Raw genomic sequence first — 144,179 nt, forward strand, 5'->3', positions numbered from 1 at the left:
ACGTGGGTTCAACTCAAAATAAACTACAGTACCCAAGTTATCTTCTAAGTGGTTTCAGTCAGATATTAGGTTACATTACCATAGCTAGCTTGATATAATGGAATCTAGCACACTGTTTCACCTATAAAGCTCATGTTTTGTATGCTGTCAAGACTACAAAAAGCTGCAATAAACCGGTTGTTCAACATAATGCATGATAGGAATCAAGACTCTGTTAATAATAATCAAAGGAATATGTCACTGTGTGCAACAGCGAGGTCTTTTCATTGCATTTTTTCGACTAATAAGAAACATAGCAAAACACCAGTCGTATCTTTAAAGAGCCTAATCATTTCAAGTCAAGTATAAAAAAAAATGACTCCGCAATCAAATGTCATGCTGTTTTGTTCAGGATATTGTCAATTTGCTGCGTCCATGCATGTATATGAACTGTATGCATGTGCCCTCTGGTGTAAGAGAGGCAGAGAGACGGAGATCTGTCTTGTGCGCGAGACTTCCTGTTACTCTGTGGAGATGACACACTCTTCTGTTAGATATGTGATTGGGTTACAGTGCGGGACTGGCAGCCTCCTCTCAGGAGAGAATGGAGGCTCTTTGTGGCAGGATGAGCTGGACACTCTGAAAGGGAAGGTCGAGCCAAACAGAGGAGGGGAAAAAAAAAGAGGAGAAGAAGACGGGAGGGAGGATGCATAAATTGGTGAGGAGGGGCGCCAGGAGGGGAAGGTTGACAAAACAACATCCACACACGAGCCCTGCGGCCCTCTCGGTCTCCACTGTCTCCCATCAGCTCTGGACTGCTGTTTGTTGGCTGTTTGGGTGGTGTCCTGGTTGCAACGCAGCTGCCAATGGGCGCCCAGAAGAAACAGATATTTGTGTTTGCTCTCGGGGCATGAGGAGCTATCCAAGCCCTGTTTACAAGGACTGGGCGGTGCCCCCTGACCTATTATCTTGTCCTCGCCTTTCTGTCTCTCTCACAAAGAGATTTACACCACCAAGGCTCTTTCTGTGCGGCTTGTTTTACGCACACACGGTCTGCATATTTCTCCCATTGTGTCCGAGTTTATGGATACTGTATGGAAGGTGTGCTCTCAGATATTCTCCTGCAGGCATGTAAACAAAGGTGGAAATCATGTCAGGAAATCATGTGGAAAAGATTTTTTTTTTTTAGGGCTGCAACTAACAATTGTGTTCACCATTGATTTATCTATTATTTTCTCAATGAATGGGTTTGTTGTTTGGTCTATGAAATGGTGAAGAATATCGATCAGTGTTTCCCAGAGCCCAAAATGGAGTCCTCAAATGTCTTCAGTTTGACAAAGGTTTTCAGTTTACTGTCGCAGAGAAGTAAAGAAACCACGAAAGAAGCAGGAATCAGAGAATTTTGACTTTTACTTACTTGAAAAATTACTCAAACCAAGTAATTGATTATCAAATTAGTTGCAGATTAAACATTGTAGCTCTAGACATTAAAAAAAAACTGCTCAAGCTGTGAATTTTCCAGAGGGATAATTCATGTCTGCATAGAAATGTTTTGGTTTTTTTTTTGTATGGAAGAGGATTAGGGCCACTGATAAAAAAAAATTCAGGTCAAATTTGAGCATCTTGATAAATAAATACACTTTCGTTAATGCATGATCCCACTGGGTGTGTCTGTGCAACATTAATGAGGTCAACAAACTTGTTTTGGGACACGGTTTTAGACTAAAAACCTCTTAACCCGACTGAATAGTGTTCACACAGTCTGAGCTGGTTCCATCGCCGTCCCAGTCCCCCTCCGGTGGCATCTCCTCCCCGAGTTCATCTTCTGACATTACAAAGACGGCCACAGCCTGACAATGGAGATAATATTTTCCCTCCACAATGGTCTCCCAGTCTCCGCTCTGGGCGAAGGCTCAGTCGCTGTAAGTAGCCCGGGTTTTCCCATCCCTGTCAGACAGCGGCCCAGCCCAGTGGAGAAATGAGTCCCCAGGTTGCTTAAAGGCCCAACCTGTCAGCGGTCCAGAGGGATTAGCCATTCACAGCCTCCATATTGTTCTCCAGGCCACAATAGGCTGCATGGGGCCCGGCCCTTTGTCATCAACTCTGTTGTGAACTTCTGCTGGGGCAACAAAAGTGTAACACACCTGCAACTATGGATTAGATCCTTTTTTACCCTCTTTTTTTCTTCTCTCTTGTCTTCTCTGACACATTGCCCATGGCAGTGTTGGCCACATCAAAAGTAATCTTTGAGACAAAAAAACAGGTTCTCCTGGTCAACACCCCAAGCAATGGTGGACAAGATATGTAGATTATTTTCCTTGTTTTCCACCACTGATGGTGTTAAGACTTCTACCTGTGATTAAAAAAAAAAAGTTTGATTAGGTTTTTCCATATTAAGAATTTATGTTGTTTTAATCAATCTAACTAAATGTACCGAATGTCACTATAAGTCCAAATAAACGTCAGGGAGGATTTATTTTCATTAGTCTTATTTTGACATCGCCACATCACCTTTAACCTCACGGAGAAAATATTCTGTCAGTGTCTCTGATAGCCACGTCCGAGCAACTAAACCCCAAATCCAACCTTTTTTCTGAGAGGTTTGAACTTTCCATGACCACATCAGAAATCAAAGTGATTTCACGGTCATCGTGTAGAACGTGATGTCCTAAAAAGCCTCGGTGGAGGAGAGAAATTTATTGAGATGTGGTCCCTTTTCTTGTTTATTGCCTCTGAGGAAAGTTTAGTCTGCACAGGTGCAACAAAAAATGTGGGTCCTTCTAAATTTTGAAAAGATAAATAACTGCACTTCCGTGTGATTCTGTGATATTGGTATTTTGTTTGTACTTAGCTGCTTTACAAAGACTGCCTCGTTTTCCGATATCCCATATCAAACCTCTTGGATGACACTAAAAACACACTCACTCCCATTACTCATTTAAATGTTGTTGAACTTAAGGTAGAGCTAAGGTCGAGTTTAGTAACATAGCTGAAGCCTCATGACTAATTTACACTGAAACATGAAGAACTTAAAGGGGCCCTGTGAAGTTTTTGACCACTAGTGGTAGCTACTGAGCAATGTTTACCAGAGTAGGGTCCACGTTTTGATTTGCATGTGGTCGACACAATAAACAATCCTGCCACCGGTTTCACGTTATTTCACTGACTGACAGTTGGCCAAGGCTTGGCGCTAAAAAACAATGCAGTGCCCTCGAAAAAGCAGTGAAGAAGAAGACTGCCAGCTGTAAACGATGTACAAACAGATATTCTGAAAATGTTTCATGTAGGAAATACACTCAACGTGTTTGTCCATGGATACACAAAATATATTTTGGTGAGAATAATTTACTCTAAAGATAACTTCTTTAATAATAAAACTCCACAGGGCACCTTTAGCAATGCTATTTAAATGTTGCATTGACAGGGAAAGCTTTCAGTTTTGGGGGAATTTGGCTGTTTGAATAAAACACACTCATGCATTTTTTATATATTTAAGTGTTTTGTTTGATAGTTGAGATAAACCTAAATATATCTACAGTAGTTGTTCAATTCATTGTTAAACCCTTGATGTTCCCAGTGGAATTTTATCAATTCCTTTAAAGCACTTAAAGTACGAGCAGAAATCCATTGCAATTGAAGTTTTTCTTCACATTCAAATGACTGTTTAACTACATTTTGTGTGTGTGTGTGTGTGTGTGTGTGCGTGTGTGTGTGTGTGTGTGTTAAAGAAAACCGACTTTATCTAGCAAATCAAAAATTCTTGTCATGTGTGGCCACATGTCTTGACAGTTATCCCAGCAAATTTTGTGTTTCCACCTCAAACGGAAAAAGTTCTGTGGGGCTTCTCCCTAACATATAGTTATTAGTCATTAATGGGAAGGAAATAGTGGACTATCTACTGTTGTACATAATATAGTAATACCTTTCCCTACTATACATTGCATACCTGCTCACCCTGCCACAAATTGTGAATATACATATTTCAGAAACAGTAGTTCCAAATATTCCTGTAATTATTTAGACCGTGTCTTCTTAAAAAAAAAAATTGTGAGCAAATTAAAATATAGATACCCTCAGCAATGGACCAGCTGTGTCTCTTCTGTACATGTAGTATTAGTAGGCGAAGCAAAACACCTTCAAACGACACGACAAGTCTTGAAACAAGGTGTCCATGAGTGTGCATGATACTAAGTCAGTGCATAGATAGTGAAAATGTGCCCCCATACCAAACTATCCCTTTAGGGTAATTGTTAGAGTCCTTCAATCAGACATCATATCTTTAGGATTAGTTTTATGGTGCATCCAGTTCCAAATTGCTGAAGAGGGGATTGTCATTATGGCCCATGATGGTCTCTTTGGGCTAACCTCGGGGTCACCATCATACACCAAGACACAGCTGACAGCAACACTCGGCCAGTTAACGCTGTTTGATGGATCGCCTGTGCGTGTAGGCGTGCAAGTGTGCGTGCAGGTTTGCTGTGTGTGTGTATGTGTGTGTGGGAAATATGTGTGTGTGAGTGTCCCCCTGGAGAGCCTCTATGGCCGGATGGTGTATCAGATGGCACGTTAATTACTCAGGCTTCAAAAGGGGGCTGTCCTGGGTAGAAGTGAGTGGAGGGCTGATGGCTGTGTGGTGGTCAGAGAGGTTGCCCGTGGGGAAAAGGTGTGGGGATGAGGGGCACATGTGGGAAGCTACATGTGATCACACAGACATGCGCCCACTCACACAGGTGAGCCATCAGATTAGACCCGTCATAAGGCCCTTTGTAGCTTTTCCTTTATGTTGACTCTTCATATTTCTTTTCATAATGTGACATTTCAGTGGATATGGACACCCATTTCAGCCAGCTGAAAAAAATGAATATGAGAACTTGATTTGAAAAAAATATTCCTGTGGTAAATCATATTATAAGATGAAAAAGTCATAATTTTGAGATAAAAAAGTCATAATTATTGAGATAAAGAGTAAAAATGACAAACAAAAAAATCACAATGATAGGATACAAAGTGGAAATTATGAGATAAAAGTCAAAATCATGAGATTAAAGTCATAATTATGTGATAAAAAGTCATCATTTAGAGATAAAAAGTCAAAATGATCCTTTGGTATCACAAAAGTATAATAATAGTAATAATAATAATAATTATAATCTCAATAGTATGCACGATGTATGTATATGTCTGTCCAAGTGAGCATTAGCTGTTCTTCTGCGGCCAAAAAAACCCCCAAGACAGTCGAGATGGACACCGGCCTTTGACCCCACCTGACCCTGACCATCCCCCTGCCTTTCTGTCTGCTACCACATCACACTCAACACACATCCATACACACACAGAGAGCTTAGAGTTCCCAAAGCCCTCTCAGACCCCCTTCTTCTGTCCGTCAGATCAAAGCTCGCCGGGGGTTGAGAGGGACCTGACCCGTGGGAGAGGCGGAGGACCCTGCTGTTTGGCTAGTCGGCGGTGTGGAAAGAGACAAACAGGCAGCTCCAAGGACGGCCCGAGATCCTCCCCCGGGCTGATGGAGCCCTAAACCCACAGAGGATTCTCAAGGCCATGCATGACAGAGGAGGTCGTTTGTTCTGTCATCATCAGCACACACACTTGAAAAGACACACACGCACTGTTTCTTTCTCTCACTGTCTCTTCCTTCCTCTCTGCATCAGTAAGACACACTCTCTCTCCTCCTCACTTCAGTTATCTGCGTCACATGGTTACCACGCAGACACTTTTCATCCATCATCTTTCTCCCACTGTCTGGGCCTGTGACACTGATTAATTTGAGCCACATAATGGAGACACAACTAATATCAGGGCAACTCTTCTGCACTTGCTTATTCATTGTGACGCACTGGAGGAACATTTCAGGTCGTGAAGAGTGTGAACTTTATGTACAGTTTACCAGTCAAAGGCACCATATGTCATTTCTGCTGCCAGTGGCCTGCCAATCACAACAAAACCAAAGAAGTAAGCAGCGTGGGATCATGGGAGTTGTTGTCTGCAAAAACAAACATGCTGCCAAATTGCACAAAATGCCAATTTCTACATAATATTGCCCTAAATAAAATAATGGATTTATCTGGGTTTGTAAATTGTTGGAAAAATTTAGGATGATTTAAGTGCACAACAAAACAAAATATACGACAAAGGTCTAGTTGTTTATAATTTCAAGCTTAGATGTTACAGATCAAATCTTCTACTTCTACAAATCTCATTCAAATTTGGACTTTTCTGATCTCATCATTGTTGATTCAGGCATTGGAATGCATATCAAATGAAATTAAACACAGCGGGCCTTCATTGCATTCATTTATTTCACTAAATAAACACTTTTTTTAGGGTTGATTCAAGCAGGTTGAATTCAAATTATGAATTCAATACTGAATCATTTTAGTAGATTTCAACCTGAATATATTAAGAATAAAACAAACACATTAATGGTGGAAGGTTCACATGTAAACTGTACATATAAATTAACCCACTAATGTCAGTGAACTGTAGAGCTTCAGATATAATCCAGACTTCAGCAAAGGTGTTCAAGGGGCTGGAAATCCGGGGGACCTTCTCTTCATAAATGTATTTCTCAGCTTGGTGAGGTTCCCTGATGTGAAAAAATTGGGTGGTCTTTTAAAGCACACTGATGCTATTAAGTGATGTGTTACTGCGATGATGTTGACTTTGTATGGATAACAGACTGAAATGAGTACTTGTGCATATTATTGGAATAAATAAATATATGGAAAACGGGACTTAATAGTTGTGTATCTGTGTTTGTATGTGAGAATATGTATATACTGTATGCATCCTTACATGCAGGCAGGTGTATAGGCATATGTCAGTGTGGGTGTCTTTTCTCACTATTTTTTGCCTTTATATATTTTTTAGGATTTGCTTGAGAATTAAAATGTTTTATTGTATGTTTATATGAAAATCGATTCAATATAAACGTTAAGAAATGAAAAGAAACACCCTGATTTTGACATTGTGTAAATGAATGGAGATATGTGTATATTCAATTAGAATAAAATATAAAATAACATAATAAAATCTGCCATTCTCTCCAAACTCAGTTGTTCTTCCATCATATTGTAATAATGTGTATAAGTTGAGGATATAGTGCGTGTGCAGCTCCGGGCCCTGTCCTCCTCCGTCCTGGTTCCCACATAGTGAACCAGAGTGGTGGGTGTTCACAGTCACAGCTGAGGCAGGCCAGGGTAATTAAACTAGTCTGGGCCATGTGGAAAAGACATAGAGCTTTAAATGCCCTCACTGGAGATAACATGAGCACCACGCAGATAGATCACATGGGAGCCCCCCGTTTACTGGGGGTGCCAGCTGCACTGAGACACCGCGGCGAGCTTTGTCACCTTGTAAACGAAAGAGGAGAGACAGAGACGTGTGGGGAAGTCAATGAGCGGTACTACAGTATGTCTTTTTGTTGCACACAGGAGGCAGAGGGAGCACAGAGGGGAACAAGGGGTCTGAAATTGCACGGTGCTTAATAAAAACGCGGAGGAGGCTAGTACGAGACGCATGAAGTAGCTCAAACAAGCATCAGGTGTCTCTGGGATTTCAAAGGAAATTTCATGCTGCAAAACTGTATTTTATGGTTCTCAGCTAAGAGAGATTGTGAAATACAAGCCTATGATTGTTGACATTAGATATTATGTAGTTTTCTTTTTTTTTGCAATATAGATGCAAATGAGCCATCACCTTGCCCCCATGTCACTATAAAGGAAAAGGCAAATTATAAATTCACCGCGGCTATGAGTCATTATTATAAAAACAACTCTGTATTACAGAGGAGTGATTAGATCTAATCAAGTGGAGATAAAGTGAGTAAACAGATCATGAAACATCCACTCCTTATGAGTACAACATAATTATTAAATGATTATGGTGATTACACACCCACCAGGGTTTGTGGCGTGTCTTCATTATCACGCAGATTAATCAACGCCACAGGCTCAGGCAGCAGGCAGCGGGAATATTCAGTGTGCAGGAAAGATGTAGAACTAGGTCAATAACAAGAACATATACAGTGCCATTGTATTGTTAAAAACAGGACATAAAAATAGACATTTTTTTACCAGTTGACCGTTTCACCATAAGGAGAAAATATCAGTTTAACAAATAATGATCTGGTGTTAAGTCTGAACTGAAGGCCATCCCTAAAACACGTGCATAAATGTTCCTTTACATCTGACTGCAACTTCTCTGATGATTTTTCATTTCTTCTGGGTCTTTATTCTACTTCATATTGCCAAACCTGACCTCATTTAACAATGAGCTAATTGCTTAAATGTACTGTACACTCCCTGGTTTTGTTAAAGCTCCGAATAGCTGACCCCAAATCCCCAAATTTCCTCCAAGCCGAAATAAATCTCAACCATGAATTTGTTTTTGAATTTTAGAGAAATGCGAGGAGAAATTGGGATCTTGAGGCACTATTGGCAGTGTATCTTTAATTTACTAGGAATGCATCACACACTCTACTTAATCTGCAGTGATAATCAATACGATAAGCCACTGAGCCTTTAAAACAATATCAATTCAAGGCATGACTCTCAATCAAAGGTTACATATTTCTATGCGGTGTTGGCACTTCAAGCAAAAAAAGTGATTTGAATGAGTCTAAAAGAGGGTTGTTTTAAAACTCATTCAGTTTTATGTAGGAGAAAAATGTTTTGTTCTTCTTTCTTAATGTGTTAATCATCTCATTAACCTTCAGATTTGTCTTGTAACCCAATTGGGGACTCACTACAACACTAATTAAACTAAAACTAAAGATTCCTATATGATCCTAAAACCCACAAACATCCATGTGTACACTAAAAGCTACAGAAGAAAAAGAAATCGCTGTTTGCCCTAACAAGAACCACCCAGTGCTGTGTTCATATGATACTGCAGGCTTGGCTCTGCCTGTGTCAGGTCTTCTCTGGCTCTGAGCAGTTTGAGAAGGTGAGACACTCTAATAGGATCAGCCACCATGACCTTTTCACTCCTCGCCTCTCTCTCTACCACTGCCCTCCCCTCACCCCTGTCATCCCCCCCACCCCCTCCAGTCCCTCCTGGCACCATTGGCGCTGGGTGGCACCCAAGAGCCGCTCGGCCCTGCCGGGTAGGGTTACAGCGGCCAGGGCCTCGCTCGGCTCACATGTTTTAACAATTTCCTCCCGTCCTCTGTGAAATTATGCAAATATTTTAGTCCAGTTTCCTTGAGTCTGGAACACCAATTAAGAGTGTCTGTTTGGTTTTCATGACAGCTGTTGAGGAGGCTTGCAGACAGAGGTGAAGGGCTCCCACCACACGGGCCTGGACCCAGATGCAACATGTGTAGATGCACAGGGAGGCTGTAGTGCACGTTGGGAAGCACTGCTGATGAGGTGAGATTGGGTATAAAACAGAGGGAAATATTGGGATAAAGAGGTTGAAAAATGAAGTCTGTAAGATGGAGAGGTGATGCTGACAACAGAAGGAGAAAAGAAAACAAGGACAGAATTAATGTTGGCCAGAAGATCGTACATTTAGCCAAACCACTGATATGTTTCAATTTTACATTGTGAAGACGCTGTGCTTATGGTCTGGTTAGGTTTGGGCCCATAAAAAGCACTTGGTTAGGGTTAGGAAAAAAATCATCTTTTGGCCAACACATCCTCATATCTAAACGACTGAACACGTCGATTGTCAGGTCACCAAAATGATATCACCTTGACCTGAACCTTCATCGTATGCTCGCAGTTTGGTTAGGTTAGCAAAAAGCACAACATATATTACTTTGTGTACGTGATGCTACTTCACTTTGTTAGGAAGTAAAATAACTCACTGTCTACTTCTGGTTTCACACTGGACACAAACAGCGGTCTTCTGAATAACAGTCCTGTGCTTGTTCAACCCAACCTTCCATCCCCGTCCTGCTCCATGTACAGACTTTTCTCTCATTATACTACTCTTCCTTTGCTACTGTAATAATTACTACAGCCATAAGAGGTCGCCACATATAAAGAAAGATGAATATGGGTCGTAATACGCTGCTCTAATGGAAATAGAATACATGTTTTTTGGCTGCAAATTGTCCCCATGCAAATATCCAGTCTTGTTGTCACCAACACAGCTAGAATACGTCCCAACGTCTCATTGAAAATGTCCACTGTTTTCTTGCAGACAAATATTGAAATGACTTCTCAATCGCGTATGTAATCTGAACATGGTATGCAAAGTAGTGTAGAAATGTTCATTTGATATGACATGTGTGAAACATGCAGATATAACGTATCCCTGGTTTGCAGCAACACACAAATGAACATTTTACTCTGGTGACTGGGATGGAAGGAGATGAAGATTCTCAAAAAGACTTGCAAAGGTACTGAGGGAATTAGGGGGATGGAAGAGGAATGAAAGTTTTCCAAAGCTAACATAGATTATAGAAGAATAACAGACTCTTGACTTTGTGTTTATTTCTCTGTAACCTCCTGTGGGTGGCTTTCAACGCAATGACAGAATGGAGGCTTATGTATCTGCCTTGATGAAGTTCCAGTGCTGCTCTTCCAGCAGCAGGTAAGCTCATATCTGCTATTACTGCTATGTAAAAGCACAGACAATAGCAGGAGGTCAAAAAATGAACCAGGCCTACTGCTGGGAGCATGAGCTTCTTCTGTGTTTCTAATCAGTCCCCCCACCAATGCTCTGTCTGACTTATTTTTATTCTCTCTCTGCCTTTCACCTTCTTCCATCCCAGTAAAGACTAGCTCGTGTCCAGCACAGGAAAACCTGATCTGAGGTCTAAAAGGCTATCAAGTCCGCACTACCTCACTGGAAGTCCATTTCTGCTTTAAAGACCTACTGGCTCCAGAAATTCACCATCACGCCGAAGAATTTGATCCATGGGATTGTGCTGTCTGGATAAATGTTCACCGCGCTCTATAAGGGGAATGGATTGAGGTCACGGCACTAAAGCATCTCCCTAAGTTCAAAGGTGGGCGTGAACGTGAGCCCTGAAGAGAGATTCATCTTGGTCAGGAGAAAACCTCTTGAAAGGAGGGCATGTAATCGCAGTATGGAGCGTGACGGACCATATCGTTATTAAATGGTATTGTTAAAGGAAATAGGAGAGAGAGGTCAAATTTGATGTAAGCCGCCTTATTGTGACATTCGAGACGAGTCCTTCACCGATGCTGGTGATAGATGGAGGGTCGGCTTTGGTGAGCTTATCCATCACTATAAATAATAGTATGGAGAAAGATGACATTTAGGGGGCTAAAGGTATTTTCTATTATTTATGATGTCACTACTTTTTGAAAAGTACTTTTTCAGTTTTTTATGTTATAACTAAAACTCGAATTTAAATGTGTTTTATCATGATAAAATGTCTTGTGTTTTTGCTTCTGTTATAATCAAAGATCGGGCGTCTTATCTGTTAAAATTTTGGAGCTGCGTAAAACATTTTGGAAGCAAAATGCAAGGCAGGGTATCAAACCTGTTTAGATTGTGTTTCTGAAAGCGAAAAGCAACATTTCAGGACATGCATATTTGCTCTCTTGCCAAGAGTTAGATGAGAAGATCGATACCACTCTCACGTCCATTGAAAATAAGCCAACAGCTAGTTAGCTTGGCTTAGCTATCTTAGCAAAGATTTGAAAGAGGGGGCAATAGCTAGGCTGGCTAGACAACAATTGCAATAGCTGAGAAGTTCCTCCAGATAAGTTTCTTGAAAGTTCCTCAAAGACAGCTCAACTCTTTCTGTTCCTTTCCCCTCATTCGGTACCTTAATTCCTCTCCTTTGTTTGTTTCTTCATCCTGCTCTTCACTCTGACTACCTCAATCACCCCCTTCCTAATTACCTCCCCCAATCTCCAAACTCTCCTCTCTGTGGTGTCTCCCAGAGATCTTAGTGTGGCCCAGCTTTTCTGCTCCAGGTGGTCTGCAGCCAGCCACCTGTGTTGTCTTTGTGGCGCTGTCATCTGTCTCCGGGCAGGCTTTGTGGGGTTGCCAGTGTGAGGACAGGCCTGGTGAGCACCGATGATGGAGATAGTGCTTTCTGCTGGTGCTTCTCCCAGACTCTCACAGGACTCCAGTGTTGCCAGACACAAGGAGCAATGTTTATTTCTCAGCCAGTCCTGGGGAAAAATCCTGGGAAACTGGTTGCTGGTTTTCTTGTCCTTTCATTTAAATAGCGTGATATCCTGCTGTACGATGCATTCACAAGGGTGCATATTTAAACTGGCCTTGTGACATATTATCCCTCACTTATTTTATAAAACTATTAATTCAAAAGTCACCTCACCCAACTGTGAATTACCAGCATTTAGCATTTTTTTTAAAAAAGATGCATACTATCACAGATTATCCACACAAGAGGCTAAAGTTATGTGCACTTTCGCTGCGTGTGTGTCCACGTGCTCAGAAGAACATTAAGGTTGAATCATTTTTCTGACTGGGACTGCACAGAATAGGAGCAGAGCAAGTTCATCCACCCATGTATCTAACAGTGTCATAGTGTCACACCTTCATAACCTCATGCAAATGTGGCGGTTGCAGGGAAGTATATGTGTAGGCTTTTGTTTTCTCTACATAATAAAAAACGATAAAGCAAAAGCTCGATGAGTTCTTGTTTGTCCGGAAGTGTTTGTTGTATACAGTCTGCTGCATTTTTAGTCAGAGACTCATAAAGTTTCACACCGGGGACAGCACCAAGCCCAAAACTAATGCATTTTCCTTAATCTCCACTTGAGGGAAACATTATGCAGCTATGGCACCTATTTGTTTCTACACCATAAAGTTTGGTGTTAAGACACATCTGATGAGAAGGAGCTATTGAAGGTTTTTAAAAAAGATGATATTTGCATATTCAGGCCAATATTGATTAATCTGCTGGTTGTTTTCTCAGTTAACCAACTAATTATTTGCAATAAAGAAAGTGAAAATATAACAATTTATTAAAGCTCAAGGAGACATATTCAATTTAGAAGCTTGAGCAACTATATGGTTGGTATTCTTGCCTAAAAAAATACTTAAATGTTCAATTAATTGTCATAATAGTTGATACATTTTCCACCAATTGACTAAACAATTAATCAAACTATCATTTCAGCTATCTGGGTATTTGAGCAAAGTTTTAATGGAGTTCATATTGGTCAAAATATGACATACAGAGAATCCTATAATACTATATAAGTTATGAATAAATACATTTTAATAGAAAGGTCCAGAGAGGTCATTAAAATGGCACAATGAAATGTTTGCCGGTCTGTTTGTTAATTTATTCCTTTAATTATAATGATCACAAAAGTCCAATATAATTAAACTCTCTTTATAGATCTATTCATAGACTTTATACTGTTTTAAAGGGGCACTATGTAGTTTTTGGAGGATAAATTCAAACTCAGAATTTTAATATTTACAATATGAATGAGGTAATAATACAAACTCAGACATATTTAATTTCTTTATAACTGAATAAACAAGATGTTCTCAGAGGAAAATAAGGTCCCCAGAACACTGTTTGAAGCTAGAAAGTTGTCAGGGTCCGCCACATATAAACAAAGTAAAACAGCATGAAACCGTGTTGTCCTTTAAGGTCAGTTTGTTTATTTAGTTTATTCAGTCATGAAAACAAAGACACTTTGTTGTTTAGTTTGTTTAGGCATTGAAGATCTTTCTCTTCTGATACAAAACTACATAGTGCACCTTTAATGCACCTAAATTATGTAAATGTAAAATATGTAGTGGATATGTTAATGCCAAACTGATGTGAAAATAAACAAATGAAATTGATGACTGCTTAGAGGTCATTGTTGAGCCACTTCTTTATTTACCATTACACCAGTGGATATGCTCAACATCCCAGCTCACAGCCTCCTCCCTCCCTCTCCCCCTCCGTTACATATTCAGAGTTTTATTTACTCCTCATCCGGAGGGGAGAGTGTTGATAAATGACGGCGCTGCGCCCTGGGACTCTCCTGTTTAAGGAGCGGCGAGGCGATTTATGAGCGCGTTCTCGCAGGCTTCACTGTGATTAATCGACGCCGTCCTCCACGGCCACAGGCGGGGCAGGGGCAGCCGGCCCTCCACTGTTTGGATAGGGAGATAACATCAAAGCGGCCTGCTGCTTGTGTTAAGAAAATACTGCATTCTGGGTCAGCGCAAATGAATCCAGGAGGAGCTTGAAACTGTTTTTTAATGGCGTTCCCATCGATATATATTATCACTCCGCAGACTTGGAGCATGGAGGTCACAAATGACATTTGCAAATGTCTTTGTTCTATGACCCTGGAGCTTCCTCGAGGCTGCGGCTGACTTTGATGATTTAGCTGTTTACGTTGGGCTACATTTATGAATGGAGGGTGAGTGTGCTGTCAGTGAGAGTTAACATTAATACCTGTTGCAGCACTAAAAGTTTGAATAATTACACAGAAAGAAATGTGTTTTCCAGACAATGTCATCATTGAAAGTTTGGATTTAAAGGGGCAATACGTAGTAAAGTGGTGTAGTAAATACAAATTCAGAATTTTAATATTTAGAATATTAATGAGGTAACAATTCAAACTCAGAAATATTTATTTTTTCCATAACTGAATAAACAAGCTGTTCTCAGAGGATAATAAGGTCCCCAGAACACTGTTTGAAGCTAGAAAGGTGGCAGGATCCGCCAAATATAAACAAAGTAAAACAGTAAGAAACTGTGTTGTCCTTTGAGGTCAGTTTGTTTATTCAGTTTATTCAGTCATGTTTATTTATTTCATTTCTTCCCCAAAACTACATAGTGCACCTTTAAAGCCATCAAAGTTGCTACAAATTTGTACCTGATGAGCAGTCAAAGGTGTTCACTTTGAGATATTTACCTGCCCCGGTGTTCTCCTCCACACCTGCTCCATTGATCACAGGTCACCCTGATGAGTTGCTTGCTTCAGGGCTGACACTGCTGCTCTTTTGATCTCTCTCCTAAATGACCTGCTTACCACCAGGCCCAAAATCCTTCTTGTCTCGTGTCTCATGTCAGACTAAAAGAATAAAGTTTGTCCTCAGGAAATGTTGACTAATATGTGTCCATGCAAATTCACAAAAACTATTCTTGAATCTTGAATTGATTTATTTAAAGCAATATTACATGGAAATTGGCATTTTGTGTGATTTTGTGGCCCCAACAGTTTCTTTTACTTTTCATACTTCGATTACTTCTTGCTGATAATACTCACATACTCTTACTTTTAATGGATTATTTTTCAAATAACAGGATTTCTACTTCTTCTTAAAGCTGCAAAGGAACTTTCATTGTTGTTGATTCTGGCGACCCCTGTGGACAAGGTGAAAAATAAACAGAAAAATGTGCAACACCACTGTGGTAAATACAAACCCCAGGACTGTAATGATTTGTCAGACGTAATGTAGGTGCTAACTACAAACAAAACTCATTACGTCATAACAATGTTGTGTCTTGAAAACTTGTATCTTGAAGTAAACATGTATGTAACGCTGTGATCCTACTCTCTCACTGTAGTTACATAGTGCAGAGATAAATGATAGTGGGGCAGAGTGGATGAGACACCATTCACCCTATTACAAGACACTGTACCATCAGAATGATTTTGAAGCTGTTATTTGAAGGTACAGCAGTTAAATAATGTTCCTTTAAACTCACTGCATACATGTGAGTCAGGTCTGTTCTATTAAAGCAACAAAGTAAAGCAGTCCTGGCCAAAGCCCCCTTTTTTTCTTATCTCATTTACACATCAAAATAGTTTCTCTGCTTTCCCATTGTGAGAGCACCGTACTCCTCAAGCCAACTGGGAATCGCCGGGGCGAATTTCCGCTCTTTATTTTCTAGCTCCAACTGCTTCCCGTGGTTCCTAAAAGGATACCAATTTAGCTGAATTCAGGCTGAGTTGAAAGGCTCACTGTTACCTGTCCGCTGGGGTAGAACCTCTGCGGTGGCTGCCCTTTCCCATGCTTCCACCACGGGACCTCGACCACAGGCAGACAGAGGGGACACCTGTTCCCTCAGAGAGGTTGGCCAGCATCTGAAATCTTAGCGTCGGCCCTGCCTATTGAGAGCGGGCAGCGCTGTAAGGCCCCCGCGCTGTGATGGGGTGGAGGAAACCCGAGAACAGAGCAGGAAAGGGGATGCCTATAGCCTGATGAATCTGATGCAATTTGCCAAAACACAGTGCCTCCCTCCACAAGACGACTACACACACTTGCAATAGAAAAGCCATTGTCTGGTACGAGTCTCCACTTATCTGTGTATTCTTTATCGTAATGCAGAGACACAATGGTGAGCCTGTGCTGCAGTAAAGGACAGAGTTTAGTGCTGAAGGGAGGAGGTGAAATTAAGTGTTTCTCTAGCCGCTGGTGTAAATCAGCACAATTATAGTCTGCAAGAAAAACATTGGCCTCTCCTGGAAATACCTTTGACTCGAAATCATAAATCGTTGGCGCAAAAACCCCATCAAACTTTACAGTCTTTGAACTATTTGTGTGTTTTTAGCTCCACTCTGCCACTATTCATCTCCTAAAGAAACAAAAGAGCAGAGAGGTTGATTTGAGACCTGAAAAGGAGCGCACGCCCCATTGAACATGATAACTTTTTAAATATGTGGTTGAAAAAGTGGAAGACTGAAAGATGAACTTGTCTAATGTTTCTGTCCCTCAAGATTACAATATAAACCACCAGCCCAGTCATAAGAATAAAATGTTGGCATTTTACATGTCTGTAAAGGATACCTTCAGATTTGTATCCTATCATCCCTGCATACGTGTCATATCGCATTCACATTATTACGACATCACATGCCAACAAGGCTGGAAAAATGGGAGACCTCAGTTCCAGTCACACCGGTGCATATTTATTAGGACAGCTGTGGATTATTCCAGCTGTTTATGTAGCATCAAAAAACATTTCATGGGACATCAGACTATCTCCATCTGCGATCATGGCGGCCCAAACTGGTATTTTAAGCCAAATCATGATGTTCTTTGAACCCTAACCAAGTGTTTTTTGTGCCTAAACCAAGACAGGGCATTGTGAAAACAGAGAAATAGAAAATTCAACCCAAACCAAGGTACAGTTCTGTTGTTTAGCAGAAACATACTCTCTTATTCCCAAATGTCCACAATTCAGTGACACATTTAGTCCAAAACACCATAACACATGCATACATGGTGACAAAATGGCAGGGAAAAAAAACTGATCACGGCTGCTTTTCCATGCTTTTATCTGGAAAAAGACTCCTCATTTCACAGCAGATGCCATTATCCCTCTACACCAAAGATCCTGAGCTGGCAGCCGTTTGATTGACAACTCATTTTAGCAGATATGAGCTTCTATGCCCGCCCTAGAGCCTACAACAGTTAACGTGACCGTTTAGACAAGTGACCCACTCTCTCTTAGTCATCACGTCATCATGTAGCCAAAAGGATTTCCATTCCAGTAATGTAAACCCTAAACTTGAAAATTATACAACCTTATGTAGTTTTATGCATTTGTTTTGTTTTTGACTATTTTATATGCACATAATTAGTGTGTTAGTGTGTGTTTTTTGCGAGGCACCTGCATATGTACTTGGACCGTGTAAGACGATGTTGACCTATTGTGTTTTCCAGTTAATAGGGGCAGCCACAGATCATCTGCAGGCTTATTTTTGCATGGAAAAATTTAGGTGAGGAAAATAAATAAATAATTCTGTGAGTTCAAATTCCTGTAGATTAATGCCAGAAGCACTTACAGAGCTTCTGACAGCTTGGGGGGAAAATTTGGCTTATAACCTTTCAAAATAACTTAATAACCATGCCTGTACTTTTGGGCTAGACTGGAATGGGTGTCAAAGGATAATTTTACATTCATTTCAAGGGATAAGAACAGGTTAATATGGTGGGTAAAAGTGTATATTTGTTTTGCTCATTTGTTTTTAGAAATGATGCTGAAATGAGCAAAATAAACCAAGTATTAATGAATGAATGAAAAGTTGCAACATCAAGAAATGTTTCAACATATCTGTGGTTTGCAGTTATTCTGGCGTGTAAACAGTGCCTGACTGTGGCGTCTGACCATGTACTGTCAGGACAAATGTTTCCCCTCTCCCGGCTAAATGCTGTCAGGAACACGGGTCACAAGGGCAAACACGGTGCAGTGAGAGTTTGTCCAAGAGGTTTCCTCATGAGCCCCCTCAATGAGCCTCATACCATCTCCCTCCTCGCACCATATATCAGCCTCCCCTGCTGAGGGTGAGTCGCCTTCCCCATACCACCTTTGATGTCCCGAAAAACCTGAAGCACAATTTGTGATCGCCGCTGGAACAGGCTGGGCCCCAGTTGACTGTGATCTATAAGATTGTTTTAATCCTTCCAACTTTTTTATGGCTCTCTCTCTCACCTGCACCCTCGCCGATGTGGTTGAGTTGCACAAGTTACGGCATAAAGATGTCAAGCGCCTCAGTTCTCAACTATGCTGAAGATGGACGTCGCGAGACAGGATGGCCACCGAGGGGCCATTACCGAGGCCTGGGTCAATGTCTTTGTGCTGCCTTCAGAAGCCGTGGGGAAAGAACAGCCCAGATGCACACGCCTGAAATCTTCAAAGATGACTTTTCACTATCAAACATATGTGCAATAATAATGTTTTATATGACAGTCAGATCTGTAAAGCAGGAAAATCTGGAGGCAGGGTGAAGTTTCGAACAACAGAATGCCATTCAGAAGATACTGTAGTAGTGGTGACTTTTAAAAGAGGTTGGTCTGTTGTTTCCTGTGTTGCAGGCTCTCCAGTGGCTGTGGTTGATGTGAGCACAGATTGGTAGAGCAATGAAAATTGGGAAATGACAAAAATCACAATAAAGTAAAAACATTTTCAAAGGCTTCTGGTGTAGTTTTGTCTAAAACAGTCCTCCCATTATTTTTGACCGCCTTTTTTTTTATGAATATAGCTTCAAGCTGGTCCAGTCGCTCTGTGTGGTTTCTGAAAAACACCATCACATGCGAAAAGCCGGGTCTTGTGTTGTTCAAAGTCCTGGGTGACAGCTTAATGTTGCTTCCTAATTTATTCCACCACTCATCCATTGAGTCAGACCAAAGAGAAAAACAATCTCTGTTAGAAGCAATAGAAGAGGGCATGTTATTGGGGACAGTCCGTTAAGCTGTCCTCACCTTTCCACCTGACCTGCGCTCGCCCGAGATGTTTTCTAGCTGAGGCATCCTTCCTGCCGAGAGAAGGGAGAAGCAGAGGGGTGATTTATGGGCCAACATGTTAAGAGGGAAATGTAAGGGCACCCACAGAGAATTATCGATCCCGGCAGAGGCAGGAGACTGATACAGGGAGGAGGAGAGGGCTGTACTCTTGTTTAAATATTTTGACTTTTTAATGTTTATGCCAGTAACATATCTTTTAAGTTTTTTTCCTACATAAAAACTGCTTCGAAAACATCCCAAAAAGTTACAAATTTCAGCTCAGGAAAAAATATTCATGCATATATCATTTTTGTGCACCTCTGGAGTGTTTTCCTCAGATTTCCTCAGAGCTCTGGTAGCTCTGAGTAACTGGAGGTACTTCCACCTAACAGAAAACAGAACGCAGGTCTTTATTTTCAATATTATTTCCATGCAATCAAAGACAATTAAGAAGAGGAAGTAGAAGAAGAAAAAGCAAAAGTAGAACTACTGTAATTTAAAAATGCTTAAACATTCTACAAGGAACTTGATGCCTCTATTTGACCTACATAAGCAAATTGGCTAATTATGAATAAGGTAATAGTTCTTAATTATCATCCAGTCCAGCCCTGGATGGACTCTTCCATTAGCTTCTTCCCCTTACAGTAGAGACCCGGCAATGATGAGTGCTCTCCAGCAGACAGAGGAGGAGTGGAGCAGAGGAGGGGCTCTAATAGGATAACTCCCCCATTAACCCAGGGGAGCTGCCTTTCAGAGATGCTATCAATCTGAGCACACGTCTCCATCATGCCTGCCACACTGTCGCTGTGCAACTGCAGTACACAAGCTCACAAGAAAGGTTGCATCTGTCCAACAACCAATCAGACAATATGTAAGTCGCAGACACACTATGATGGAATAAAATAAGCTTCATTGTTCATCTTAAGCATTAAAAAAAAACAAAAAAAAGGCAATGTAGTAAAGATGGTAATAGGCTAAGACCTCCTGGGTTTACATCATATAATATTCACTCCATGGACTCAAAAACATCTGCACAGAGCCGCTGAGCACTTAAGAAATTGTGCCTCTAACAGGCAAAACGAACACTTGTTTTCTTAAAGTAAACATCATCTCCATGGTGAGCGTATTTAAAAGGTAACTGACAGTGCCCATAAAACTTCATGTGATGCCGTTCGAGCCCCCGATTCAAAATATGATGTAATCAGCTTCCAATTTAGTGTGTTTACTCTTCGCTCGCGTACAGTGCAGCTCTTTTTATGCCAGACGTTTAACTGCTAAAAGGGGGGATATTTTGATTACAGAGAAAGACTGACATTGTTAAAGGGGCACTGTGTAGTTTTGGAGAAGAAATTCAGACTCAGAATTTTTTATATTTACAATATTATTGAGGTGATAATACAAAGTCAGAAATATTTATTTTTTCATAACTGAATAAACAAGCTGTTCTCAGAGGAAAATAAGGTCCTCAGAACACTGTTTGAAGCTAGAAAGGTGGCAGGGTCCGCCAAATATAAACAAAGTAAAACAGTATGAAATAGTGTTTGTTTGTTCAATCAGTCATGGAAACAAAGAGAGTTTGTTTATTTAGTTTGTTTAGGCATAAAAAAAATCAGTCAATGAAGATCTTTCTCTTCTGATTAAACATTTTCCCCCCAAAACTACATAATGCACCTTTAAATCTGACTTACTTTATTAGTATAACATTACAGTTTTAAATGTCAGGTTATGAGGAAAATAATACTTTTATAACATTTAAATTTTTATTTTCCTGAGGCAGACAGCTTCTTTGCTCCTTCAGCGTAGTACCCACTTTGATTAAATAAGCTCCGCACTCTATTGTTTATTGGAAACGTATTAAGAACGAGTGTCTCCGGACACCTTGAGTGGATAACCATATGCTGTCACAGTAGACCAGACGCGCCTCATATTGAGAGCTCTGTTGACCTGGGAATTGTGTGGGAGGTGGAGAGCGGGGGTGGACGGGGCACCGGGGACTTGTGAGAGTTTCGAGAGGTACAAATCAAGGATTTAACTACTCCAGCTCTCTCTCTCCTGCTCACAATGCATAGACTAGTGTTTACATTTACTGCACTGCAAGAGAAGAAAGTAATCAGAAAAAGTGCTAAGTTGTAGCGGTGATGAGAAAGAGTGAGACAGAGTGTGAGAGACAGACACATCCAACAGAGACAGAGAGCAAGACAGATATTGCACCAGTGCCATGGGTCTTTATTGGGCCACACATTAAATCAAAGGCAGATGTTCCCATTCCCTTTGACCAAACCACATCAGCTGTTGCTACCCTTGTTTCCTTCAGCCCTCCCCAATTATTTCTCAAAAAGGGACAAACCAAAAACCAACTATCAGTAAACATGCAGACTCCTCGGATTCCATAAACGTCAAAGCTACGGAGACAACAAGCCAGCCAGCCTCTGTTTGTATAACTGGGAAACCCCTCTTCTGGTCCTGACACACAGCAACAGTACAGCTAGCACGCTAGTTTTTGGGGGAAGTGTTATTATGGTTTAACATGCCAGCAGTTCTCCCTCATCATGAAACAAACCCGGCCTTGTCAAACAACTGCTGCCTCCTTCGGGAAGCACATTGTCATTTGCGCCATGGAAGTCTTGCTTGTGGTCGAGCGTTGTGTACCACAGTTTGTGAATTAGCAATGCAATCGAACGCAGTACAAATGTTCCTTTGTGATTCGAAGTGAGCTGCAGCAGCGAGGCTCTGGGAGATTTTTACACATGTGCCCAAGCAGTGATCAAACAAATCTAACTCGGAGATGTGTCACCCTGAACTAAAGCAAGTGTGTGCCGTGTGCAGGCTGAAGCTCTTAGACTAAAGGTGAAGCTTCACAAATCCATTTCTACTTAACCTTTCATTGGAGATACAACTTGTTCCCTTCCATTACTTTGCCTGTATGAAAATGTAACTTTTTTGAGTGTGCTGCATATTTAGCTCTCGCTCGCCCTAATGGTGCCCAATCAGTTCCACCAGGTCCGTTCCAATGGGGTAGGCGGCCTCTACCCTGATTACACTGAATTGTGGGTATTTCCTGCCTCTAAGCCTCGCATATGGATTGAGTAAGGCAGTGGCTGAGGGACTACCGTTTCTCTCCACTACATCTTCATTTTCTTTTTCTCCCTCACCCCTTTTTTTTTTTTTTTTTTAACGGAAAAGCAAAACACTTTTGTTTTTTCTGGCTCCGCTGTCAAAATACTGAGCAGGGCTTTGGCTCGGCGTCCGCTCGAACGTAGCCAAGGAAAATCCCATGAGACAAGTGTGGCTAAATGCAGTTTAATCCACATGATCACTATCCGTCTGCGGACTCAACCACACCTATCGCTGACCTATTGCTACGAGGCAAACACATTTTCTTTCGCTGTGTGTTCCCCACTTTAAGGATAGAGATGTTTTCAATACATTCAGGTCCTGCTGAAGGTATGTGTTATGATGAAGTCAGTTCCACCATATGGGCTGTGGCCTGTTTTTTATGGCAGAGGTTACTTTGTCTTCATTAAAAAACAGCAGGGTGGATGCTTTACAAATCCAATAAGTCTTTTCCCCCTAAAAAGAAAATTATTACATCATCATGAAACACAAGCCCCTGGTAGAAAATGCCATGATAGAACCTGTAAGTGACAATGTGCACATAAATGCTTTAAAAGCAAATATCTGGCTGGCCAACACTATTTTCTTCATATATATAATTTTTTTATAAGGAAGCACTCTTTGCCTGAACATCTACCAGTTATTGTTTTATTATATGAAACCACAGACATGTAAGGAAAACCTGGCAGAAATTATATAAAAGGAAGGAGTGAGATTTAAGAAGTTGGTAGCGAATGGCACATCAGTGAAATCATATTATATCCAAGAAGAGCCAATAAGGTAACTGCTCTCTGGTATTCCTTATGACTTTTTTAACCTTAACATTATTTCCACCAAAAGTGAATTTCCTATTACGAGTCAAAAGGATTCTGCTTTTAAAGGTAACTTATCTCTCTGCAATGGTGAAAAAACTCTATATGATAACTTTGGCAAAGATGCCTGTTTCATTCTTAAAAGTACGTCTCATAAAGGGGCACTGTGTAGTTTTGGAGAAGAAATCCAAACTCAGAATTTTAATATTTGCAATAATGATGAGGTAATTATACAAACTCAGAAATATTTATTTTGTCCATGCTTGAATAAACAAGCTCTTCTCAGAGGAAAATAAGGTCCCCTGAACACTGTTTCAAACTAGAAAGGTGGCAGGGTCCGCCACATATAAACAAAGTAAGACAGTATGAAACTTTGTTGTCCTTTAAGGTCAGTTTGTTTATTTAGTTTATTCAGTCATGCGAACAAAGTTTGTTTATTTAGTTTGTTAAGGCATAAAAAATCAGTCAGTGAAGATCTTTCTCTTCTGATTCAAATCTCTTCCCCAAAACTACGTAGTGCCCCTTTAAACCATCATGACTGAGTTAAAGGGGAAGAAGAGGTCTTGCACTTGGTGCCAGTTTTCTTCATGACATATTAAAAAGAATCCACACATACCGAGTAATTGTACAGAGCAGTTTTTGGAGGACTTCACCCCACTACAAATTTCCCATACTTTATGTTATCCCACTGGACCGGGGCTTCATAAGCCCTTTTTGTGGGAGATTTTGGCATTTGATGCCGGTGCTTGTATGTTTGTATTAAACATTTTTTGGAATGGGCGGCTCATTATTTTGCGCTCCGCTCTCAAACATTGGCCATACTTCCTCTCCAATATAACCGCTGATAGAGGACAGATTGAACCGCATTTTTTCAGGGTTTTACATACCTGCAGGGGTATTTGATTTGGCAACTGGACAGCCGTCACCTCGAGGCCGTACACCACCAGAGCAATGAATCAAAGTATCTTGGTTGTTATTGTATTTGTATATTTAGGCAGATGTCTTCCAAGTCAAACATATAAATGATGACAGATGGAAATGTGTTACTGGGTTGTATGTGTAGTATTATAGGTAAATATTTTATTATTATTATGCACTTAAGTAAAATTTCAAGGTACTTGTACTTTACTTGAGTATTTTCATTTTCTGCTACGTTATACTTCCACTGCACTACATTTTGAGGCAAATATTTTACTTTTTAGTCCACTACATTTATGTGATAACTTTAGTTACAAGTTACTTTGCAGATTACATGCTGTATCAGAGCCAAAGTAGCACACTTTAAAAACAATTTATTCTGTTCACAACCAGATAAAAAAAAAAAGATACTGATACTGAGTGTTGCTAAATACTTACCTGCTTTAACGTTGCAATAAAATCGATGCAGGACCAGAACCTGACCCGAATGATTTGCGTTCGGGTCAGGTTAAGTCACGTCAATTGACATGGTGCTTTCAAGTTCTCTCCATAAATTTAAAAATATATGTATCTGCTGTATATACAATGCCTTTTGACTTCATCTACACTGTACATGTCTGTAGTCAGGATAAACAGGCAAGCTGTAACAATGGTAACTACTGCGCAACAAGATAACACAAACTCAGTGCTTCAGCTTGCATTAACTGTGTCGGGCTCGAGTCGGGTTTGGGCGTAAAAAACAGATTGCCTATCGAGTTTGGGTTGGGCTTCATTGCTATTCTCTCTGGCTTGGTCAATTTCGGACAGAAAATGCAGCCCGAGCTGAAACTCTAGTCTGGGGTACAAACTTTACAGATTTGTAGGATAAAAGAAATTTCTGTTTTTAGTTTTAATGCATTAAAAAAATATGTTATTGTCTTAAACTGTGCGTGTTTGTTGCTCAGTAATTCATCTAAACCACATAAAAGCATAGCATAATCTGACTGTGGGAGGGAATCCATATTTCTCTTTATGTGCCCTCAGCTGTTTAAAAAGCATGTTGTTGTCTTGCTCCCTCCTCCGACTCCCACTGCTGTCCTGTGGCTAACAAAAGAGATAGTGTGACACCTACTAAATTACTGGTGTACAGAACGTGATTGATTGACTTGTTGTTAGCCTGCCATGACCACTGGAATGCACCTCGTGAAAGGTGCCTCCAACAAACACACGGGCGCATACCTCCTCAGGTTACCTGGGCAGCACACCAGGTATTGTAAAATCTCATTGTGTGATTTAAAAAAAAGAGGGATATAAAAAATGTAGATTTGAATTGAAAATGTGCCTCCTCCCTTTTATTTATCAAAGAAAATATGCACTTTTCTCCAGGTGTGGGTTATTTCACTTTGCTTGTAATGTGAGAGGAAGCTAATACAAAACACCTGAGCTCAAAATGAAATGCAGCATATAATGCAATAAAGTGCATTGTCTGATTGGTTCTGGTAATTCTTCATTTAGCCACAATAACCCTCGGTTCAGCCGCCTCAAATCCAGTAAAATCACCCAAAACAGATGTGGCTCTGAGGTTCCAGATAGATCCAAGAAGAATGCGAGGTGCCTGGTCCTCCAATGTGCAGGAGTGTCCTCATGCAGAGAAAGCATCGGTGCATTGTTATATTTTACTGTATGGCATAAATCAAAAATTATAGAGGTGCTGAGAATAAAAAGCATGTGACGTTTTTAGCGTGACAGTTCCGCCGTTCCCGTGTTTAAGTGGCGGTGGGAGCTTTGTGGCGCGAGGCCCGAGATCTCCTCCTGTTAAGCACACATCCTGTAGGCTTTGTCCCCTGGCAGTGACCTGATCCAGCAGGAGGAAGCAACCAATCAGGAAGATATTAGATCAGCTCCGGGAAAAATTAATAAAATTCTCTCAAGTCTGCCTCACCTACTGTACTGAACCGTGAGATTCATACACAAGTCATAGCACGAGTCGAGGCGTGCACTTTATATGCTTTCATCAGGGCGACTCCATTAAACTCCCCTTCCCCCCCCCAGCATCACTCCAGGTTCAAATGATCTATGGGCATCATGATACGCTTGTGGAAGGTGTTGTGTTCCTCACTGCCGATGTCCAGACAAGGGTGGTCTGTGCAACCGGATCCTTTGACATCACAGAGAACATGAAAACATGAAACATAGTTATTGATCACCGAGTCCACGCTAATCAAATAGCACCCTGGTTTGTTTGAAGTTAAAAATGGTTACAGTGGGTGTTTACCGTTGCACTTCAGGACCCTCCAGCCGCGCCCCTCTTAAACATACACAGACAGAAGTGTTATTTGTATTGTTAAATTTACATTAAGTCCATTTTAATTGCATCAAGCCACTAAACAGATCTTACAATAATGGGCCTGACAGAGAAAATTGCAATCATCTGTGAGGAGCCTGCGGCGGTGTAATGGACAAACCTGATTAATTTAATCTTGTTGCACTCCATTATGGCTGCACTTTATCATTTCAACAGATGGAGCACCAAGAAATTAAAAAATGCTCTCAAGGATATGTGGCACTTTCCATCCACTCGAATCCCTTTATCTGAAGGTGTGTGGGCTGCCGTTCTGAAATGAAGGCCTCGACTGGAACCTTCGGATGAGTGCATTTTCCAACCCAAATGAGATTACGTGAAGAGTCAATTGATGCAACAAATCATCAGAATTGTCTCGTGATGTATTGCTGAAGGCTGTTAAGGGCTGTCCATCCAATAATCTTGTCCAATGAGTTGATATTATCAAAGGAGCAGAATGACTATCGCATGACTATATGGAGGCGATTCACGCACACATTCGTGCTCCAAAGTGTGCAGTGAGTGTACTGGTTCATTCAAAGAGGGCAACACTCAAACAACTCTTATAAGAATAAGCAAAAACTTTATTGTTATTTTTATACTACAAGTGTTGCTGGAGCTTTGACCTCTTTAAACATTTTTCCTTCTCCATACTCTTTGGAAGTAGATGAAGTTGTAAGATATCCATATTTGAATGGTGCATTTACATTTACATTTACAATAATCAACGCAGTAGTTCCCAACCTTTTTTTGCACGTGACTCCTTGATAATATTGGTCCTTGTGACCTCTCATGATGTGTTGTCTCACCAAAGGTTACTGTACATCTTGTGAGCATGGTCAACTGAAGAGTCATTTTCTTCTTTGCAGATTGTTTAATATGAATAATTTTGCAATATTTCTCAAGAAAGAAGTAAAACTTAGACGATGGTCGGAGCAATAATTATACTTTTGTGTCACTGATTATACATGATATTTTTATATATCCCTGCTGGTCTAAATACTCCAAAAGCAGCTCTCCTTCACACTGTCAATCTTTCAACAATCAGGGGACCTAGGGGTGGCGCTCTGGTTCATATCCAGAGAGAGGGGGAGAGATAAGAGTTTACTGTATAGAAGAAGCATAATAGGGTTGACCACAGCATACTGGCACCCTCAAACACTTGTAAGTGGAATTGTAGTGGTGATAATTCATGTGAATAATAAAGCTGTATTTTATTTTGAAAATGTTCTAGAACAAATGAAACTAAACTAAACTTTTCTGTAACAATATCATCAAATTATATGACATTGACAGGCAAAAACTAAACTGTGCATCAGCGTGTGTGTGTGTGTGTGCGTGTGAAGTTTTCCTCGCGCCTGCTGCATTTGATACCAGTGTGCAGCGCGCGCACAGAAGCGTGCGGCTCTATCTTGTCAACTGACTGTAACCTTCCGACTCCGCTGCCAGACAAACTTTAATGCAGCTTTAATGTGGCACATTGATGAACCCCACATGTTAATGTTTCTGCCCCTCACGTCTGTGTGTTGTGACGGACACATTTTCCTGTCAGGGGGAGAAGAAGAAGCAGAAGAAGAAGAAATTCAAAGTTATGGACAGGAGGACTTGTTGCATCTGCTGACAGCGGGGGTACAGTAAGGTAGGCACGACGCTGCTCGCCTTTTGTCTACTTTTTTGTGACTTCAATGTGAAGCCGTGTCTTCGTATTAATTGTTACCTGTTTGTTTGCCCTGTGTGGTGAATTGACAGCGTGCTGTTGAGACATTTCCAGTGTGGGCGGAGACAGCAGCAGTTACTCAGACAGCTAGCTTGAGCTGAGGTGTTAGCTGTAGCAGATGGATCAGTCCGCACTGAGGCGTTAAAACTGATAATTAAAGGGGCACTGTGTAGTTTTGGAGAAGACATCCACACTCAGAATTTTGATATTTACAATATCAACAACCCAGAAGTATTTCTTTGTGCCATAACTGAATAAACAAGCTGTTCACAGGGGAAAATAAGGTCCCCAGAACACTGTTTGAAGTTTTAAAGGTGGCAAGGTGTTTATTCAGTTTATTGAGTCATGAAAATAAAGAGAGTTTGTTTATTTGGTTTGTTTAGGCATACAAAAGAATCAGTCAACGAACACCTTTCTCTTCTGATTAAAATTTCATCCCCCATGACGACTTAACTGCAACTCATTTTACTTCATGTAGTTTTTTAGTTTTATGTATTCATCTAGCCTGTTTCAAGCATTACCAGTGTTGAGTAAAAGTAAAGACATCATGTTTAAATATCATTTTGGTAAAAGGAAAAGTCACTTGTACAAAAAGTACTTGAGTAAAAGTATCTGATATTAAGTATGAAAAGTGATTTTCTGTCAGTAAATGTACTTAAGTATCAAAAGTACAAGTAAATACATATAGTTACATTTATGTACCATATACTACAGGTCAGATCTGATTTTCAGCATTTTTCTAAATGTCTTAAAAAATAATAATAATAAAAAATAGATTTAAATATAATGAATGTATTTTAAAAATTGCTTCTTTGGCTCTTTTGCAGCATGTAATCTGTAAAGTAACTAGTGACTTAAGTTATCTAATAAATGTACTGGAGTAAAAAAAACCATATTGTGTGTGGAAGTTTAAAGTAGCAGAAAATGGAAATACTCTAAACTAAACTAAAGCACAAGTACCTCAAAATTGTACTTAAGTACAGTACTTGGGTAATGTACTTAGTTACATTCCATCGCTGAGTATTACTGTGACAATTTACTGCTGTGTATAGGTGCATCACGTAATTCACATCAGTTTCATGAAGTTATCAACACTGTTTTAGAATAATAAGTAAGTAGCTGTTCTTTATTATACAGTAGCCCTATGAGTGCACTCCCGTTGTGCAGTATTTGATCAAGAGTGGTCTCAGATTTTCCCTCAATAGCCTATGTTGTAATGATAACTTCCTCTCCCAGAAATAGGGCGATGCAGGTAGCACAAGTTGCATGCAGAACATTTATCAAAATATAATTTGCCTTAAGTTAACAGCAGTTGTACCTAGGCTTCACTCTCATTCATTCTGCCCCAGACGGCAGTCATTTTTCTGTCTAATTATTTCCTTTTTTGCTCTGCACCACACTTGACAGTGATGGATAACAGGTTAAAAATGGACATTTTCTCCTCATCTAGTGTATGTTGGATTGACCCAAACTCGCATGGTGTTCTTCCCTCAGACCAAAGGACCTTGGAAGATTGTGTTCCCCTCTGCTTTTCCCATTCCAGTATGATACAGTTTGTCTTCATTTTCTTCTGACTCTGGCTCATTTTCATGATATATGGCTGAAGCACATCACGAAGACAGAAGTGTAGGCTATGTCAAAGTTATGCCATCATGATTACAGTGTAGGATGCAGAAGCAGTACTCAGTAAGCATCAGCAGATCGACTGTGTAAAGATGGTGGTTCCCTGATTGGATGTTTTTCTTCGTCTCACAGAGCAAAGTTGTCAAATTTCAGTAGCCCTTCAGTGTCTAAGTGTCAGTTCAAGAAGCTGCTGTATTTATGCACCTGGTTAAATGTTATGATGAGTTTTGGCTCACTTCTGACTAGAGGCCATCCATGGGTCCATGGTTGCACAAACGATGTGGTGATTTAATTACAATGGTAGAAAAGTGGAACAGTGTACATGGACGATGTTTGTTTTGTGTCTGTCTCACCTGGTCTCCATCTTTTGAATGTCATCTCAAACATGACTCATGTGTCAGGTTTACATACTCTGAAAGTTGGTAATTAGACTGTTTTTCATAATTCAAAGGCAGAATTTTGTGTTCTTCATTATATTTTAGCCTTCAGTAGGGCTTTAGGCGTGATACTCAATATACAGTATATCCTGCTATTTTTGAATTTCCTCAAAAGCACTTCATAAATTAAAATTTAAGCAGATAAGATGACATCACTTTGCAAGGCAACCATTATAACCAGGGAAAGACAACACGTATGCCATGTCACGATATGACATTATCTACAGATTATTTTTTGATTAATCATTTGTTTTATATAATATCAGAAATAGTAACGTAATAGTAATAGTAAAGTGGAGTAGTCCCCTGCTGGCCATTAGAAAGAATGCAAGTTTGAAGCACTTCCTCATAGGCTACACTTTTCAAAACGGGAAGTTTCATCCATATTTTATGCAGTCAGTGGTTTTAACTGACCAGCACTCAAAGATATGTAGTTTAAAATCACAAAGACAAAGAAAAGCAGCGAATCCTCATATTTGAAAGGCTGCAATAAGGGAATGTTAACATTTTTGCTTGACAAATGAAAAACCAATTCATTGCTTATCAATTGCAGCCTTTCAATTTTTGATCAGCTAACTCAATAAGTAACTAATCCTTTTCTGCTATATTACTAATACATCAATACTCCTCTCATATTGTGATTAAATCATCATCTGACATGGCGTGGTTTCACTTTCCTGCCCTTGGGTCGCCGTGCAGAAATATCATCCATTTTATGAAAGATAGGGAACATCGTCAAACTCCGCACAACACAATAAATGACACATCCTTTGTGACTTATGGTCATTACATTTTAAAGCCTTTTCTCTTCTTAGGGTGATCTCACATCCTCTGAATGATATATTTTATGGACGTCTTTATTGACATTGTGGAATATCTTGTTTTGTTTTGACCCAGTTTTCTTTTTGCTGCATTTTGCATTTTCAGCCACTGACCTGAGATGGAACAGCTGTGACCTAAAGACTCAAAGTCTGAATCCACCCCGTTTTTTCAAGTGTGGTAGCACAGCAGGAACACTGCAATGTATCATGTCCGCAGCAATGAACAGAACAATTTTCATTCACACATGTACCAGATTCCCTACTGTACCGTACATGTGCTTCACGTTTTCTTTAAGACTTGACTTCAGAGGAAAGTTCTCCAGTCTGTTCTCCTTACTTTTGAAGTTACATGCTCCTCCAATTACTGGGGCCATGCAGTCTCCCCTATGGTGTCCTTGGACAGCTCTTTGAGTGCCTGAAAATGTTGCGGACCATTAATTCTGGATTGTCTTCATCTGTTTGCATAATTTTCCCTCCGTAACCGTTTTCCTCCCCCATTTTCACAGTCTGTGCACTCTGATTTATTTTTTTCTCTTTAAATATTTGAGTCTTCAAGAGATTTCAATTTTATATCATTTTTTCAATACCACTGACAGTTGTTAAACTTTTACATCGGCCTGTTTTATGGTATATAGCCTGTCAGCTGTGTACTGTACACAGCCGGTGTGTTTTACAGCCTGTGTGCTGGTGTTGCCTATTGAAACTCTTCACCTGCCAACATATAGATTTACAGATTTATCAACAATATTTTTTATCCTCTTATTAAAAATTCCCAAAATACATAAAATCATACACCCAGCAGAGCAGTCAATAAACAGAAAATCAGTTTTATGTTTTAAAAAACGAGTGTTTTCTTTAACGTTATGCATTTTCCAGGTTTTTCAGTTAGACTAATTTGCTGTCAGGCAGGAGGTTGTTTTTGCAACTCAGGCAGACTCCAGAAATTAATTTATCCAAATAACCAAGTCCTCCTGGGCCATGGAGGTTGGGACACTGAAATGGCCCTGGTAGGCAAAGCCTGCCTTTTGAAGTCTGGAATGTTTTGGCTGACTTAGAGCAGGCGACTGGAGTGGAGGGATCATTTTCACTGACCCATGGGATTTTTAACCATTTTCATATACTGAGAACAAAACAAAGTGAGGAAAAATGCCTGAGCTGATTTGCATCGACTTTGCTATCAAAAAGTGAGGGGAAAAATGAAGTGAAAGTGATTTAGGGGATCTTTTTTCAGGAAATATTAGGACAAAGGGTGTTAGGATATCACGCATGCGAAAGCCTATTCTTAAGAGTTTCCATTTATTCACCATTAGGCTTGGCTCTTTGGCCTATCTTAAAAAAAAATCAGCCATTTAATAGAAATGTATTAATGCTCTCTGAGTGCTAATTAGATGGTCATTTGGACTGCAGGCAAAGTAAATACAAGCCCCATCCTAATAATACAAACACTTTGATTGTACAGTTCATTGTTTAAAAGCCCTCATTAGGTGCATGCACTGTTAGTGTATAATTTGTTATATCCAGTATAATAAAAACCACCACGGTAGTTACATTAATAAAATCAATTCCCTATTTATATATCGGATCCTCTTAAAGACTTTAATTACAACAAGTAAATGCTGCGCCTTTATTAAACAAGCCCAAGGAAAGGGAAGTGCAGGAAACCAGGCGGTCTTGAGTAACGGGCCACTTGAGTTTCCAGCGTAATAAATAATTCACAGGTCCTGTGTGATGAGCTGCTGAGGACAGAAATCCCTAATGACAGCTTTTTATAACCTATGACTCAGCTGGCCATTATGCTTCTGACATCCCTACACAGACCACATTCCCTCTGCATGCTCAGTGCTCACACTTCTCTCGCCCCGCGCTGCTTCGCCACCACACTGACAAAAAGGAGTTGTGTTACAGAGTACCATATACACTTAATGAAAGAAATTGAATGGAAAACATATTAAAATTAAATTATTGCATGCTAAATATGCTCTTTTCATACAGCACTTCCATGCTAAAAGGTAGTTTCTTAAAATCTGTATATGCTAACGTGTAAAATGTGCTTCATGTTTTAATTTCATTCTATTGTACAATTTTGTTTTTTAAACGGGTGAATCTTGTTTTGTAACCTATAAATAAATTGTTAGCAATGACCCTTTTTACTCAATCTGCATATTAAACTACTCTCTTTATTAGGGCTGCAAATAAGAATTATTTTCATCATAGTTTAATTTTCCTTTTATTTTCTTGATTAATCATTTAGTCTATAAAATGTAAAAAAAAAAAAAAAAAATTAAAAAAACTGAAAAATGCTCATCACAATTTCACAGAGCCCAAAGTGATGTCTTCAAATGTTCTTCTTATGTCCAACGAACAGTCCACAACCCAAAGACTCTTCATTTACTATCAAAGAAAAGCAGCAAATCCTCACATTTAAGAGGCTGGCACAAAACAAAAAGTTTGACATTTTTGCTTGAGAAATGACTGAAACAATTAATCGATTATCAAAATAGATGGCGATTCATTTTCATTTGTTTGACTTAATGATTAATTGACTAATTGTTGTGGCTTTTCTCTTTATACTTCTTCGATCTCTCCTTCTTCTTCTTCCCTCTGAAGTAATTTGTCAAGTGTGAATAATACTGAAAATGTGAAAATTGCAGTTAAAACATTGATTTTGGTTGGAAGCATGTGAAAGGTTCCCTCTCAAAATGTGTGTTATAAAAGTTAAGCTGCTGCTATTAATTTCTCTCCATTGTCATTTCCTGCCTTAGGTCCATGCAGGAGGGATTGGGCTCACCTTAGCGCCGGTTACTGCTGCTGTGCATGTGTGAGGTAAGAGGACTGAATAATTGAGTTTCTCCAGTCTGCTTCAGGCCTGTGACTGATCAAGTGTTACAGTGTTTGATTGGCATAATGGCACCATACCCCCCCAGGTAAGGTCAGTCCGAGCAACATCTGGGCCTATTATGCATTATGCAACTCCCTAGTATGAAAGCAAGGCCTCATATGGTATTGGTTGATATCATTATTGTTATCATTTCCAAACCCCCAGCTCTCACTAAGAATAGGTGGTTAATTTTAGATGCAAAATAAGATCCAATTACTCAGGCCTCTGCTTGTGGTTGTCCCCAGAGTTAGTGCAGGGAAATAAATCTGGTGGCCTTGATTAAGTACCTGACAATAGAGTTAGCACAGCACTAGTGGTTTATAGTAATACGGCGGACATGGACAATTAGGCCCACCAAGTAATTTACAGTACTGCTTGCAGGTGGTGACCTGGTATGAGCTTGGGACCACCTCAGAAACAAATTAGATCGTATGGGCAAGCAGAGCAGCAGCTCTGTAGGACTTCCAAATAAAGCAAAGCAATCAAAGATTATAAAAAGCTCGACGCGTATTTCAAATTTGTTATGATTTTGTTCCTGTGAAAGGAATAACATATGGCACTGGGTTTTTCATCCGTAATTTTCTGCAGGGTGAATGATCACTTTTGTACGTTGTTGATCTTTTTACGTCAGCATGGACCGCTCTCCTCTCACTGCTACCTATTAATTATGAAATACTGTAGGTCTTGCCCATTTGGTTTTTACTACTTCTTCCTGCTGAACTCGGTGTGAAAGGCTGCTGTTCTTAAATAGGTGTATAAAAGTAAGTGTGGGGAAAGTTCCCCCCAGCACCCACTCGCTCTAGCATTATGTCATCAGAGTCAAAAAGGCACGGCTGAAGAAAAATAGCTTGTTTCACACATGATAGACACCTTAACACATGGAGCAAATGGAGCGGGGTATGTGGCTACTTCACTCTACTATAGCAGCACCGGCCATCATACACAGAAATTCACACAGTAGGTGTATTATAACCTTTGAATGGAGAGTTCAGTCTCTTATCCTTTTGAAAAATGTGTTGCTAAGTTACCCTCCTTTTTATATAGTATTTTATCCTCTTTTCTTCATTTGGTGTGTCAGATAATACATTCATCACTGTACTGTACTGTGTCTAACAACAAAGAAAAACAGTGCCCTCTTCTGCCTGCCTGCCTGTCTCTTTCTTGTCGCCCCCAGATTGAAACATTACTTCAGGTTTTGTTGTAGTTTACAGTGTGGGGACTGGCACTGTGCGTCTATGGCTTATCGGCCTCTTGTACAGGTCAGCCACCGGGCTGAGTGGCAGGACCCCTGGAATAACTCTGACCGCCTTGATCCCCACTGTCAGCACACAGGCCTTAGTGTGAGCTGATTTCATCAAGGCCACCACAGTATGGTGGTTGACCTGCTCCCCATGACAGACCACTGCAAGACTGTTTCATTTAACAGGAACGCGTCCTGTGCAGTAGATGCAGTTTCTTCCTGTGGAGCTATGATAGCTCTAGGTCGGACAAATTAATGCAACAATTAAAGTAGTTTTAAATTGAAAAATGTAAAACGTTTTTCATCACAAATAAGCTGTTAGTTTAATATTATTTGTCCTATCTTTTAAACACCAGTCAAAGCAAGCGCACTGCTGCACGGCCGTGGAGGCAGCTCCGTCTATTTTTATGCATGTCATTCATTCATGACAAACGCCCTGCAAATAGGGAGAAAAGCTAATTGGCATGAACTCCAGTGATGTAAGCAGCACCACACCACTAACAGCTGTGTGTGGTCCACCAATGCTTGCACAGCTATTTTAGAGCTCCAGTCCAAAAGAAATACACTGTATACTCGTGTGTGTGCTACACCTGCAATGCAACTTGAAGACAGACAGTGTACACAGCAGAACACTTTGTGTTTTCCCTTGATAGAGAAAGGATTAGCTATTATTTATGTAGCCTTCTGTCAAACTAATACATGAGCAATTATTAATTTATAGCCTGTCTTTCCTGAGATGATTGCATTTTCTATTTTTGATAGATCGTGTAATTTAGAACAATTATCACATGTCATTCCTGTGTGCAGATTCTTTGTGTAAGACAAGAGAGAAAATGCCTGAATAAGCTTCTAATTTCGAGCGCTATTTCCACTCACCCAATAAGGAAATGTTCCCAGGGTTATTTCCACACATGCAATGTGTGAACGCCCTGCAGGACTACTGCTACAATATTTAGCATTTCTGCTACTGATGTTTAATCTCTCATTAGCCTTTAGGTGACATGAAACAGCATCAGCCTCAATCTTGCGTTTGCCAATCAGCGGCAGGTTGAGTGACAGGCACAGAACAGCACATCCCTTATGTAAACCCTTCCTCTACCACACCACGAAATTAGAGTGGCTGTTGCTACACGCTGCCGCCGCCGCCACCGCCTGCTTCTACACAAATGAGAAAGTAAGCACTCCAGTTCAGAAGTTCACATTTTGGATGCGTGCCGGAACTACTTAAGGCCAGTGACGCTTTTTCAGAGGAACAGGTGGTCAGAGTGACATAATTCTGGCTCACTGTTAAGATCCTTAGAAATTAGGCTCCGCTGCTCTGCCAGAAGGGTTATTACTCTGTCAATATGTATAAGGGCCAGTTCATCTGACTTGTTCCTAATGTAAACTGATAAAAAAAAACAAAGACAAAATTAAGATGCTGACATGAATACTTCTTTACACCTGCTTATATATTTCTACAAACAAATCAAATGCATATGCACCTATCTTTGACATGTCTCAAGGCTTGGCTGAGAAAGCTATTTATTCTCATACACTGTTAACTACTGGCACGTATGCGTTCGAGTGGAATGCCATTCAGAATGCAGAAAATATATTTAGTTCTCGCCAACAGACAGCAAAAGGCACCAGTGGGTCTAGCCCCTGTGTGAGAACAGTTATTTCTGTCACAGTATGGACTTTCAATTACTGTAATCTGCTGCTCAACTCCTTCAAGAACATCATTAACTATTTAGACACATCAAATCTGACACCTACTGTACGTATCATAAATGGACACAGCTTTGTTTTTGACGTAACCGATTTTTTTCCTACATTTTTTTTATCCAGAAAGTGTTAAACAAGGAAGTTTGGTAATATATTACTATAACTTTTAACTGCAGCTTATACTGTACACGGAAGCAAGGTAACAGGAAATATAATGTAAAATATCTGCTTGCCTTTGGTTTGGTAAAAAGTTGTTGCATCTAAGAGTTAATAAATGTGCCATAACGGTTTGACACACTCAAGTTATTATGAGTTTCTATAAGCCCATTAATAGGTAGGTGCTTATGGACAGTGGAAATACCCCACAGCTGCAGTCTGGCTGTTGCTCCATATGTGATCCTCTTGTCAGACCCTCAGAAAACACTCAAACTTCACGACCACGCAGACTTAGTCTCAGTTTCAGCCAGACGTACATGTGTCCAACAAATATTGTAAATCTACAGATGTTCTGCTTTTACTCACAATTGAATTTATACAGTATAAAACATTGCTGACAGTCCATTAGTGCTCACCATACTGCATGGAGCAGACAATACATTTCTGCAAGCTATCTTTATTGCTATTGACATTTAGACATTTAGGGTCACTAAACATTCTGCATGGTTTTATTTTGGGAAACCCTGTGAGGTCTGTGCTTATATTTAGTGGAGGTTTTACCTAAAGCTGGGCAAATCTCATGCCAAAGCCACCCGATTCAGCTGGGATGAACAGAGAACAATGCCCAGATAAGTGAATTACCTACCTGGTAGGAACACACAAGGACTGTGTCCTGAAGCTATGGGCAACTGGCAGGCCCTGTGTTTGTATTAGGAAACAGTTGAGCAGCTCCTGCAAACACGACTTATCCTGTTTAATTGGTGCGTAATTCCTGCAAAGTTGTCATACATGTCTGTTTTTCTTGACCTATACAAACAATAGAGAGTAATGTGAGTGGTCATTGAGTGGTTAAGTGGAGGCTTCTCTAGAGGGGCAAATAATTGGTGGCAGGAATTGTGTAAACACTTTTGAACATTTCTGAACAAGTTGTATTGTTTATCTTGGGTCAATCTGAATGAGTTACACTGACACAAAGTAAATTATGTGTTTTCGTCTACTGAATTGTACTGTATAATGCCAAATTTCTGACCACTGAAATTGTAATATTGTACCTAAACAACTTATTGCAAGTCAGACAACTAATTTGGTTGTCAACTTGGGCAGTGCTTAACTTAAGGCTTTAGGAACAAAATAGAATAAACTCTAACCAAACAAGTGGCTATTAACTTGGAGGTTGAACAAGGCCATTATAATCTTTTAGGGATGCACCAATTTATCTGGAATAAATAACATCAAAAAACAAAATAGACAACAACAAAAACCATCAGAATCTGTATCGGCTATCAGCCAAATTGTAATTTTAATCATAGTTAGCGGCCCAGAATTTAACACTCAGTGCATCCTATCATTTTTTTTAATCCAAAGACTGACGTTAAGACAACCTGATTAGTTATTATGTATTTTATGATTAGATTTGGCATGAAGTTTATTGTGATTAAGAAAATATTTGTGCAAATGAAATGCAAATGATTCAGACACAGAAAACAAAACGTTTACTCAATGTGTCGTGTTAAACTCTTAAATTGACTTAAATAATCTTCAAATAAGTAATATCTATAAAAAAAATATAAACACTTATTGGTCAAAATGACCGCCATAATGCATCAGACTTCCATTCATTTAATTAACTGTATTGAATAACATTCAGTGAGACACTATAGTGGTGTCTGTGGAGCTGCATTCATGAACTGATCCACTGAAGATATTCTAAGTGAGACTGCTATTTTTAGAGAAATGGCTTGAGTATGTTGAGCACAGTTGGATTCAAATTCAGTACAAATATGGATTAAAACAATGACATTTTACACACACGGTATTTGTTTCTCATAGTTATCTTTGCCCTCAGCTTTGGAACAAAATCCAGATCTGGTTTGACTAAAATAATGAGAAATAGATTTCTTAGTCGTATGTCTGATCTGCTGCCATGAGTGAACAATACCTTTACCTCCTCTCAGTATTCAAACTTTTTAAATGTCCTGGAGGAGTTCTTGGTCGAGTCCCAAACCTACTGAGATCTCTAATGAAGGCTTTACCTTCCAGGCAAGCATATTTCTCCAAATGACAGTAATTTACATATGATGTATTTAGAGAAGAAGAGGGCAGGCTAATTCTATTTAGAGATTTTCCTTTGTTTTAGGAGTCATTAGCAGCTAGCTCAAATCTAATTTTTACAATTTCATCAGGCCATCTTGGAAAGCCTCTGTGAGCTCATCAGAGAGGAGCATTTATTGCTAAGTGTTCTCTATTGCATTAGCACACAATAAAGCGGCCAGGGACTGCTACAGACGTTTATGTGGAATCCAGTTAACACTCCGCCAATTCGTTTTTTATTGGGACACAATCAATTTTTATTCATTTTAAAGCCAGAATGCTTTCTTTCATTGTGTGCCTACCCCAGCTTATTATGCCCTAAACTAATTACTCAGTTGTTTTCACAAAATGCTAATGTTTATGTTAAAGATTTCCTCTTTGAAATGCAGGCCTGACGTGCATATACATAATGTGAGATTTTCTGTCACATATGTTCTTCATTATGACACACTTCCCACAATGTTTTTTAAGCCTGACAATTGCATTCATTTAATTTTTAGAAGTCTGGCAATAAAAATAAGGTCTGAGTAATGCACATAGTGCGGCACAGTGATATTATTTATTTTTATCTATTTAAATAACTCTCTTCAGCTGTTTAAATGTGAATATTTTAGGCTCATTCACTCCTCTGACATTGAATTGAATATCTTTGGATTGTGGACAAAATAAGACATTTGAGGACATTCTCTTGGGCTTTGGCAAACACTGATTGACATATTTTTACCATTTTCGGACATTTTACAGGCCGAACAACTAAACGATTTATCAACAAAAGAATCAACAGATTAATCAACAGTAAAAACCGTAAAAAAGAAAAGTCAGTTTAGGTCCTAAAGTAATTGTGTGGAACGCAAAATGAGCCTGATTTTGTGTTATGAACCAAGCTATTTGATAGCTAATACTGGATTGACCACAGACTGATGGTATCTCTTTAATTCAAAGATAAATAAAATTCATCAGTGTTATTTGACCAAAAGAGAGCTTCAGTTTCTCTATAAAGAAGACTCACTGGTCTGGGTAAGGGTAGATAAACCCTTTAACCGTAGAAAGGTAAAGGAGAGATAATCATGATGCGGCTTTTGAGAGTTTTTACAACATAACGATAATGTACATTTTATTGTAATGCTTGTATGAGTAGGTGAAAACTTGATCCATGTGTAAGCAGCTCAAGGCATCTCAATGTGAGCTAGATGTGTGCACCCTCACTGCTGTGTGATAATTAGAGTGCTTAAGTGCTCCTGAGGACGAGACAAACACGGATACCCTCTTCCTCTTCGGCCCCTCCTATCATTCACCAAGAAGGTCTTTAATGGCTCCCATTTGACTCTGATATCATTTATTGTTTCGTATCACATGTACACCTTGTACCCTTCACGATTTGCACTGAAGCAAGTTTGACCTGAACTGTGATCTAGGCAACAGATGTCGAGTCTTACTCTTTTCCCTTCATCCTCCCACCTCCAGTCCTCCGCTGATTTCCCATCAGTCAAATGCACAGGCATCCTCTATTTGGTATTACATTTCAATATGCACAAACTAAGAATATTCATAGCTGCATCCTCAAATGACAGTCAGTGACATTGCTCTGTGTACAGTAAGTGTGTGTGTGTGTGTGTGTGTGTGTGTGTGTGTGTGTGTGTGTGTGTGTGCAGATAATTTTCAATTCCAGTTTTGGGATTTGTCCTGCAGTGGGCTCTGGAATGCTTTCAACACATTGATGAGATGACAAGTTATCATTGATCTGTCCTTACTTAGTGGGATCCATTAAATAATGTATGGGCTCCTGTGCATTACCAATGCACTATCCTGTCCTCGACCCATTAGAGGAGTAGGGCACGGGGCCCTAGTGGCTCCAGGCCCTCAGAGGTCCTTGGGCTTTCATTTAATTAAATTATCCTATAATGAAAACTCCCATAATGAGATTAATTTTAATTATTTATCAGTGGCCGATTTGAGGGAGAGGCTGCATTAATAATGCATGAAAGGGCTAAACATTTTTCAATTCATCACCTTTTCCTTTTGTTAAAGGTGCAATTTATTAAGTGCTCCGCAGCTGCTAGAGGTGATGGTGGTGGAGATATGGACGACCAGGCCCAGAGGTCAGGAGGAAGGGCTGCTGCATTATGCATACCTTGATGTGTTTACATAAATTCATTCATGCTTTAGTTTTCTTAGACCTTTTTTTTAGATTCTGAGATTTTTCTTAACGATTAATCTGCTGATTATTTTCAGTCTTAATTAATTAATAATTGAGTCAAATGTCCCACAGTGACATCTTCAAGTTGCTTTTTTTGTCTGACTCTTCATTTATTATCATAAATGACAAAGACAGGCTGCAAATCCTTACCTTTTAAGGAGCTGGATTCAGCAAATGTTTAACAATTTTGCTTGAAAAGACAGAAACACTTAATCATTAATCAAAATAGTTGGCAAATAATTTTCTTTTGATCAACTTATTGACTTATCATTGCAGCTCTAGACTTGTCCAAGTTGTGAAGAAGACAGCAGTTTTCCTCAAATTTGCAATAATGTGCTCCTCAGTTTCTTAAAGTTTGATGGATTTTATATTAATACCTAAAGGCAGAGAAGTAATCAAAATTAGGGCTGTAATTCTCTGCTGATGTTTGTGTACCTCCATCAGGTTGGCATGTTGATTCCCCTTGTGTGAGCACATTAGAAGACTTTGGTGGCTGGCCAACAGAATAAGGGAGATTGTCGACTGTCACACAGTGTGAAACTGTAATTAGCTGGCATGGAAGTGTGCTTATTTGAGTTCCCGGGCAAGAGAGATAGCAGTACAGTTGAGATCTGTAAGCTGATACGTTGCTGAAAACAATTACCTTTTGTGATTTAAATGAGCACATTTCACATCTTCGTAACTTTTGTATCAACTGACAGAAACATATAGGCAGGCAGAGTGGCAGAAGTGGCCCAGGGCAGGAGACAAGAATGTCATTGGGACGGTGAGCCGAGTGCATTTATCAGGCCTTCATCAATAGTCGATTAATAATTCAGGCAGAGTCTGGGGCTTCTTTAGGGCAGGGTTTCAGCTAGCTTGTAATTTTGTAAATTGCATAGTCATCATGCAATGGATGAGCCCGGCTGCTCTTAGAGTCACAGCTGTGAATGTAGGTTGGCCTATGGGATTTAGTAACATGTACAGGAAGAGTTTAAACCAGATGTGGTAGAGTTGTAGTCAGGTATCCACAACAAATGCAGTGTGGAAACAAAGGCTTCCAGAGAGGCCTGGAGAGAAACAATAAAAGACAGTTGGAAGCACCTTGCAACCTTACAAACAACACACAGAGCAAGAGATAAACATGTTATATTGCCATGTTTTTTGTTGTTTGTGCAACATCATAATTAATCATTTCAGCTGACCGAAAAGTGGCACACATGGAATGAGTTGTTGAGGTTGAGTGGTTCAAACAAAGGACTTTCACTGAGGAGACCAAGTTTGTGTCCTGTGCAGAACTTTTAAATTGTTGATGTATTATCTTTAGAGATTGTTGACTTAGTTTTAGTTGACTTATTATTCTTAATTTGCTTTTGGCTAGATTTAGGCACCAAAAATACTTGTTTAGGTTAGGAAAAGATGGTTTAGGTTGAAAAAGACCCTTTCACAATGTTAACCACAAGTTATAAAAGATAACCTCTCCCATGTGCATATTTTTCTGGTCTCTTTTGCGAGTCACATAGCTATACGATTTCAAAAATGTCATGGGTTAGCTGCAGTGATGGTCCTACAATAATAATGTCATAGGAACAACACCAAAATGGCAATATCAAATCTTGCAGAGATGAACATAAATGGCTGTTATATAACATGCAGAAAGGCACCACATTTCGAGCTCAGGGCACATTCATAGTCAGAGCAAATTCACTGTTTTCCATTTTACCGTGGCTACAGAACAAACAGTATTATCCTAGTCAAAATGGAAATCAATATTCAGATGTTGACTTTTTGTTAAACCACCAGTCCCGTCCTTCCAGCAGATACTTCCAGTGGCTTACGTAAAAACAAACAGGCACTTCTTTCCATTGTGACTTGTTCAAGGTGCTTTGGCCCAGGTGCAGCGTTAGCAGAACAGTGAACGAGCAAACCCCTCAATTACCCCGAGCCAGCTCTCTGATAACTCCCATTCAACAAAATGAGCCCTCTAATTGCCCTGACCAGTATTACCTGTTCTGCGTCCAAAAGGGCACTATTCTTCCACATTGTTTCCTAGGCAACTGGAAGTTTTTGTGACCTAAAAAAAGTTGCTGCTCCTGTAACTGATCCGAGGCTAGGCGGTTGTTTGTTTCCATGGCAGGCTGCTGTGCTATTTATAGTTCTATCTAGCTGGTACTAGTCAGCACAGAAGGCATTACCAAAAAATTGTATTCATCCATTTGGAAGAGGGAAATTCTGTTTTAATATACTGAAAGTCAGCTGGAGAGTCGACTGGATGTTTTGAGAACAAAAAACACCTGGAGCCTCAGCGATTGAGTCACAAAGTCAAGGCTTCACACTCTTCTCCCCTTTTTTCCCACTGTCTGCTTTTCCCCCCTCAATGCAGAAGCGGATCCTTGTAACCAAACGTAATGTTTATTTTGGAGTCAGAGGCATTGCCCCGGATGACCGGAATTTCTTTGTTGTGGTTTCGTTTGTGTTTTTAGCAAAGACGCGCAGAGCTGCTGGTATTGATGATTCATACGTTCATCATCAGAGGTCCTTAGCAGTTCATCACGTCTCCCCTCACAGTGTGCGTCTTAGCAAAAGGTTAATCAGGGAACCCTCCCTATTAAAGTGATAATTTATCTCTGATTCACGGGGTCGAAAAGGTATATTAATTACCAAAGGTGTCACACACAGAGTTCAAGAAGAGATCTCCCTTCAGGCATTTGGCAGCTGCAGCAAACTTAACTCTGATTTCAAAATCTGTCTCAAACTTCACTTCACATATATAATATATTGTGGTATCACTACCTCCATTTTCTCTGTTTCACAGTTGCCTTTACATACTGTACAAGTTGCTTCAGTTGTTTCATATCCTTTACAAGGTTCAGTTCAAGGCCTGTACAGTTAATACATTAAAATACATCTAAAAATGTAAAACAGTATTGCCAGTAAGAAGACAGTAAGAAACTTTGTAGTCCGCAGAGAAGATTTAAAGAGGCTACACAATGATGGAATGAGATGGACTTTTAAAAGAGGTGAGATATCAATAGGAATCCATTTAGTTTATGGACAAGATACATTAACTTAACTAACAATCAATCATTCCACTCTTTAAAGCTTTTTAATGCACGTAAATCTGACCTGTCAATACATTTTACAGCGTCATGCTCACTCTTAAGCCCATTGTTGTGGTTATTCACCTACCATCGTCCGTTTGTTACTTCCCCCTTGAAATGCACCTTACTGAACAGTCTTTCTCATGATCATTGGTAAATTCCAGTAATGCTGCTTTGTAACTGATGCAAATCTACAGTCCGACAGGATGAAAACTTTACGGGAAAAACTTCCAGCATGTGACTAATTCGTTCAAAGAACACAGTCAGACAACATAATTGTTCTTGCACTTAGCCTCTGTTCTCTAATGGAGATAAACTGACTTTTCTGTTTTCTTCCTGGAGGAGGTCATGTGATGTTATTGTCTCTCACATTGTGCTTTTGTTGTTTTTTTACTGCATAAAGGCACACTCAAGTAAAATGGTTCATGCATTAGCCTGTTACTACAAAACTACTGTGTTATCTGTGGTTTAAAGTCTTGCACTGAAACATAGTAATTTTGCACACCAATATGTGTAGAAAAACTGTAAAATTTGAGACTGTTTCCTCAAATCAGGTGTGAGCACTTCTAGCGAGATGAGATACAACACATTTTCACACAAGTACAAAGGGAGAGTGTGTTGTATGGAGTGCATTGCAAATTCCGTTTCCTCATAGAGGAAGTCACCTTTTAGTGGGGCCACTGCTGTTCCTTTGAAAGGGAAACAAAAATATAAAAGTTGGCATATCATTTAGTCCAGTTGGTTTTTATTGATGTCTTCCACAATTATATGTTTGTCAAAATAGCTGCATTAGGAAGCTGCAAAGTCGGAGATCTCAAGAAAGTGGATTAGCATTAAAATTAGACTGGATTGGACAGAGAGGATTAATGTTTACTTTTAATTAGGGCAGATTTTTTATTTTATTTTTTTTTGTTCAAGCCTTTAGTTGTACATTTATGATATAAATTTCATTATTTAAATATATATTTTTGGGGGCAGGATGAAGCGAGACGCCTGTTAACAACAATGCTAATGGCAAAAGTGGTTATGATTCTAAATGTGTCAAACTGCTAGTAAGGAGACCAAATATTTTGTGTCATATCACACAAGCCTTGTTCAAAATGCTGTAATGAGTTATTTCAAAATTCACAAAAACAAATACTCGTGTACTTATCAAGATGATCGATGATGTATACTTACAAATTAAATTAAATCTGTCTTCTTCATCCCTGGAGTGAAAGTCCTAGCCACTGTTAATCACAGCTGTAACAGCTAATGTAATCAAATTGGCCTTTGTTGGTCCCGCAGGCTTTATTTGGTCCTTCTCCGGTCCGTCCGTGATCACTGGAGGGCTGCTGAGTCCTGTTCCATTGCCCACTAACCCTGGCTCTGGTTCTGGTGCTCATTCCTTAAAACCTCCTCTTCCCGATGCTCCAAAGCTCCTGTGCTAACTGTGTAAACACCAACACTGCTCCAGTTAGCTGCACGACTAACTGAGCTAACTAGCAGCTACAGTTAGCAGCAGTCATTGACGTCTGTGTTACAAGAGAAAAGGTTTGTGTTGCAGCATCCCACTGGTACTTTTGTCAGTAACAACAAGGCAATGGTTTAACGGTTTAATCGGCTATTTAGGGGCAGCCCTACTTTCAAATAATTACTATATCTGTTATTTCCTCCTGGTTTCTAACAGACCTAGTGCTCTCCTCTCATGAATAATGCAGTATTTGTTTTTTCATCTGTAAAGTAACTTGGACAGCGCTTCCTGTTCACTGGATATTGATAGTGTAGCAGTAGTACTCTAGTTAAAACAATAAATGAAAGGCTGTCTCCCTTACTCATGATGACGACAGCGACAAGTACCAGACACATGCACAGAAGTCACCAGGAGGTACTTTGAGGGAAGGTATTAGCATATACGTCAGCACTCTTCTCCCATAGTCTTAAACTGCAATCACCCCATTGGTTATTTTGGAACTTCTTGTCACGCTTTAAGTCCCAGTAGTGCCGCAAGCTACTGATAGTTCACACTGTTCTCAAGGCTGTGAAAAATTGTGCAGCTCAGCATGTTTCCCGCTGTTCTATAAAACGAGTGGCATTTGGTGCCTGGATAATCTGAGCTTCTGCTTTTTTGAGTGCACACATGCAGAAGGAGGCTGGGCAGACAGATAAACCCAGCTGTTGAGTCTGTCCAGGAGTTAAAAATGACTGAAAACTGGTGTCCAATGGGAATGTCCATTCATCACTGCAAATACCCCTGCTGTGTTTGCTTGCATTTGCTTCCTAGAGAACAAATGTGGATGTAGGTTAAATATAAGTTATTTTCCGGTCTGTAGTATTTTATTTCTGTACGATAGATAGCTAGATTGGTAATACCCCAGGCTTAAATAGCTTTGTCCAAGCTCTTGTATCGTCTCTTGGCACACACGGTACCAGAACTTGAATGTGGTAGCATATTTTGTCAGTGAGACAAACCACCGGCTCGCACAGCACTGCCTCTTTTGTAACTGTATTTAGTTGCTAAGCAGAATGGCACAGACCCAATCTAAGTGGCTTTCATCTGGCCAATTCAAACAGACGTTTGACCCCAGACATTTGCCTAATGTGTTTTTGTTATGTGGACTCCTGGCTTCACAAATGTCACAGTGGCTGGACTAGTGGGAGTTTGGTGAATGACTCAGGGGGTTGAGAGTTGGGGGGGGGAGTCAGCCTGAGGGGGTGGGGTTTCAAGACAGAAGTTGAGTGTCTAACCCCTGCATTTTGTACTCTAACCCATTGGGAGTTGGTAGTGTGGTGAACATAAGTTCCCAGTAATGACCAGCCCCTCCTTCCTCAGGGGCCAGACCCACTGCAAGCCTGCTGATGAGCAGCCCGGCCCCCCGAGCGCTCTGCTGACCTGGGCCCAACTGGACAGGCAGCTGTGGAGGAGACGGGGAGTGCCACATTTCTGGCCGCCCGGGTTGCTCAAGTCAGAAGCAGCCCCAAACAGTTGGGGCAGCCCTGACAAATGCTGCCATTAGAGGGGTGCTGAAAATTTATTACCAAACATATTGGTATTTTAGGGTGCAGCTGACTTAGATTTAGTGGCTTTGCTGATGAGGTGCTGTCTTTAAACCAGAATACCAGATTAGAACCAGAAAGTCACAACATTCACTTACTGCCCTTATACCACGTACTTTATTAACTAGCAATGATATCTGCTCAACGGTATATATCAGGTTCCTCAGCAGTTGTATTTGCAATCATACGCTGCAGATTTGCAGCTATTAAATTAGGCCATGGAGGCAGAAAATTGCATATTTTAATGTATAAGAATCAGCAGCTGAGTTTTAAAACCAAATGTTTTCTCTGTTTGTAAATAGGCAGATTGTATGGCAGCTTAGAATAGAAAGGACAGGATCAAATGTTCCGTACAGGTTAAGTTATATTCATACCACTTCTTGTCTTGCAAACATTTTTAATGTCATTTCAAGCTTGAACCAGTGAAACTACATCCAACATCGAATTCAGTGTTAGGTGAAAGGCAATTTTTCCATTGTTTGTGATGTGGAATACATGAGCCATCCAGTATGAAAGCTTTGTTGTTTTGTTCAGATTTGGTGGAGATAGAGGGCCATCCAACATTCAACTAGATTACACACTACTGAGTCCTGACAAAAGCATCTTAACAGAGGAAGAATCACTGGAAAGAAACAAAAAACTTCCCTTTCTTTTGAATTAAGCAAATCTAAAAATTTGTTGTTGATAGTATTTGATCACAGATATTTAGTCTCAGACCATTGCCTTGTGGATATTTTTATATCACAAAGGAACGCCAAATGTTTTTGAACAAAGTACAGATGGTGAGTCACAATGTTGTTATATTGATAATCATCTTTGGTTGAAGAATAGTGCAGTGATGCTGATCATAACAAGTACAGGTTGAATCTGGACTGTTTAGTGAAGTAAAAATAACCATTGCCTCACAGAGCCATGCGGGCTCGGTTTCTGCCACACGTTTTCTACTGACAATCACACAAGCCAGGCTGGTAGCCAGAGCAGCACCATTACTGTTACTGTAGTATTTAGATGGTTACATCAATTGTAGCTGTTAAAGTCTAAAGGATAGATTTAAATCCTGTTGTGGCTTTTTTAAATCACATATTGATAACCTTATTTATGTGACTTCTTACGCTGAATTTACTCTTATTATTCTCTTTATCTTTTAACAGGCTATATATTTTAAGCGTAATGCCCGCGGTGATACTTCCAGCCATAGTGATGTCTCATTCTGAGTAATAGGTCTCTAAAGTGTGCTTGTTTGGCTTTTTTGGGGCCATTGGAGAGCAATAAAGTGTCTGTCTGAGGATTTTCGGGGTCCTCGTAGACTTTCCCCAGGTGTGCCTCTCTGGTCATAAAGTACAACTTGTCTCTCATGGTATATGCATGGATAAATGTGTCCGCAGAGTTTTCTTAACCAAATACTAGTTATTATGCACTGGGATTTTTAACACAACAAAATTTAGAAGTTCTCGTTTTGAGACTTCCTGACTTGAAGTGTGCAGGCTATATTTTATTTAACATACAAATGGGTATTTTGCTTAATTCAAAGCATGTTCTGCTTGTTTTGTTTGGAACCAAGATGGCTACAACAGTAAGGTCACTCAGTTAATTTAAGTTTGTGACGTCCACACTGGTTAACCATTTCCTTTGTTCCTCGCGTTCTGTGGAGGAAAGCTGCAATGTATTTTCATGTTGAGGTATGCTGTGTTTACTTTCATCACTGCTGCTCGGTGAGGCAGGCCAACCTGATGTTTGTTTATAAGGAATCCGGGCTTCACTCGTAACTTTCATTCACCACTTGAAAGCACTCGACTTGCTACTAATTTACCTTGAGGGACTTCAAAATTATCTGTCTGCACTGTCAAAACCTTTTTTTGTGGTGGCAACTTGTCATCATCAAAGTTTGTCTTTAGAGTTTAATGAAAGCCCTGTAGATGGATGGCTTAATGTTATATACTTGAATACTGCATGCAGAAAGACATCTTAAACTCAAGGTAACATGTTGTTTTTGGGCCTCAAAATAATGTTGGTTGCTTTTTGTTTTGTTTTTTTTGTTTTGTTGCCTTAGCTGTCATTGTTGCTATGCAAGTTGCTTTTAAGTGAGTATGACAGAGTTCACATAAAAAAAAGACAAGCAGTGGGAACAGAGGAGGAATGGAATAGTATTGAAAGTGATCTTGAATTTCCCTTGGTCATCAGTGCTGCTTTGCTTGCTTTACCAAGGATATGTCACTCTGTGCAGCTTGGTTATTTTCAACAGGAAACTATGCACATTGAATAACTCAGGAATATCCAGTACCTAGCACTTACAGAGCTCTTTGACAAATTGCCATCGAGCAAACTTAATGTCCCACTTGTGTCAGGGGCAAGGCTGGAGGGTGGGAGATTTGTGTAGTTAAGAGTTTTTTTTGTATTTTTTCCTTAGTCAATAGGTGAACACTTCACCTAGTAATGCCTGTATAAATATATAAAAACTGTTATTTTATCCAACGTTATCCCAAGTTCAGATTTCCCTTCTTGGGGGAAGTGTAAAGCTCTGCTGAGACTTGTGTCAAAAAAGGAATTTGATCCCCTCCAATGTGTGACATTGTATAAACACTGTAGTAGTCCTAGCCAAACAAATTTGCAGCATATGCATATGAAAATATTGCAACTGTGTCACCAGGGTGTTAGCATTTTGTTTCATCTGCACCATTTGATCCTGTGTCACACCGTTCCCGCACCTTTCACACTGTTTATGTATTCTTTGTCAAGATAAGTAAACTCCACCAAGATGTTCTCTTTTGTGGAGGAAAAACTTGCCACAGGTCAGGATCTCAAACTTTCCAAGCACTTGGATTCCAGTTAGATGTACATTAGCCCCTCCATTCCTTATCTCGAAAACGGAATCAGCCATTTGGAAATGAGTCTATTTTCATGTGTGTGAGAAGCTGAGTGGATAACCTGTTGGCAGCGGAGGACAGTGCAGATCTCTCTTCACTCTAAATTGCAGGCAGGCATCCCTGCAACCCCACATGAAGACCATTGAGTCCCATCAAGATAATCCTTAATAAAGAACGGCTTCGCATTTAATCTTAGCCCACTTCTCCAATTTCTTACTTGATATAGTTTTTGGCAAGTGGCGTTTTAGCGCTGATGTCAGTCGAACAGTATCAGTGCATCTTTTGTTAAGCTTTCATTTGGCAGACGTAGAAGCTTCTATTAGATTTTTATAGCTGGAGAAAAGATTTTTATATTGTTTTAACTAATGCATCTATTGAGGTTTTCTTCTGGTGAACATGTATTAGTGCCTCTTAAACTATAATATTTTATATATGTGAATATTTTTGAAATAGAAGCATGGTTTTCCCTCCCATTACAAGCCATAGGCGCAGCACCCAAACTTATGAAACAACTTTTCCCAGATCTAGTAGTTGTAGTTGGTCCCGAGTGGATATCTATAGCGAGTTTCATCATTTAGCTTTCTGTGTGTTCTTCATTTATTTTTGCAATTTTGTACACATATATAATAATGGTCAAAAATTATCTGAAATTGCATACTTTTTTGTATCGAAAAATGATAAGTTTACTTGGAGTAGGACCCCAAACCTCCTCTGGAATATATGCACGTAAGTCTTTCACAAACACTGAGAAGCTAAACAAAAACAGCTTAATGACAATGCAAATGCATCATTCTCCAACTCCACATCTTGACAATTTAACTTCAGGGTTTAACCTACCTTTTATATTAGATTGTTTACATTTAGCAGCCTTTCATTCAATGCTGCGGAAAATGAAAATAGTAATCACTGAACATCACCGGTGAAGCTGCTAGGTTGATTGGAGCCTTGATTCAAAACATACCGTACATGCATGCAGCGAGAGTACAAGGAAAATCTGAGTTTAGTCGTTGAGACATAAACAACTCTGGATAATTACACTGTGCAATTTGAAAATAACTCACTTGCAAAATTACATCTCGAGCTAATTTTATACAGCTGCTTATTGAAATAGAGAGCGACAGAGTAAATGCAGTAACTCAATTGGCATTTGTAACCCTCCGCTATTAGAAATAGTTACTCGAGAGTCCCCGAGCATCTTTTAGTCAATTGAGTTATCAAGAACCTGTTCGGTGTGCAATATATTTCATGCTCCCTTACTGAAACGTGAGCCTATGGATTTACCTGTGGGTAGCACTTGCATTTCCAGCACGTCCACATCATCACTGCAGTGTATTTAAATCAGGAGCAGTGCAGCTCGGATGTATTTCTGTCAGCTACTCGATGACTACTGCTACAGAGGTTGGTTGGCCTTCATTCAGTACGGGTTGTGAACTCAAGTAGAAATTATCTAATTTATCACTTCTTTTTCTGATTGAAACAACGTACCATAAAAGAAAGATTTGAGTGTGCTCTTTTAGTGACATACATTACCATTTTTTATTTCTTATCATCACCCACTGACAAATAGGTAACAGACACGTACAGGCAACGCCTACACAGGCCGACCGCTAACACAGTATACTATTCTTCTAGCCAAGGGTGTTCTTCTTCTCTCACCACCTCTTTACCATAGTAAATGTATGATTTCCTCTTTTTCGGTAATCATTTTTCAGTATTACAGTTGGTATTTCACCCACAGTTTTATTATGTGGAAATTAAACAAATTTAAATGCTCCATTGACCTCCCAGCCATTCATTACACAGAATTGATATTCTTAGAGAAAAAAAAAAACATATTGAAGTAAGAGCTGCATAAGCCTCATCACCAGCTTGAATAAATCACCAGTTTGAGCTCATCAGTAGCAGCGTGGCCTTGTGTAGTAGCTTCGCACAGTTGAAATAATAACCTGGAGCAGACAGAAGGCAGTCATTACCTTGCACACAGACGCGGCTCGTATGTGTTGACGGAGGACTTCCACTAGACTGCTGTGGAGACGGACAGAGCCGAGCAGCTCGGCCCGCTGTTAAACCACCGGATCCCCATCACCTAGGCTAATGACCTAAACCCTTGTTTACCCTCTGAAGGTCCCTATGTGACAAAGAGAAATCCAGCAGCAACTCACAAGAGAGAGCAGAAAAATGTGGTTTGCGGTGAAAAAAAAGAGCATAACAAAAACAAGAGAGAAAACGGGGGGAGAAGAAAAGTGTGGGCCCTAGGGGTGTGTGAGCAGAGCCTGGTGTTCCAGTGGACAGGCAGGCCGGTGGAGAGGTCTGCCATTTCATTGTCTTAGTCTCCACTGATACAATCTGGAGAGGGCTCTATTGCTTAAAGCTGTGAGTGAATGACATATGGGGAGCTGGTGTGAGGCACAACTCCCCTGTGCCTCCTCCAGACCCAAAGTCTTCCTGTGAGAGAGCGCCGAGCAACTTTTCTGCTCTTTCAAAACGGCAGCAGCCTCTCTCGCCCTCCCTCATTCACTGCCTTTCTCCCTCCCCTCCCGCTCCCTCTCCCTCGCTGCTCTCTCACTCTCTCTCTTTTTTTTCCCTCTTCCTCAGACACTCACTAGTCACTGCCTGAAACAGTAATCGGACAACTCTCTTTCTCACTAGGACTGGGTCTCCTGAGATACGGCGCGGGGCTCCATGGGTTCCAGCACCTAAAATGAAAAAGAAAAAAGTCGTCTTGTAGTTTACATTTCTTGTGCTACAGATTCTCCCAACCGCTGAAGGACAGTTTTAGAAAGTTTGCTGTCCGTTCTGCTGGACTCTTTCTGTAGAAGATTTTTTTTTTTTTAAAAGAAGGGATAAACACACAGGGATTCAACCATAATTGTAGTGAGTATGACTTTAATTTCTACTTGATGTTCGATGTTAACTGTCTTGTCTTACCTTGTCTATTTTTTGAGTATTTCAATGTGTGTGTGGAATTATCTCCTTTTTTTGATAAATTTGCCTCAGCATTTTATTTAGCACATAATTCTCAATTAAAGCATTTATATCAAAAGAGTGGTAGGAGTAACAATTTATTATTTGCACTCATCTTGTCCTTATTTGTTAAGGTTTTAAACAGCACCTACTGCATCTTTATTATTGTACAAATTGTAATACTGTAGAGCTGTTAAAAAAATGTTTAATAATGGTAATAATATCATCCAAAAAAGAGGGCTTTAATCTTTACAGGTCAGCTGTAATTCATTGATTTTGATAGATAATAGCTAAGAGTATAAGTGCCTTGGATGTTTAGTTTTAATTTGAGTGAAAGTAAATGCAACTTACATCCTGCTGAAGTCCATTTAAAAATATAACAACATATATAAATAACAATTTATTGTATAATACAGTGTGATGGATAATTGCCAGAAAATCTTACTAAATGTTATGTTTTAATAATACTATGTTCCAAAAATGTATCTTTAATTATAAATGAAATTTATAGAAAAATGTCTCCTAAAATCTTGCAAATTAGTATCCAAAATTTCTTTCCACTCATAATTAAAATAACTTAAATTATTTTTAAAAGGCTGCATTATCAGCATGAGGGTAACATACTATTTTCAAATTTCCCCTTTCAAAATATGGGATCCTCTTCTGCTTTGCCCAGTTTACATTTTTGATCAGGCAAAGAAAACACGCTGCTCCCTGCAGGAGTCCCTTTTTGACTGGCAGAACAAACAAAACCAACACAGTTAAAGGCAGTTGACATCTAATGCCATCTGCTGAGGCCAGGAATGCTGCGAGGAGACCTGAGAGCCTCTCAGCGTCTGACCGAGACAACAGGCCTCGACTGCCGGCCGTGCTGCGTCTCCGCTCGCCAGCGTTTCGCGTGTAGCAGAGATGACTCACTCGCTGTAATCACTAGCCTCTCTAATTGAAGGATGTTCTGGTTTAATGTTCTGTGTATGATCACAGGCTTACATCACAAGTCAGGGAATTATTCTGTGTGTGTGTGTGTGTGTGTGTTTGTGTGTGTGTGTGTGTGTGTGAGGAGCATTTCATCTCTCTTAAATTTTTTCCTCTTTCCTTATTCACCCTCTAATTCCTGTCGTTTTCAAACGCCTGCCCTTTTTTTTCGCTGTTTAGAAAGGTGTGTGTTAGTAGATGAAAGAGAGGAAACGGAGAGGCTCGTGAGCCAGACTGCTTGCAGAGTGGCCTCCGCTCCGTGTAGACAAACATGACAGTGTGTGTGACTGCCTGCTGCAACCATTCACTCACACAATAACCTTATTTATCCAATTAACAGATAATGAGTAGGCTGATTTGGGGACTGTTTACACTGTGTATTTGCTTTTTACGCAGGGAGAGAACTAGGTCTCTCTGCCTGCCTGGCTGTGGAGCTTCATACATGTGTAGCAGCAGCAGTGTGTACAAGCAGGAGTGGTCGGCGGTGGCATTGTTTGCCCAAAGGCCTGATGCGTTTCCCTATAGACGTGTCTAGCCTGGCCGAGCCCTTTTCCTCTTTTCTCAGAGAGGAGATTGAAAATGGTGAAAGACACAGAGGGCTAATTGATCCAGCCTCAGTGATCCGGCTATTTGTGAGGAAGAGGGGGGAGAGGAAGAGAGCGCGAGAGAAAGAACAAGGAAATGGGGGACCTCCTATTAAGTAGCTGGGTGATTAGTGGACAGGGGTTGTTTACTAAATACTGTGGGGTGCTATTTTGTTAACACGCCACTGTTTTGATCTGGATATGTGGCTGAAAGAACAGGAAATGAGCTTTAAAGATTGCTGTTGATCGCCATCACAATCGCTAATACCCACTTGTGTGTTTGTTTGTAAATGGCAATATGTTTACATTGCGCAGGATGATAAGGAAGCCGCTTAGTTGGGAGTCTAAACAGAAATTGTATTCAAAGAAATTGCATTGTGCTGTAAATGAGCCCATAGAAAATTTTTTGCTTTCTAGAAATTTTGAAAACTGCAATTTTAGATTTTCCTCTGCTTCCTATCCTGTGTGGATCATACCTTCATTAACATAATAGATCACCGTGTGAGATTTGAGAGAATTAGAACAACAAGCCACGAGCATTAAAGTGGTATAATCGTTAAGATTCGTCTTTCATCTTTGTGTGTAAAGCCTCTCTCGTTCTGCGGTGGTCACGGTGGTAGGCAGCTTGTGATAAAATGTGCACCTTAAATCTTGTTTGATGGCCCCTCAAAGGCGAACGGGCCTTCTGGAAATAATTTTGAAGGTTGAAGAGCACAGTATTAACAGATTTAATGTAGCTATTGAGTGAATTGCTGGAGCACCATGTCAGATTGGACCGAATGAGAGAGACAAATTGCACGTCAACAAACAGCACATGTGTTAATAATTGTGCTTTTAATTACACACAAGTAGAAAATTTTAAATTGTGTGTGAGCCATGTGCTTTTATAATTGTCGCAGTAAGTCTAATTTATTTGCCAAATACAGATCAGTACAGTGGTTTTGTATAAATAAATATTAATAGAATATACTAAATTAAAAGTAATATTTCATGTTATTGTAACTGAAAAGTACTGGTTTAAACCTTTTATTTTAGTACATTTTATTTTGCTTGAATAATAAATATAAAAACTCTTTTGTCTCTCACAAAACTGGTTTAGAAAAGTGCTATCACCATATATAAATTTCAAATGTCCATCCATTTTAATACAATTCTGCAACGCTAGTCTTATTCAAAATACCACTTGAAAAAAAAAAACTCAAGCTATTTTATGTTGCATTTGTTGGCAGCCGTTATTTTTTCGGCCACGTACAGAGACGCAAGTGAAGTGTAGCATTTTGTAAACTGTGCCTAATTCCACTCACATCTGTGTCCAATTGTTGTCTGCATCTACATTCTTTGAGAGTGGATTTATTTTTCCTGGGCCACCATGTGGATTCAGCTGACCAGCTTAAGTGGGGATTAGTTGTTTTAAAGTTCGATTTTGATTAAAGCATTGTTTCTCAAAAGTTGTAACTCACAACACATGGCTTACATAGACAGTAAAAAAAAGGACTATGGACTGTGTCTTATATAATTAATATCTGTTAAGGATGAGACAGGGAGTGCAGAAGGGAAATAAACAAAACATATCTACTCATATGTCATGGTCTTTTGTTTAATTGTTTTATTTGTAACAGAAAAACTCAAGATGTGTATTACTTTAATAATCCGTGAAAAGTTTGCAGGAGATAAAACACCTTCCATGTGAAATTACTAACTCTTGGCTGAATAGTAACGAAATATGTAGCAAAGGTGAAGGAGCGATTTGTGCCGGGTCAGACAGCTTGCATGCTGAGATGATCTATGCTAAAAGCTTGGCTGTGGCTGTGTTTACCTTTGGAGACACAGGTCTTGAAATAAGTAAAGCGAAACAAAAGGAGCCAGCAAACAACTGTGAGTGAAGCGTGTTGTGGCACTTCTTCTTCTTCTTCTTTTTTTCCTCTTGATGACACTTCCAGCGCTTCATCTAGCCTAGGCTTTGTTCTTGTTTGCTTCAAAGACCTGGCAGTTCAGGTTGAACTAAGAAGCACATCAAAGATGCTGAATGCAGCCCTTTTTTTAAAAAAAACAATAAATATTTAGCGGCGTAGAAGAAAGACTTGTATTTTCTTTTAAATCCTTTCCCCCCTCCCTTCTCCTCTGTCTCTTCACCTGGCCGGTTTCACCTGCTGGCGGTGGCTGAGACACCAGCATGGTAATGGCTTCATTGGCCTGTGCTGCTGAACAGAGAATCCAGCCACCACACACACACACACACACACACACACACACACACACTACACCGCATCTTACCACCACTTCCCCCAACTCTGTGATCGCTGTTAATGTGCTGTGGCAAAATGTGTTTCTCTTTCGTCTTTATGGCTTTTACCTCTGTGGACTTTCTTTTTCATTGATATTTTTATATTTTTTACGCCCTCTCTGCATGTTTTAGTATTAGGAAATGCCAGAAGGAGGCACTGCTGTTGTTGTAGCGAGAATTAAATATAATGGGTTTTTTTGGTAAGATGGCTGCACCATAAGCAGTGGGAGATTAGGCAAATTGTAAACCAGGAATGGCATTCATGAAGGCTTTGCATTGGTGTGAAGAGCAAAGCCTGTTGAAAAAAAAAAAAGACGAAGAAAAAAAACCTTAACACCCTGCAGCTCAGGTTACCCTGGCTCATGTAAACAGTCAGCCATTAAAAAATCATGCCCGGATTTTTGAAAAAAGACTTTATATGTCTTTTCCCTTTTTCCTGACCAGTTGAATGACCTTTTTTGGACCCTGTATTCCCGTGGTGGGCTGGAGTCAGCTCTAATATAGTGTTATGGCCATGCAAGTATATGGCTCCGCTTGATGTTTGGAGAGAGACGAGCAGAGCGGGAGTGGACAGCAAAATGTAACTGTCAGCTAAAGGAGAGTAATAGAGGCATTCGTAGCGTCATAGGAAACATATGTGGCTCCATATGCTCTCCGTGTTCTTGTTTCCAGTCTCGTTCATTGTCTGAGATGCACCACTGATCTGGGGGCCTCTAAAGTGCCCTGCATGTGTGAGTGTGTGTGCATGTGTGTGTGTGCATTTGCACCACTGATCTGGGGGCCTCTGAAGTGCCCTGTGCATAAGTGTGTGTACACATGCAGAGATACAGGCATGAGTAATGTGTCTCTGTGAGCTAAAGAAAAGGACATTTAACAAAAAAGGAGAAAAAAGACATAAGCATGAGTTTTTGTGTTGCCAGAGAGAAAGAAAAGATTTATATAATGTCTGTGTGAGTGTAGATATTGTTCTGTTTCTGCCTCTCTGTAGGCTGTGAAGTTAGGAAGTTGTGTATTTCTGTGCTGTGCCCCAGGCTGGGGCAGGCCCGCGGGAAGCAGCGCTGACGGTCATTAGGACCTGTCAGTATGCCGGGAGGCGGAGTGCTGATAAATTTCAGATAGTGTCAATTGCAGATGAAAGATCTGCTGAAGATGCTGGGGGTGTCACGCTTGACTTGCCTCTGCTCAACAAGTCCCATCTTCCATCTAGCAGCAGGCTACCTCAAGCAGCAAAGCGGGCAGGCTCTCCCACCCTCTGCAGCCCCCCCAACCCCTCACCCCTCTGCCTACCTTCACCCCCACACAACCCCCCCCACCCCCCCACCCCTTCCTGCTTACCTTGGCTAAGCCGCTTTTGCATGTTGATTGGGGGAGGGCTAATCCAGTTTGCAGCTGTCGTAGACCAATGATGAATCACCTTTCCGTCATTTGGCTGTGCTCCCCTTGCTCAGGGAGGAGGGAGGACCTGGAGGAGGAAACAACAGCGGAGTAGGGCTGCGGCTCGGAGAGAGAGACAATGTGCGCCTCTGTTCCCCCCGCTAGCCCTCTCTTCCCATTCTGCTCCAGAAAAACAATAATGTTTTCTCAGACAAGCCTTTTTGTGTCATGGATGGCTTTGGACTGTGACATCGAGCTGCAGTAACAAGGAGTGACATTGTTTCTGCCGGGGCAGGTGGAGGCAGAACACAAAAAAAGGGAGTGTGTGGTTTGCGAGGACTCAAAGCCATCTAGGTCCAGGTAAGAGCACAGTTGAGCCGGTGCCAGCAGCATCAGAGTCATGTAGCTCTCTGCGTGGCATCAGAGATTGCCTGAGACACTCTGCTAAACACCTGTCAACTTCTCTCAGCCTTGCTGTGTTGTCTGATTGGAGAGTGCCAAGGCTTTTTAGCCATCAGCTAATGAGAAAAAAAGTTTGGGCAAAGGAGGAGAAAACAGGATTAAGCAGTGAGTGTGAGATGTGGAAATAGGATTAGTTTATTCTGGATGATCCTTAATGTGCTTATATTTGTAGCTCTGTGTTGTTGCATGCTTGGAGGGTGTGATATTTTTAGGGGGAAGTAAATTAATATACTTCTGGGAAAAGAACAATGCAGCTTCCATTACTGGAGTATGTGTGAGGAAGACTGACTGAGCCTTTTGTGCGATTGGTTTGTATTATTACTGTTTTATGTTAGTCCTTTTGGTTTGCAATATAATGCTTTAAAATATTTTTTTTCTGCTAATAATTAAATTGGATTTAAACCACAAGAAATTTGCCAAGCTGTACAGCAAAGTATCATAATATCATAACATTCTAATATCATCTTAAATAGAGTAAATGCATATCATAATTTAATCTTTTTATCTCATAATTCTGGTTTCTTCGTGCCATCTGATAGCACTCAGACTACTCAGAGTTACTTGAGCATTTATCTCTGTGGCCTTGTGTTAAAGGCCGATGTGCATCGATAGCAGAGATAACCAGAGCCAGGGAATATAATTGGAAATGGCAGAATAATGTACAAAACATTTTGTCCTAATTTCATTAGCTCATTGTTGCAATGGGAACAGTGGCAGAGACAAATGGGCTCTGGAGTTTGTGGCCGTACTTTTCAAATCACTCGTGCCTTCTTCTCTTCTCTATTGTCTGTACTCCACAAAATCCTCTGAGCGTACAAACGAGAAGATAGAATAATGTTTTCAATGGCGTGGTCTTTTGTATAAACACAGAAACAATTAAGGAGCTTGCCAGAGCAAACACATGCCTCATGAGCTTCTCATCTGCCTATCACTGAGGCATGGGGCTCTTATAATCAAGCAGAGTGCTGCACGTTTAACAGGCACATTAACTATTGCCTCAAACCAGCAGCAAACATCTGTTAACAGTCTCCGATACCGCACAAAACGATATACACTTAAGGCCATTTTTGCTTTAAGACACAGCAGAGTAAATTGACAGTAAACACAATGTGCTCACGTCGTGTAAAGCCTTGACTTGCAGTGAGGTTGCTGTAATGAGAGAAATCAGGAACGTCATGTCAAAATGTTTAGTATACATTTCATAGCTTGCAGTTCCACTTTTCTTTGTGCATATGTGAGTGTGCGTGTGGCAAATTTTGTCTTGTAAATGTTTTTTTATTTTCACGTGCTAATTCCGTCCTCATCATTTGGCATCGCATAAAAATAACATTATTTTAAATTCAGTAAGAATATCACATACAAGTAGTCAATCATAAAATTGCAGCGAATTTTAGATTTTAAATGTAATTTTAATTGAATATTTTTTCTCAGCAACTCATTTATAATATTTTTTACTTTGTATTATTATCACTATTTCATTTATCTAAATCTCTACTTTTGGTTATGTTATATTGTGTACAGTGCATTGCTGTAGGAGCTGTGTGTCTTCCCTGAAACCAGAGTGAAATGTGTAATTTGATTTGGTGCGTGTGTGTGTGTCTCGTCAGGTCTATGGAAATGCAGGATCTAGCCAGTCCTCACAGCCGAGTAAGTGGAAGCAGTGAATCTCCTAATGGTCCCAACCTCGACAACTCCCACATCAATAACAATTCCATGACACCCAATGGCACTGAAGGTATGTGTGTACGGTACTGTTGCTCTTTGGTTGCTCCGTCTGTCTTCTGTGTTACTGTGTATTTTAAAAAAGACTTAGAAAAGTTATGGAAGTATATTGTAACATTCAATGTGAAATTGGCTGAAAGTAATTCATTGTAGCTAGCAACAAAGCTAATGCATGTGTTGTTGCAAGTTATTATTTTTTAGGTTGAATTATCGCCACTTTTTCTAAAAGAAAGAGCAAAAAAAAAATTTAAGAACGCACTTACATTGTCATTAAGTTATACAAACTACACAGACTTGCCGTCCTAACAATCCCAGCTCAAACAATTCAGTGCTACCAGTAGTTGTTTTCCAGCGACTATTAGCTGTTTATTTAAGTAACCATGTAATTATTCAAAGCCCACAGCATGGAAATGATGGCGTTTTGCATGAGGTCTCTACTGTACATAGTTATTTACTCAGGTGATTCCCCTGTGCTTAAATCTGAGCCTTTGTTTAGTGAAGTAGTCATGCACGCAAGTTATTAAAATCATCTCCCCAGTCACGTAATCTTCAGGTTAGTCTGTGCTTCAAGCTCGGGGTTGATTTTTTGTGTGTGTATTAATGACACAGGACCCTTAGACTTGGTGCAGACTGTCATGTGTCCCTTTGCCATTCTTTCTTTCCCATAGGTGATAACATCACAATGCTTACCACTGCAGACTGGTTGTTAGGTTCTAACTCACAGTCCGCTGCAGGTTTGTCTACTTTTAGTGACACAGTGAAAGGACAATACTTGGTGTTTTCCCCACTTTCAGAATGAAAGCACTCTTGAAGCAACTACCTCTCTCAGGAAGGAAATTCATTTTTCTGAATAATACACAATTTATCAGCAGCAGAAATTCTAAAGTTGCCTCAACTATTGTGCCTTTCATTCAGAAACGTTTTGATATTTGCTGTTATTGTTGTGGAAATATGTTTTAAGCATGGTTTGACCCCTACTGGAGTCTATTGTTAATGAATGGTCAGATTGTGAACTTGCATTTTGTTTTCATTTGGACATTCCCTGCTGATTCCTGAATACAGTGGTTATTGTGTGCTCTGTGACCTGAGTGTGTGCGAGTTTATGCATGCACCTTACCACTATTTTTTCCTCGGCGTGTTGTTCAACGAATCGCCCCCTGTGTACATATGTTTCTGCACTGAACGAGCATAGCGGAAACATGTAAAACATGACAGCAAATGGCTTCTTCAACCATGAGGGATTCCACTGAGCATGTCTTTCTTGCCCACATTGTCAATTTGTTTTGCCAAAAAAAGAAAAAAAAAAAGAACTCCTCCAGCTTGCCTGAAGTGAAATGGATTGATTTCAAAGACTCCTGAGCTGTCAGAAAGCTGTGAAATTGTCTTTGCAGATCTATCGCTGAGCTGTATACTGGAGCCAAGGTCAAACAGCGTTCGCTACACTCTTAAAAAGATTTTATACACCATACATTACCTTGACATTTCTATTGTGCTTGTATGTCCGCCGAGCTCTTTTTTTATTACGATTCATGCTACATTTAAGTACAGATAAGCCAGTAAATTATCATTAAATGTAATAAATAATGTAAGACTTAAGTATTTACTGTACTGTCAAATTATAATCTGATTTATGTTACTCTTTCAAAATAATTAAAATGCTTTTTTTTAAAAAAAAGGGCATAAGCTTTAAAAAAAAAAAAAAGGCACCAGCGCAGATGTAAAATACTTTTCTCCGTGTTGAACGATAAAGGTTTAGTGATTAAAGATAAACTCTCTTGTACCATCGGATAATAAAAAAAATATATATATATCTTTAAACCATTTGAACTGATGCAGATGTAATTTTATTGTGTTAGTAATGCATTTAAATTATTATGAATTCTTTCTATTGGAATGTTGTTTGACTCCCTCCTGCCTGTGACGTTCTGTTTTTTATTTTACACTGAGTAACTTTATTTGTAAAACATAATTTTGTGAATGTGAACAGCTGAAAAGCCTGAGATTGTTAGATTTGAATCTGATTGGTTTTATTTTTCTTCTTTTTTTTTCCAGACTTGATTTGGTGCATTTGGTGACAATGTGCCTTCTTTGTTTGCAGTTAAAACCGAGCCAATGAGCAGCAGCGAAATCGCCACCTCGGTAGCAGACACCTCTCTAGACGGCTTCTCAGGATCAGGTGAGGTTGGACTGTTGTCTGTGAGTGTGTGTGTGTGTTTTGTGTGTGTGTGTGTCTGCCTCTCTCTCTCTCTCTCTCTCTCACACACACACACACACACACACACACACACAGCTGCAGAACTGATTAGTGAGAGATGAGCCTCGAGATGGGTGACTGATAAGCCGGGCCCCAGGAAGTGTCCCTGCAGCTCAAACACCAATACAGTGTGTGTGTGTGTGTGTTGTGTGTGTGTGTGAGTGTTAAAGAACAAGCGATTCTTACCATACCTTTGTCAGCATATTTATATGCTGTGCTTGCTTGCACATGTGTGTGTGTGTGTTTTAGCGCTGCTGGTTCCCATGCCAGTGAGGACTGAATTATGACCTGTAATGCACTGAGCCTGTCTGTCCAGTGGAGTGACATGGCGTCCCAGTGGCCCTCACTCTCCACGGGCTGTTACCCTATCGCCCTGTCAGAGCCACGGTTTTCACACCCTCCTCTCACCACGGGAACATCACACACACACACACACACACACACACACACACACACACACACACACACACACACACAGGGGCATCACTAAAGACCTCAGAGTATAATGAGCATTGTTGGAATTGTAAAAGAAACAATCACTAATGTGATAATTTTTTTGCTTATTTCTTCTTTCTAACCTCACCAGTATCCGTGTCAACCTGCAGCACTCTCTTATATTTTCTGTAAACATGTATTAATAGTACTGCATCCATCTGCGTGGTATTATCTTGCTGCTAATTATCCTGTATTTTCGTAACTGTTTAACTAAGTACTTGATACTTAAAGCTAGAACCGCATAAATCACTGCTATGACTTTTGTCTCTGACAATATTAATGAAATTTAGTAATCTTACACCACATATCCTCCGCGGGGAAACCCAAAGCTCTGTTCAGAAGAGCAGGTTTTGTCCAGTGGCAGGTGCTGCTGATGTGGGAAAAGTGTTCAATATTAATAACGTGTGTGAGGGGTTACAGCATACAGTTACATACAGTTAGCGCTCCCCCGCAACCAAATCCCTTATTTTACATGTCATGACCAATTAGACAGATGTTTCATGCTCTGCAGTTTAATGCAGGCAATGCGGCAGAACTGTGATTGTTCTGATTTTTAAGTGAAGTTAGATCAAATTTTAACTTATTAATTTTTAAGTACATCTGTTGGGTTTTACTCCAAATTTAAACATTAATTTGCTTTAAATTATACCTTTTTTTCCCCCAGTTACTGTTTTCATTTAAAACCAAAGATTTTTACTTTTTTGGCACAACTGTCAAGTTGATAACTGAAGTCTTTCTCTTTTTTTTTTTTTTTTTTCTTTTTTTTCAAGATAGACATTTTGGAACCAAAGTGTGCAGATACTACAACTTATATAAATTTAAAAGTACTACTTTATTTGTGGTGTTACTTTAAAAAACAGTGATGTAACTGAAAAAAGCCCAATGTGTCTGAGTCTTCTATAATTCTTATTGCAGATTAAAAACAAGTGTACTTCTGTGAGTCACTTGTGGCTGAACTCCCACCGTGGAACCACATAGTCGTACGCTTAATGAAGGACTGATTATGCAGTAGCACTCATTACCTGCAATCAGCGGTGTCACTTCCAATGTGGTTGTGGCTTGAAAGGCAAAACTGAAGCAACAGGCCGAGACTGATTCAGACCATCCTGTGTGTGTTTACATCAGAGGTTGTTATGGCAGCCCTGAAGTATCTCAGAGATACGCGGGTCAGCAAAAAAACCTGACATTTATACCTGATTATTTTACTTCATTATTGCTCTCCGGTTTTTAACCCTAAATAAGGTTACCGAAATAAATAAAGTAATGCAATGTAATTGCTGTTTCCTTGGATTCCAGAAGTTCTATTGGCAAAAGATAATATTTACCTTATTTCTTAATGTTTAAATATGTGCTTGCCTCTTTTCTTTTCAACTCTCCTCAGCTATTGGAACCAGTGGCTTCAGCCCAAGACAAACTCACCAGTTCTCTCCACAGATTTACCCTTCCAAGTAAGGCTTCTTTTATTTTTCTTTAAAAAATAAGCAGCATCCAACTTCATTTGGATCTTTAATTAGATCCTTCTGCTCGATCTGGGGCTTTCAGCCGGCTTTGTTTGCCTGGATGTCTGCAGCTTGCGCACACTGAAATCTGTTGTAATTATTATCTTGCAAAAATTTCCTTTGCCATTTATTGTTCTTTCACTATGTATATGAGCTGTGCGATGCTATCCGCCTTACAGCTTGGCTCAGTGTTTAAAATGAAGTAGCACAATCACAAGGAATTTGTCAGTTAGCAAAGTTTGTGTTATGGTTTTAGGGGTAAAACGTGGTCCCCTTTCTTCCTGCCTTCCTTTCTCACTTTTGTCTTTTGTTTCTTTTCTCAAATAGCAGAACATATCCGCATATTCTTCCTACCCCTTCATCCCAAAATATGGCTGCGTATGGGCAGACGCAGTACACCACAGGAATGCAGCAGGCCGCAGCTTATGCTAGCTACCCCCAGCCTGGCCAGCCCTATGGCATCCCAGCCTATGGTAAGATTTCTCTGACAAACACCATAACCTCTTGTCTTGCTTAAAGATGCATGACAGTAATACTCTTTACATTGTATACATGCATAGGGAGAGAAAACTAAATATTATTTTCCTTTCCAAAGGTCAGGACAAAGCTCATAACAAACTGTGTTCCCACAACTCCTCCTTTACAGCAAGAACAGCACAGATGCTGAGTTGTTGTTTAGTGCCTGCATAGCATATTCTCCTCCATTGCAATAAAACAGAATTTGCTTGTCAAGCTGTTCAGATAGATCTGAAAGATTAGTGATAAAAATCTGAAAACAAAAACTGGTTTCCTCTGGCATTGCAAGAGAAAGCACAGAGTACAAGGCGCACCGAAGGCTTTATTTGTCCAAAGTCTTTAGAATGTTTTGACCCCAAAAGACTCTCCAATATGTGGAGGAATTTACACTGTTTATTTGAATGGAGTCCTGCAACCTACCACTGCATAGAAACTGCATTGTGACTGATTCAATGTAAGCAGTGGCCAGTTTGATTCGCAAGCAGAATGTTTTATTACTAGTGCATCTTTTCACAGACGACCTAACTTACAGTAGATGATAATATCAATAATACTAATGATAACATAAAATCAAATAATCCTAGTCCTAACATGCTTTTTGGTTTACAGCCAACTCCAGAAGCCGGTGCTAGATAATATTTCTAAACAACTGATGATAGTAAAAAGTCTTTAATCAGATAATCAGCACTCCTTCATTGTGATTAGCGTGTTATGCTAACAGACAGAGACTGTGTCTCTATGCTGTGTCCAGTGTAATTTAAACCTGTGTGTTGACTGTTGTGTGTGCATCAAACCGATCTGGTGTCACTAACTGATTTAGGTCCATTGTGGGCAGGCATAAAGACAGAGGGGGGTCTGAGCCAGTCCCAATCCCCAGGACAGACGGGCTTCCTCAGCTACAGCTCTGGCTTCACCACGCCGCAGACGGGACAGGCCCCCTACAGTTACCAGATGCAGGGTGAGGACATCTTTGTGAATTATTTATCCTTTTCTCTGGGCTTCTTCAGCCAGTGTGCGTGTTTGTATTGTGTCAAAATGTAGCGTGAGATGTCATCACCCTCTCTTAAAGCTGGCAGCATGTCCAGTTTTATAGTTACGAAATGTTCGCAGCAAGATAGCGGAAATAGCTAATATCGTGAAAGGTTTCCAAAACTACAAAGCAGATATTTATCCAGCAGCAGTCTAAAAATGTGGTGGGAATCTGGTTTCTGGTATGTTTTTTCCTGTTTTTGTTCTCTCTTTGTATCTATTTCTGTCCTTTGAACCTCATTTACAAAGTTCTTGCCAATATCACTTATTTTTTTTCCCTCTGTCTTCTTTGTTACTTCAGTTTTTCTGCCATGTGTTCCTTCTGCTTAGCCTTTCCAAATAAGGTTTATTGTACTCCTTTTAAAAAAAGATTAGAGAAAAAGGCCCCTGTCCCTGATTTAATAGCACACAGAGCCAGACTGATTCACAACACGGCCCTCTCCCTCACCCCAAATGATGGTTGCATCCCGGCAGTCGTTATGTGCAGCCACGACGGCTGCCTCCCTCTCCTCTCCTCTTAAAAGAATCAACACAGATGGAAAAATGGCAGGCACTTAGGAGGCACCAGCCTTGTCGCTTCCCACTCCCCAGCCTTTGTTTTTTCTCTCCCTGTGATCATATTTGTATTTGTTTAAGAGCTGAGACCATAGAGATTTATGGCCTTGAAAAACGATAAAGATGAGTTGTTGCGCCCTGGACTCCCCCTCCTTTTCTCTCTCTGTCCACTCATACAGTCTGTTTAACTGAGATCAGGCCCTCTGCCATGTAGCGCTTGTATTACTCTCTGTTTGTATTAGTTCAAAAATCCCTCTGTTCCACCTGCACTAGGCAGGGACAGTTAGCTAACCGCTAGCATTGTCTTTGTGTTCTCTCCTGCAATATCTAATGTGCGACAGTAGAAACATCTCCACATGTTGTTGAAAAGCCTCCAGAGCATCTCACAATAAATAACGCCAGCTCAGCAGCAGATGTGGCGCGGGGAAGCCTCTTTTCCACGCCTCTTAACCAAATACAGTCGGCCACAGCCGGAGTTTTGGAGAGCACAGCCGGGCGCCTGAAAAAGGAGAGGCAGAGAGAGACAGAACGAGACAGGGAACAAGAGACGGAGCATGTGCAGCAGAATGCAGAAGCTGCTATCCTGCCCTTAGTGGTTTAACTCACGATGACAGTATTATGTGCCCATTCGTCTTCGAAGTATTATGCTCGTACTCTGACTTTCTGTTTGCCTCTGTCTGTTTCTGTCTCTTCCTGCTATCTCTGGCCATCGGATGCCCCACGTAGCGTTAAGTGCGTTCGTAATTGACAGCCCTGTTAGATGACAGATTGACCACTATTCAGGCCGTCGGTTCTCTAACTGCGGCTCTGGCCCTTCGCCACACCATCATCATTATTCTCTCTGGCCTATTGATCTGCCTGGGCGAGGTGCCTCAGGCCTGGGTGTCCCAACCAAAGACTCTTTTTTTTTTCACATCTGATACTACCCCTCTCTGTCAGAGTCCCTGCCACCAGCCTGTGGCCAGCTGTCAAGGCGGAGGACGATTAGATTAATGTTTTTGCTCCTTGCTTTCATGTCCGATGCCATGGAGCTTTGTGTGGGCGCTAAAGTCATGGCACCGAAATCGCACAGCCGTTTTATGTGCACCTCAGTTTTGCAGTCCAAGTTTAGTGCATCTCCTGGATTTTCAAATAAAAACCTAAAACATCAGAGGTGTGTGAGGAGACGGAGATTGTGCTGATGGTCAGACAGAGCAGATGCTAATTAGGTGAATAATTGGATTCCAGCATTCTGTCCCAGTGGCAGTGTGAGCTGAAGGAGCTAAAGCCTCGCTTGCCTTTTTTAAAAGCAGAGCCCCATCTGGACTTGATAGCTTATTCCCAAGTGGGGCATACAAACTTCTGCTACAAATATTGTGCACTGATGATAGACATAGCCCATGGCAAGGGGACTGATCAAGCAAAGCAAATGGACTTCCAATTGTGGAGCCAGAAGGCAGGAGGGAAGGAGGAGAGGGAGGGAGGGAGGGAGGGATGATGTCTGGTCTTGAGTGAGTGGACTAACTGGAGCAGGACAGGGGGAGGGAGAGAAAACATGCCCCCTGGGGAACCACAAGACCCCCTCTCACTCCCCCTGTTATAACCAGCACCACCACTCCCAACAGCATGGGCTCATTCTCACCGGGCTAGCAGGGGTCCCCTCGGCTTTTATGTGGCTCCGTGTTCTCCACAGAGCAACCCTCAAACCCTGCCAGTGAGAGCTTTTATGACTGTTTGAACTGCGCATTACGCTAATTTGTTGTCCTTCGCAGCCTTACTCCTCTTCCTCTCCATCTTATTGTTCTCCCAGACTTTCACTTGATGTTGAACTTTCTACAGAGAGCGCAGAAGTTTTAAAAATTCCCCCCCACAGGGCTTGAAATATCAAACAAAACAATAAAGAGAGAACACTTCTGACGAAAACAACCAAAGAACAAGGTAAAAATCTGCTGCGTGTGTGTAATTGCTGGAAGCCGAGAGTGAGAAACTGCACAAATAATTGGCGGATCGTGGTAATCTTGGGAGCTTGGGAGGTATTTGTTTCTCTTTTTTAGCCTCAGTGCTGGGTACTTAGCTAACTGACAAGGCTAAACACACTGCACTACGTCTTCCGTTTTCCATGCTTTCCTCCATACGTTACCCTTCACGGCCCCCCTTCCACCTCCCTGATCCTTCCCCCTGTTCTGAAAGCTGCTTCACGTTTGTCACGGTGTGGGAGGGCGCTCCTGATGGGGCCAATGACCAGAGGATGAAAGGGACTCCCTCTGTTTGTCTCTGGGAACAAAGGTGTAATTACGCTCCCATTTACGAACAGTAAATTTATCTCCCCCCCTTCGTTTTCACTGAAGCTACGGGATATTTTTTGGCTACGGGAGGATCACTGTGGTGATGAGTGAGGGAGCTTTAAAGAGAATGTAATGGTAGTGCAGATTAATGTGGATGTATGGAGGAGCAATTTGTCTTTGTGAAGAGAGACAAGCAATAAAGCTCAGGGGTCGTACCTGTGAAGGCTGGAAGAACTGCTATGACACTGGTGCCATTTTAGGCTTTTCTAATTAATTTGTCAATATTTAAAGCTGCAACTTTAAGTTGAATAATCGATTTCTCGACTTGAAGAAATTTAATTCACAACTGTTTTGATAAGCAATTAATCAAACATTGCACACTATCCTACAAAATATGACGAATGTTGAGTCAATTAAAACATAAATGTCCATAAAACAAATTAATCAGTAATGATATTCAACAGGTTTCTATATTACATCTGTGAAAACAGCAACATCACTTAAAACGTAGATATTCAGATATACGTTTTTTAAGCAAAAAGGGTCAACATTTGCAGGTTCCAGCTTCCTAAATGTAAGTATTTTCTGCTTTTCTTTTGTTATTTATGATAGTATGGGTTTTGGTTTTAGACTGTTGCCTGGACAAAAGAAGCAATTTGAAGACGTCACTTTGGGCTCTTTTGAGCATTTTTTTTTTCATTTGTTTTGAAAACGCTCAAGACCTAAGGTTGTTTTACTATGTATAGAAAGTCTACAACTGCCCAGAGCTTTACTGTTTTTATGGTGTTATAGATAAGGTTGTATATTTAGCATTCAGCATTTAGTATTAGCATGCAGAATAATGCACAAATAATCATATAATAGTTGCAAGCACGATTTTGGCATTCACAGTGACTTAAACTTGAGTGGATGCAATATTGATGCTTTACATTAAGAACCAAACTCTCCCTACTCACAGCTAAACTCTCTGGCCAATCCGAGGCTTTTGCTTTGAGCACTTCTTCATTGACCGCTCTTTTTAAACACGGTCATGGCTGCAGTGTTGTTCTGTTGAATGTTGTGGTGGCATTATAAACAACTTAAGTCCAGTTTAATAATGTGGCACAATAAGATTTGACAAATTGTAGAAGACTGTTTTCAACTAAAGATAAACAAATTTGAAGCAGCTTTTTTTCATGAACCACAATATATAAATTAAGGCAAATTTAGATATTATAGTGTAATAAAGCTATTTTCTCCTCAAAGATCATGATAATGATCTCAGTAATGAGTTCAAGACTTGGGATCATTTTAGCTTCAGTATACTCAGTTCCCTCATGTTCCTCTTCAAGCTGCTCCTCCTGCTGCTCTCCTGCCTGACATGACAGCACAGGTGGATGGCCAATGAAGAATAAAGTCATGCCCTCAGGTGCAGCCGCTGCTCCCCATCTCTATAAGTCATGTCATGTATATTATTAAGCCATCAGATGCTATCAACCCGTTTGAATGATTTAATTACCCAGGAGGGCCATCCTTTGAGCAAGTGAAAAGAGAAACATACATATTCATTGGGGCTCGTTGTCAGCACCAAACTTCCCTCCAGTGCTCTTCACTCCGACCTTAACCCTCCTTCTGTATACATCTCTGTCTCACTACACTGCCAATGCACAGCCCCCCTGGCACCCTCACGCTCCGTCCCAGTGCATCCACCTTTTCCGCCCCCCCTCGCCACCCTCCACCCTTCGGTAGTTCGCACACAGCAGTCTCTTGTCTTCCTCACATTGTGCGGGCTTGGACGGCTTTGGAGGCAGGTTCTGTCCACTCCCTCACCCTTCTCTGCCCCCCTCTGTCATTCATCAGGCCTGATCCAATCACTGATAAGAAAGGAAGAGGGGAAAGATAAGGCCACTGTTGGGAGCACTCCCTCAGGCCTCCCTCTGTTCACCACCTCAAATAGTTGTTTCACAAAAGACTAATCTTATTGTTCCCTCTTACAATGTGCCATTTCATTTCTGTCACTGCACTGCTGGCAGTGCTACAGATTTAATCATGTTTTTTGATATAATGTGGTGTATACATAACTCAAAAGGTCTATTCTTTTTTCCTGAAGGTGGTACTTTCACAACAACGTCAGGATTGTATGCAGGAAACAACTCCCTGACAAACTCGACCGGCTTCAACAGCACACAACAGGTAGCCGCGCGCTTCCTTCTTCTCATTCTCTTCCTGTGAACTGTGATCAGTATGCAGATATCAGTTTATACAAGTCTGAATCGCAGACTTCTTCCAAACCTGGAAATCTTTATGAACATGCATACTCAATATGTTACATTTCATCCGTGACATATTCAAACATAAATCACTCAGGATGTCAAAAGCTTTGTACGCAGGATTATCTACTGTACCTCCCCTAACATGAATGTATTATGCCACAGAGGAAAGGGAGAGGAGAAAAAAAAACAAGACAGATCGTTGTCCAGATGTAGGACAGAACAGACATGTGTTTGCATTTATGTTTTGGAATCTGCACTGTAAAGTAGCAACACTGGTGCAGGGCATATCTCACATTACTCTGCCAAACCTCCTCAACTCTGCTACCTTTTGTCTCTCTGTGCCTCCACCTTTTTGAGCTTAATCTCCCTTCTTGCACCACACTCTACATATCTTTCTTTATTTTTCACTTTTTCTTTCACTTATCTTTATCCAACTGTAACCTATCTTTTTACCCATTTTTCTTAATAGGACTACCCCAGTTATCCAGGCTTTGGCCAGGGGCAGTATGCTCAGTATTACAACAGCTCACCCTACACTTCACCCTACATGACAAGTAACAACACCAGCCCCAGCACGCCGTCCACCACCACCACCTACACCCTCCAGGAGCCACCCACTGGCATCACCAGCCAGGCCCTCACAGAGAACCCTGCAGGTAGGAGTAAAACCGCAGGCAGCTGGGTTGACTTGTGTAACCTGAATATCAGGAGTTTGATCCTGCTAAGAGACATGTTTCTCTTTCAAATAAACAAGCGGGGCGCTGAAGCCCCTCCTTCTCACCTACTTGAAGTTGTTCCCGATAAGAGATCATGAGAGAAATGCCAAAAATCTCTGCACAATAAGAGCTGGAAATGGTTTCAGTGCACTGTGGCAAGCAGGAAAAAAGAAGTTAAAACTGAAATCAGATGTAGAATTTCCCATAATTTTATGTGACGCTAATGCATCATTTGGCAATCAAGCCCTGATTATATCTTTACAAGTCAGTCAAAATTTTATGACTGCATTTGCCGCTGTCATCAGTCAACACCAAAGACATCAGGCTTTAACTAATTTCATACACAGTCATCTAATTTAGATAAATGACATCTTTGCTATTTCTACTTGGCATGTACTCCGTTACCCCTTGTTTATTGAATCAGTATGGAGCAGAGTAGCTTTTAGTACGTGTTCTGCAGCTGATTTATGATCTGTTTGTTACCTGTAGGCCTGCATAATCACTAAAAATGTCCCCAGGAAGCCGTCCGTCCTGCATCAAGACAAATGGTCGCTCGCACTTCTTTGCTAAAAGCAAATAATAGCTCATCTTCAATACACTCTTTTTATACTCTCCTTCTTCCTTCTTTCCTTCCCTTCAGTAGAGTACAGTACCATCCACAGTCCATCAACCCCCATTAAAGATTCAGATTCGGATCGATTGCGCCGGGCTTCGGATGGAAAGTCACGTGGCCGGGGAAGAAGGAACAACAACCCATCACCGCCGCCTGACTCCGACCTTGAGGTAGGGTGAGCGCGCTACCTTGGCGACAGACAGCCTCGCCCTGTCTGAGGCACATGGACACTAATCCACTTACTATATGGCTGCCACACCAGCTTTAACACTTGATGGGCATTAATTGTTAAAGATTTGATTCCTTAACTATAAATGCATTATTGATGCGTTGTGGAATATATGACATCACCAAACACATATCTTATATAAAGTTCTCGTGAATAAACAATAAGGCGTGTGATTGAGTGAGCCATCTGTGAAGTGAATAATATATATATTCTTGTCATCAGCTGGACACTAGCTAGTATTGCACCATGAGCCATAAAACACTCTGATAGTGACCATATGTCAAAATAAACTCTTGGTAATTCAGAGGGCTCTTCATTAATATGATATGAATTTGAACAAGGTTAATAGCGCCCATTATAGCACTGACATCATTGCATGTTAACATATCTAGTTAATTAGTTTGTCACTATTGATTACTCTAATGTAAAGGGCAGGGGATGGAAAGCATGCGGTGGGGGTGAGGGGAGGAGTGTTGCGGTGACCAACCCAAGCAAATGGATCCTGGTCCCTGTGGCGCACAAATACACGCTCCTGGCCTATTGACCAGGAGGATCACCTTGCAGCCCTACAGAGTGCACCATTGATTTTGCCTCTTTTCTCTCTGTTTTTCTTTGTTTCTTTCATCCCCCCACCTCCTTCCGCACCCCATCTCTCCAGCGAGTTTTCATCTGGGACCTGGATGAAACAATCATCGTTTTCCATTCCTTGCTTACGGGTTCTTATGCCAACAGATATGGACGGGTGAGTGACATCAGACTGTGGCAGTAGCGGTGCACTTTATCAGTAAAACACATAAATATTAAAAGGAGAAAAAAAGGGATACGAGTCGGGGGGGGGGGGGGGGGGGGGGGGATGGCGATTGAGCAGAGGATAGATTTCACTAGTGAGAAGAACTCAATGTACAGATAATTGTTTCTTTTTTAATAGGTCCAATGAGGCTTGGCAAGTATTTGACTGCTCTTTGCAGCTGTTGGGGCTATGCATGGCTGCTCGGGGCTCGGCTGTAGGGGGTCACAACAGTTGCACTCTGGATGTCTATTGACACATCTTAAGTGTTCCTTTCTCCTTCAGAAATGCCACATTGTTAGTTTAATTAAGTGCTTCTCAATCCATGCTTTTCAGGCGGGGATCTCCCTGGAGACCCTGGCAGGAGACCACCAAATGTAATTCAGTAAAAAAAAAAAAAAACTCAAACTGGAACACAGAGGTTCCCGTAAACCTGCTTTAATTAGGATTCCAATTAAAATATATTACATATGTATATATATAAATATCAACAAACATATATTATTATAATGCTGGAAGGTCATTTTCCATCCCATGTTGCAGTGTTTCTTATGAGATGAAGAGTTTACTTTTCCAGGCTTTGCTATTTGTTGTTCCATGTAAATTGCTTCTCTAAATTTAAACCTTAAAAACAAACAATTTGGGAAATAAGGCAGGATCCTATTCTCATGGTTTTGTTGAGGTCATAGGTTCTATATAGCTTTCAAAGTGCATCATCCGCTCTTACTTTCCCACTTAGATATTGCACACGTAAATGAAAATAACAGTAGAATCTTAAAGAATCTGTATTTTATTTTGTCTGAGAGCAGCATTTCTAATCACCGGTTGTTTTGGCTATGTAGGTGTCTGGTTTTGAAGTCAAAAAATGACATATTGCTCCTCATATGTCAGAGAGCTTAGCGTCTGCTGCCCGTGCTCCGTGCCTTTGTTCTGGTATGAGGGGGTGTTTGATGGGGGCACTGTTTTGTTTTTGGGGTGAAAGAGGGCTGCCCCACGACCCTGCACTGTTTATTTACTTTATTCTCGGCCCTGCATGCTGGGTAAAGAGAGAGCCAAGGCTTAGGGAGCCGTGGCTCAGCGATGAGGGACTATCCAACCCCACACACACACACACGTGAACACACACACACATGCACACACAGGGTCTCCAGTGTGCTCCTCTGAAACAGGAAACACTCCTGACTCCATAAGGGCCCGTTCCATCAGAGCTCATATAGGATATGACAGCCGCTAGAGTCCCGCTCACTCTCTGTTTTCTCTTTTGTTCCCTCCTCCTCTGCCCATTTCAGCCCCCTTTTTTTTTATCAAACTTTATCTTCTTTTCATGCTCCAACCTGTTGACACTATCACATTAAAGTAATATTATAAGAAGGGACACATGCTTACTCACAGCAACCACAGAGCACGCTACCTCAAAGCATATCAGAAACGCAGATCTGTAAACTACCTCAGGAAAGAAAGTGAAGGAGAACAACATCCCCCACCACCACTTATCCACCACAACAACCGCCCTCTCTCTCCCCTTTTCTCTCCCCTCCTGCCTGCCATTCATGTCATCCCTATCTCAGCGGCATAAACAAAAAAGTTACAAAACAGTTCTCCCTCCGAGCTGCTCCGAGCTTACTATAAATAGATGTGTATCTGAGTGAGTGCACATCCACACTTTCTCTCACTCTCACTGTGACCTCCCACCCACTCTCCCTGACGTTTTTTCTCCCTCTCATACACACATAAACACACTGCTGCTCTTATCAGCTCTTTTAATTGGCATCAAGGCAGCTCACCCCCATAAAGCTGATGGCTGAGGCCAGCTGTGCTGCTATTGGGCTGGCCAGAGCTGGAGCTTAAAGTGAGTGGGGATGGGGGGTTGTTATTGGTAAGGGGGCTCAGAGGGAGGAGGAGGAGGAGGGGGCGGGCGGTGACTTGGCGCCCCTGTGGATGGCACTGACATCTCGGGACAGGTGGTGCTGGAGCAATGACAGCAGCAGCACTTTGGCCTTCTGGCCTGCTTGTATTCTTAACTCCCTCACTGACTGATTGTTTAGATTTAATTGGAAAGGATTCACTTGCTGCCTTTTCCCACCAAACTGGCCCATGACGCTAAATCACCCAACAGCGCCAGAGGTTGGGGAGAGGGAGCTGCTAGCCTGCTGATGTGGGAGGTTAATTATTTTTGATGAATTCTGACTGAAAGATTGATTCGAACTGGGAGGTTAAGAGGAAGGAGAAAGCCTCTAGAAGTGGGGATTGAGCTCTCCTTGTGTGGTTTGTCCTCTGTCATTTTAGTGAAAACATTAGCATTGTGGGGTGTGACAGCTAATCAGCCAAAAGCTCAGGTGTGTCTTCAGGTGGTTTAACTGTGTAATCCCCGCTTCTGGTCCTGCTTGGCCTGTCTTAAATGTAGTCTTAGCCAGCTGCAGAAAATCCTCCCCAGCAGCCTGCTATTGTGTCTCTTCATCCTTTTGCTTGCTAAAGACAATCTGTTCATGAGAGGTTTAAGATAAAATGTAGTTCAATTCTTTCCAGTTAGTTGGAAAATGCACTGAAGTAGAGCTGCGGTGATTAATTATACTATTTTCGATAAATCAGTTTGAGTAATTTCTTCTCAAAAACAAGTTAGAAAGTGCTTTACAAAGACATAAAAACAGGAAAGAAATGACAGATAAATGATAACAGTACAATTCATACAATAATAAAACAAACAAGGTGAGAATTATTTAATCATATTAAAAACAAAATAAAAAAGGAAGAGAGCAATTCAGGACAAAGGCATTCTAAATACAATGTGTTTTTAATAGAGATTAAAAAGACAGCCAGCAGCAAGTCGAAGGGCCCTGATTACAAAAGCTCAGCGTATTTTAAAAGTGATCATTAAAATTTAAAATCAATTCTTAAACATACAGATAACCAATGTAGAGATGCTTAAATATGTGTTATGTTGACTTGTCCTTTGTATTTTGTGAGTAGTCCTGCTGCAGCATTTTGATCCAGTTCAAGTTTGGAAATGTTGTGGCGAGTAAGCAAACTGCAATAATCTAAATGGGATGTAATGAAGGCGTGTGTGACAATTTTCAGATTTTAAGTGGATAAAAAGGATCTCATTTTTGAGATATCACGTAGTTGAAGGAAGCACTTTGGTTGTACTTTGAATATCTTTGGGTTGTGGACAAAACAAGACATTTGAGGGTGTCACCTTCCACCATTTTCTTCCACAACTACACAATTTATAGACCAAACAGGAAATCGATAAATCCAGAAAATAATCAACTGATTAATCGACAATGAAAATAATCTCTAGTTGCAGTCTTATGCTGAAGTTTTTTCGCCTATTCATTATCTTTTTAAAGGGAAAATCGCACACATTGTCACAGGCTCATTAACTATTTACAGTGTAGTTCGCTCCTCTCTATGTATTATCTTACAGACAGTGCAACCCTATCACCATTACAGCACGTGTCAAATTACTGACAGAGATCATGATTTAAGGAAAAGTTGAAGTTGCACCCGATGCAGGGAACTGTCAGTGTTTATTCTGTATTTGAATGATTTTTTTATTTATTATTAATAAAGACGTCAAAGTAGTTGCTTTAGGAAATATTGTGCTCATCTATCACCTAGAGAACAATCAGATGATGCATCAGCACAAGTATGTGGAGAATGGGCTATTTACGATGAGACTGTGACCCCGACTCTTCTAAATCGACCACCCCTCCTGAGAAGAGACATGCTTTTACTGCATTCATTCAAGTCTGTGGCATTTCTGATGACTATTCTGGTCCCTTTCGGAGGGGTCGTAAACACAGGCTGAAACTTTCAAGTCCACCTAATGTCTTCTTTTATGGGAATAGCCTGCTGAGGAATTTAAAGGGATTCTGTGTTAATTGAGTGACTCAGAGGGAACAGCATTATTTATTGTTCCACATTAACTCCTTTGAAAACGGAACAGAATATTCTGATCTAATTGTCTTTTGTCTTTTTTTTCAGGATCCACCAACATCTGTATCATTAGGCCTGAGGATGGAAGAAATGATCTTCAACTTGGCCGACACACACTTATTCTTTAACGACTTAGAGGTGCGTCATTTGTGTGTGTTTTTCTCTCTTTCTTTACCTCTGCTAAGTTCGTTTCCTGCCTCCTGTCCACCTTGTGATGATTTTGGTATTCAACAGATTGTATAAATTCTAACAGGAATGCACAAGATGTTTCTAGCAAAAGAAGCAACAACTGTTTCGTAGCGTGGAGCCTATCAGTCTCATAGTGGTGAAGTATTACCTCGGAGCCCAGGGGATACCATGAATTGTACATGTGCTGTCAGTCTCCGTCATTCCTGGGTCAACAGCCCTCCCCCCCAACCCCCAACCCCACCACCTCCTTCCCGCTCCCATAGCGGCCAGCTCAATTTGTCAGGCTCTAGTGTTTCTGTGGCCGCTCTGTCTGTCTGTGAGTGTCATGCTGTGTGCTTGGTGTCGCTGTCCACCAACACCACAGACCCCTCCGTCACAGCATGAAATACCCCCGCCGTCTCCCCTCCCACGCCTCCTTGCCCGCCTGATTCATGTACAGCTAGTGTAAAATCTGCCCCTGGGGCACAGGAATAGAGGGATCAAGGGTAGGGAGGTGCGTGTGTGGTGGGGTGTCTGAGTGTCTGCTTCACTCTAGGGAGCGGTGAAAGACCATAAGCTCAGACTGGATGTAGAGGAAAGTGTGTGCCACATTTGTTCATACACATACACACACTCACAGACATGAAGCAGCTTGAAGGTTCATGTTTACAATTTATTTCTAAATGTCTTTTCATTCTGTTTAAACCCCATATTTCTGCACGGATGCAGATAATGATTAGGCTTCAATAATATTATTAGTATTGTACTAGAATTAGATTCCAGTGGTCCCTGCATAGGATTGTTTCCCACTCATGTGATCAAAACATTTCCAATAATTCCAATGTGTTGTTAAATCTAGAAGTCAACATTTATTCCATATTTGTTGGTATTTAGCCTTCAAAAACAATATTGTTTGCTGCAACAACTGTTTGCTGCAACAGTCTAACAGCATTATAACAGCACCATAAATTACATTTATACTGTATAACCACAATAGGAAAAACTGTTTTTCAGCTTTCATGCTATAATAGTAAATTACTTGAGTCATTACAAAACAAAAGATAATATTATGTCTCTGCATTCGCTCGGTGCTCAGTGCTCCATCAAGAGCTCCATCAGGACGTCATCACTTTCAAACCAATGACAACTGTAGAAAAATGTCAAAGAAAAATCACAAAACCTTTTTGTTTGTTTGTAAATGTTTTGTTTAATCCAGTGAATCCCTGTATTCAACTTGAGGGTTTTTTTTCAGGGTGTTGATGTTATAAAATATGACTATGGAAATCCAAATCTTCATTTCAAACCACAGTAGAAGCTTCAAATGTAAAAAAAAAAAAAAAATTGAGAAGATGACATTCAGTAAAGCCCTAAAGCGCTACCCTTCTTCCAGATCCAGATGTTAAACCCGACTATCAGTGCTCATCACATTTAGCAATAAACAAAGCAATTTACCTCAATGTTATTACCCCAACTCTAGCTCCATCTAATTCTCTGTTCATGATTTGTTGAGTTTTTATCTTTGTGATTTTTGTCCCTGCCTCCTCCTCTCACTGAATCTGATCCGACTGACCCAGTGCTTTTCCTCAGTGTCCTGCTTTATGCTGACCTCACAGTAGAGGAAATGTTTTGTTTGATACTTAAGTGTGAAGAGATCTGTGGCCAGTCTGCCAAGTCTCATTACTCACCACCATGTTCGGCTATGTTACATGAAGCAAACCCAAGAATAAGGAAAAAACTGCAGAGGGAGAGACAGAGGAGGAAAATGTTCATACTCTCCCAGACAGACGAGTGACTGAGAATCCAAACGCAGTCATCGTGATCAAAGTTAATTGGCTGCAATTGGCTGGTTAAATATTTCCTTATGGCCCGGCCGTGTAGAATCCATTGTAGCTGCACTTTATTTAATAGATGTGCCCCAATCATTTGAAAAAATGGCAGTTTGTGACAACGCTTAAATGTGGTTTTGCTCAACATCTGTCCTGTGTTTTGATTTCCTTTCATGTGCGATGAAACTGAGAATTGGCAGCTCGGACTGCTTATAAAATTATTTAAAAATGCAACGCATATATTTCTTCTGCTCTATCTCAGTAACGAAATTATTAGATTTTGTTTTGACACTTTAAAGCTTTAGGTTTTTTTCCCAGTAGTATTCTGACTGAAATAGCAAACTGTGGTCTGCTGCAAGAATGCTTTTTAGGATCTCTAATGTAAAGACCTCTCTGCAGACGCTGCGATGATTGTCATTAACAATCATACCAGAGGAGGAGTGACATTCTCTCGGAGGCATATTGATCCCTCCTCTTAAAGCGAGCTGGGCCAGTCTGAGTGTTAAGTGCCAGCCCTCAGCAATGCCTAACCAGTTGTGTTTCCTCTCTGCTGATTTACAGTCCTCCATCTCCGATAGAGCTAAATAGAGTCCATCTATAAATACCACAGCCAGCAGCAGTTATGTATTTAAGCATGTGCAGAAATGCATATGGTCCATCTAATTTAGTCTAAGCCATAAAGGGAGACCCCAGAGGCTGTGCAGAGACACAGGTGCAGAGTTAGAGGCCTAACGGTGTGTGTGTGAGGGGTCCATCTAAGTCTTAACACTGTTGTCTTGCCAGCCTCTGCACAAGAACATTAAATATGGACTCAGCAGCTTCACTATATGCAGTCTCAGATTATTTAGCTTGTATTAAAATGTTAGTTTTTAAGGCAAATTAATCAGCTTTTAATATTCAAAATGCACAAGTGTTGTTTGCAGGCTTTTAAACATCGCAATTAAGCATAATACTCCGCTCAGCCTGCCAAATTCAGAGCGAACACTCTAGTCTTGTGTTCAAGTGTGTGTGTGTGAGTGTGTGTGAATGGAGGCTGGGCTGTGTTGATAGAGCTGGTGAGTGACGATTCAGAGGAAAGTCATAAAAAGAAAGAGGGCATGCCGAAGGGGTCAACAGGGATCAGTTTCACCCTTACGTCTCTCTCTCTCTCTCTCCCTCTTTTCTCCTGCAACCTTTTTCTGGATCAGCGCACTCTTTTTTCATTCACCGTTAGTTAGTATTGAAGGTGCGTCCCAGAAATACTGCACCTCCCCGAAAGACTCCCAACCCGCACGCAAGCACACAAATCTCTGTATCGATCGTCCCGCATAAACCATTTGCTGCTCAGTAGTATTGTATGAACAGCACAATCTGTTTTTATCATCAAAAATGCTCTCAGTGAGGGAAGTATTTGGAAAGTAATTCATGGCAACATGACACCGATAGATGTGATCTCCACTGTATTAATTTTCCTTATCGAAGAAGTTGTATTATCTACAGATAGACAGACAAACATATAATCAATGTTATATCTAAAACAAAATTTGATTCAAAATCAGTCATTTCAGCGACATCCAAATGGAAATAAAATAACAAGAATTATATTAAAGGTGCATTGTGTTGTTATGGGGAAGACATTTTAATCTGAAGAGAAAAATCTACATTGACTGATTTTGTTTATGCCTAAACAAACTAAATAAACAGACTCTTTGCTTTCACAACTGAATAAACAAACTGACCTTAAAGGACAACACAATTAGATACTGTTTTACTTTGTTTATATGTGGCGGACCCTGCCACATTTCTAGCTTCAAACAGTGTTCTGGGGACCTTATTTTCCTCTGAGAACAGCTTGTTTATTCACTTATGAAAAATATTATTATATTAGTTATTTTTTCTGAGTTTGTATTATTAACTAATTAATATTGTAAATATTAAAATTCTGATTTTTAATTTCTTCTCCAAAAACTATATAGTGCCCCTTTAATTTTTTAATCATATTTTCTGCATTACTCTTTGTCAAAGTGAATGAAAACATTTTAATATTTTTCAAAATAATAAACTTTAGCAAGATAATTTGTTGCTCATATATCTTATTTTTGAAATAAAGTAAGTTCACTTCACTCGATGTCGTTTTCACACTTGTGCTGCGGTGTGGGGTTGAATGTGGAGTTAATTGATGGTCTAAAGTGATGTGTATAATGAAGCCCACTGAGGCTGAGCTCACTGGGAAGACTGACAGCTCTGCTGTGACTCAGGGTGTGAGTTTACTGTAGGTGCGCTGCGGCAGCCCAAACGCTAACGCCGAGCGGTATGTGGGAACCGGGGGCCTCTCTCTCGCTTGCCGAGCCCCCGTGTTCCCCTCTCAGTGGGGTACGGGGGCTGCCGTCTCCCCCTTCCCTGGGTGAGAAAACAACCCTCCCCGTCTGGAGGATAAAGGGCATGAGGGCAAACCACTCACAGGGAGAGAGAGGGGGAGAGGTCTCTAAAGGTGGGAACATTTTAAATTAGTCCACTGATGCCTCCACGCTGTGTGCAACGCTCTCTCACTTATGCACTCGAAACATGTTGTGCTGAAAACACACACACACATGCAAACACACATACTGTACGAACACTCCCCACACACACAAACCTGTGGAGCAACCCGGTGACACTGTGAGCCGAGTGCCTTTTATAGCTCCCAGCCTGCAGTCGCAGGGTTGAAACCTCCTCTGTCACTCTCACCCAGGGGCTGCCTGTTAATGAGAGATGCTGTGAAATGCATGGTTACCTTTTCCTAGTGGCTGAAACGGCCCTCCAGAGCCTCTTAGTGTGGAGCCGTTCTCTTGGTTTTATTTCCCACTGTAGGGAGTCAGATCCTGTACTCACCATTCCACATGATTGGTAGCTTTATTGCTTTTTCCTTGATAGTGTATTTTTGTGGTTTTATTCCCAGTAAGGGGGAACATGATGCTGACTGTGCTTTTTGTTGAATCATGAAATTAAGTCATTCAGTTGATCAGTTACCCATTAACACTGTAGCTTTGTGGAACAGATTTTATTTATATTTCAGTCGCACCAACATAACATATAAAACTGGAAAACCCATCGAGATCTGCACCAGTGAAACATGGAGAAACCATTCATTAGGAGCATGTTTCAGTGAACCGCACGTTTTTGATACCAAATTGCAACAGCAAGCTAAAAAAAAAGTCAATTTTCATACATAGTATATTTTGTCAGATGGGCTTCTTTAGCTCTGTACACACTGATGTGGGTATTTCATCATCTGCCAGGCCACTGATGCAGCAGTTCTGTCATGTTCCTCGTCATAACTCCATCACGTCTCAAGGCGGGGCCACTGATGTGTTTTGGAACGACTACAGAGAGAAAGTGGAGGTTTCAAAGCCACCCTGTCAATCTTCACTCCGCAGAGCTCCACCTCACCCCCACCCTTTACCCGCTATCCTAACACAGCCGATTCGAGCACCAATAGGGGTTGTGGGTGCGCGGAAAATATAACATTACTGTCTGGTGACAAATGATGATTTAAGAATAGATTTCTTGTCCTGAATTAAAGAGGGAGACACAGCACCTGCACGACATGGTCTGTAGAGGAAGAGAGGAGAAACTCCCGCAGATTCATCCAAACAAGAGTCAACTTGGAGAGAATAAACTGTTTTTCTATGGACGTTTGTTGCGGAGGGGAAAATGCTGAAATGATGGAGATTTGATATTGCATTTAATGTCGCTCTCCTTGAGGTGTGGTTTGGACTTGTTACGCCAAAAATAGGAAATAATGAGAAGCAGCTCATCCATCACGCATAACTAATTTATGCTTGTCACTGCTTACCGGTGGGGTGTTTCTTTCTTTCCAACTTTTCCAGTTACTTCAAGAGCAATTTACAGACCACTTTGTCTAAATTCAGTCTGTCTCTGAGCCGAGCGTACTTGTTCTCCCTCTGGATCTCCTCTTCAAGTTGTGTGAATTTTTGTAAAACCAGCATGGACTTCTCTCTACCTGTGCTTTGTTTGGCGCCGCTGTTTGAATTCCGTGGCTGTTCAAGCACAGATTGTGGATTGGAATGAAGTGGGTTCGAAGAACTATCCCTTTGTTACCCACATCCTGTGTTTGACCCCCAGGTAATCACAGCTCCCCCACCCTCCCCTTCTGCACCCTCCTCCTCTCCCCCCAGACAGGGGTGCCTGCGGTGGGAACGGAGAAGGAAGTTGCTGGGGGTCACAGACCGTGGGGGGGATGACAGCCACTGCCGGTGGAGTGGCGGTATTGAGAACCTGCGAACCATGGATGAGCCTTTTTCACATGGCATTAGCCTGTAGGGTCACAAGGAATGCTGTGATGACGGCTGTTATCGCTCACACTGTGGTTTTGACCACCCACCCCACCCAAACAGCTCACCTGAGAGAGAGGGGGCAGCTTGCATCAAAACGTGAACACTGTCTGTATTGCAGAGGCCTTAGAGGGAAAAACAGACCTAAGAGTTAGTTTAGATAGCGTGGTCCTTTCCGTGTTTTGGTAACATGCATTGCTGACTCGCCCCGTCTTTCTTCTCCCTGCCTCTGACTGTTGCAGTCACCACCCTGAGCTCTTTCCAGGGCTACAGGAAGACTCAGGCCGTCATCGCTGATTGCTTAATGACAGATGCCAAGGGAACAAAGAGGGCCCTGATAACTTCCTCCACAGTGAAGAGTTTCAGCAGACTAGTGGAAAGACAGACAGACAGGCAGAGGAAGAGAGAGTGAATGATGCAAAGATGAGGCAGAAGCATCCTGTCCTCAATTGTTGTGCATTTTTTGGTGTTTTTATCTTTCCTGTGCAGATAAAGGCTGTTCTGCAGCTGAATGAACTCAGATAACTGAAAAGAATGCTGCTGATGAATTTAACAGAACGACGTAGTGTTTGTATAAGGAGTAATTGCGATGGCTTCTGGTGGAGGGTCTTCACTCCTGAGTACAGTAGGAACATCTGGTGTGAGTTAGCGGTGATTGTAGGTTTTAGAGAAACCACTGTTTGCTTGGTGAGGGGAGAACGGGGGGATTCGATGGAAAAGAGATGTTCAAAAGGTTCTAAGAAATTCTCAATGTGCCACCATCTTGAAGCCCTGTCATACTATTGTTAGTGTTATACTAACAAAATAATAGCAGCATATGATGTATTCTTTTAAGCTTTACATTGAGTCAGTAGCTTTGTTTCCATCTACATATTTTTATGCACATTTTCAAGTATCGCATTAAAAAAGAATGATGAAAACAACATCATTCGAAAAACTTCTTCAATTTCACAAAAAATTAATTACTCTCGCTTGAGGTGGGGTTTTTTTCTTTTTTTGAAAGAGTTAATGTGCATAACGGTGAGGAAGAAGCTGTGTCCGCTGTTGGCGTCTTCCCGGATGTTCCTAAGATAAGCTTCCAATTCCCACATTCCCTCATAGATAGCCAAGGTTTTGTTTCTTCTTCTTTGATGTTTATTGGCAATTGGCAAACAACTGGTTTTGTTTCCAGTTTGCACGCTTTACTTCTTCTACTCTGTTTATTATTATTGGCTATACCCCCATCTTCTGATCAAAAACTACCCTTTTCATAGCCTGGTTTATTTGCTTCATCTATGCTTGACAATTAAAGGAGACACATTATGCTCATTTTCAATTTTCTCATACTGTCCAGTGCTGCAGCACTGTATTTCCCCTCTGTCTGAAATGCTCAGTTTTAGCTTCATCACAAGGTGACAACAATTAAATAGAAAATTATATGAGACACATGTTTGTTTTTTCTTTGCTTCCTATACACTCTGTTCTGTTCACTTGGCATTTCATAACCCATCCAATCAACAATGCAGGAATGCCACTGAGCCCGTCCGTCAGTCAGTAAAATTCACCGCCACATAGTGTTTCTTTCCTTCCTATCCACAATACGACTACACGACTGTACTTAACTGACTTGAACCTGCACCATCCATGACTGTGTGGTGTTTACGAGGCCTTCAGAAGTGGCTCCTAATGAGTATGTGTAAGGGTTACTGTACGACATTACCCACAGCCACCTCCTCTATTAGCTTTCCCAGTCCTCCCAGGAAGCCAGTGCAGAGGTTTATGCCAGCCCCAGCTGGGAACAGTAATTGTTGGAGTCGCGCATTCTGCCAACAACCCCCTCCTTTTTATTCACCGCACACACAGACTTCTCTGTGGAGGTCTCCAGCCAAGTTCAGCTGTTAATTAAAATATCTACAGAATTAAAACACTTTGTAAACATACAAAAACAATGACGTGGACAGGGTACAGGCCTTCAAACTGTAAAATCCAAACCTCTCTATTTTTCTTGGCCTTTTTCATTTCTAACGCGTTACATTTGTTGAGCTTTGATGTGTTTATTAGCTTTGAGGATTTGGAAAAGTCCATGACAAATCGTTCATAATCAAGCAGCAGTTATAATGACTCCAGTTAGGCCTAATTACTGGGACAAATTTATGTGTTTCGGGGTCATGTTGGATTTTGGCTCTGGCACCTAAAATAGGCCCATAATTATCACGCTGAGTAATATTGTTCTCAAATGGCTGTTTTGATCCATGCTGGCTGTCAGACCGTGAAAGAAACACATTACAGGGGAAGAACAAACAGGAGGAACTATTGTCATCCAGCAGACAGCGTACAATTAGGCAATGATATACTGAACAAGTGGAACTGAATGGTTCTGTACCAAAGTGAAAGAGCTGGTAGGAGTTTTGGCAGTCGGCTGATTGAGTCTGATTCATCAGCAGCTGGTAATTACTGTATAATAGAAGCATTCCAGTCACTTGCACCAGAATGGGAGGTCTTTAAAAGAAGGCTTTATGAGGTGCTTAACCCTGCGTGCTGTTTTTGTTTTCCTTAACAAACAGACATGCCTCTGCTACTTAAAGAATTAAGCACACCAGTTCTTCTGGCTTGGGTTCTGTTCTGGGGAAAGTTTGCGGATAATTTGTGAACATAAATTATCCACAAGTTCGTTGGCAGCAGCTCTTCAAGATGGGACAAATTGCTGCTTTCTTCAACTACTAAAGATCTGCGTGGTGAGAAACAGAGCTAAGAGCCCCCGTCTGCACCCCATCTCCAATTGGCAGTCCATCTTCTGGAACGCAGGGCTCAGCGCTCGCTCCATGTGAGGTCACTTTGGACTCTCTCCCCCAGCCTTTACCCGCCGCACTCCTCCATCTCCACCTCTCTACCCCTTCCACCCCCTTATCGGGGTGCCGGAGCCCCGGAGAGGAGGGGAGAGGGGTCACGGGGTCAAAGTCTTTTCCTCTTTGGATCTCGGGGCTTGCTGGGAGAGGCTTGGCGAGAGAATGGCTGCATTAGAGCAGGGGTTGGGGGTCAAGATTTTAATTCTGTTAAAGAACAGCTGGTTTGAGTTTCTCCTCACGTCGCTCTTCCCCTCCCTCTCCCCGCAAATCCAGGGAGATGAAAAATTTGTTCAGAGGGGAACCAGTAAAATAAAAAAGGTTTACAGTCCAAAGCCCTTACCCTTACCCTGCTCTAGCATTAGAGAGGAATGCAATAACGTCAGCATTTGGCCTCAGTTAGATTGACTTAAAACAAGGAAGTCCTTTCTGTGTTTTGGTGTCTTAACAGCCGGATGAAACTTAATTAAAAAGCTTAAAAAATAGTGAGGGATTTTTCGTACTTGAGACCGGAGGAATTCTCTTCCTAGAGTTTCAATTTCCATGAGAAATTATTATTTCTCACATAACTTTAAACAGGTGAGACTAACCTTTTTGGCAGTCACACAACTAATTGAAAAGCTTTCCAGAGAAATTCTTTACACTACTTCATAGAGATATCAAATGCACTCTCTGTTTTTCATTCTAGATTAGGGTTGACTGAAACAAATTGAGAGTTTGACGTCACATTCATTCAAGGCCATTGTTCAACTTTCTGTCCGCTAAATTTTTAGCCACCCAAAGTTGTAGAAAAAGAAGCTTAGCCAGTCTCTCTCTGCTCTGTCCCATTTGAAATGTGTTGATCTGGATGCCAAGGCAGGACTCCCTCACATTTCAAGCTGGCTGAGGAGGCGGAGAGAGGAGGGGTGTGGGGGGGGGGGGGCACTAGCGCTCTCCTATAAATGGAAAACTAATAACAGATTTTCAGTCTGCTCTCTCCTGCGCGCTTTCGCCGGCTGCCTGGCCGACTGGCCCCGGGGCTGTGTTGGTGTGTGGCGCAGCAGCAATCAGAGGTCATAATTTCATTGGCGGTTAGCATCAGGTTCAATTTTTCTAGTAGGTTACATTTACCAGAAAGTCTGGATTGTGTTACTGCGTACCGGTGGAATCAGTGCAGAGCTGCAGAATCCCTCTACCTTTCCAAGAGGAGCCAGGCACCCCCTAAAGGGGAAGAGGAGTGCGCATGTGTTTAGAGATGCACACAGTCGTATATGCACAGACCATTAGTGCCTTGGCCTCTTTGTACACTCAGCTGGCCTACATACATCCCTCTACTGTATGTATATATATCAGTACTTGCAGACATAGCTGCTCAAATGCCATCCTGGGCAATGTTTAGAGTTGCTGGGTTGAGACCTAATTGGTTATGTCTGTGAGGGTGCATATCTTTAGACCCCTCTAGTGGTAGCAGTCCATTCTGACTGATGATGAGGTTAGTTTTTGTTTGGACATTGCTGGTTAGGCCCATGGAAGAAAAATGTGGAGAAACGGATAAAAAGAGAAAGTCAAGGCGAAAGGGGATTAAGACTGAGGTGTCCAGCCAAAGCACAAATTCCTGAATAAATATGTTGTTTCTAGTGAAAAACGACCTGGAACATGTGCAGACTGTCCTTTCCCAAGAAAGAAACCTCTTTAAATTCTGAAAAGTATGATTTCTTCACATATCTCAAAGTGTGTGTTGTGTGTGTTTCAGGAATGTGACCAGGTGCATATTGACGATGTGTCCTCCGATGACAACGGCCAGGATCTGAGGTACATCCCTGGTGCACTTTCATTCCTGATCGAATAGTCAAATAAACCATTGTTTGCTGGTATCAGCATGTTCTGACAGATTCTTCCCTTGTCTTCTCAGTACGTATAACTTTGGCGCTGACGGTTTCCACGCAGCAGCGACCAGTGCCAATCTATGTCTGGCCACGGGCGTGCGGGGTGGCGTGGACTGGATGAGAAAACTGGCCTTCCGCTACAGACGAGTAAAAGAAATCTACACCACCTACAAAAATAACGTCGGAGGTAATCCCCAACAAGCAGATCTGCTCTCTCGTAGAAATACGTTTGCAGATGCCCCTCATTATGTGGGTGGTTTTTTTTTTGTATGTGTGTGTGAGTGTCTGCGCGTGTTCATGTGTGTGTTCTGAAAAGCCCACATGCCACACCACTTGGTCAGGGGGTAAATTTTGAAAATTTCAGTGGTATTCACAGGGCTGGTCCAACCCAAACAATGTTACCCTGCGTTTCAGGTCTGCTGGGCCCAGCCAAAAGGGAAGCCTGGTTGCAATTGCGAGCAGAAATTGAAGCCTTGACGGACTCCTGGTTAACACTGGCACTGAAAGCACTAACATTAATCCACTCAAGGTAGGACTCCAGTGAGGAAAATTGTACCCAGTCCCACACCGCACATATATAAACTCGCCTGCGGTGTAAATAAGTCAACTCCATACTCCCAAGCTATTAAAGAAAACACCAATGCACCAATTTGTCTTTCGGACAGGCTTTTTATTCTGATTTTGAAAGATAAGTGTGCTAAGAGATCTATCTATTTTCTGCACCCTGTGTTTTCTTTTGTCCTCCCTCGCAGTGATTTAGAATGATGTCATCCCTCTGCTGTCCTCCTCTGTTTCTCTACTTCAGGTCAAACTGTGTGAATATCCTGGTGACCACCACGCAGCTCATCCCCGCCCTCGCTAAGGTCCTGCTCTACGGCTTGGGAATAGTCTTTCCTATCGAGAATATTTATAGCGCAACCAAAATAGGTAAATACTGCATCTGAAATGTGTCACTTTGGGACATGAGTGTTTATTATTTTATCCCGTTGAAGACACACATGCTACCTAAACAAGAGGACAGAGGCGTGGATGGTGTGGGAGATTCAGTCATTGGAGAGGGTTGATGTTGTCCTATGAAGGAATAGGCCTAATCAGCCTGGGATTATTTTCCTGGAGCTGGGCCTGTGCTGGGCCTCCCCAGGCCTCTCCTGTTCAGTCTCTGCATATGAAACCACTTCTGCACATTTATGTCATTCCAAAGCAACAGAACCCCCCCTCGTCCTCCTCCCATCTCTCCCCCGTTTTCCTCCAGTCCTCCCCCCTTCTTCACTGTTTCAAATGCAAAATAAACATCAAGCCTCGCTCCCGCACCATTTTCAGGCCCGTCAGCGCAGAGCTGGAGCCGAGCGTTAAGCCAGTGGTCCCTCTAAGCAGACCCTGCAGCATGCAAGAGTGATTTAGTCCATTTGTCTCATGTTTGAGGAGGAGAAGGGCCGAGCTAATGCTTTTCAGATTGTCTTTATCTGGGGGCTGATCTTATCACATCTACTCGCTGAGCTCAAAGTGTTTACACTCTGCCCTATTCTGTACGTGTGGTGTTTGTAAAGGGGCTCTTGTCACCCTGTGCCTTTGAATCAACTTGATGGCGTTCAGTCCCGCAAGTGTCTGTGTGCTCGTGTATCTGCTCACAATGCTCGACACTAACACCCTGCTGTTGACTCCTCCGCAGGGAAGGAGAGCTGCTTTGAGAGAGTAATTCAAAGGTTCGGGAGGAAAGTTGTTTACATTGTTGTTGGAGACGGTGTGGAAGAGGAGCAAGGCTCGAAAAAGGTAAGAAGTCTCACACTTATCAGAAATACACAGAACTAGGAGAAGGGATGATGTTTGTACTTCTGATTGCTTCCCATGAGGTCAGGAGTTCATCATGAACGCCTACAGAACACAAAACATACCTGCCATACCTCTCACGAGAAATCCCTCAACAGTCTTACTTTGCTTTTATTCGTTTATCCTCTTAAAGGGCACCTGAGTACAAGAGAGAAAGTCTGCGGTGTGTAATCAGCGCTCTTCCTCTGCCATCTCAGGTTTACAGAGCAGGGAAGGGTAGAGATGGCATAATTATATATTCCTGCTCGCTGCCCTGAGCAGCGTGAATGCTGTATGTGTAATGCTAGGCAAGCCCTTTCAGGCACATCGTAAATAGAGGACGCACAAAGGAGATTTAAATCATTGTTGGTGGAATTAAAACATCTACTGCAATGACAAGCCTTGTTAGCACGGCACGGATCAAGGAAGGCTCAAAGCCGACGTCTCCAGCTAAAACGTCACGGTATCTGTTCTGATGCCCTTTTTATGTTACCTGTCGGCTCTTGCTACACGATTTGTGTATTCAGCGTTTCTGCCTAGTTTGTAAACCGAATGCAAGCCGCACACAGCAAACATATACATTAGCAAATTAATCAGCGGCCCAAGAGCATATTTCACTGACAGTGTCGGTGAGCCACAGTGTCAGGGCCAAGACGCGGAGTTCCCCCTTTGAAAAGCGTCCAGCTCCTTTTTCACCTGTTTCTCAGTAAACAACGAGACGGAGCGTGAGGACAGATGAAGAGTGATTAGGCGGCGATTAGGAAGAAGTAGCAACCTTTACCCCGGATAAGTGTGTAAAGCAATAGCTCTGTATTATGAAAAGAGAACACACCCGATGATTGTGGAAAAAGATGCAAATATTTTTACTCAGTCTTGAGTGTGACATTGATGGAAGGATAAGGCGTTTTTTTCCCCCCGTCTGAGTGCTGCGAGTCCCAGGACACGCAATGCGGTAAAAGGTTTCTGTGTCAACATCAGAGAGGACGTGAAATAACACAACAATTTCAGCCGTCAGGAGGCACATATCAGACGTGACACTGCGTGGAACTACAAAAGCAAATGTCTGAAAGTTCTTTCAGCCCTCATTCCTTCATCTAAAAGAGGAAAAAAAATCCTCAATCCCTGAAACAATTCTGCCTTCAGTTATTACCATCGCCTGGGAGAGAAGGTGCAGATAACATCTCCAGCTTTTAAACTTAAAAGCAAAGACAATTTACAAAACAAAAAGCAAAGAGCTTTTTAAGGGTCAGTGCAGGCTCTCCTAAGCGGAACATATGCCTGGGAGAGGCCATACCTTTGATAAGGGGAGGGTAAATGGCCTCCACACACTGAGTAGCTGAGGACTCTACCTGACAGGCTCCTTTCATTCTCCGCGACTCAGGTTTCTCCCCCGTCCTCTGCTTGGGAACAACAGCTCATTTGCACTGTCCTAAACACACACTGGCAGGCAGGAGGTTCGTTCAAAAGACACTGTGGGGAGTTCATTTCAAGACCGCCACTGGATTAGTTTGGTGGGATAAAACTACACGTTGATGCAGGAGAGAAATTAGTTAGAGGTACAAATGTACTATTTGGCTGCAGAGAGGTATGCACAGGGGAGAAAGAGGAGCGGTCGGGGTGTGTTATTGATATGATTGCTTTTCCTGATGAATGGACCAGGCGTACTCCATTCATTGAACATATTAGCTGCAGTGTAAAGAGTCAAATCTTCTTAAAGCTTCTTGCGATTGCTAATATTGATTCATTCGTCCGTTATTTTGTCGATAATAATTCAGCCATTAAATGTCTGCCTGGGCAATATATAAGTATTATATTGTTATCATGATATGAGACTGTATATCATCTTTGATTTTGGATATTGTTATGTCGTGATTTGTCATAAGTGTCTTCTTTTCCTGGTTTTAAAGGCTGCATTACAGTAACGTGATGGGATTTACCAGATTGTCTTTACCCACTTAGTCATTATATTCACATTACTAATGATTATTTATCAAAAAATCTCATTCAAAAATATTGGGATATTAGATTTTGTCACCCAGTTCTAACATTTTTAAGTTGCTTCTGAGGAATAAACAAACTGACCTTAAAGGACAACACAATTTCATACTGTGTTACTTTGTTTATATTTGGCGGACCCTACCACCTTTCGAGCTTCAAACAGTGTTCTGGGACCTTATTTTCCTCTGAAAACAGCTTGTTTATTCAGTTATCGAAAAATCAAATATTTCTGAGTTTTTATTATTACCACATGAATATTGTGAATACTAAAATTCATATTTTGTATATATCCTTAAAATTCAAAGATATTGAATGTACAATGATAAAAAAAACACATAAAAGTATCCAGTTTCTTTGATAAATGGCTGAAAGATTCATTAATATTTTGTAGATTACCATCATTTTCTGTGATTTGACTTATCAATCATTGACTATTATTGTCAATATCATATTGACTTGTTTCAGCCCTAAATATGTGTAGAATTACTAAAGAATGACTAAAACTTATGCCCTGATATTTTTATTCCTTCCACAGCACAACATGCCCTTCTGGAGGATCTCCAGCCATTCAGACCTCATGGCCCTCCACCACGCTCTAGACCTGGAGTACTTGTAGCACTACACCACCATCGTACACCCAGCTCTGCCTCGGGCACACCCTGCAACCTTTCACCTTCGCCCTCCATCCCCGTCCCACGCTTTGCCGCAGACCTCGCAGCTCAGAAAAGCCCCACCCCCCACCCCCCATGCTGCTGGCGTCTGTCTTCCACTACAGAGGAAGAAAGGAAGAGGAGAATGGAAAAAAGAGAGGCTGAGCGTACGGTTAATGTGCTGACATACGGTCACACTTTGTCTTAACCCTAAACTTTTTTTTTTTTTTCTTTCTGGAAGCGAAGGAGAGAGGTGAATTTATGGCGCTGCAGCTGCTTGCCCTGGTTACTGTGAATTGGCCGCTTTCTGAAGCTGTCAAAGTGTTTTACGGCCCCCCTGTTTGTGCCGGGACTCTGTCAGGGTTCACACCTGTGAGGAGAGCAGAGCTACTGATGGCCTCGCCCGACTCGCCTCACCTCGCAACAGAACTGAGCTACAGTACACCTACAGGCCCACGACTACTGGTGGTGACTTTTTCTCCGTCCCTCTAGCTCTTCACCTCACGTCTCTGTCTGTTCCTCTTATCTGCCTGCCCACTTTTAAGTCTCTCTCCTGTCACGGGACAGACAGACAAAGCGACTGCTCCTCTGTTAACTGTCAGCCTGGGAGTCCTGTGCTTCTTATTTATGAACGGAGACTTTGTGAGTGGCACCGCGCCACTGAGAAGGTACCTCGACGACAAAAGACTCGTGCCTTTTACAAAGTACTATTGATTTCCAACCGCAGCGAGAGGAAGACGTTTATGGAAGAAACAAGAAAAAAAGGGGTTTTCTAATAATTTAAGAAAATTACAAAAAACTTTATTTACAATGCTGAGACAATCGTGTATAGAGGAAATCTTTTTTTGTGTGTGTAAGTTTGTAATCACTGGACTATTCCTTCCTATATTCATTTAGGTACGTGCTCTTGAAAGGTGGCAATGCTTTTTTCATTGAAGTAAAGAAAAAAATAATAATTAAAGGCATCCCATCGCACATGAGCTTGTGCGACGCCTCAAAGTGTTGATGTGTTCAAGTTTTGTTCAGTAAACAAATGTGTAGATAATGGGATTTTTTGTGATAAATCGTTTTGTCAAGACCAAAAGCATGGATGTCAAGTGTCAATGACCTTTCATTTGATTCTGTCATGTTTCTCGTCCTTACAGGAAACTTCAGTTTATACAGCAGAACAGGTCTCCTGTTTAGATTCATATTTGAAAGGGAAAGAGGTTTTTTTTTTGTTTTTGTTTTTCAGAAAGGTAGCTCACAACTTGTGTCCTTACGGCATTTCACCAGCTTGCAGCCCTGACCCCATATATTTGGAAGCAAACTAAACTCTGATAAGGGTTTTCGGATATGGCACGGAAGGAGAGCCACTTTAACAACAAATTTGAATAAACCTGAGGGAAAAAGCAGGCTTGAATAGGTTTTATTATCTTTTATACAAGCGCTATAACAACTCTTGTACAGCGAGCGTAATTTTGTATGATGTAGTGTTTTTATTTCGACTTTGAAAATACATTCTGTGTCCCCTTTTGGAAATAGCTGCAACACATGAAGCCCTTTTCGTAATGCTTCTACATCAGTGGACGGGGAAACCATAATTAACGTAGAGAGAAAAGCCACTAACGTCGAGGGGTTTGTGAACAGACAGGACATGTGCTATCGACTGTGAATTTCTTAAACAGAAACCGACTCGTCGTGTTTCTAATTTTTCCCTCCTTTGCACATGATCACTGTTGGCCTTTACATTTCAATTTGGATCCCTCTCTCCCCCCAAACATACACCCCCCCGCTCCCACTTCCACCCCCGGTCTTCTCAAAACAACTTCTCCCCCCTGCACTCCGGGGGTATCTACATATTGCTGCTAGATCAAGGTAATGGTAGGTAAATAGAGGAAATGTTTTATAGATTCATACAGCACGCTTTTTTTTATTATGTTGCAATCATAAATGCAAACTGGAAATACTTTACACTACATGGGCCTCATTGTGAAACGCAAAAGATTGTTGTGTCTGCAAAATATGTGTACAGATGTTTTTGACATTATTATTTGATTGTGTTTAAATTAATAAAACTGATTTGTGAACTGTTACATGTTGCCCTCTGAATTTTTGTTATGTTTAAAACAAGGTAAAACATTATTTAAAAGTTAAAGGAGACATATGATGCTTTTTTGTTTTTTTCCTTCCTTTCCTTCAGTTTGTTAAATAGGTTCTTAAAAGGTCTTGAAAGTTAAAAAAGACCAAAGTCCAGTCAACGGGAGCTCATCTCTCCAACAGAAAACACTGCTCCTGAAGTGCCGCAAACGCTTCATACGTAGTCCCGCCTTTAATCTTGTGACTTTCTGACATCACACATGTCACATTTGCATAATTTACGCCTATATTCACGTTGGAAGTAAAGCTAATTTGAATTTTTAAACACAACGAAGCCAACACAATTTCATACTGTTTTACTTTATTTGGCGGACCCTGCCACCTTTCTAGCTTGTTTATTCAGTTATGGAAAAAATAAATATTTCTGGGTTTGTATTATTACCTCATTAATATTGTTAATATTAAAATTCTGAGTCTGAGTTCTTGTCCAAAACTACATAGTGCCCTTTAAGTCCATATTGTTTAGCACTTTTCATTGTGTGTTAATATAACATGACTGTCTGCCCCCAGTACCCAGAGTCTGACAGTGATGTCACAGGCCTTAGCCACTAATCCTAGCAGGAAGCAAATAGAAACTGGAGCTGGTGCTAGTTTAGACCAAACATCACATACCCACATGCTAATCACATCCTTTAAATCTGCACAATCGCTGCCATAAAACACTCTTTACACATGACTTAAAATAATATGTTTTCATAGTTTTCTCTTAATTCCTGTGAGACGATGCTAAATTGTCTTAATAGCCTCAACAATGTCTAACATGCATCACACATTCTTGAGGCTCCTGATATTTGTAATAATAGCTATATCTGTCTGTAGGAGCCTTCATGCATAATTAACGTATATCAGGCCTCTCCAAGCCATAGAGCGCTCAGTTAGTTTAAATAACACATGAAAAATATTTATGAGCCTGACTTTATGAGGTGGTCACAGCTAAGACAGTCCAGCGTGTAACACTAACCCGGACAGGGAAGAAAGTGTCCGGCCTCCAAAACCACGTCGGAGAATTAAACATGCATGGAATTTTATTTAGAGCCGCACGGCCCGTTTAATATCCAGATCAATTATGTTTTCAGATGGAGTGGGAGTGATGGGAGTGAGGCGCGCACAGTCCGTCTGCCAGGCTGGACAAAAGCAAAGTCGGTCTGCTACCACCGGAATGCACCGGCACAATGACCCCTAATGTGCTTTTCCCACTTCTTTCGAACAGCTGAAAGACCGTCTGAGGTCCTGACTGGCTGGCTGTCTTTCCAGGAGAGGAGTGCAGCTCTCTCTCTCCGCAGCACAGAATAGATGTCTGTTCTCTTTGATAAGTTTTCCCGATGCTCAGGGACCTGGCAGAGCAACTCAGACGCAGCCAGACCAGACATTTTGTGAAAGAAAAAGTGGGTGTTGTGGCATGTCGGCCAGCCGTCTCTGGGAATAAAAATAAGAGCTAGATTGTGTCTGTTTGGCTGCCCGATTTCTACCAGAACTTTGATTTTCTCCGAGATTTATCGCCTTTTGTGGCTGCTCGGTGAACATGTTTTGTTAGAGATAGGTGTTCCTGTGCTTTAATCAGCCTTTACAGTAACCGTGTAATTCTCGAGAGGCTTGATCTTCTCTGAACTCCCATCAACCCCCTTGTGGAAATAAAGGGGGCCATTACCTCGCAGGTCCTCTGTTGGGCATTCCTCTCCGGGACGTCCCAGCAAAGCGCCCGCCCTCCATAAAACTGTACTGCAATAATAAACAACGCCATTGGTGATTTACGACCTTGCCCAGACAGTGATTTCATGCAGATTTCCATAGAGGGGGCCTCTGACGGTGCATCACAATTGAACTAATATTGTATTACATGCATATCAAACTCCCCCCAAAAAACCTGATCTGCCACATCTCTTTTATGAGCAGGAAGCCTATTAATAGGCCTGTGTTCTCCTCTTGGTGGCTAGTGTGTCTCAAGTTAGGGGAATTTGTCTCTGTAGCGAGCAGATGTCCACAGATTGAGACAATAAGAGAAACAGAGCGAGAGAGAGAAAAAGGGAGGGGGAGAATCAGACACAAAACCTCCATCCTCAGCAGAGCTAGAAGGAGTTTCTGCTCAATCTAAGATCTAAAAAGACACGCTATTCTTGGTTTGGCTGATGCTGTTTGTCTGGAGGCAGGAAAGACAAACCCGCTGACGCTGATTGCAGCTTCTTCTCCAGTGGTTTTCGAAGACGAAGAAAGGCTTCTCCAATCTCTCCAGAGTGAAAGGCTCAGTTAGCCTTGGCAGGCAGCGAGAGTGACAAACCTGTTGTCATGCTGCGGCGGGCGCTGGTGCTAAACTAGGCCCTTTGTTTACTGTTTGTTTATCTCTCAGTTACTGGGATTTGACAGGCAGAGTGGGGCAGGGACAGCTGGTAATCAGGAAGCCGTGGATGCCAGGGATCCCGGCCAGGGGTGTCAACTCCTAAGGGGCCAGGCGTCCACGGCTATGGCTGTCCCACGCAATCGAGGCATTCCCAAGTGAGTCTGGACTGTGACAACAATCAAGTCATGGATCTTAGTTGTGGACTCGGGCAACATGACTTGGACTTGAGTCAGATTCTAGTTAAAAATGTGATGGTTTTAGACTCGACTAGACTCAACTTTACCACCAATGACTCCTGACTTCAGTTGGAGTTTAACTTTTTGACTTCAAAATACTTCTTATACTACTTTTACTGCATTAAATCACATCCTTTGGACTGTCGCAAAGAAATCCACAGTCCAGTTTAACAACTTGAACAAATCGTTCACCGGCTATAAGCAACCGAGAGAGACGGGGAAGGTCTCATCTTTCACGTCACGTTACAATGCGCTCACATCTGGCCAATAAAAATGATCAATACATGTTTTTGAACATTTTGAACAACCAATTTTGAGGTACTTTACTTGAGTATTTCCATTTCCTGCTGCTTTATTCTTCCTCTCCACTACATTTATCTGATACATTTAGTTACTAGTTACTTTGCAGATTCAGATTATTCAGTGTTTATAGGCTGTATTTGTGACGTTTACCCAAACAGATAGGAGGGACATTGTGTGAGAAGATGTTGCATCAGAGCCAAAGTAGCACATTTTTGAATTTGTTTATTTTAACAGCAATCTGAGAGAAAAATCACCAGTACCCATAATCTGAAAAATGCAGAACCTCAGCCCTGACAATCAGTCTACCTCTGAAACACAAAGTTTAGTACTTGTCAGTAGTGGGACTTGAGTGCAAAGAGAGTTGAGACTTACTTGTGAACATCGCCGGAAAATACGGGGGCGAGGGGACAGAGGGGTCCGGACCCCCACCGCCCTTCTTGGGAAAACAGAGAGTTTCCCCCCATCGAAACACTTTCACATTATAGATGCAAAACAATGTTTTTATTTAATTAAAGATTGGGTACCCCCTCCACATGCCTCACAATGGTTTGATCCAACGCCAGTGGATTAGCAGTCACGTCTTTTAACATGCTGGCACAACCCTGAAGTTATTTACCTTTCACTTACCCAGTGTGGTTTAATCGTGGTCAGTCGAGTTTCTTCTACATACATTGAATACAACAGTACTCTCTGGCGGCGCCTTTTGTTTCCCCTACAGGAATCGCTCTTGAGAAATGTTTCTGTTTATTGTGACTTGCGAAACAATGGCTTGCTCCCACCTCTGCTATATACACACATTCAAGCACCAGCAGGATGAGGAAAGGGGTTTATTGTATTTACAGTATTTTGTATTAGGGGTTTTCAGGAATCCAGCACTGCAGATGATGTGTTATTTTACCAGAAGTAGTTGTTTTGACTGAGCCCATACTGTTCCAATAAAGATACAGCGGTAGTCATCGTGGGAGTCTCTCATCATGCATCTTTCCTAAACTAGCGCAGCGGTAGTTGTGGCAATCCATTCATGACTGAATATCACAAAGCCGAAACATGTTGAAACGTAGTCCTTATGTCTGCCTGTCATCAATATGCTGTATTAGTCTTCTTGTCTTCTGATTGCAGTTTTTTGGAAAAATTTCTAACAATTTTCTTTGGAAGCCGAAGCAGCAACCGTCTGCGCGCGGCTCCTTGAAAGAAAAGAGAAAAAAAAACGACTTGTGCTGTAGTTCAGCACCGAGTGAAATTCATTCGCCGAGCAAATTCAGCAACAAAGGCACACTTTCACATAAGCCGCGGCTCACTCATAACCGCCCTGAGGTTGCAGTGTTTGAGTCGCGTTGCCAGGGGCTGGACCTGGAACGGCGCTCGCCACACCACAGCTCCACCTGCATCTGTGGTCAAAACACACACACACTCCCTCATATTTACTGGGCCCACCGCACCACTCCATTTGAAGGTGAGTGGCAGAGATTTATATGGCGAGCTGAGGCCACCCTACCACTGTGTGCGAGTGTGTGTAAGTGTGCACGTGCATGACTTCTTAGCTACCAGGTCCCTAAGAGTTTATTTGCCTGCTGCTGCCCCGTTCAGACCTCCCTGTATGCTCTGTGTGTTCGCAATGCGCGGCGTGTTTACGTGTATGTGTGTGCTCGGAAAAGTGTATGTGTGTGTTTGCAAGGACCTCCCTCTCGGGTGTTAATTGGACTGGCTCTCCCAAGTTGGGTCTCGGACCCCGGCCAAGCTCCCTCTCGTCTGGCAGCAGAGAGAGCCTCTCAGCCAGTTTAATAAACTCGATGTCATCCGGTTAATAAAACAGCCTCGCGTCCAAACTTGGCTTGTTTTTGCTCGATAAGTCATAGGTTTGTTTTGTTTTTCTATAAGTAGAAACGAAGGAAAGGTGACCCCTGTGTCGTAAGTGGCCTATATGTTCTTACCCAATGGATTTTTTTCCCTCCCAGTCCTGCTGCTGCTTTATGTGCTGAAATACAAGAATGATGATAATTCACTGAATTATTTTATACTTGAAAGAAGAGATGGTAACCGTGACCGATCACTGCAAATGCTAAATGCTGCAACCACATTTGGAGTACACCAATTTATGAAAGCAATAACCATGAGCTACTGAAGAAACAGAAAATTTGAGGCAAGAAAGAAATCTTAATATTGTATAAGATGTGTCAGCATGGCGCAGGGCCTGGATTTGTGGGAAGGAGTACTTTCTGGTAAGTCCAGCGTTCAAATTTTGTCTTCTTAGCTGGCTAGCTAGCTAACATTTAAAGCATGGCTCAGACTGTGACGGTTTTGAAATCATAACTGATGTTGAGATTGTGCTGCATCACGCACATAAGGAGAAACTTCACTGATGCAAGATTTGAAAATGGCGCACCAAACACTGCAGGATATTATCACGATTACCACCACCTCGCGTGAGCTCATGGGGAAGCAGATGTAAACAAAATGGAGAAAGAAAAAACAGCATGAGGTCAAATGAGTCTGGATGACAAAGTGTTTGGGGAGACGTGGTCAACACGTTCTTCAGCGACAACTGGAGATGAGATTATTCGTCAACAGTAGTATGCTAGCTAACGTTAGCCTCAAGGGCTACAATGTTTACCTTTGCTTGGCAACACTAACACTGCCAGCTGCTGTGGGACGTCTCACTCATTGGCCATTGTGGCTCCGCTCAGAAAGTACAAACGTGATGATCTAGATTTTAAATCCTGAATATCAAACATGTTTGAAATTGTCATGACCTGGATGAGTCTGTGAGCTGTTCGGAGGTTTGTAAGATTGAATCTGTAAACACCAAATCTGGGCCGAACATCAGTACTGGCCAGGGTCCCATACTACAAATTGCGCCTGATTGTCAGGAGGGCAAATCGGGATTAAATGGGCCAGAAACCCCTGCTGTCTGACCCTTTTGTTTGGAGTAGATGTGTGTATGAAGCCACATCGTGACACTGTGAGGACTGGACTTCTGGAGTGATGTGCCCAGCCACTGAGACTAATGTTGAGTTAGCTGTTGGTGGTCAGTAAATCCCTGCAAACCTCAGGCTGGCTGCTTGCTAAACCATAATGTCTATCTTCTATTTCTACTCATATAAAAGACCATAGATGTGAAATGTTGCTGTAGACGCTTTGTAGTTGTTTCGTTTCAGAGCTTAGCATTGAACGTAATGTGGAAGTGAGTATTGCAACTTGTTCCTCTTGCCATGTACCGCTTTGCAGGTAATGTCGTCACTTTTTTGGTGAGTAGTCAAGTCATTAAGTACATTTTTCAAGTAACTTGTCCAACACTGTCCTCACTTAACCCTATACCGCCGAGATTTCTGCTGCCTTCCCAGTAATAATTGTGAAAATTCAACGGCCACATCTCTCAGTGCCCTCGTAACTCAGGCTAATCCACAGAACGCAGTGTCAACAGGTTTCATAAGAACTATTTCGTTCTTACAAAGTATAGTTCCAATGAAAACTGTCCACAATGTGAGGTCTGTGAATTATCCAAAGTAACCCTAACATGTGGTCTTTGAAACTTTAAGCATTTTTAAATCTGTAAGCTGCACAGATGAGTGGTGACAGAAATCTCAAGAATAGGTATCTTAAAACCTGGGCACAGAAAACCAAAGTTATTTGCATAGATAACAGTGAGGGTAAGAGAGACATGTCAACTTTTTTTGATTAATTTGGGTAAACAGAGGGACACAGAGGGGCGCTCAAAGGGGAAAAAAGCCCGTATTAGAGTTGTTTTATGCCACATTTCTCTCTCTTGGCATCCTGTCTTTGCTCCGTCTCTCTCTCCTGACTCCATGCTGCCCCAGTAGGAATGTTAATGTCTCGTTCCAGTTGGCTGAAATGGTTTCTTTGCTCTGCCTCTGTCTGGCCAGCGTACACAGCAGAGGGGATGGAGGGGCAGCATTGGGGGTAGGAGCCAGTGGGACAGGAGAAAATATTCTATATCCTGGGTGACTCCGCTCTTCTGGGGGATTACAAAGGGTTTAACTGGCGGATGAAGGAGAGCAAAGTGGTAAGTGACATTTCTGGTCTGGGAATATGGCAATCAGCAGCGTGGAGCCCCGCCAAGTCTCCCGGCCTGGCCAGAAAATGCTAAAAAGGCTTGGGAGAGTGTAAACAAACGGGGCGCTGGCTAGCAGTGCAGGAGGGAGGGGAAGGGAGGGAGGGGGGGAGCGTCCAGGGGGACAGATCTGTTAACCATCAGTGGCTACGTTTCATCCTGCCGCCCCTCTCCAAACCCTTCAAGGGAGGCTTTGTGTACCTGCTCTACAGACAGGAGCTGGGAATTTGGGGAACAGGAAACCAAGGCTCCCCTCCCCTCCACCTTCCCTTCTTCCCCACACCTCACCCATTCCCCTTCCCCTGTGCACCCAGCTGCCCCCCAACACACACACACACACACCCCACCATTCACCCCCTGCTATGCCCTCTCTTCGACACCACCCCTGCACAATCTCTGCCCTCTGATCGCTCATACCTCTACCCTGAACAGACATGTACGCTCACATACCGGCAGGTAAAGTTGATGCTTGCTTCCAGTATCAAAAGATGGCTGAAAGGCCTTCATCCTATTGGTTGAATAAAATGGCAGTATTTAAACCTTAATCCATAATTCATGAGTTCACTGTGTTGATACTACGCCAATTCATGTCAGGACTTAGCCAACTAAAGGGATGTTATTCCTGACAGAAAGCTGCCAGGCCTACTACTGTTACACCATAAAAGTTAGCATGGGAGAGTGATGGAGGTTTTTTGCCTTTTAAAAACAAAAAAACAAGAGAAGAAGTGTAAGAAATGGGCCTGAACTGTTTGTCATCGCTAGTCAACAGCAAATGTTAGCATGCCCAGCTAACCAGCTAACGATAGTAGCAAAGCTAACATACTGTTTCTTCCAATAATGTTCCTCTAATGTACGTATAATTTTAAAATAAATCAGCTGAAAACATTAGAAAGTCATCTTAAAACCAACTCAGTGATCGTCAGCTGATCTGCTAGCAACTGCTTTCAGTCAGCTGCCAAAACCAGGGGGTGATGGCTAGAAATGAGAAGTGTGCGTGTGTTTCCGTCAAATACCCATTGTTTATTGCAAGTTTACTACGTAATCCAAATGGTAGGTAAAAGCATATCATATCAAATATCAAAATACCATATTAGGTTTGCAGGTTATATTAGAAAATGGGGGAAGTTTGCACTCCAGCTAAACATGTTAGCCCAGATAACGTTAGCCTCTTTTGAAGCCATTGAATGAGCCTCATAGGCTTACTCTTGTAAAAGTGAGCACACTATTTTAAATATACCAAATAAAAAACAGTAATCTTACCTTTGTGTTCATCCCCAATTATTTTTTTCGTTAGTAAGCATCCAACATTTGAATTACATGTTTGTTTGTTTTTTATTCATAGGGTTAAGTACCTTACCTTTGTCTTCTACGTGGATCATCAGCTAACCACTGTCTCTTCTTCAGTATTAATGCTTTATTATACATGTAGCCATCCTATTACAGGGTTCTCATTTTCAAACGATTCAGCTGGAAACATTACAAAATCGGCTTGAAACCGACTGTTAGCTGATTATGCTAGCTAACGTCATCTGATAGAATCTGCTAGCTGCCAAAACCAGCGGTCGTTGGCTAGAAATGAGAAGTGCGCTTTTGTTTCCTTCTACGTGAAATCAAATACCCACTGTTTCAAAATCTGCTACGTGTTTCCGAGTGGTAAACATCCCTATAGACTGTGCTGTTCCAGAACGGAAAGTGAAATGTTGAACAAGTCGTCTGTATCTATTGTGCAGAATCACAGACTAGACTAAAACATTATCTTCTCCATTGCTACTGTAATGTACACATTAGCCGAAGGAGTTGGACCGTCTATTGTTAATACGCAGAGTGATGAAGAGAAATACTCGTCCCTGGCACTGACTTGACACGGATCATAAAGGCCTCATTGTGAATGTTGACTCGTCTCCCAGTATGCTAAATTAAAAAATGGATGTAACCTAATACGGGATGGTAGCAGCGATAAGATCTGGAGTCGGCCCGTGTCCCTGCAGGCCCTTCTCCTCCTCGCTACACCACAAGGGAAGGCAGCGCAGTGACAAGAGGTGTTCAGGAAGCAGTGAACACCCCGCAGATCGACAGATAATATTTTTTTGGCAAATAAATTCATTCCTGAACCTTAAATTACATTTTCACCTCCCAAAGAAATGTCTGCTCTCTAAGCCTGAGGCAGTGTCTGTCTGACACGGAGGCAGGGGGAAGAGGACGTGGTGTGTGAGGTGTTAGCTGAAGGCCGTGAGCTGTCTGTATGCACGTGTACGTCTGCATGTGTGTCAGTGTTTTGTATTTGATTAAACAATGCGAAAGGGATTGATCTTCTCGTGTACTGTACGTTCGTGTGTGTGTGCCGAGGCAGAGTCACTCGGCAGCACCATGACAACAGTGGGGGCCGTCTGATCCTCTCTCTCTAATTGTCTGTGACCTCGTAACTGGAGACGCACTCTCGGAGCAGGAGGAGGGCCTTTCACACGGCAATCACTTTTGGATTTGTCCTCTATGCAACTCCCGAATACCACTGCCAAAAAAAGGTGTGTGTGTGTGTGTGTGTGTGGGTCTTTGAGTGTGTGTGTGTGTGTGTGCGTGTGAATGTATGTATATGAAGGTGTGACCGCTTCTTTAAAATCCAAACCCCCCGCTGATCAGCACCGTACATGCGAGGTGGGCAGGTATGCTGTGGATTAGACACCCAGGTGACATGATAGATGTTTTAAAAAGATAACACACTGTTATCGTGCAACTCATTTGATAATTACACTGTCACGTGTGTTTATACCTCCTTTTTTTTCACGCACGTCATGTGCAAAGACGGAAAATGATTACAAAATTAAAGATAAAGACAAGGCCAAAGAAGCCTTCTGTGTTCCTGGTGTTCATTCGTGTTGTTTTTGTGAACACCTGAGGCACAGAGGAGGCTAAAAGAAAGAAAAAAAACATTATTCCAGTGAAGAGCAGCGAGCAGAACAAGAGTCAAAAAGTCGTGCAGCAGGTTGAGCAGGTGAATTCAGGTGAAAGCAACCGTCTTCTCCTGATTTCACCACATGCATCTTTTATTACGAGTTTTTGTTTTTTTATTTCCTTGTGTGTGTGTTATATACTTACTCGTGCATGTGAAGTCTTGAAAATGTCACACATTTGCATGCTTGATGCCTATTTTCATGGTAGAAGTGGAGCAAAAAACACAACAGAGTTGACCGGAGACATGGTTAACAGTGCTGGGTCAGGCGTGTGTGAGCTGACCAATCAGAGCAGACTGGGTATTCTGGAGGCGGGGCCTTAAAGAGACAGGAGTTAAAATGTCAGACCGAAGGGGAATACAGATATACAGATATTTTTTTGAGCATTACAGCATGTAAACATATTCGAGTAGTAACCCAAAATGAAGTGATGAACCTGAAAATGAGCATCATATATCTCCTTTAAGGGCTTTTGTTTCTTCTGATACTTTCCATATATTGATCTGAATAAGTCCAGCTCATCCACAGGGCTGACTGTAACACCAGAGGTCAAGCTTTAAATACACGATTGTGATTCTGACGTCGTGCTTTACACACCGTCCAGAGATTCCTCTCTCCTCTATCTCCACACTGTCTGTCTGTCTGTCTGTCTCTCCCTCCATCTGTCCACACAGGCCGGGCTGTTCTGATGTCTCTGTTTTGTTCCACCATAAAGGGGCCTCAGTAATGGCCCCTGTCACACACAAAGGTATTAAGGCCTAAAGCCTCTCTCTCTCCGACGCCACTGGCAGCTGGGCCAGGGGAATAATTTGATTTGGTATTTTATGCAGGAAAAGAGCCTTTCTTCCCAAGCCACATTTGCGCTTGGCTTCTCCTCAGTGCTGCAGCCCCCTGAAAGACTTTACATGACATTAACACATTTCAGAGAGCATTACGGCTTGAAAAGAGATTTGTCTAGACAAAGACATGGTTTATTTGTAGTTAAAGCTTCATTTCCTGCCTGTTCCCTTCTCCTGCACTCTCTCCCTGCACCTTTACCCCCCTTCCCCATCAGCGCCCCTCCTCCCCGCGTGACTCCTGCCGGGCGCACAATGGTTGGCGCCCTGACAGGTAAGAGGATTTCAATTAGTTTACCTCGGAATGGGCCCAGCAAAACGTGATTAATGAAAGCAATTAGTCTCTGTCATGTCTTCAGCACACTCCTGCTAAATCACCGGACTGCTCCTCGCTGACGCTAAGAGCAAATTACATCACCCGGATCCTCTCTCGCTCGCTCGCTCGCTCTCTCTCTCTCCATCTCGCAGCCTCTTTATGAGCTCCCCACGTCTCAATGAAGAGAGTAACGGAAAGGAGAAAGAAGAGGGGAATGAAACCCAGCTGATGCCCATGTGTGTGTTTTTTTTTCTTTTAACTCTTTAAGAGTGCCCCCCATAAACATCCACAGGTTCGTAAAAACTGTAATAAAAAGAGTAATACTCATCTTTTTTCCCAAATACTACTCAAAGAGATTTAGGATGCTGCTACTTAAAAATATGTTGTAGTGGAAAAAAAAAAACATTTATGAATCAGGATGAATGTTCGACGTGTGTGTGACAGACTGACTGATAATATGCAGCCAGTGAACACAGTGTGTGTGTGTGTGTGTGTGTGTGTGTGTGTGTGTGTTAACGAGCAGTAAATTAATCAAGGGCCCGGGTGTTTTTGCTCCCCTGATTACAGCACGGATGATCTACAGCGTCACACGTTTGTTTACGCTTCCTAAATGTACTTCCCCTCCGTAACATCACACAATACATACAAGACTTATAAACTACAGTGGGATTTATGAAGGCATGTTTGAAAACTCCTAGGCTTCAAAGTGCGCACACGTTATGGGATTCTGTCACGGAACCGCAGAAAGTCTCAACCTGGAAAAAAAAAAAAAAAAAAAAAATCAAATCAAATAAAAGGGAATTTACGGAGCCATAGATAATGTTTTGCTAGCTGCAGGCAGGGTGGACCTCAGCCAACAGTAATCACTGCCCACTAGGAGGGAAACAGCCCCACCTGCGCCAAAAGCATCGCATGCGAGCTTCCTCTTCTCACAGCTTTTTGTTCCTTTTTATATATTTATGCCACCGTCTCACCGCTCCCGTCCGCCCACCATCTCCTTCTGACTTTACCCTGTTAGTCGTTGTCGTTCCTACTTTGTAAATCTTTAAAAATGGGTCACAAATCTGGTCAATTTCTTCTTAAAGGAGAGTGATTTTCTAAAACAGCAGATCACTATAGTTTCAAGCTATTCAAACAGGACTAAATCTGTATTTTCTGGGGACTATTTTAATCAGCTAGATTCAAAAGATCGTGTGATCTAACGATTCCAGCTTGCTAGGCTTCGAGCTGTGGACGAGTCCAGTGACCGATCTGTGTGTTCTGACATCTAGTATTGGCAATTTGGCAGCCTGGGTAGTTGGACAGTGATGTTTGAGGTGAGACAGCGGCCCCCAGTTATCGATCAAGGTATTTTATAGTAGGGTGATCTTCTCATTATTCAGATTTTACATTACATGCAAGTAGCACTGTGTCATATATATATTTTACAATAATATATAATGTTACTGTCCAGGCTAGTTAGCACAATTAATTAAGACCAGTTACATTAGCAAAGTTCATAGAGGATCATAATTATGATAATATATAATAGCAAGTTCTTGCTGATGTCCAAGACGTAGCTGTTTAGGCGTGAAGACCGGCAAGAGAAGCGACTGTTGGTTTGAAAACAACAACGACAGCTGGCGGTGATGGAGGTTAGTGTAGGTGCTGTAGGATTAGTTATATCTGAATGAGAGTATTTCTTCACAGCACTCGATGCTTTCCCCCGTTGGAAAAGATGTTTTTGCTCTCACTGGCTTTGGTGAGATTATGGTTTACCAAAGTGTTTTTTCAGAGTGCCTGCCCTTTTCCAAACACTTTCTAAGGGCGGCTTCCCAAATGGTTCTGTGTACCAAACCACCTGGACGGTCAGGCTAAGAAATAAACTACACTCTCTGAGTTTATTGTAATGAAGGAACGTGCAGCTCTGTGTGAATCTGTGGCTTGCTGATGTGTTTTTAATAGTTTACAAGCCAGTGAAGTGTTTTCACCACAGACTTAGGAACAGCCTCGCATTGCTGCAACCATCGAAAACAGTGTTAGTGTTTGTCCTTTGGCTGATTGTTTAATTATCGCTTCATAATCTCTTTTTAGGGAAGCTCTGTGTCTGTTGGCAAGTCTTTAGGCCTTCGGTTTATTTTACTGTAGTCATCAGGACATTTTTTGCTCATCGTTTAAACACATTTCTTAATAAACTCCATAGAATTGTTTAATCTGGCAAAAGGTTAATCTCCTAAATCCTATGTTGGCTTGTCTGGGGTCTTTGGAAAGGTGTGCTCGGGATGATAGGGCTTGCATATTTTGATGTGATCCTATTTCTTCATTTCCTGCATTGGCTGGGAACAGGGGAGCAGCGCAGGCTGCAGCGAGACCAGACGTTCTCCTTTTCTCCCTCTCTTCCTCTGCCGGTCCTTCTCTTCCTCTCTCGCTCCGTGTGTCAGATGGAGGATAACAGTTTGACAGGCCCGTTCCTATTGGAACTGGGATGATTGGAGGTCTTTGGCATCCACCCTGGCCTGTCTGCTCCGCTGTTCGATGCACACCTCCGAACAAACACACATTCCTGAGCATGTCTATATGTGTGTAGTGTGTGTGTGTGTGTGTGTCTATATTGCATGACTGCATGTCTATGTGTAGGAGTTCACTCATGTGCCAGGGCTTGTGAGCGGCCCGCTCCTTCCTGTGAAGCTTCAAATGGAGGCTGCCTTGTCAAGCTGTCACGCTTCAGGACAGTAATATCTGAGGTCCCTCCTCTCCGCTCCTCGGCCCGTCAGTCAGAAATTGGGAAAGCCAAAATCACAGCACACACTCTTCAGTCTTTCTCTCTCTCCTTCTGTCATTTTCTTTCTCTCTCTGTTGTCTAAGGTTTTTCCTGTCACCGCGCCAAAATCTAATTGTTCAAAGCTCTGTCAGCCTCCCGACACTTTGATATTTTTCCCAGGCTTCAAAAGAGCACGACAACAATAGGCTTGTGACTGCAGGGCACGCCGAGGTAGCCAAGGCTATATTAGTTATCACGTCTTTATGTCTTTATGTTCGCTGGCATGGCTCGCAGACTTTTACTGCAGGGTGGAGGAGGGTGTTTTTTTCGGAAGGAAGCAGACTTGTTAGTGGTTTCTCAGGCGGCTTGTTCGATGCCCCGGGATATTTTTTGGTTTGCGACTGACTTTCCGACACCAGTTCAGGTAAATATCAGGGCGTGTACGGTGTCAAAGCTCAAAATGGTGGCGTGTCTCTTGTATGTTAATAGCAACGTTGAGGTTTTCTGTAATTGACACTGTTAATGCGTGTCATTTTTACACATTGTTGCTCACCTAACCACAAGGCCCAGACTGTATTTAAGGGTCTGGGATGATTAGGCCTGTAAAGGAAAGACGGGATCAGATAATTTGTTGCAGATTTACCCTTGGCAACACTTCAGTAAACCTGTAAGATAGTATCAGAGAGGCATTTCAATTTTATTTCTTTTAACAAACCTCCGGTCAAACCCGACTCTTAAAAGCAAGACTTTTGGCAGAGGAAATAACACATTCCTCCTCTTAACAATAAAAAGCTGAATGTTAAGTTATAAAACACAATGTTGTTTAATCCGATACACTGAGAGGTTTGGCTGCTCGATTCTCTGGTACCAGCAGTAGTTTGTGGTTGCTGCCAACGTTAGCTGGCGTTGGCTAACTTTTGGTACGTTTTGCTGTGTGAAGCACAGAACTGATTCAGTTTGCCGACTTCATGACTCTTCTACACTTGCGGTATTGTTAAGCATTTTAGCCAAATCTCTGGCAAAATGTTAAATAACTGTTCAGCTAAATGCTTAAACTAAACATTAGCATTAGCACAAACATGGCCGCCGATCGGCACAGAAAAGGTACTAAAAGAGTGAAAATCACAACAAATCTGCTCATATTGACAACTGCAGTTATGTGAAAGGAGAGTTGGTCAGTTCTGTGAGCTGCTGATATACAGGAGCAGCTCTATAATGTTCAAGTTACTGGTTTTGGTGTGTGAAGTCTTTATAATTATATATTTTCAGTCACATATTTCATTAGTTTTATGGCAAACTGCGACTTTCTTGACTTGAAGAATCGTCTGTTTAATTTTAATTAATTTAATTTGTCTCTCTCCGTTTACTACCATACAAAGCTTTTCTGAAATAAGGTCACATGGGGCAAACCGGAAGGGGGCGTGGCTTTGGCTCTCTATAGGGCCAATAAAAAAGTGATTAAGACGTGTAAATTGCTACAAATTGTTACGTAGCGGTGCTTTAAGGCGTCACTTGAGGGTAAAATGTCGCCCACAAATTGTAGGCCTAATTAATTGTAATGGTGTGCTGTATTTTTATTTTTTCTCACCTAACTGGCTCAGAGATTCTCTGTTTTTAGCTCTTCAACATGAATGAAATTGAATTATTCTCTTAGTTCACCTGATGATTTTCTTTTTTATATATATGGAGTGGGACGAACATTTTTTTTATTTGATTTTAACATGTTCAGATTGAGTGTTTTACCTAATTTATTACCAGACGTATCACACAGTACAATCTAAGGACATCCCTGTTGTTATTCAATTACTTGTAATGTAATTCTGTCGAGGGAACCAGCACTTGACAACAAGAAGCATTAGATTGCGTTACACTTTCTTGTGTTTTACTCCACATAACATTAGTTCACTTTTCACACAACAGTGATCCAATTTCTGTGTTTCTCTGTAACAAGTATTGTTTAGTGTGGAGGTTGCCAGCAGCAGGTTAGCACCTACTCAGCCCCGCTAACATGATATGCATTCACCTCCATGGGGGATATGCTGTGCACGTTTCTATTTATGGATGCTCAGTAAAATGACACTTCACCCTCGAACCCCTCTGTCTGAAAGGGAAAGAAAAAAGACCAGTCTCACATGTTATGTGTAGGACAGATTAGGATTAAAAATGGACAAGCAGGAGTCAGACAAACAGAAGTCATGCCTGATGTGACAACACTGCTGTTGCTACATCCATCAGGAAAGTTAATAAATTTTTTTATTCTGATTTCATTTAGACAATCAATAAGGATGAATGGTCAGGTAATTTTTTCTATGATGTGTTCTTATCTTAAATTTGCCACTTTCTCAGGATTTGCCCAAAGATGTCTTAGTGACCATCAGCCAGGAATACTGACATCCTGAAGTCCCTGCAAGTCCCCGCACCCAGTCAAGAAATAGTCCCAGCACGTAACTCCCCATGAAACCGCCATATGTAATTTTTACATTTCTGTTTGTGAAGAGACTAAACAAACAAGATATAATGCATTAGTTAGTGAGCTTAAAGTGTGATGGTGGGTGGATTTTTGTACATTTTGGACCGAGCCAGGCTAGCTCAGGGGCGTAAATAAGACAGGGCGCAGCAGGGAGTGTCGTTGCATTGGGGCCCATGCGGTGGGGGGAACCCGGGGGTAATCAATAGCATATTCTTATTATATTCTATATTCTTATATATAAATATTCAACTAAATTAATAAGTTAAATGGTAATTTCTTCATCTATAGATATGCAATGATATCCATTGTCAAGTCTCTTTGATCATGTGACGGGATGATGCCATATACCGTAGTTAGGTTACATATCATTTTCAAAACAAGTAATGCATTCATATAAAAGGCTTACTAGGCTCAAAGTTGGGTAAATTACGGCCGCTACCAGGTGGTTAGCCAGCTTGTAAATTATTATGGTAAGCTAGCTAGCTATTCCTAGCATTAGATAACCCTCAGAGCCCTATCCACGCTTCTGATATCCATCATAATAGCTTGCCGTCGGATCTTGCACTAGGTTTCTTTGGCCAGCTATTTCTCCCTGCCTACCCTATTTATGCTAAGCTAAGCTAAGCTAATCGTCTCCTGGCTGGAGAGTACTTAGCGTGCAAAAGTTTTATCGATTGGCCAAAGCTACTGAAGTAACAGTCAAATTGTACTAAACTGGAATTGTCCCTTAGATGTAAAATACATTAGACTAAGTGGTTCCCTCTCCGCCCATCCGTGTAATAAGTAAAGTGACTGCAAACACCTTTACCAGGTAGAACAATGTGTGAAAATGGTTGTGGTCTCTGGCCCTGACAGGAGCCTTTGTTTTGACTGAGTCTCTTTTCAACTCTGTGGGATTTCCTCCAGCATCCCAGTGCTCCCGTTGAAGGAGGAGTGGGTGAAGGCAGAGCAGCCTAACAAGCTGCCTTCTCCGTCTGAAACCAGACTTTCACTCAATCTTGCAGAAAATGGCACTTTCCGCTGGGACAGGGGAGGTTTGGCCCGGGCTTCAGACGCAGATTGCGGTGAGCTCGCTGGCAGTAGCGGGCCGACCAGTCAGTCCCTCAGCTCCTCTTCCTCCCCGCCTCGGCAGCTGGGAACAGTGGGAGTTACGGGCTGTGATTACTGGCCCGTACAGAGCCGAGGTGAGCTCAGACTTGCTGCTTTTCACTCACTCACCAGGAGCTCTGTTTTTACAAGTCTCCAAACGTGACAGGAAATGGGTAGAAAATGAGCTATGATGTCCTTCATCAAAACACACTGCATTTGAATTGTGTTTTCCCAGGGTTAATATTAACATACAGTTACATGTATCCTTGTATTCCAAGCTATGTACAGCAGGCATTTGATATATATCAGCACATGAGAGGAGCTGTCTATATCTGTCAGGTATCAAATATCAAATCTGCATTTATGTTCATGAAACAGTAGAGACAGTATTTACACAATAGCTGGCCTTCTCATATATTACCATAAAATCAGATGTACAGGCTACAGGAAACAGCATACATCTGCTTCACTTTACAGACGCAACCAACAACAGTTTTAATTTTTGCTTTTTGCTCTGAAGGTGAGAGAAGAAAAGGTGTTTTATGTTTCCAGAAAGACAAACCCGATGCTTTTCTGCATTCTGCCATCCTCGTGTCTCTGCCTCCCTGCTCACGGAGCGTCTCTGCTTCTCATCATACGCTCATATTTCAAGCGAGCTGAAGCAATAGTGAGAAACACATGCAAAATTTAACATGCTGGTCAATTTGCTTTGATAAGCAATCAGTGTCTGGTATACGTATTATGGAATCAGATGTTGCTTCAGAGCGCATTTGCTCCCAAATGCAAAATGATCTTTTCATCATGTCAGTGAAAGCACGAAGGATTAAACAGAGAGAGCAACGAGAGACGCCCCACACCTCTCCCTCACAGTACATGTATCTCACAACAGGCAAGTTCATCCCAGTTCTCCAAAGTGAGAAAAGTATGTGGTGTCTGTTTTGCGGTAGCTGCAGCAGATATTATTTATTTTTGCAAAAAAAACAACAAAAAAAACACTTCCCTTAAAGCTGCTACAGGGAACTTTTATTTTTTCGTTGATTCTGGCGCCCCCTGTGGACAAAAGAGTAAGAGCACAACCATCTGCTGTATTTTTTTTTTTTCTTTTTTAAACAGCTGTATATGATGTATAGTGATGAGGAAATGTATCTATTTATGGCGATGTAAGATTAAAGCAACACTGTGTAACTTCTAAAGTAATTCTCGAGAGAGATCACCAAATACCAATACTTTGGGTTAATGGTTCAGGTCCGACACCAAAGATTGGTATTTGACAATTTGGGCATGTGTATGGCATATCCTGCCACCCGCCCAGGGTTAGCTTGGATCGACTCCAGCCCACCAGATGGATGGATGGATGAATTGAAAGAGATGCAACAATCAAAAATCTTTCTGCAGAAAGTGACATAGTGTCACTACACCTAAACTTAAAGCTGCTGTATAGATAGGCTAATAGTTGACATGCTAGCCGTGGCATCGCTTACCGTAGTGTCTCGTCTAGTCTAGTGTCTTTTGATGGAAAATGTATTGCTCATCCTGAATGGTCTCCAATGCTAGAAACCAAAATCAGTGTCCAGAAATCTCCAAAAGAGCAAACATTTCGCTATAACAACTACAGCGTGGCGTGGTGTAGCGAGGCACAGCGCGGCGTGCTCCTCCTTCCACCAACACCTGTCCCCTGGGCTGTTACATACCTATATTCCCATTATCCGACAGCACAAAGATGCCTGCTTCTGGGGAAAGTTGTGTGCTACAGACAATTGGTGAAATAAAGTAAGCGTTTTAGTGCCAGTCACACACTTACAGTTTGCTCACGTAGGTCATATAAAGCCATCAGTGTTACATTCAGATTGTTTTATAACCAGTTAAAAACTCCTTGTGGTACATTTTTAAAGAAAGCTGAATATCACCGGGTGATTCTGGAGCTCTCACATAATAAAACGACATGGTCAAAGCTGTAAATTGTAGCTGTCGTGTAAAAAAAAGTGTGTAAAATGTGATGATTTTCATGCTTTTGTTTATGGTTTTCTTTTATACAGTCGGGAGGTTTATGGACCTACACATGAAACTATCACCAAAAGCCTTTATAGCTTGAAAAGTCAACGATTGTCACTGTTTCTTTCTTTAAAAAATGTGCTTTCTTTGAATGCACAAGGTTTGTCCGTATGCCACGCTCTCACTGTGCCATTTCCTCTCATCCTCTTCCTCTGGTGACAGCGAGTGGATTTATGTGTATGTGGTTGCCCAGAAGACCCTCTACTGTACCCTCCCCGCCGAGCCTGTCACACAGGCTGATGTATTCCCCTCCGCCCCCTCCTCCTGGCCAAGCTTTATGATGGAAACTGATACAAACACTGTGATAGGGTTTCGGGATAAATTATTCACGCTTCCAGTGCTCTCTGCTGCTGTTTCGCTTCTTAGAGGACGTCCATTCTACAAATGGCCCCTTTTTTTAGACCTCATCCTTTTAATTGATCCGTGGCAAAGACAATACATGTGTGATTGAGAGAGAGCGGCGGTAAAAGTTCAGCGCGGCGCGTAACGCTTTGGCCGGGCTGGTGTGTGTTGTCGGGCGCTGGCGGCCTGTGCTGCGGGGCATTAGGTGCCTAAAGATTTACTGCCTGGTAAATGAAATGGCTGTCCATCGGCTGCAGGGGCGGCACATCAACAGAGCGCCGGCCTAATGTCTCTACCATCTGGTAGGATAGGCCTTTAATTGAAAAGAATTTCTGGACTGAAGGGGAAGAGCTGGACCAAGTCTCCGAGTCCCCCAAGAGAGAGAAGTAATGAAAAGAAAATAACTTCTCTCCTCTTTAGTGCCTATGGAAGCCATAAAGAATAACAGGACATGGTGATATAACAGACGCACTGCCGTAGTGAGTGGGTGAATAACTTTCATATTACAGCCTACCATCTGCTAAGACGGTTTCAGAGCGAGGAAGCCAATTGGATTAAACGTTATGGCCACTTTGCTCACCGTGGCTTTTAGGACTGCCTTCAGGTGGCAGTTCATAAAGCATTTCTTTGTCAGATTTATTTAGACATGAAAGATGTGTTTTTACTTTTTGTGTCAGACGCACCCACTCCGTACTCCCACTTTGAGAGAGAGTAGGATTTTTCTTAAAACAAACAGGAGGGAGGGAGGGGATGGCAGACATCCTGGAGGCCATAGAGGATAACTGATGAGTCTAGCAGGACTGAAGGCAGAATAACAACGCTCACCTTTAATGTGGCTTTTACCGTTGGGATCCACCGAGTCCCAGACACCGCCTGTGTATGAGACACTGAATTATTTCACGCATTCGACAAATCGTGATTCTGATTGTCTGATGTGTGTTTGAACTGGTGTCAATCGTAAAGAAGATTGGCTGGAGTGTACATCACAGCTCTGGTATGCTCATGTGGCACACACAGACACCCCAGTCCACTTGACGGTATTACCTTCTGTGATGAGCGCACTGGCTCCCAGACCGTTCAACTTTGTGAGAAAATATATCATTTACATCAGCCTTTAAAAAAAAAGAAACCTCCACAAAAACGCTTGCTTTCAGTTGACAAGTGTGTACACTGGATGAGGTCATCGGCTAAATCATTTCAAGCACCCAAAGGAATCGCCCACGCCCAAGGTAAACAGATATAGATACTAAAGGTAAACAATAAAGAAAGTCAGATGGAGGCGACATCAATGGCGGATACTGTGCTGCGGCAGATGAAATAAAAACAAGCGGTAATAATGATGATTTCTAACATCTATTTTTCCATGTCGGCGGTGTTGAAATTAGGCAGACAGGCCCTCTTTGAGCACACATCTAATGTCTCTTGTGTGTTTTGGCATTTGCACACACAGATTTAGATTTTTACTCCCAAAATTTTGCCTCCGTTCCAAGATGGCTCATTGCATTACGAGTTGCTCTAAAGACAGAAGAAGGATAGACTGGCGAGGCCGCAACGCATTTCTCTTTCTGGCCTTGATTTGACAGAATAAGAACGCTGTCACTGGTTCTGCAAATACGAAGCAAAGCGCTCCTGTCAACGGAGACGGAGCGCCCGAGTCAGCCGCAGTCTTATGGCGAGGAAGAATGTAATCAGATACATCTCCTGTCACAAATACAGCATTGAACAAATTGCACATGGGTAAAGCATTTTGTTCAAACAATGGCCAGGAATAGGCAGAGTGACGCAGGCACTGTCCCTGTGTGTGTGTGTGTGTGTGTGTGTGTGTGTGTGTGTGTGTGTGTGTGTGTGTGTGTGTGTGTGTGCGCGTGTGTGTGTGTGTGTGCAGGCATGGGTCACAGCTTGTCCACTGACACAGACCCCATTAGATCAGATGACAGCACTTCATAATATTGACACATTCACAGCATGAAGCGTGCTATTCAAGAGGTCAGCGCACTGATGATATACTGTACGCACCTGACGTGTCACAGGCTAATTTTGAAGCAGTCAGCCACCTCGGTCACCGGACAAAATGAGCGAAAGCTGAGCCGTATGGAAATATAATATTCTAATGTAACTGTAAGAGATGACAAACACGCACACACATACAGTACGTACACACACAATGGTGTCTATTACATGTATGTAGTTTTATATGTTTTTTTTAAGAGTTAAATGTATAAAAAATGTATTTGGGTGCATAGATGCATGTGTGTTGATTTGCATGTGTGAGTTTTAATAATACTTAATATGGTGCATTTGCCCGGTGTTGAACTGGCGACTTATCCAGGGTGTCAGCTGGGATCAGCTCCAGCACCTCCGTGACCCTGAAAAATATAAGTGGTTACAGACAATGGATGGATGGATGGATGTTGCATTTGCTGTCTGGTCAGATACATGTAGGGAAGATGATGAGGGCCACTGTAGAAAAAAGAGTTCTGACTTTTTTTTTACAATTCTTAAACTCAAAATTCTGACTTTAAACTGAGAAGTCTGACTTTAAACTCAGATGTCTGATTTTAAACTCATTTCAATTCTGACTTTTTTTCTCTTTGACTTTTATTCTGAGAAAAAAGTCTGAATTCTGAGTCAGAAAGTGAAAAAAATGTCAAACCCCCCTCCCCTAAAAAAAAATATTTGATGGCCCTAATCCTCTTCTGTAAACACAAGAGTTTTTCTTCAGAGATGAAAAACAAAAAAGCAAAATAAAAGTCACATTTGGTGGTCAGACACATTTCTAGCTGACAGATTTTCATCCAAACCACATGTTTTTAGGGTAAACCAAATGTTATAATGTGCTTTCTATACTCTCAGCTCCTGGCGATGTCCCTGTGCTCATCCATAGAATAATAAAATTATGTCTATCACGTAAGTTATGTTGATTTTTTAATTGAACACTTAGCAGATAATAAAGTCATGTAAACAGTTATTTAGAGAAACTCTCAGCATGTAATAGCACTTGATTATTTAAAGGACTCCAGCTAATTTCTCTGCTTTTCTGCGTTTATTATTTTTTGTCTCTGTAAGTATTTAAAATCACTGATTTGCTCATTCAAAAAAGGTCGGATTACCTCAGAATAATGTGTCAGTGTTTGGAGGGCAAACAGGGTAATCGTGATGTTGACGGCCCAGAGATGATCCAAACTCATGCTGAAGCCTCCACAATTATGTGTGTGAGGTAAAGTGGCCTCAGCCAAAGCCAATGAGAGTGGTCGTGGCTCTCCTCGCCTCCTTGCTCTTAAACAAACACACCAGTCAGACATCAATAGGAAGTGTCTCTGTTTTAGCACGCCTGACCTTTAGCCGCTGTCCCAGTCTGTGCCCACCAAGACCAGACCTGCACGTCTCAGACATTTAGCAGTAATCACTAACACCCACGTAGCTCGCCCACGAGAATCACATCGTAAACCCGGTGTGACCCTCCTCCTCCCGCTGTACCCAGCTGATCTGCAAAGCATGATGGACAGATGCTTCGCTTGAGAGAACGGCAGAAGACAAAAATAAATAAAACAGTGCTGCGGGATAACAGCGTGGGGCTTTAAATGGTGGGTGATGGAGGGCGGGAATAGGGGGAGGAGTGGAAAAGAGTGCATGATTGAGAGATAGCATAGGCGGGGGCCCTTGTGGGGCTAACATAGTCTGTGTTATGCCATGCCACGGGGCCAGCTGGCAGGGTCCAAAGCTGGCATGACAGAATGTGACAGAGGATCCGGAGAGCAGGGACTCGGGGAATCCCGACACAATAATGCTGATGGCAGGGGCTAAAGCCCAGATTTAATCACAGCCATCACCCACCTGCCAATAGAAAATTACACAACGGATATCAATGGCAGCCTCCCCATAGTGTTGAGCCCCCAGCAGAGTTTCTAGTCCGGGCACAGCTGTCAATCACTGGGCTGTAATGGTGGAGCTCACAGCGCCCAGACAGCACAATGGCAATGCTATAAAAGTGAGCAGCATGAAGTCACAGCTGAAGACAGAAAGCTCTCAAAAAAAAAAAAAAAAAAAAAAAATTTGATACATTTTGGCAATCTCAGTGTGATCTTCAGATTTCAGATCTGCAGAGTAGGGCTGCCACGATTATCTCAGTCTAAAGAATTTACCATAACGATATTATCGTGATATCTATCGAAAATTTAGGAACAAAAGCTATTAGTCTCAATTCATCTTTAACTTATCATGTGTTGTGTCTCTTTGTCTACAGCAATTACTGTAAAAAAGAGTACAAAAAGAATGATTACACTTAGTCAGTGGACGGTGGCGACCAGCATTAAGGTGTGTTACCGCCACCTATGATGACAAATCGAGAATGGAAACATATTATCATATGTGTATTTTTAATATGATATCAATGTTTCATTTTAGATATCACAGTTATCTTCAATATTAGACAACAGCAACACTAAAAAACTAATTGAATTTATAGTTGATACAGAAATATATCTGCAAACTGTAAAAGAAAATCTTTACTCGGTTTGTCGTCTAAAAAACAACAAACAAACACAAAAAGGTTTGATTTGGTCCGCCAGATGTTTCGAAGCAAATATAATTTAAAAACTATAATATATATTATTGTTTTTGCTGTTTATTGTGAGGTAAAATGCTCTTTAAACATGTAGTATCTCTTATTTGTTATTGTGATCATGGCGTGCACAGGGACACTGCAGGGATTCAGTCCATTAAGGGAACTTGGGATCTAATGAGGTTAGACACATATAATGACCAATTAAACATGCAGATATCCATTTAGAAGAGATTTACCAACATGCACGCAGATATTTCAATATTTTTTCATGCTGTATTCACAGTTTCAATTGTCAGCAGCCGATATAAGCTTGAATAAACATTTGTCTGCTTCATCAAGATCTGCTTTCTCTGCAAATGTACATTTTTCCCTTCTGAGCTGTCAGAAACCAAATCAGGGAGAATTTAGATTATTTGATGACACTGTCAGTCCGGAGCGGAGCAGACTCTCTGATTTTAACCAGAGCTTTTTTAGTGTCTCGAGCAGGCCCCGGGTTTCAATCATACATAATCATGTACATACACACAGATTTACACACACACACACACACACACACACACACACATCTCATCAAGTTAGTAAGCACTGCTCGGACTTGACAGGTAACGGTCCCGTGGTTTAGGATACCAATCAGTCTGCGAAAAATGTTTACATTTCAGCTGTGCTTTGACTCTCAAGTGCCCTGTATTGTAGATTGCACAACCACAATTAAGATCTATCAGAGTGAGAGCAGTTTTACATACAGGACACACACACACACACACACACACACAGAGACCTACAGTATATCGAGTGTTCTGGTTTTGTTAGCTATATTGCTTTTTTTCTGCTGGATGGAGACGATACACAAACAAACATATTTTTATTGTTAGAGGTTTGAGATTGCTCAGAATGAATTGTTTCAAGTATCCTATCTGATAATTTTACTCACAGCGTCGTTCACGAGATTAGATCGGCCGAAAAGTGACTTAACCAGCCACATACGCCTGATTTCAGTCTTTCTTTTATGTCGGTTTGGTTCGACTGCGTGTGTTTATGTGTGCGTGTGCGTGTTTATGCTTCTGTGTGTTGGATCCTGACAGCTATCACTTCTGACACAAAGTGGTTGTTTTCTGAAGGCTTTGCTCCGTTTCATGCCGTAATAGCTTCCCTGTGATGGCGGCGAGGACCTCTGCTCTGCGCTGCTCTCAGCCATGACTCCTGCAATATTTACATGTTTACGCTCACAATTTCCATCTGTTGTTTCTGGAACAATCAGCAGCCAGCCGGGGCCCGGAGAGAAGCACTGCTGTAAGTCGCACTCAACTTGGGTTTCATGATTGGGGAGGCTGGGCCTGATTATGCTCGACTCGGCTAAAGGGGAGGGAGGGGAGGTTTAGGGGAGGGAGAGGGGGTTTTCTTTCCTTCAAGGCCCTCTCAAGGTTTCTGACGGAGGGCTGGAAGAAAAAGCAAGGGGCTCTGGGGATGTGTGCGAGCTGGCCCTCTGAGAGAAGCCTCACCAGGGTGAGATCAGTCACTGCGGGCCCCGTAACCCCGCTCACCCCGATCCTCCTGGCCAGGGCCAAACTCACTAATGGATTTCAGATACATTACAAAAAATCAATCCTAAAGTTCAAATGTGGTCAAAAACGTTTTAATGCGGCCGATTATGATAGAAATCAGTACGTTTATCCACCATGAAGTTAGAACAACAATTTCATAAAGACCGGAATAAATTCAGTCATGGTTAAAGGAGCGCTACGTAGTTTTGGGGAAGAAGGAGAAAGATCTTCATCGACTGAAACAAACAAAATAAACAAACTCTCTTTGTTTTCTTGACTGAATAAACTGAATAAACAAACTGACCTTAGAGGACAACACAGTTTCATACTGTTTAACTTTGTCTGTATTTGGCGGACCCCGCCACCTTTTTAGCTTCAAACAGAGTTCTGGGGACCTTATTTTCCTCTGAGAACAGCTTGTTTATTAAGTTTGTATTATTACCTCATTAATATTGTGAATGTTAAAATTCTGAGTATGAATTTCTTCTTCTTCATAGTGCCCCCTTTAACGATTTCAGTTTGTCCACAGATAGTCCTTTTCAACTTTTACATGTGCAAAACTAAAAAATAAATGGTTTCTTTGTTTTTATTATCAGTTTTGCCTTTCAAAAAACAAAATTAAGGAATTCAGGAAGCATTTTGGAAAACGATGTTACCTGCGGCTGAAGAGTAAATAGATCTTATCAAAGTACCAGCGGCACTGTTATGTGCTACAAAATGGAATGCTAAATAATCATTTAGAAGTCAAAAGAAAACTATTACTACTGCGAGGTAAAGTTAAACCCCCCGAGGACGAATGGGAGCTCTCAGAGAAAGGCTGATACTGATGACTGTGTGGATAGAGGGAGAAAGAAAGCAAAGAAACACAGGCAGGATGAAAGGGTGTGTTGGTCCCTTGTGATGTGGCTGCAGACGTAGTGGGTCCCAGCGTCAGCCTGGCCCAGCGTCGGATTTCCCCATGCCGGAAGTGGCGCGTTTCCCCTGGCGACAAGCTCTTCCTGCAAAATAAAGAAATCATTAGGAAGATGACAGCTGGGCCGGCCGGCAGAAAGCCCAGGGGGGCCGGCCTCAGAGAGCTGCCACCCAGCATTAGCTAGCTGCGCTTTGCTTCACCATCACCTCCTTCAGAAGGTAAACAACGCCGCAGCGACGCGGCTCTCAGAGAGATCACCGCTCCGCTATGTCACACTCTATCTCGCATCTAATTTTTCTTTTTCTATCTCCGATCTGCTTATCCGACACTTCGGCTCTCACTCGCACACAACTTCTTACACTCCCAGAGGATGATGGGTGGAGGAACAATGCGAGAGGTCGGCCAACAAACTGAAAAACTATTCTGACACGTGAACCCCAAATCATGCGAAGTGAGTCTGGGGCTGAAGGGTCCGGGCTCGGGCACTGACCCCTGGCAATCACGGCGTGTGGCAGCCACACTGGGGCCTCCGCAGCTTGGCCTTCTGGGAGCGCGCCGCGCCGCATTCCAGCCTGAAGTCCTCCACAAGCATTTCCTCCACAAGCCATCGCTTACTTCTGTCTGCCAGGCGAACGTAGCCAAAGAGCCAGAAGACTTAAGGGTGCATTAAGAGAGCTCTCCCGAAAAACCATCAGTACTTGACCTCAGCTGAAATGATTACACTGTAAGGAAGATATTTTGAAGTTGATCCCAAAAGATAGTCTCATCTTGTGCTTAAGGGCCTACAGAGGATGAACGGATGCTGCCCTTGGAGCAAATGATGCTGTTCTTGCATTTAGTTGCTTATTATTTCAAGAGACGACCGAATCATTCAGAAACCTTGTTGACTTCTTTAACTTTTATTTTGTTTTTTTTAATTTGGTACTAAACACAGAATAATATCAGAAAAATTGGTCCACATTTTTGAAACTACACTATCTTAGGAGAAAGAGAATAAAAAAAAAATAGACACTACTCTCAGATTCTTGCAATGTGATCCTAGAGCTAGGAGAAGTATAGCTTAGCGTAGCTTAGCTTATTTTAGCTTAGCATAAAGACTGAAATACGGGTAAAAAGGAAGCCTGGGTCTCTGTCTAAAGCTTGAAACAATCAGTGTATAAGCACCTAAAAACTAAAGGAAGTCATGAGAAGTATTAAGGCACATAACATTTTTACACTTTGGTATTTGTACAGATTAAATGACAGAAAATAAGTGGAAGTGCGGAGTCAAGCATCAACCTCAAATTGAAAAACAGACACAAGATTGTAATCAATCTTCTCATCTAATGAATGATGTACCATTCCATCAATGTCAGTCAAGTTATTGTTCCAACTTCTTCCCTTTTGGACGGCACTACAGCCTGTACACCAAAACAACAAAACACAGAACAGTTTCTTCCCACGGGCAGTCACTCCAATGAACAGTTAAAGGGTAACTCCACCAATTTACATAATAAATTGAGTTAACAGGTCTTGGGGAGTACTGCTGCATAGGTGAAAAAGTAGTGTTATGTCAACAGTGCCCACATTACCCACAATGCAACTAGGCAATGAGTGACATCACTGGAGGCAGTTTATCAGAATACATGCAGCTTCCTCTGGAGCCACTTTTTTCATAATGCAGTAGTACTCACTGAGACCTGTAAACATACTTTAAGGTGGAAGATTGTTGGAGTTTAAATCAGTCATACAAAGTATGTAAGTATGTATTTTCTAAATTCTGTAAATCAAAACAGTGAAAACAAAAGAATAAGTTTGATGATGTTGTGAAGCAGCATGGGATCATGGGAGTTGTTGTCTTCATTGTTCACAAACCACTGAAAGTCTGTCTGACTCAGGCAGAAACCAGGCTCACAGAGGTAATGTATTAACATGTAACGTTCAGCCACGTTCACCGACTTCCTTCCTCACTCTCTGATGTATACGACCAAACGAAACACACCTTTACCTGGAATATATTCCTGGAAACATTTGGGATAATGTAAGTACACAACTCAACAAAATACATAACAAAGGTGTAGTCATTTTTTTGGACATTTTAATGTGGAAATGTTACATACTGTATCTTTAAATGCACCTTTTTTAAACATGTAGACACAACCATGCACTGTCACTGTCAATATAAAGGTATTTACTGTATGCATAAACAATACATAATCATCCAATCCATGTATAGTATAAATGTATTTATTTGTATTATTTGTATTGTTGGGAACTTACAGAACACTTGACGTATATAGTTTTTATTTATGTATCTCTGTTGTTTGTCAATGCTGCCTTTTAATATATATTTAAATATATGTACATAACAGTCCTTTCTATTTTATATCTTTGTTTGTTCAGCTTTGCTGTATTTGTGTGTGTGTGTGTGTGTGTGTGTGTGTGTGTGTGTGTGTGTGTGTGTGTGTGTGTGTGTGTGTGTGTGTATTGGGAGCGGGGGTGATGATCAAAACATGACACAGCCTCACATACACCTCCAGGTGCCGCGACTCTGTTGCCGTGGCGATTAGGCTTGACATGGGTTAACACCTGCTAGCGCTCACTCATGGAGATTAATGTGGCTGCTCAAGCAAGACACACACACACACATACAGAGACACAAACACAGGCACACACCCACACTAGACCCCTGTCCCCTCTAATGGGGACTGATAAAAGACAGGCTCCATCTCTCGCAAACAGGACTGACTTATGGGCAGCGCTCGGTCAGCTCCCCTGCAACCATTTCCACATGCTGCTGCATTTAGACATGCAGGCCCATGACTAGGAAGCAGCACGCAGTTTCTCTGGACTCACTCGGCTTCGCTGTGACACTGTGGCAGAAGGCTGGTGGCTGCATTTTCTGCCTGAGATTAAGTTACAAAAACTCATGTCAGCAGGTCACCGAGGCCGACAGGTAGACAGATGTTGGCTGCTCTTTACTGTCTCTCCCACAGATGTTTTAAGCAAGCAACACACAGAAGAATAAAAACATGAATCCATAAGAGAGAGGCCGACTGACAGGTAAAGTCATCCGGTCAGCATTGGCAAAGCAAATCCCGAACGAAGCAGGGTGAGCAGGTTGATCCAAACTGCTTGAGGCTCATTTCCATCGCTGATGTCTGAGCCAGAGGCCAGTGTGGCCGAGGCTCAGGCTCATTTACACACACAAATGAGGCAGACGTTGCCCTGATGGGAAGAATGCCAGGATCTGCATTTGACAGTATCATTCTGTCTATTCTGAAATACATATCATCTCAAGTATCCAGATAGTTTGGGTTTTATTTGTTCAACATTTTTTTTTTATCTGTCCCATTAAATGGAACTCGCTGCGCTGAGAAATGACACTTTCTCAATTCTTTTTTACCAGAAACGGGTCAAACAGACGGAAAAAAAACAACCTCTTTCCAGAAACAGCGTCCCTGTTACTCTGGATAATCCACAGACCTCGCTGTCAACAGATTTAAAGGGACTTTTTCTTCCAAAGAAGTTAAAAAACAAAAAAAAGAAAGAAAAACTGGATAAGGTCTGTGGATCATCCAGAGTAACTTGGACATAGTTTTGGGACAGGCATTTTTCTAAAGCTTTTTAGCCATGTTAATAGCATTGCTCCAGGGATGGCAATGTCAGCTTGTCCAAAACTCATGACCTCTCCCTCAGTCTAAGCTGTGCTTTAGAGCTAATTAGCACGCTAGCACACACTGCAAAACATCAGCACGTTAGCATTCTCACTCGGAAAAAAGACGCTGCGCCTTTTCTCTGGGCAGCCGCCTGCTGCCACAGACGCTCGCTCCTCATTATCATCATATTGCAGGTATTAATCTTACATAGCCACAAACATTCATACCCCTTTTATGCACAGGGGGCACCAGAGTGAACACAAACGAAGGCTCCTTGTTGCTGCTTTAAATGCCTTTTTTCTTTTAATGTTGTGAGCACCACAGACCAAACTCTACTCATCTCAGTTGAGTTTGGGTGGTGTACATACAACCGAAACTATCTAAGGTCAATTAGAAAAAAAGATTTTCTGTCACTTGGATGAACCTTTTAACTTGTATTGCCAACCCTTACAAATCACACTGATTGAATCCTGTTGTCCTTCATTCAAAAGTGCACCTCCGACTCCACAAGTGGTTTTCATTGGGCTGCGCAGCCCGGAGCGGCTCCTAGCCTCCATGCCGGCATGTGTCCCGGAGCAGTGACTGTAAAATCCATTTGGGACACTAAGCCCTTAATGATGAGGGGATGCTGAGGTAAGGCAGGTACCCTGACTTCCCTCCTAAACTCTGATGGTTTTTGGACAACTCTAACTCCGCTGGACTCGGGTGTCCATCTGGGCCAAATCACTCACATGTTACTGTTTATTTGGCCTGTAAGAGACTCAGGGATAATCGGACCCCCCTGTTTTTTTCTTCTTTTTCCCCTGGTCCTAATAGCAATTGATATGCGCTATTAGAGGGTATTCACTGTGTAGTTTGTGCTCACATGAAAGCGGTGGTCTGTTTACAGAATTCTAAATGATTGGGATTTGGAAAGCATTGTCATCACGGTTAAGACCAGGGAAAGGATACAAGGCACTTAATAACAATGAAGAGCCGTGGGCACGCTTCACTGACGGGGCAGAATGTATATACTGACATAACCATGAAACTGTGGACTGGCACGTTTTTCTGTTGTTACATTCACCGGGGAAACTGAGGAAATACATTATTTTCTAAAGACTTGAGTTCTATAGTTGAACACACCTCATCAGCCACAGTATTTTTGGTTTACTCTGACACAGTCGTATGTTTTTTTAGGAAAGTGATTTGAACTCAACATAATGTAAAAGACCTTCCAAAACCGCTCCGACCATAGTTATAAAAACAAGCTCATTCTGGTTAAAATGGACAGTAATACTTCATTTTTGAGGAGGGTGCTTCCCATCAACTAAATCAAACAGTGTAGGGATGATAGTCATAATAACAGCGTTTTTTCCATTTAACGTATGCCAACTGCCGCACTCTAACACAAGCAGCATGGAGGATCTCAATCTGTTCATGATTATCAACAATACGTCAACCAGCGTTAAATCTGAAAGGAGCTGTTGTCACAGTGCTGTCACGCTATGGGCTGCCACCATAATGCCACACAGCAGCAATAAAGCCTTTGGTTCTTTGTGGAGCTGCCCAGTGGGCGACACACTTATTCCAAAGTTGGTTTTTTTTGCTATTGATCGGCCCTGTCATTTTGTACATTTCACAAAAAAAGAGTGGAGGGAGAACAACAAAGCTCGGAGGTGTAAAAACAGCCTTTAGGCTTCTGGAGTCATTGTTTCGTCTCTCAATACAAAAAGGGAGGAGTGAGAGGAGCTGAGGCTGGGAATCACCCTAAGGGGCGAGGGCGGTGGGGTGGAGGCACGCTAAGAAACAAAGTCCAGGTGACATCCAAGTGTCAGTGTCGCCCATTTAGGGGACGGAGCAGCCGTATCGGTGACAGAAAACGCTGCAGGGTGTCAGCTCCGTCAATGCTCGCGTGATCCCGACAGGGAGGAAAAGACTCAAAGTTTTCTTAAGAAGACAATGTGTGTCTCATATAAGGCCCGACTTATTGTGGGTGTTAAATGTTGCCCTCTTTCTTGGTGATGGATGTGTTTTTCCTCGGTAATTGGTCCTTGAAAACATCCGTATATGGATGGGACAAGTGAATTATTTTTGTGCTGTGGAAAGAACTCATTTACATGTTATGAATGTATAGTGACAGAGTCACGTGGCTTCTCCAGCAGAGCCAGACCAAATCCGAAAAACCAACCTTTTAATCTGTGTCACGATTACACTTAATCAAGTGTTAACACGCAGTGTGTGTTTTTTGTGAGTCATCATGTCAAAATGTGGTCCTGGAGACACCTATTGTAGTCGGAACTAACACAAAAGAGGTTTCGAGTGCTTCGCCAGGTGTTTATATGTCGTGGACATATTATTGCATTGCAACGGTGCAAGATGACGTCATAAAACTTTAAAGTGTGTAGTTGAGATCAAAATGAAGACTGAGTTCGAAGCTGGCTTTGGTTTGACCCGTGAGTACTAAATACTCATGTTATAATATATTAATTGTAATAATGTATTAATCATAAGTTCAACAGAGCCAAATTAAGCGAGCAGAAATCAGCTAAAAAGCAGAGATTCGACCCCAAGCCACCAAACTGGACGCTCTCCATAGCGCACAAAGCATAGCCATCCCTCCTTTGTGTCAAAAGAAGCCCAATTGGGTAGTTTAATCTAATGAGGATGCCTCCCTGCAGAGATATCCTCTATCCTCTTGGAGGAGACCCCAGTGCAAAACACCCGAGAGCGTTCACATATTTTAATTGGCAAGTAATGTCTCAGGACCCCCAGGAAGAGTCACAGACATGACTAGGAAGAGTGATGTCACAGGTAATGTTAGTCTTGTCCACCTTGTGATGGATCAATACAAGCAGCAGAAAACTGATTCAGACTAGAAGAACTCCAGTTTTGCCTCTGTCTCTCTCAGGTGTGAGTCTTTTTTGTTCTGAGATCCAGGCTGGGCCCCCGTCCAATCACTCCGGTGGTCGGACATTTTCCTATGACGAAGTCTGGTCTGGAGTAATGGATCTATTTAGCAGTAATATTCCTTAATGGAAACAGCCTAATTACAACCGCAAATAACCACAAGCCTTCACAAAGGATTAAATATACAATAGCAGAAAAAAGGCAGGTATACATTTTCCAAATTATGAAAAAGTGAAATATGTGCCGTTCGTAGCAGGTTTAAAAAAAACAAAAAAACGTCTCGGAGCAAGAGAGAAAAATGCTTTGTCACTTTAGATTTCACAGCGCCAGTTTGAACCACAAGGCGGCTGGTTTGGATTTCAAAGCCCTCTACTTCGACGGAGAAAACAAAAACAAATATTTGTTTTGTGGTTTATTGTGTTTTAATACGGCAGCAGACGAGACGCAAATTGAATGCAGAAAGAAGTAAGATGCTGAAACCAGGGGAAAGGATCTGTCTCTCGCTTAGGGGAAGATTTGTGATTTTGATTACTGCCCAGTTTGATCATTTGGGTTTTAATCTTTTTGATTGTGTTACTCAGATACAGATTTCATAGGAAATATCAGCTTTTTTAAAAGGCTTTGCTTGATTTAGCTTGTCCTGTCCTCTCAGATTTAGTCTATATTCATCCACAAACTTCTTTAGAACCTCTCGAACTCAAAGGGTACAAAGAGAAACTATCTCTCCCGAACAAATAAGAGTCTAAACCCCTCTTGCTGTGTGGATCGTTTCAAATAAGGCCTGAATAGAAATCCAGGGTTATTAATAGGGTCACAGTAAGTGGCAGGTATAGTGAAATGAGGCCACCGGGGACTGCTGATTGTGAGTGAAGGCCTGTGATCATCACTCATCACCAGTCGTTACACCCCTGTCGCTGCCGTCGTTTAGCCCCACTGGCTGCTAAAATTGAATCTCAAGTTGTGTCCTATTTTGGTTTGAGGAACAGGTGATGCTCTTGGCCGGACATGTTCCCTCGCCTCCATACCACCCCCTTGGGGCTGTTAGCGAATGCAATGACAACATAGTTTTCCAAGAAAAGGAGCGAAGGCGAAGAGGGCCCTCTATTCTACAGCTCAGATCAATACCTGATTAGCCAAGTGGCACGCATGGTTTTGTTTAGCATGGGAAAGAGACATTTTTTTCCCATGAGCACCTCAATAAAGGAGATTTGTCTCTGCTTTTGTTTGGTAAAATAAATCCACGTTGGACAGCGAACAGTAATCAGTCCAGCACTGTTTAATTTGCTGTCAGCTTGCGTAGCGCAGAGCTGTCCGTCTCGCTTTGTTGGCCTCTGTTGACAAATGCTTGACTGACTTGAAAATATCCACTCAAATTAGGCAAATCCTTTGTTCCTCGTGCGCTCTGACGGAGAGTCGCGGGCTAAAATGATGAAAGAATCAGTGCGACGAGCGAGGGAAGGGATACTTCATTAAAGAGGTCGTTTTCTGGAATTGTGAATTACATATTACTCCGGTTTGTAGAAGACAAACAGAGTGGATGTGTGTCATTGTCAGCAGCAGCAGCAGCAGCACACCTGGACTCTCCTGTGCTCTGCACCTGCCTGTCTGCTCTCAGTGTAAACTTCACCCAACCCATTTACATGCCGGTCAAATTCTATTCAAATGGCTCCATCTAAACAGAGGAGCATTTCAAAACACACTACCTCAACTGACTTGTGATTATGCGTCCATTTGTATAAATTAGAAATAATCAAATTAATGCTGCAGACTATGAGCTCTAATTCAATTCAAAGTCATAATAGAGCTTTTAATGTGTATTTTTTTTTAACTCAGTTCATTCCTCTTGGTCGTCTTAAATCTGTTTCTGACAGCTGTAAACAAATACTTTTCCTGTTACTCACAGCAGGGGTGGGATTGGGAGAAATAATGCGGCACCGCTGTGACAAAATAGTTGTTATTAGTCTGGGCGCACGACCTAAAACTTTCCTACGATCTCACAGTTATTTCTACCATGTGGGTGATTACAGGGAGAGCAATAGATATGCACAGGCAAATTATAGTCCAATCTGGGATGCTTAGATTTGAATACCAGCATGCTTAACTACAAAGACGATGCTGGAGAAGAGCATGAATCATATAAGAAGAAGAGAGCATGACGACAGAAGTTGAGCATGGATGGATATTAGTGCAGAGTTATACATTATGTATAACTATGAGAATGAATTTAAAATGTTCCGCAGGATGCAAAGAAATTACATCCCGGGGGAATGTACCTCGATGCTGTAACTTCATTTAAAGAAATGAGCCGTTTATATGAACCACAATGAAGACAAACTGGTACAGTCCTTTCTGTGAAAGTGATCACATCTTTATGGCTCCCGTCACTGCTCTTTACAGATCTGTTTCCCAGAGGTATTTGATGGGGAGAGCCAAAGCGGGAGGAAGTGTGGGTCTGCAGCCCCCGTGTTAACAATGGCTCTCCTCAGACCCCCCGGCCCAGGCCCAGCCAGTCATGAAACACCATGGAGATGTTATTGACCTCAAGGTTAACTCTCCTCAGGTAAGCCTGGGAGATAATGGACAAAGAGCAGTTCTTTTACAGGTGGAGTGACACGGCATATCCGCGCGGCGCAGCTCCTCTCGCATTGACAGATTTTCTAATTCACTGCAGATTCCCATAAAACTGGGTGGCCAGGGCCAGCTCTGCCCAACAGAGGGCCCATTCATGCTGGGTGGGATAAGGGGGCCCGGCCAAATTAACCTGGATTAATTTAAAAGAGCAAAGGGGTCCTTACATCCGAATAAAATGAAGATCAATAAATTAAATGTCCGGGTCAGGATGTCAAGTTGCAGCGATGATCGACTGACATACAGAAAGCTTACGCTCTTTGGCTGAGAGCGGGAGAAAAAAAATGGGGCGAGAGATCCTTAATTACTTTATTCCAAGGAAGAGAAGTGCTTCCATGCGTCTCTCTTTACATGCTAGAGTTGCGCTCCTATAAACACACTCACGTCAGAAAAGAATGCTCATTACTTCTCTCATTTGGCCGCGGGATTAGTTACTGCAACAGAAAAGTCATCAAAGAAAACCACTCGGAGAATTTTAATCTTGTTTGTTTTCCACAGTAAGAATTATTGTTTAATGTGTGATTTATGTCTCTCAGGATTTTCCAGTAACTTCTGTTTTTTCTCCATTTGTGGCGAGATTGTTTTCTTCTACTGTGCAGCAGAGTTGGGAAGTACCAAAGTACAAATACTTGTACTAATTAACAACAACTTTTTCCTTTTTACTCCCTACATTTTAACACAAATATCTGTACTTTTTAATGCATTTGAGGGGAATTATCGAATATTTTCATTTTGCGTTATTGCGCACCGCCGTCCCAACATCACAAGACTGATTTCAACCAATGGCAGACGTAGCAAGAGTGAAACGACGTAAAAGACGTAACAAGATGGAAGCAGACAGAGAGGGAGACCCGAATGGGGAGAAATGGCAGCGACATGGATAAAACTGAACCGGGCAACATTGCCGACGACGCCGGAGCAGAATCTGCGAAGCAAGACACCCATGGCCTTATTTAAGTGATGAAGAAATAATACTTTTTACTTTTATACTCTGAGTACATTTCAGAGCCTGTACTTTCTGACTTTTACTCGAGTTGAAAAGTCTTTTTTAGTATCTGTATTTCTACCTGAGTAAAGAATTGAAGTACTTCTTTTACTTTTGCCACCTCTGCTGTACAGACAGGAAATTAATGAAATTACGGCCGTAATATTTATCAAATCTTCCACTTCTTCATTTATTAACTCATGTCTTATGGAAGTTAATTCGTCCACCTGACACTAAGAAGTCATCACTTCAAAAAAATGGTGTGCCGTGAAGAAAAAAGTTGATCATGCCGCCGCAGTGGAGCAGCAAGACCTAAACCTGAACCACATCATGTCATTCACTACATGATCAATTATCCAGTAAGGGCAGCCTTGTAAGGAGGCCATCTCATCATGCAGCCATTAATATCTAAACAGTGTCTGCCTGGAGATGACATATAGGACAATGGAAAGAGGGCCAAAGAAATGACCGAGTGGCCCAAGCCCAAGCTGTTAGCAGATTAAAGTGACTTAAAGATGCAGGGACCCGAATTCTCCATGACAGAAGGTAAGGCGGGTGGTACAGAGATTTTAGTAAGGTCATTTGAAGGGTTGTGTCTGCCTTTCCTCAGTATGTTAGCGTAGTGTAGGGTCAATAACTAATATTGTATTAGAAATTTATATTAATTTTGATCTGTGATGTCCATATTTCACTTGTTTTGTTAAAACGCAACCAAAACAAAAGAGTGATATGTGGAAGGAAAAAAAAGGGATTCAGTGTTTTTAAGTTGTATTTTGGTTGTTGGCAAAGCTTGTCATGTGACAGTCCGTGCTAGAGTTGTACGAGTCATAGGTACAATACCGACATTTCTACAATAGATCTACATACATGTTCGTATGACATGTTTATGAGCTGTCTTTCATGTCAGGTGGTAGGGGCGACGGTGGTTGTTGTACAGCTAAGCAAGAAGGCTGCCAATCCAGAAACCACTGTTCAGGCGTTTCACTGGATATTTTTAATGAGACGTCGGGACATTTTCCTGCCATTTATGTGGCGACAAAACCGCATGTTGTTAATGAGATGTTGTGACATTTTTGGTGACAAATCCAGGTTGTTTTTTTTAAAACATGATCTTTCCCTAACCCTAACCGAATGGTTTTTGGGTCTAAATCTAACCAGACCATAAGCACAGCATTGTGAAGACATAAGATTGAAAACTGAACCCAAAGAAACATAAAGTTACAACATACAGAAATGTAAAGTTTCAACATGTCATGGTTTTTGCAAAAATGTAGTGCCGACATTTATTCTGGCGATTGGGTTGCATGTGACGATTCATCAAGGAACAAAAACAGAAAAAGGGATTTCCTTTCTCAAGTGATGCCTCCCCACATTTTAAAAGATAAATAGATTGTAACAATTAAGACAGAAATGGACCCTACTTATGATCCATGTAGGCAGCCTCCAGCCTCACTGCTAATCAACCCGTGCCCACTGTTGGCCTTTACCCAGAAAACACAACCCTCAACCCTCGAGTGGCCTTTCCTTCTCTACTCTCAAGCCTAGTCGGCTGATTAACTTAAATTAATCATCAACCAGCCATCCACCTTCTCATACTAACTGCATGTGATTTGTTTATTTATTTACTAATTTTCCCTTTTATTCTCTTTTAATCAATGTAATTCATCCCACTTATTTTAAGTTTTACCCAAATAAAGTACTATTGCTATTATTAAACCTCACTGCAACATTTTACCTCTTAACTAACAATTATTACAGCTGCCAGAGATGATACAGCTGCTCTTTGTTAAGTTGTTTTACACATCATACGCGTGATTGACGTAAAAGAAAAAACAAAGTTCAAGACTATTAAAGAAAATTTAATTAATTGAATTTCCCCCATCCACTGTCAGTTTTATGATGGCTACAATGGCTTCCTAAATGAAATACCAAACCTGTCGCTGAGGCAGGCTTCACAAATATGCCAACAGGATACTTCCTCAGATTAGCAGGGCTGTTTACACAGTCCCCTGGTAATCTGGGCCACAGGGGACATACCTGTACTGTGTCAGAGACAGAGCTAGAGTTACACAGTGGGACCAACCAGCCACAACGGCCCACACCAGAATACGATCCAGAGGGTCCAGCGGGACTGGCCTGGCTCCAGAGAGGTTGGCACTGGGTACAACTGGCCTCGTCTCCCTCGGCCAGACAAGGGGAGGAGTGGTTTGTGTGTTTGCGTATGTATGTGTGTGTGTGTGCGGTTGAGTAAGGTGGTGGTGGGAGGGGTGTACCGGCTGCCACCTCTACATCCTTCCTTCCTGTTCTTGTTTTTTTGGGGGGCATACTTTGGTAATTGGCTTGTCTACAGGTCCATAAGCAATACTGTTGGTACACACACACATGCACACAAGAAGAGGAAGCTTTCCGTCAGGTAAAAAAAGGGCAACTGTGCCTTATGCGCCTGGACAATGACAGCACACAGAGAATACTGGTGTTATTGTGCAGTGAGGGGAGGGCAGTTTTAATGGAGCCTAAAGCTGATGGAAAGATAATAGGAGAGAGTAGCCCTGTTTGAACTGCACGCATTATAATCAGACACACAACACGCATACATAACTGTCTGCTTGTGCATCCACGCACTGTAAAAAAAGAAAAGAAAGCTGAGAAGATTCAGAATTTCAAGGCAACTGTCTTCACTGAATTTTTTGAGTTTTAAGTCAAACTTCAACTTTTAAGTTAAAAATAAATAGACTTAAATAGACTTCTAATCTTATGTTTGAAATACAGAATTTTAAAAAGCAGGAGTGTTCCCAGTATTTTGTATAGGGAGGGCAACATTTGTATCAGGTGGGCCCTGGCCCCCCTTTGGGGGTGGCACTTACAAGAAAGAAGGCAATCCAGGCACCCCAAAATCAACAAATGCAACTACTTAGGACGGAAGTATTAAAAAGCCTTTAGTGTAGTGGCTTAATCACTGTAGGTCTTAAACGACATAGCTTTGGCCTTACTCTGTAGTAGCAACAGCCAATGGGAGGCAATCATGACCCAGACAATAACATGACAGGTGAAAAATTTGAAAAAAATAATTTAAAAAAACAGTTGAGATTGCACAGAAATATTTGCATATACACAATAAGTAGAAATTAGATTTCCATATATAATATTATACGTTGTTTTTTTAAGAGGAAAAGTAAATGACCTCAACACAAGATTAAAGATTGGTGAAGCTTTTTTTGTTTATTTGAAAACTTTGAAAAAATAATAATTTGCCCTGCATCCTCCTGCTGCTTCTCCATATAAACAGATGTCTGAGGACAAAGGACGGGGTTGCTCACTAAGTAAAGAGACAGTCAAACATCATATGTCTCCTTGACAAAACAAGTGTGAATTTCATACATTCATAAGCGATAATAAGCAGAAACTTGTGTCTGCTTCAAGCTGAAAATGAATACATGTAGAGGCATCTAGGGCAGTTAAACGCTAGTAAAACAAGAGATGAGAGATACATAACAATGCTGCTAATGACTATGACAGTGATAATGATGCCATTACGATGCCCACCCTGCCTCCTCCCTCTCTCTAATGCAGACAGGGTGTGTTCACCGAGGCAGGAGGATGATTCTGGAGTAAATCACTTGTGGAAAGGTGAAATGTGGCCAGCACGAGCCGGCCCTAATCCATGCCAGACATGTGCAGAACACCAGAGGAGCAGGTGCAAACAATTGAAGCAGCTGTCAGTGAGCTGCCGTGATCTCTTTTGATATCTTAATTGTTAGTCAATCCAAGAGCAATTTTGGCAACATTGCTGTCAGCCCCAGGACTTGCCCTGCTCGGCTCCCATCTGTCAGGGGGCTCGGCCTGGGCTGTGGTGCTGCTGACTGAGGGCCCGTGTCTCTGGGATGTGTGTGTCCAGCCCATCCAGCATCTCTGAGGGAAATCGGGCCTGATTGCTGCCATTTCCGCTCACTTTGGCGGTTTGGGTCGGGGGTGCAGGCTAATGCTGATAATTGCCATGTTTCGAAACTACTGGAATTCGTCAGGCCTCCCACCCCAAACCCTGTCCGGCCCTGTCCCGGCCCCCTTGTCGGTGAAATGTTCCTAAACATTGTGATTAGCATAAGAGCAGAGTGTGTGTCAGGATAGATTCAGGTCCAGGATCTGACACTCACCAGATACCCCCGCTGTGGAGTCGTTAGGACAAGGTTGATCAGGAGCCGCGTGGCCTGACCTGCACTGATGTGAGACCAGGCAATCAGACGGTAAACAGCACCACAAAGAGAGCGCTGAGCTAATGCAGCTCTCAGCCAAAAGCAGCAAAAGCAAGTCTTTTAATGTGACTCAGTGGCAAAAAACGAAAGCTGAGGAGTTCCTCACAGGCTCACACACATTCACAGACAGCCAAGAGGCGTCATTATAAAGAGATAACTCACAGTGCAACGACAGTGAATGACCTGCCTCTGCCCATTCAGCATGAGGTGAGGCCCGACTCCAGGCCCAGCCTGACCCTCTCAGTGATTTATGTGGCCCCAGTAAGCCGGGTCTATTTGAGGGCCCAGCGAGGAATGAAAGTGTTAACAGTGAGTGTTGGGGAAGGTGGGCGCTGAGGGGAGAGTTATGAGTTTTCTCAGCTGAGCGACCAGCTTTGGGTTTCTGACATTGTTTTCATCCGGGAGGGAGGAGAGAGCAGGAGTAGTAAAAGGTGGTGGTGGTGGTGGTGGTGGAAGGGGGGAGAGGGAGGCAGAAGGATGGGGTGGGTTTGGGTTGGGGGGTGGGGGGGGGAGTCCGTGGAGCCCGCAGGCTTGAACTCCACAGCTGAACCAGTGACCCCGACCATCCATCAGTGCAGGGGTGTGACAAGGCAGGGGCAGGGGTATGTGACAGGAGGGGGGAGAGCTGGTGACGGGGGGGAAAGGACTGAACTGAGGGGCTATAATGGGCTTTGGGACATGGGAGGGGCCAGTCACAGAGCAGTGGGGGGTGAGGAAAGGAAAGGCCAGTGTACTGTAGAAGGACGGATGTGTGGCTGGTGTATAAAACAATGAAATAGGTGTGAGTGTAATACAAAAGGTCATTAAAGAAAAACAAAATTAAACATCTTCCAGAATTAAATGTTTTGAATTCCTTATCTGTCTTTAAGTGTTGCTATAACAAATTTAGGTAAGAAAAGTAAAATGTTTGAGAGAGAAAAAAACAAAACAGTTGTAACTCAACTTCTGTACTTAAGTACAACTTTGAGGTACTTGTACTCCACGACATTTATTTGACAACTGTAGTTAGTAGATACTTTGCAGGGTTGTCAAAAGTATTGATACTTTTACGATACCCTGTGTTTAAAACGATACGATATCCGCACACATTATTACCAAAGAGATCATCTTATTTTGTATGCCTCTTCTTTCTTTCTTTCTTTCTTTCCTTCTTTCTTTCTGACTTTCTTTCTTTCTTTCTTTCTTTCTTTCTTTCTTTCTTTCTTTCTTTCTTTCTTTCTTCCTTTTTTGCTGTAATATCAAAAGAGGTACTGGGTATCATTTAAATATTATATATATTTTTTTCATTTATCACCCCAAAAAGTTCCCATTCTTTGGTACTTCGATACACCATGGATGAATTTAAAGTGACCAGATCTGTTCAATTAAACATGATTAATCAAGGATGAGCTGAAAGAGTTTCATCATCAGGACACCAAAGTAATGGCTGCTAAAAATGGGGCTTTGCAGTTTCATGTGAATAATGAATTATAAATCAGTCATTTGCAGCAGTAATAGCCATTTGCAAGATTAGTAATGTGTCAGTTATATATTAAAAAAAAATCAATTTTATGCCACCTTTGTTTAAAAAGTATAAACTTGTGTATAAACACAGCATTTTCTGGCTGATTCCAAACTTTTGAATGATGTGTGGATAATAATTTGCCAACTCAATAAATCAAGGTATTTCACTAACTTTGACCCCAACTATTAGAAACTAAAAACCAAACCTCTGCTACATACAACAACTACATTTTTGTGTCATACTGTTTCCACTTTGGTGAGTTTTAGTCAGAGCTCAAAGCCAAGTCGAACCCTCCCCCATAAAGGCTCATACTGCCAGCGTCTTTCAGCTGTTGCCCAAGACTCACTGTCACTTGTCTTTGCACAATGCATGGCCAATGGCTAGACTGGATCCCAGCATCCGTCTTCAGAGGGGCATTGGCCCTCGGCCAGACAAGCCTGAGCCGGGGGCCCCTGTCGCACTGAAAGACTAGAGCAACGCTAATGGTTAAGTCTGAATCGAGAGGGGAGGTTCGCTTTAATATGATCCAGTTTGGAAGTCCATAACACATATTCCGGTTTCATTAGGGGCCAAAGATGGAGCCTTATGTCGGCGGCATTAGCAGTTATAGGGGTGACTGTGTTTGTCTGCTTGACACTGTGTAAAAGAGGGTTAAGGCGCAGAGGATGAGGAGGGAGAAGAGGAGTGATAGAGAAAGAGAGAGTTCGTGGCCCTCCCAGTTAGGTTATGGCACTGCAGCATGGACAAATCCATGAGCAAGCGAAACCACTGTTTTAAATAGCAGGTATCTGGTGTCAGCGTGCCCTGAGAGAGGCCCTCTCCATCAATATGTTCCTTTGCCCTTGTCTGCTCCTGATATCTTTATCTTGTCAGGACCTCTCCTGTATGTTCCACCTCAATGGCTTCCGTCTGCGCTCGCCCCCGTCCTGTGCAGATGGACCGCTGCTGGTCGCTCCGCTTTAGGCCCTTGAGGCCGGATGGGGCTAGAGCGGAGGGAGGGAGGGAGGGAGACAAGGGAGGGGGAGTTAAGGTGCAGCGGGGCCGAGCTGAAGGCAGTCTTATGTCAACCTGTAGTCTACAGGGGCCTCATTACACAGACGCCAATGGAGAAGCTTTTAGAGGGTAATTAGACCATTACAGATAGCCGGGGGAATAAATGAGCACTCCCTATATCCTCTGAATAAATGAGATGTTAAAATGTGCAGCTATTTTTTTTTTTTTTTTTCAATTAGCCATGCATTTTGGACTGTTACTTTTTCTCAAAGGTGCACTATGTAGTTTTGGAGAAGACATTTTAATCAGGAGAGAAAGATCTTTTTTTAAATGTCTAAACAAACTAAATAAACAAACTCTGTTCTCGAATAAACTGAATGTTCTTTGTTTTATACTGTATGTATTGTACACATTTGTTTTTGGATTTTACTTCACTATGAGAGTTTTGTACATTTATAAAGCAAATGTGAGTGGATATATATATATGATATATCATATATATATCCACTCACATTTGCTTGCTATATATATATATATATATATATATATATATATATATATATATATATATATATATTATATATATATATATATATATATATATATATATATATATATATATATATATATTTATTCAGACATGAAAATGAAGAGAGTTTGCTTATTTTGATGTTTAGCATGATTAAAATTTCTTCCCCAAAACTACAGAGTGCACCTTTAAAGTCTGCAAAAGGAAACAGCGTGCATATTTACAGTCTGGTTTCTATCACAAATCCACTGTGTTGAAATTGACTGGACTCCAGTCTGGTGGCAGGAGGAAGCTTCCACTGTTCTTTCCTGTAATTTCGAGCTTACCCTGAGATGAAAATGGGAGCAGGGATTGTGGGAAATGACAGATGCGGCTCGGGAGGGCCATTGAAGAGGTCATATGTCATCACGGGGTCGCACACGCCCTTTGAGCAAGGGCCGAAGGGGGGTTGAGAGGAGGGGAGGGGGGGGCCACACTACCTGGAGAGTCGAGGCCTGGGAATGCAGCTAACCTGGACCCGACTGACTCCGCTCACCTGTCAGTCTGGTCATGATGAGTGTGTCTTGGATTTATCTGCCCTTCTTACCACAAACTGTTCCAACAAAGTGTTTTTCTTCTACAAAACATTTCACTTATTCTCAATACTTTCTAAATCATCTACACATAGTAGAAACAAACTTCTTGTACAGTAGGTTTGTCAAATATTACACCTATAAATCATTACGACTATCAGTGCCATGTTCCTCCGCCTGGTGCGTCCTGCCAGTGTTAGAGCGTCTGAGACCGGCGCCTGCCCCATTTTTCATCTTTCTTCCTCTCTCCCTTTCTCTTTTAGTCTCCTCGCAGTGTGTATGTGTGTGTGTGTGTGTGTGTGTGTGTGTGTGTGTGTGTGTGTGTGTGTGTGTGTGTGTGTGTGTGTGTGTGTGTGTGTGTGAGAGAGAGTGAGAGGAGCTCAGGACCGGGTGTGTGTGATTTTAATAGCCGTCGGTTACCTGCTCACATATGATACCCCTCCAGCCTGCCTGGGCAGATGGCTATTACTTTCCAGTTGTGAAAATCAAGCTTATACAAACACAGGCAAGACTGAGACGCGCTGGACCAAGTGTAGTATCCCTCTGATAGATAGTATTAGTGTGTGTGTGAGTGTGTGTGTGTGTGTTGTGATGTGATGAGGGCTGATTCTCTGGCGTCTGTCATGCGCAGCCTATCCTGTGGAAATCATTAAGTAGGAGCACTAGGCCGTCACTTCCTGGCAAAGCATGCGAGTGAGATGAAGAGCTTTATCACTTTCCAGGACAGGTGGGGACATTATTGAAGGCCGGACAGTATTGGTGTCAGAGTGAGAATCAAAAGTGGAAAAGGCATTTTTGCTTTTGATTTTTGGGTGAAAGTTGTTTTTGAGCTTTTGATTTCTGCAAGTTTGTGAATGTTGGGAATTTAAAGGTGCAGTATGTAGTTTTGGGGAAGAAATTTTAATCAGAAGGGAGAGATCTTCATTGACTGATTTTCTATGCTTAAACAAACTAAATAAAGAAACTTTGTGTTCATGACTGAATAAACTGAATAAACAAACTGACCTTAAAGGAGAACACAATTTCAAACTGTTTTACTTTGTTAATATGTGGCGGACCCTGCCACCTTTCTAGCTTCAAACAGTGTTCTGGGGACCTTACTTTCCTCTGAGAACAGCTTGTTTATTCAGTTAAGGAAATGGAGTTTGTATCATTAATATTGTAAATATTATGGGTTTGAGTTTCTTCTCCAAAACTACATAGTGCCCCTTTAAATACACTTTCAGACACTTTTGAACCATTTAAAATAACATAAGAATGTGCCGGCTTAGTATTTTAAATTTGAATTTTTTCTACCATTGTTTCAAACACTAAAATCAAATATCTTAAACTATATAACTCGTATTGCTTTGATTTGTAGACATGCAACAACGATCTGTAATTTTCCGCTTTCATTAATCGTGGCCACTTCATTTTAGGTATGAAACCTGAACGTCCCGCTGTCTTGAAACTCAATAGTCCTTTTAGTGTCAAGGTTGGCCCTGTCCTGCTGCCTCTCTCATGGAATCTGCCGTCATGTGACTTGCCCCCACTGTCCCTAACCGCCAGGATTATTGATCACTCGCTGCTGTGAGTGAGACGTTTACTGTAGCCCATACTGCTGCACACCGGAGAGCCACGCACGGATCACTTCTTTTCTGTACAGTCGATCGATAGATAATATTGTGGTAAATTATTCAGCCTCTTCGACATGTCCACAATGTCATGTTTATGTAATAATAATAATAATAATAATAATAGTAAAAAATAATAACAATAATAATAATAATACAAATTTTCTGGAAAATAAAGTGGCTAGCATCCTGAATATTATACATATTATATCACCAAACTAAATGTTGACATGAATTATATTAATGCAATAATTACTTTAATTTACTTTTGCTTTAATTAATAGGTGAGTCAACACAAAATAAAATAAATAATGAATAAAATAAAAAGCAGTTTATGTAATATAGACTTTTTCATAGTTACAGCTGAACTTTTTTTATATTATACAATCCTAATTTCTACAACAAGAATTATAAACCTTCTGTCAACCTTTTACTCTATATTACAGTGTCACAATTATTGGCTACTGTGTAGTAATTACTAAAATTAACTATGCTGGTAACAATTTACTATTTGTAAGTATTATTATAAGTATATACATATATCTATACGTTTTCTTAGAAAGCTAACATTATTATAACATTCCTGCAAAAAAAGTTTAATTTTCCAGTTTGATTTTAATATCTTTAACTATATATTTAGTTGGCCATAAATGTATTTTTTCTGTCTTCTTTGTACTATAAAATCTAGGTCATGAATTATACGTTTCCGTATTTCTGGTTATTGAGACTTTAACACAGTGTACATCAATTATTTGCACATTGAAAACCTGAGTTTGAGGGATATTTCCTTAAAGCAGTGCATACACTAAAAGGTATTCATTAAGAACTTCATTAGGTAAAGGACAGTGTGCTTAAGTCCAAGTGAAGAGCTGGCCGCCGGGCTAATTAGTGCAGAGTGGTGATGAAGGTAATGAGGTGGGATCAGGTGTCACTGACCGCTGGCCTCTGCAGCCTCAGACAGGGGCAGACAGTGACTGGAAGCCCTGGAAGGCCAAGGCCCTGAACCTCATCGGTGGACAGCACTTCCATGTACATATACCGCCATCTACTGGCCACATATCAGCCGGTTATTAGCAGCATCTCTCTCTACTTTATAAAAGCGTCAGTACAGAATTTTAAACAATAAACTAGAAGGGTTTTTTGGCGGTGACAGTTTCTGATTATGTTCATCTTGCAGCTGTCAGCACCTCCAGTACTCAAAGCTTTTTCTCTTTGCACAATAAAGTATTCACTGCATATGAGGGAGGGACACTAAGATACACCCTGTAATTTTATAGAATCTAATACAGTAAAACTGTGAAACATAATGTACTTTGATCATTATTTGTGGCCAGTGTTGTAAAAAGTACCGAAAAGTCATATTCATTAAAAGTAAAGAAATGGTGTTAAAATATCACTTAAAGGTGTTAAGTGAAAGTCACCCATGGAAATAGTATTAGAGTAAAAGTCATAAAGTATGTGAAATTAAATGTACTTAAGTATCAGAAGTACAAGTAAAAGTAAATTATACATATATTCACATGTTTGTATATACTGTATTTAAGTACAATTTTGGACATAGTTAACTTGAGTATTTCTGTTACTTCTTACTTCCACTTCAGTATATGTTGGAGGCAAATATTGTACTTTTTACTCACTACTTTTTAACTTCAGTTACTAGTTACTTTGCAGACTACATGCTGCATCAGGGTTAGAGAAGCACATTTTTAAACGAATACATTTTATTGGTCAAAGGATGGAAAAAACACTGATACAGTATTAACATACATGTACCATTACTTTTATTTTACTATTATTATTACTTAAGTACATTTATTGCCAAAAAGTTACTGTTAATACTAAAGTACATTTAATATTTGACACTTAAGACTTTTTTCTCAAGTAGCAATTTAACATCATATCGTTACTTTTACTCAAGCATGACTTTTGGTTACTTCGTACAACACAGTGTATACTAAAGGTCAATCAATTACCCACCTGGCCAAGTGTTTTACTAATCAGACTGTGTTGTTTTGGCTCTGATGCAGCTTGCAATCTGCAAAGTAACTTGTACCTAAGTGATCAAATAAATGTAGTCAGTGAAAGACACAATATTTACCTCCAAAATGCAGTTTAGTGAAAAAGAAAAAGGAAATACTCAAGTAAAGTACCTCACAACTGTACTTAAGCACAGCGTTTGAGCAGATGTACTTAGTTATGTTCCATCACTGTTCGTGACAGACTTTAAAGGTTTTAGATGTTTTCCTTTTGGACAACTTTCAGGTATTCCCATTATTTTGTCTTGCTCTGCTAAACATACTAGCACTGGGGCCAGTCAACATAATCTCAGGATTTAAACATTAAAGTACTAATGAAATGTTAGCCAGTTGCATATGCTGGAAATTAATATAACAGCGATACCATAACTCTCCTTATTAGTCCCCAGGCATTGTTCAGGCGACAAAAGTGTGGCAAGTGTCATTAATCTCAAATTTGCATTTTGTTTTTTTAACAGGAAAACACAACTGCAGGTGCGAGGGTAGATAATCTCTCACCTTATCATAATGAATCTGAATGGATCCATTTAGAGCTGCCTAGTG

General features: G+C 41.5%; 1 protein-coding gene across 1 annotated transcript; it reads left to right on the plus strand.

Annotated features, from left to right (window-relative positions):
* Positions 1-27,899: 27,899 nt before the first annotated feature.
* On the plus strand, positions 27,900-93,184 carry eya1 (EYA transcriptional coactivator and phosphatase 1). The gene is made up of 18 exons (XM_073488417.1): positions 27,900-27,940; positions 33,662-33,722; positions 60,399-60,526; positions 62,612-62,689; positions 64,644-64,710; positions 65,089-65,234; positions 66,113-66,235; positions 71,215-71,297; positions 71,847-72,033; positions 72,734-72,876; positions 73,594-73,677; positions 77,707-77,796; positions 88,520-88,578; positions 88,679-88,839; positions 89,067-89,181; positions 89,458-89,579; positions 90,322-90,422; positions 92,992-93,184. Exons 3-18 carry the CDS (start codon positions 60,403-60,405, stop codon positions 93,070-93,072), a joined length of 1,764 nt encoding a protein of 587 aa, XP_073344518.1. The 5' UTR covers positions 27,900-27,940; positions 33,662-33,722; positions 60,399-60,402; the 3' UTR covers positions 93,073-93,184.
* The last annotated feature ends 50,995 nt before the right edge of the window (positions 93,185-144,179 follow it).

The sequence above is a fragment of the Pagrus major genome, chromosome 19 (assembly GCF_040436345.1).
Source record: "Pagrus major chromosome 19, Pma_NU_1.0".
Classification (NCBI taxonomy): Eukaryota; Metazoa; Chordata; class Actinopteri; order Spariformes; family Sparidae; genus Pagrus; species Pagrus major.

Bases quoted from the DNA above. Each gene is read 5' to 3' on its own strand.
- eya1 (XM_073488417.1), top strand. From the start codon at position 60,403: ATGGAAATGCAGGATCTAGCCAGTCCTCACAGCCGAGTAAGTGGAAGC. The intron at 60,527-62,611 runs GTATGTGTGTAC...CTTTGTTTGCAG, and splicing joins GACACCCAATGGCACTGAAG to TTAAAACCGAGCCAATGAGC. The intron at 88,840-89,066 runs GTAATCCCCAAC...CCTGCGTTTCAG, and splicing joins CTACAAAAATAACGTCGGAG to GTCTGCTGGGCCCAGCCAAA.